General features: G+C 45.7%; 3 protein-coding genes across 8 annotated transcripts; 1 reads left to right on the plus strand and 2 right to left on the minus strand.

Moving 5' to 3' along the window:
* Window positions 1-39,544: 39,544 nt before the first annotated feature.
* SNX5 (sorting nexin 5) lies at window positions 39,545-77,007 on the minus strand. 3 transcript variants are annotated; one of them, XM_038396286.2, is made up of 13 exons: window positions 76,727-77,007; window positions 56,404-56,508; window positions 53,668-53,778; window positions 52,895-53,016; window positions 52,236-52,359; window positions 50,541-50,636; window positions 48,004-48,109; window positions 47,840-47,915; window positions 45,665-45,704; window positions 45,496-45,582; window positions 43,236-43,395; window positions 40,971-41,056; window positions 39,545-39,885 (listed from the first exon to the last, which is right to left on the minus strand). In XM_038396286.2, exons 1-13 carry the CDS (start codon window positions 76,763-76,765, stop codon window positions 39,835-39,837), a joined length of 1,203 nt encoding a protein of 400 aa, XP_038252214.1. In that variant the 5' UTR covers window positions 76,766-77,007; the 3' UTR covers window positions 39,545-39,834. The 3 variants fall into 3 exon arrangements, with proteins under 3 accessions (XP_038252214.1, XP_043368081.1, XP_038252213.2); XM_043512146.1 differs by having other exon boundaries at window positions 39,545-40,678; window positions 76,727-76,869; XM_038396285.2 differs by lacking the exon at window positions 76,727-77,007 and adding an exon at window positions 71,660-71,714.
* A 195-nt stretch (window positions 77,008-77,202) lies between these two features.
* On the plus strand, window positions 77,203-86,694 carry MGME1 (mitochondrial genome maintenance exonuclease 1). Of its 4 annotated transcripts, XM_043512147.1 has the most exons (6): window positions 77,265-77,300; window positions 80,423-80,604; window positions 80,940-81,549; window positions 82,987-83,209; window positions 83,815-83,947; window positions 85,283-86,694. In XM_043512147.1, the coding sequence occupies exons 3-6, from the start codon at window positions 81,024-81,026 to the stop codon at window positions 85,430-85,432; spliced, it is 1,032 nt and encodes a 343-aa protein (XP_043368082.1). In that variant the 5' UTR covers window positions 77,265-77,300; window positions 80,423-80,604; window positions 80,940-81,023; the 3' UTR covers window positions 85,433-86,694. The 4 variants fall into 4 exon arrangements, with proteins under 4 accessions (XP_038253877.1, XP_043368082.1, XP_043368083.1 ...); XM_038397949.2 differs by lacking the exon at window positions 80,423-80,604 and having other exon boundaries at window positions 77,203-77,300; XM_043512148.1 differs by lacking the exons at window positions 77,265-77,300; window positions 80,423-80,604 and adding an exon at window positions 77,442-78,345.
* A 9,428-nt stretch (window positions 86,695-96,122) lies between these two features.
* On the minus strand, window positions 96,123-112,597 carry OVOL2 (ovo like zinc finger 2). The gene is made up of 4 exons (XM_038396429.2): window positions 112,336-112,597; window positions 107,489-107,688; window positions 103,026-103,215; window positions 96,123-98,773 (listed from the first exon to the last, which is right to left on the minus strand). The coding sequence occupies exons 1-4, from the start codon at window positions 112,433-112,435 to the stop codon at window positions 98,463-98,465; spliced, it is 801 nt and encodes a 266-aa protein (XP_038252357.1). The 5' UTR covers window positions 112,436-112,597; the 3' UTR covers window positions 96,123-98,462.
* Between the last annotated feature and the right edge of the window lie 31,001 nt (window positions 112,598-143,598).

Genomic DNA, 143,598 nt, shown 5'->3' on the forward strand with positions numbered 1-143,598 from the left:
TCCTTCAGTGACATCAGCCCTAACCTGCCACTGGCTCTTAAAAAATGTATAATCCTAAAACTCAGAAGTTATGTCTGAGGACCTACAGTGGAAAAAGGAAACTTAGCCAGAAAATATTTCATTTAACATACACCAGACAGAAGGTGCATCGCTATAGGATGCGACATAAAAGATACATTTCCTGCTATTTAGCCAGTTGCTCAGTCTGGTTCTCATTATCCATAAAACCGACACGTGGCTTCATTTCCTGTTTTCAAGTATGTTACATTTATGATATGTTTGTCAAGTTCCCAGCCCAGCTTCCTGTTTTCATTTCTCTTCTCCTCCTGCCTTGACCTCCTTGACACCACCCCTCTCTGCCACTCTCCTAGCCCCCCCTCCACCCTTGGACTTGCTTTGTGTTCTGTCAAGTCCCAGTAATCACCATTATATGGCCATGGCGCTGTTATATAGATGGGAGTGGAAATCTGGGTGACCAAGGGATGATGTGATGGTGCAGATATTTTAACAGCAGCTTGTTACATCCTAAGGGAGCCCCGCTTTTTATAAAAGCGGTTTTAGCCCTTTACCACGTCACACCAAATTATTTTTATGCCTAATATTTCCTCTGAAAAGAATACTGTCCTTGGTTACATTGTTTTTGGCTCCTAAAATCCCACTTTTAAGTCTGGAAATAATGGGCTAGACTTGGGATGGGGGCTGGAGAATGTGTGTGTATAGGGTGACCAGACGGAAACTGAAAAAGTGGGACGGGGTGGGGGGTAATAGGTGCCTATATAAGAAAAAGTCTCCAAAAAAGGGACTGTCCATTTAAAAACGGGACATCTGGTCACCCTATGTGTGTATGTATCAGCATCAGTGAAAGCATAAATTCAGTGAGCATCTGAGCATTTAAAGCAGAAATTATTCCTTTTCATAGCCATGAAAATGTATCAGCTAGTTTGAACCCCATGGTTCTGTCTAGCAGCCTGGCTGAGTAACAGATATCATTGGAAAGCCTCGTGATTAGCAATGTTGGGGTTTGGATTTACCACAAGCCCAGACCTTCACCGTCAATCACAAGGACTCTGTTATTCCCAGTGACAAATCAGCTAGACGTTATACTCTGATGAGATTTATCCTGGAACTTTATGGAGCTATGGCTTCCTTCCAGTCCCAGGACCTAGGGTTAAGGCACTCCCATTCCCGTCCAGAAACAATCAATCTGTGAGACATTGACTAAGCACTTCAGTGGGGCTGATTCTCCACTTTGTTACACCAGTTCAATGCCAGGGTGACTGTGCAGACGTCAACAGGCTGGATCCTTAGCTAGTGCTAACTGGATCAACTCCACAGCAGCTCAGTGGCACAAGCCCCATTTACATCAGCTGAGGATCTGGTCCATATGAGCTGGAGCAGCAGAGTGGAGAATCAGGCTCTGTAGATCTCGCTTTCATATAATTTACTTGCTGTGACTATCTCGGGGTGTTTTACCACAGGAAAACACTACAAACACACACTATAGAATCACCCTCCTCAAGCCTCTTTGAGGTTCCTGTTGCAATTCTCCCTCCTGTGTCAGCCTTGCAGTTCCACCAAACTGCCCCCTGCTCCACCTGTTTTCATCTTTCTAAAGAGCTCCTTTGGCATCAAGGCTAGCAAGCAAGCCCCGTTTGAGACACCGTGAGTTTCGTTCAGCAGGCAATCAATAGGGTAGCGTTCCCACCTTTCAGACTGTCATGCTGTCAGATCAGCAGATTTTCAAGAGAGCTCAGCACAATGGATCATAAATGTCACAACAGGACCTGTTGGGTGCTCAGCACTTTTGCAACTCCAGCCCTGATTTACTTACCTGAAGCCCTGGCCCTGATTGTGGGTGCCAAGCTTTGGGAAATCTGGCCTGTGGGGACACTGCATTGTGCCACAAATGCCATTGCCTCGTGCCAGCTCTTTGGCAGGCCGGAGACCCATTTTCAAAAGCGACTTAGGCATCCAAGTCTTATTGAAAGACAATGAGCCTTGAGCACTTTAGAAAGCCGGAACTGGTGACTTCAATGGAGCTATGTCAGCTTGTTCCAGGTAAGGATCCAGTCATGTTTCTTTACTGCAGCCAGCAGAATTCTCTCTCTCTCTTGGGTAGTTATATATCACCACCACCACCACCACCACCATCATATCTGAGCTCCTCACAGACTTCAATGTATTTATCTTCACAACATCGCTGCGAAGGAGGGAAATGCAGTTATCCCCATTGTACAGATGCGGAACTGAGGCTCACAGAGGCTAAGTGACTTGCTCACGGTCACACAAGTAGCCCGTGACAGAGGAGAGGAAAGAACCTAGATCTCCCAAGTCTCAGACTAGCCCCCTTGGCCCCTCCTCCCCATTCTTCCTCCCCTACTGAAATTTTGAAATAGGGTTTGGGTTTCCTTGTCAGCTGTTGCAGAGGGGCTGAGATCAGGTCCCTCATATAGCTGGTTCTTTACGCAGGATCTATTCCTTTCCAGTGTAGGATTCCCAGCTGCTCAACTATTGTGAAGAAATTCTACATGGAAACCATCAGTGGAGAGAGGGCCAATTGTTAAGTACAGACAGGTTTGGTTTGGGTATAAGCCATTCTACAGTGGCTTTCAAGGACCAAAAGGGAGAAGGAGCTTGCTAACATTCCTTGTGGGCGGCGGTGCTGGGGAGCTGTTAACTTGCAGTGATAATTTGTACCAGATTTTGCTTTCAGTGCCAAGTCATAACTCACACACACAGGTACTATTATTGGAAGTAATTATTTTACTGGCAGCAGCTCTGCATTCACGGCTCCAAAAGTGAAATCTAATGAGCCAGATATTCACCTGGTGTAAATTGGGGTAGCTCCATTAACTTTAGCTGAGATCTGACCCAGCCAAGGATGTGGCCCAATGAGGTATCTTTTAAAATCATATGCCATGATCATTCAGGCGGCAAAAGATGGCTCTTCATCTCCACTCATTCCCCTCACACATACCTCATTTCAAGGAATGTCACTCAATTTAGTCTACATTCCATACAAATTTGGTGTCTTTTATTGTTTAAAATGGTTTACATCAGACATAAAGAATCATGAATTTGAGGACAGAGGAAGAGCTGTTGACACCAAAGGAAGGAAATCACAGCTGTTGATGTTTCCTGAATGAATAATTGTTTGGGTGGTCCCTTGTGTTGGGTCTTGGGCACGTTTCATCCCCTTTGGCTCTTGGGGTGGAGTCGTGATGTCTCTATTATAGCACCAATTGACCAGTTTCTTTTTGAATTCTGCCAGACAGAATGTTCCAGAAAGTTCCTTGTGAACTAGTGTTGATCAACAGTTTCAATGATAATGGTTTTTTTCTGACCGAAAATGGCTTTTTGACTACATTGAAATGTTTGAGGGAAAAAATTCCATTGTTGTAAAAAAAAAAAAAAAAAATGCTTGTATTTCAGTTTTTCAATGAAAATCTGGAAAAAAATTGAAGAAAAAAATTTTTTTCTCAAAATGTTCATGGTGAAAAATATAATGTAATTTCCTATTAAATTAAATATAATATAATTATAATAAATATAATACAATTTCCTATTAAGACCAGTGGAACTGTGGTGTTCAGTTTTATTATCATTATTTATTTGTATTGCGGTAGCACATAGGATCCTACACATGGACCAGGACCTCCATTGTGCCAGGTGCTGTACAAACCCAGAACAAAAAGACAGCCTAGTCGATCTTAGCTACATACCCATTCAGGCAGAGTCTTATTCACCACTGTAGTGCTCCAGTTTTATACCTGTGGACCACCAGCATTGAAGATACACACCTGAACTATAACTGGGGTAACATGGTGAATAGAGCAGGTCACAACAAAACTGAAAATTCAAAACCGTTGTTGAAAATTTGCCACCAAAAATTTTCGAACATTTTCAACATTCAGAGAGAGGACAGATCTGGGGAGCAGGAGCAGTCCACGGCATTGTACTGTTCTCACTGTCTCCTTCCGGCTTATTATAAACCTAAAGTCACTGCTGAGCCTTCTTTGCACTTTAGAAATATCGGAATGCATCTGAAAAGCATGTTGCATCCCCTCCTTTTTCACTTAGTTTGATCCCACAATTTTACAGGCCATTGTTCCATGTTTTGGTCTTTTCCAGAAGTGAAGAGATCTGCTTGCTGCTCTCTTTGATTTTGCCTTGAAGATTAATTGATTGTAAGCGGGTTGCTGGCCTTCAAGCAAAAAACACAGATGCTGAAGCTGTGCAGTGAGAAAGGATGTTTTTAACTTGGATGTTGCAATAAACATTGTCTAGGGGAGGTTAGAATCTAGCCCCTGAGGAGAAAAAGAAGTCACTCAATTACAAACTGGGTGTAATAACACCCTAGTAGCTGGAAACCATCCAAGCAACATTACGTCATATGGACCACATAGCAGGTCTTTAAGGCAGCAAGGTAGTGTGAACTAGCCGATTCTTGCAGAGCCTTAGGAAGGAGGTGGTGGGAGGGTGTGTGTGTGTGTGTGTGTGTGTGTGTGTGTGTGTGTGTGTGTGTGTGTGTGTGTGTGTGTGTGTGTGAGAGAGAGATTTGTGTTTAACATAAGTTTCACTGACATTTACATTAAAATGTACAGGCCTTTCTGAAATTTTCATTTTGGCATCACTTTCCAGCCAGCAAACTCCTCTTCCCCCTCCCACATTCACCATGTTGCTCTTATTGCCAAGAAGTTTGGAAGCTCGCTAATAAAAACAGCCTCTTGTCATCCATGTGGCAGGGTACTGACCCCAGAGCCAAGAGACCTGCGTCTGATTCCCGTCTGGCCCGGTGGATGTCCTTGGGAGAGTCACGTTCCTGGTCTGTGCTTCCCTGTCCCCAGCTGTGATGTGGGGATGATGCTATTGATCTCCTTTTGTAAAGTGCTTTGAGGTCTGAGTTGCCCAGGGAAAGGATCGAACCACTGACAGCCACTAGTGCAGAACAAGTAAACAGGCTCAAGCTAAGGAGCCCAGGAACCAGGACAGAGCCAGACCAACTGAGAATGCAGGCATTAGGGTCCAGTGCATATACTACGGAAAGCAACATGAAAGGTGGAAGGAAAAATGCCCAACCGACGGACAGTGGTGCAAGAGGCCTGGGAAACGAAATTACTTTATGTCCCAATGCTGCAGCTGCTCCAAAAAGAATAAAGCAGCAGGACACAGAGCGACCGAGGGTATGGAGACTTTCAGCGAAGAATATCTGCAGTGGGCTTCTAACACTCCAAAGACTCTCAATATGGACACGCTGCAGAAGCCAGACAGCCATTCAACGGCATTATTTGCAGTTTTGCTGTTAGACCAATAACCAATTCGATTCCAGCTGGATTGTGGCGCCAGCTGCAATGTACATGCCAGCTACATTGATAAGCACCAATAATAGACTGGCAAAGTGGGACCAAGTGCTGGGGATGCACAATAAAACTTCTGAGATCACTGGGCAAATACAGGCTGTTGATAAGAAACCCATGAAGCACGAGAAGTTGGAGTGCATAGCAGTGGCGCCCAAGAGAACCAGCCACTGCTGGGGAGCAGGGAAGTACAAGCCATGGATTTGATCACAGTACAACCCCCAGAATATCCTCAGTCTGACTGAGGAAGGAGATGAATCACGATGGTCCCAGACCAGCATTCTAACAGTACATAGGGACATATTTCAAGAAGATGGACACCTAGTGGGCACGCAGAAGTTAGAAATAAACCCCCATTTGTAGCCCAGTGAGACGACAAACTATTTCCATTACCCTGGTGGAGCTGCTGAAGAAGGACCTGACAAGGCTGCGAAGAGGTGGCATCATTATACCCATTGAATCTGGCACAGAGTGGATCAGCAGCTCAGTGGAGGTGAGAAAACTTTCGGGTAAACTGAGAGACTGCGTTGATCCAAAACCACTGAACGGAGCATTGAACAGAAGTCCCTCCCCCTTGTCAACAATAGAGGATATGCTACTTGATCTATCCAGGACAAAAGTGTTCACTGTTTGTGGTATCAAACCCTCCAGCCCCCGACAGCCTCGGCTGCACCTTTTGGCAGGTACTGCTGGGTACAAATGCCTATGAGTGTCAGCCCGGACCTGGAGGTGTTCCCGTGGAAAGTGATGCAGGCACCAGAGGGATTTCCAGGCATCACGATTGTAGCTGATGACATTCTGATTGTAGGAGAAGGAGATGTCAAGGAACCGGCAACCCAGGACTACAATTCCAAACTGTGGCAAGTCCTAAACAGGTGCCGGGAGCAGACTGTCAGGCTGAATGCTGACAAGCTGAAGCTGAGGAGAACTGGGGTCCCCTACGTTGGACAACTGTCAATTTCTTAGGAATTCCAGTGAGACCATGTGAAACTGAGATCCATTAAGGAAATGCACCTACCAAAGGATGTATAGGGAGGGCCAGCTACCTTCCCACTGGAAGGCTGTGAGCCCTTGAGACAGTTAACACACAATGGGGCAGCGTGGGAATGGTCAGAGACCCAAGACCAGGAGAGCAAATCACAAAGAAGGCACCAGTCCTAAAGCAGTACAGCCCTGCAGGGCGTTCACTCTGGTTTTGTGCTGTTCTGTGCATAGGGCCTGATGCAAGCCCACTGAAGGCGATGAAACTACATCCACTTAAGCCTGGCTGGAAAACCCATCCCAGTTTTGTTCCTCGGCAGGATGCAGGCGAGACCTGCTGAAATTTTTTATGAAAAACCAGAGCGAGCGAGAGCCCCTGGAATAACTTACAGCCCAGTAGTTATGATACTCAGCAGAGGACGTGGGAGACCTGGGTTTCTGGGCCTGCTCCGCCTGTGGGGAAAAGAGAGACTCACACCTAAAATTGTCCACGTCCCACCTGAGCACCTGAACCTCTGGGCTAGTGGCAAGTCTAGGGCCAGCTGCGCTCAGTCTCTCATATTGAAGCTGTTCCACTTCGTTATAACTCATCAGCGCCACAAAAGATACGTCTGTGCAGCCTGAGCAGCAAGCCTCTGAGCCCAGCTCGACAGACTCAGGCTCATGCAGTGGCCCTAAAAATAGTTGTGTAGACCAGGGGTGGGCAAACTATGGCCCGGGGGCCACATCCGGCCCTCCAGATGTTTTAATCTGGCCCTTGAGCTCCTGCTGGGGAGCAGGGTCTGGGGCTTGCCCCTCTCTGTGCAGCTCCTAGAAGCAGCTGCATGTCCCCCTCTGGCTCTTACGCATGGGGCAGACAGGGGGCTCTGCACACTGCCCCCGCTCCAAGTGCCGCCCTGCAGTTCCCATTGGCTGGGAACCACAGCCAATGGGAGCTGCAGGGACAGCGCCTGCAGACAGGGCAGCGCGCAGAGCCACCTGGCCGCACCTCTGCGTAGGAGCCAGAGAGGAGACATGCCCTTGCTTCTGGGAGCTGCTTGAGGTGAGCACTGCCCAGAGCCTGCACCCCAACCCCATTCTGTGCCCCAACCTCCTGCCCCAGCCCTGATCCCCCTCCTGCCCTCCAAACCCCTTGGTCCCAGCCTGGAGCCCCCTCCCGCACCCTGAATGCCTCATTTCTTGCCCCCCCAAGCCTGCACCCCCAGCCAGAGCCCTCACCCCCTCCCACACCCCAACCCCCAATTTTGTGAGCATTCATGGCCCACCATACAATTTCCATACCCAGATATGGCCCTCTTTCTTTCGGGCTACATGGCACTCCCTTGCACTTTTAAGTCATGGCTCGGCCTCTCTAGCCCACCTCCTCCTTAGGCTTCAGGGCCTGAGCTCCAGTCCAAGCCGTAATGTCCGCACAGCTATTGTTAATGCCATTGCGCGAGCCCTACAAGCCCAAGTCTGTCAAGCAGGCTCCGTGGCTCACTGCCACGGGCTGTGTAGACACAGGGAAAGAGACGGACTCTATACCCTGGCGGTTAGGCCAGGCAGCTGCCTTGTGGGAGGCCTTAACTCTGGCTTAATGGCTCTTCTGGGGCGCATGGGTCTCCGCTATCGATCAGTTCCACCCTTGACCCCAGAAACCCAAAGTCTGGTCAAAGCTGGTATGTATCTGCAGAAAAACAAATCAGTTTAAACGAATCGGCATTTTCGGACTAAAAAACATTCCCTCAAAGAACTCCCGACCGGCTCTCTTCCCAGCGCTCTGCAGGGGCTCGGGGCCTCAGCTGCTGGTCTGTACGTTCACCTTAGATAACTTGCTCCGTCGCCCTGCGAGGATCTGGAGCACCGCTGCCCTCCGCCAGCCCAGACACCTCCTGTATTTATGCAGCTCCCCCCCCCCCCCCAGCAGCAAAATGGAAACCTTGATGTGCGGCATGTTCGTCAAAGCTCAGCCCTGCCCCCCTTCCAGCAGGGGAGAACGTCACCACAAAGAGGGGCTGTGTGGAAGCCCCCGCTCGCCCTGTTCTGAGCGGAGCCATAAAGCTCCTTTAAGCGGCTGAGCACAAAGAATAGTCTGTTACCTCACAGGCTGGTGGGCTCGCTCTCTCTCTCTCCACCAGGCACTGACGTGAGTCATCTCAGAGACTCACAATGCTGCCAGGTCAGAAATCGCAAGAGGGCCAGGGTTGGCGGGAGGGGGAGAGATTAGGAAACGTGTATCCGTTTGGTAACTAACGAGCATCTGTAAGGAGAAGAAAGCCGCTGTCTGTAGGTATCACCGTATAACTTTACAAAGCGGTCTCTCCGCTAAGAAAATACCATCCGCCTGGCTCTGGTACAGACGCCTTCTGCCGCCTCTTGTAAGTCGAATCAAAATATTTTTCCCATGGAAACTGGCTTCTTTGACAAAATTGGAAGTTTCGCAAGAAATGTTCAGTTTTGTCAACATTGTGGGCAGGAGGGGTTAATCCAGAACTTTTCTTCTTTTCCAGTGTAAAATCTTCCAAGAAAAATGTTAGCAAAACCCAAAAAGGAGTTCCTTTTTGTCCACATTTTTTCACTGAAACAAATACAACCATTTCCCCACCAGCTTCAACCATGAGTCCCGCAATGTTTGGTGTTGGTCATAAAGCCCCAGCTCCAGGAGGCAGGTGATTGTATATAACAATCTTGGCTTTCATTTAAAAAGAGCTTCTAGCCTGTATGGTTGTGAAGAAAATCTTGAAAATGTGACTCCTACAGGTTCAAAAAGCAGAGGGCAAATAAAAAGAACCCAAATTCGATTCATTTTTAAAATCCCATGATTTTTAAGCTAATCTTATAATTTTTAAGGGGGACCCAACTCACGCTATTTTGAACCCTTTAATGTTGGCAACACTCAGACTTTGGCTATGTCTACACTACAGCGGCACAGCTATGGCCTGCAGCTGTGCCCCTGTCGCATGGTAGAGTAGATACTTCTTACATCAATGGAAGGTGTTTTCCCATCTGAATAGCTAATCCACCCCTCCAGGAAGTATCCTTCTGTCGACCAAGCTGTGTCTACAGTGGGGGTTAGGTGGACCTAACTCTGATGCACAGGGTGGGAAATTTTTCACAGCCCTGAGCAGTATAGCTAGGTGGATCTAATCTTTAGGTGGAGAGCAAGCCCGTGACAAGTCAAGATTTTCAAAGGATCATAAGGGCATAGGCGCCGACCCCGGGGCTGCTCTGGGGCTGGAGCATCCACGGAAAAAAATAGCTGTTTGGTGGCTGGGAGAGGCACTTGGGGGAGGGCAGAGATGAGCAAGTGGCGAGAGGACAGGGCCTTGGGGTGGAGCAGGGGTGGAGCACCCCCAGGGAAAAATAAAATAAGGATATGAGCCACCTAACTCCCATTGAATTTCAACTCAACTCTTTTTAACACTTCTTTCAAAATCCCACCCTAAACCTATCTGCTTCCATTTCCCCATCTGGTAAATGAGGCACAGGGCTTAGGTGCAATCCTACAATAACAAATCAACGTGCCTGAGCGGTGGAGAGGCTAGAGACACACATTGCTATGTCAAACTTGCAAGAGCTTTTTAAAAAGCAGCGGGGAGGGGAGTGGGGTGAAATGATTAAACCTGATGAAATCAGTTTGTACCAGGGGCTGATATCCAAAGTCCACTGGACTCAACAGAAAAACTTCCAGTGACTTCAGCCATCCTTTTAAACTGGAAAAGCACATAGCAGCCAGGATGGTATTGAAGGAGGAAGATAAAATGCAGACAAGAAAAAGGGATCAGAGAAAGCAGCCAAAGGGGAAAAATAAATAGATGTAAAAAGAAAGTCTCCCCAAGCTAATGAAGGACAGGAGCTGTTAAACAGGGGACCCTGACAGTATTCATAAAGCCTGTATAAAGCAGCAGCTGCACCAACCAGCTTCACCACACTCAGATCCATGCACGGAGAGAGAGCCTTGCTGTGAAACCTGTGTAATACACAGAAGCAGAAACAGACACTAGCCAGTCGCAGCCTCTGTGCAATTCTTGCCTGCAGGCAGCAGAGAAAACACTAGGCAAGATGCAGCCAGATCATACACGCTGTGCTCTGCACTAGAGATGACGACCCACTATATCATGGCCCAGCCATGGGCCATCAGGCCTAGTGAGAATGGAGCCAGGAGCCCGAGCCAGGGGTCAGGACCAAAGCAAAGGAGCAAGGTCTGTCATAACAGCCAGCTGAGGTCTCCGCTTGTTGCACAAACAACTTCCTGCTGTCTCCTCCAGGATTAAGTAGTGCACCTGGACCAACCAGGGACCCCAGGAGCACTGCCAATCAGGCACCCTGTGCGTGGCACATCCTGCGGTGCTTGGCCCCACGAGGCCCACAGCCCATTGAGGGCTGCTTTGCCAGAGCAGTCGGATGGTGCTCTGGGTGCAGTAGCCATCCAGGGATGAGCAGCTCCAGGTTCTAGACCCGTGGATCCTCCCGCACCATTGGCACAGCCTGGGGGAACAAGCTACTCAGGAAACACGGTGGGGAGAGCACTGCCAGCAGGAGCAAGCAGCCCAGGCAGCAAGCAGCCCAGGAGAGATCTGAGACCAAGGAAAATGCACGCAGGGGCAAGGATAAATGCAAAGTACTCCATTTAGGAAGGAACAATCAGTTGCACACAATCAGTTGCACAAAATGGGAAATGACTGCCTAGGAAGGAGTACTGCGGAAAGGGATCATAGTGGATCACAAGCTAAATATGAGTCAACAATATAACGCTGTTGCAAAAAAAGCAAACATCATTCTGGGATATATTAGCAAGAGTGTTGTAAGCAAGACACAAGAAGTAATTCTTTTGCTCTACTCCGCGCTGATTAGGCCTCAATTGGAGTATTGTGTTCAGTTCTGGGTGCCACATTTCAGGAAAGATGTGGACAAACTGGAGAGAGTCCAGAGAAGAGCAACAAAAATGATTAAAGGTCTAGAAAACATGACCTATGAGGGAAGACTAAAGACATTGGGTTTGTTCAGTCTGGAGATGTCAGGGATGGTCTAGATAATACTTAGTCCTGCCATGAGTGCAGGGACTAAATGACCTCTCATGACCTTTCCAGCCCTATCATGCTGATTCTATGAAAGCTTTAGCAGCAGGTGACTAGGGTCCTCCCCTGCAGCATGTGGACAATTGGCCAGATTCCAAACACCAATAAAATAAGTAGTTCCGAGCCAGGGCTAAGATTTACCCCAGGTAGAGTTAAGTTAGCAATACACAGACTGGTGGGCGAGGGGCTTCTCTCCTCCAAAGCTTAGCTAGATACTGACCTGGTGGCTCAAAGCTCACTTGAAGGTGTGGCACAAGGAAGCCATCATGGATGGCTCCTCGAGAATTGCCTGAGAAGTTGGCCAGAATCCCTCTGTGATTGCTAGCAGGCAGGCCGGCGCTGGCAGGGAATAGGAACTGCGTTCTCCTACCCTGCACTGCACCAGCTGGGGAGGAAGCAGCTAGACTTTGACCCATAGATATTAGCACTCACTTGTGTCTTTAGTGTCTGATCCAGCTCCCAGAGAAGTCACTGGAATGGGTCCCCATTGGCTTCAGAGGGAGTTGGGACCATAAGAACTACTGGCAAGGTTTTGGATCACTGCTCAGGCACCATTTACAGCACTGGTGTTACGCCGCATGTTGCCAGTCCCTGCTGCTCAAAAATCATGAGTCTAATCCCCCTCAATAAGTGGCTTCACGTAAATATCATGAGATTTATAAACATAACAATTTTGGCTACATTTTCTCTGCCTTCAGATGTCTGAGCTGTTGAGGGCATTCGGTTGCTGTTTTCCAGCTTTTCTCTACAACCGTGAGAGCTAGAAACCCTCTTTTTTGAACACATGAAGGCTGAGAGTCTGTTGTGATCATGTTTCAGAGTAGCAGCCGTGTTAGTCTGTATTCGCAAAAAGAAAAGGAGTACTTGTGGCACCTTAGAGTAACAAATTTATTAGAGCATAAGCTTTCGTGAGCTACAGCTCACTTCATCGGATGCATTTGGTGGAAAAAAAAAAAAACTTTTTTTTTTTCCACCAAATGCATCCGATGAAGTGAGCTGTAGCTCACGAAAGCTTATGCTCTAATAAATTTGTTAGTCTCTAAAGGTGCCACAAGTACTCCTTTTCTTGTTGTGATCATGTGACTCCAGGCGCAGGGGCTCTCAGACACACACCAAATATCACAAGCCTCAGGACAAGATTGCAAGACTTGTCAGTGCACTATATCCCTTCCCCCTTTCTATACAATCAGCCAGTGAAGCCCAAAACACTTCACATGCATGACCTGAGGTCCTGTTTCACAATACAGGATGCCTGTAGTACCCAGGCTTTGTCTAGACTTGGGATCCGCCCTGATGCAGCTAGTGGTGGTGCTAGACAGGTGCAAACCCCAAGTGCAGATAAAGAAAACTGCACCGGTGCAGCTCACCCCAGTTTCGAGCAAGGGTAGGCCGTGTTCGTGCAAATGGCATCTTAGTCTGCCTACACCAGTGGTTGGAATCATGGCAAAACCCGTGTAGTCAAAGCCTACATGGTCATGAAAGTCATCACACTCTTCTTAAGGCAGGCACACTCCCAATTCAGAGACTAGCTTGGAGACTTAGAGTTACATTTTCAAAAGCACCCAAGACCCATTTTCAAAAGTGACTTCGATACTTTGGAGCCTAAGCACCACTGAATTTCAATGAGACTAAGGGTGTGTCTACATTTCTCTAGTGCAGTCAGAGGTACTGAAGGCATGCCCCCAAGTCTGAATTGTTATTTTTAGCTGTGGTAGCGCAGGTAAAGTTATCGCGGGTATGTCTACCCATACTGCACTCACACTTCTGACTTTAGCGTAGACATGACCTTAGGTTCCTAAGTCACTTTTGAAAATGGGACTTAGGCTCCTACTTCACTTAGTCACTTTGAAAATTCCATTTCTGCTCCTTTCAGTTTCTGGTCTTTTGTAACAAACCCCCTGTGGGTCATTGTAGCAGAAAGGTTCACGATACACTGACTGGGGCTTTTGTTAAACAAAGCTGGGCCAGGTTTTCACATGAGGTGTTAAAAGCCTGTGAAAGCAGATGGATTCGCAACTGTTTAGTCAACAAATAATAGGATGCAAAATTGCACAGGTTCATAGAGGCTAAGAGTAGGAGAGACCATTGTGCTCCGCTAGTCTGCCCTCCTGGATAACACAGGCCAGAGAACTTCCCTGAATTCACTCCTGCTCAAAGTAGAACATAGCTATACATGAAATATAGTGGTGAAAATGTCCATGTGAAATGCTGCGGGGAAACCATTGTGAATTCTGCACAGCTCTAGCCAGAAGGGACTGCAGAGACAGTATGTGCGGTGGGCTAAGTTCTGCTTGCGGTCAATCGGGGATCCCACCAGCCCCCCTGCCATAGTCCCACCCAACCTCCAGCAGCAGTTAGCCTGCTCTCTGGAGAGGTCAGCATACCATGCATTGCTCAACAAGAAACCTGACTGGCTGCTTAAATTGTGGCGTAAGAACTCCAAAGGGAGTCCCATCCTCTATTCACCCAGTATGATGGTGGCACTGATGTGAGGCCATGAAAGTAAAGAGTTAAAGGGATGGAATAGAAGATCTCCAGGAATCTAGCTGGTGGTGATTAGACAGACAGACAGCGGCTTCTGCCTTTGGATATGCTCATCCAGTGGGACTAGGCACATGGTTAAGGTAAAGTACACTCTCACATGCTTTCCTAGGTCAGGGCCTCCATTGCCCCTGGAACCAATAGCAGCTATACACACACACCCAAGGCCAAACTTCGGCCAGCTGTAGATAAACGATTGTTGTTAAACTGAAGTTCAAGTTCTAGAAAGAACATTACACTCGGTGTTCTAAGCCCTCTTTTGACAGGCAGACTACGTGGAAATCACGTACCTCCTGTGAAGTTTACCCCTGTTGCTTCCCCAGTGTGTGGGATCTCAGGAATGGAGGGATATTTTGTCCCACATATTTCATATTCTTATCAATCTCTTTCAAAGCATATGTAATAGTTTGGGGAAATATGCTTTTGCTTCCCCCATGCTACCCCCCCCCACCCATATTCAGTTTGTTTATGGCCAGTTAACACTGTCCAGTCAGAAAGGCAGTCACTTATTCCAATCAGAAATGGATGGAAATGGGGGACTTCAAGGCAAAAAAGCCACTGAGCACCTCCTGGGCACTTAGAAACCCTTGATCAACAACTGATTTTCCCCGAGTTCCCAGGCATGTTAGCATTCGCTGTAGTAAAGGCTGAGTCATGCTTCTACTACTCCCTGGCGGCAGTTTTCAGCTGACTTACTTGGTCATTATTATTTTTTTTAGGCTGGGGGGGGGGGGGAACAACCTTACAAGTTGTCAAGGCAAGGGAGTGCCATGTAGCCCAAAAGAAAGAGCCAGAGAAGGGAAGGCATCCTGACCTCTTCTGAGACACAGTGAGATAATTTTTAATATCCACCGGATTCTCTACATGCTGCCTTATTCATGTGTCATTGCTCGTTTTATTCCTTACAGAACATTCACAATTATTCTTGTGACGCTAGGGATTGGTGACCCATGGTAGGATCAAAAACAGAATCATCCCAAAGCACCATTTAAGCTAAATGGAAGAGCTTTGGTTCGAAGCCTGACAGACATTCCAGCCTGGAGCACCATTTATGCGATAATGAGGAATTTACAGAGCGCCCTACCCATCTCTCTTAATTAATTATAGTCTGAACTCTTTACCCGGCTGGTAAATTCCCACAACTGTTGACCCTCTCACACCCCCTAGTGGATTGCTACAGAGTGACTCCTGAAAGGGAGACTCTGGATTCGAAGTGGGTGACATTTTTTAACCAAAACTTTTTTTTTTTTTAAATGAAAAATGTAAAATTGGGTCACCGACACAGTTCACAAATTTTGGGTTGGTTTTAATGGAGTGTCTCAATCAAACCAGAGTTTCAGAACTATTGAAATGGTTCGTTTCAGAAAGACATTTTGTTTTGGAATTTGAGTAGATCCAAAATGATTTTTTTGGTCAATTTTTCTGACCTGAACCGAATATTTGGTTACTCACACAGCCCTATTAATGACAATAAAGTCTTCAGTGCAGGGGCTGCCTCTTATTCTCTGGGTCTGAACTATGCCCAGCACAATGCAGCCCCAAACCGCTCAAGTTTCCAGGGACTACAGGAATACCAATACTAGTTAGAAATGGGCAAAAATAGAGGGTAAGATATTCAAAGTTTCCTGAACTTTTCTGGAGACTCACTGCCCCTTAATGTTAATGGAAATTGGGTATCTAAATCCCTCTGGCTGCTTGAAAACATCAGCTGGAATCTTTGATCTGAAATCCCACCACCACCACCACCAAGTTGACTTGTTCCCAGATCTGACAAACTTTTATGGTTTTTATTTTGTTTTGCAAGAGCCCAGTCTAGCTGAGCTGGTGTTTGCAAAGCAGAGACCACTCGAGTTCCCCCAGGATAGAGAAGCTCCTAGACTCAAACCTTCTATCTGCACCACTTGACCTGAGGTTGTTCAGATAAGTTGGGACCTAGATCCAAGCAATCCAGAGTCTGTTTCCCATGTGACTCACACAGCGTCTGGTTCCTGATGTTCTCAGACAAGACATGAGTTCATTTTTCCTTTGCGGTTTGCAGTGCTGGACAAACCATCAGGAGTCAAGGCAGAGCCCAGCTTCAGCTCACCTGGCTGTGATATTGCATGTTTTTCATGAAGTCTGAGAGTTTAAGGCCAGAAGGGACCCTCGAGTCTGACTTCCTGTAGATCACAGGCCAGAATTTCATCCAGTTACTCCAATAACTTCACATTTGTCTAAAGTGTATCCTCCAGAAAGGCATCCAGATCCAGCCATGATCAAAGCAGTATAATCCCTTTGTCTCTATCTTGCAGTTGTCTGTCTCCACTCCTCAGGTTTCTCATTCCAGTCCCAACCTCCTTGCCCAGCCAATCCTACTCTGCCCCTCAAGACTCTGCAAGTCCCAGTCTCCCCCTTCCCAGTCTCCCCTCCACACCCAGTCCCAGGTCCCAGTATCTCTGATTAAGAGAATATTTGAGCCACGTTTCCTAAACAACTCTGCACCCCTGAAATGAAGCGTCAGATTTTCAAAATTGCACAGCACCCACCAGCAAACACGGAGAATAATAAAGAACCCTCTTTTCTCTTCTCCAGCAAGAGCAATGGGAGCTGCTGGCCCTGTGCAAAGAGAAGGGGCATGCCTGCATCAGGATTCAGTTTGTAAGAGTCATGGCCCATATCCTGGCCCAGTGCACCACTTTCTCTCAGCCACATCCTGAGCCTTGTGTGGGTTAAGCAGGAGATCCTGATTCGTCACTGCCTGAGCAGTGCCAGAAGCTTGGTTTGACCACAGGGAAAACGGTTCATCTGACTGGCCCAAAGGCAGTGCTGGGTGCTTGTCTAGCCTGAGAAGTTCCCAACATCACCTCTTCACCTTTTGTTATTTTATTTTAAACACAAATCAACTGGTTTTGCAGCAAACTAGTGTGAACGGTAGTAAAGAAATGAGCTATTTTATGCCAAACCCTGTTTCGGTTTCAGATGGACAGCAGGGTCAGAGACTCCACCACCCCTGTGCAGCACTCTGCCCTGCCACACAACATCATGTACTGCTGAAAACGTGGCATTGACCATCCCCTGCAACCGTAAGGCAGTGCGCTATAATGGAGAGAGCCTTCAAGGAGCCCAAGGAGAGCTGGGTTCTGTCCTTGGCTCGCACAGTGGCCTGCAGCCAAGTCTCCGTGGCTGTTTCCTCTTCCCGTTTGCCTTCTTAGACACTAAGCTCTTTAGGACATGAACTGGCTCTTGGGGACATCCAGCACCTAGTGCTGTGTTGGCCCCTTATGATACTACTGTCGTACTAATAATACTGAGCAAAGGGGGCTCTTCAGAATGGAGCCCTTTCTACAGCCCGTTCTAAACCCATCAACTGGGCTCATAAATATGGAGTGAAATTCATCTTTGGGAAGAGGGCCAGTGTCACCCACACACCTCCTGGGAGTGGTGTTCTGTCCCATCTAGTGCCCCTGAGACCACTAAGAGAGAGAGAGAGAGAGAAAATGAGTCTGCTCTACAGCCTTAGCTAACAGCCAGTTGGTGTTTAATTCATGCAGTAGAGGCTCATGCACTAAGCTCCAGAGGTCCCAGATTTGATCCCGCCCACCGACGACCGGGATCTGTTGGTGCTACATCAGCACAAGATCTTTATAGTCTTCACACTAGCGCATGCACACAGGGGTATTTTGCCCCAGTGAACTAAAATCAATGTGCTACATATATATATATTTTTTGGTATGGTTCCTTAGAGACTAACAAATTTATTAGAGCATAAGCTTTCGTGAGCTACAATGAGCTTCATCGGATGAAGTGAGCTGTAGCTCACGAAACCTTATGCTCTAATAAATTTGTTAGTCTCTAAGGTGCCACAAGTACTCCTTTTCTTTTTGCGAATACAGACTAACACGGCTGCTACTCTGAAACCTTTGGTATGGTTGGGATCCAGAGCTACAGTCAAGAATTAGGGCATAGCATATTCAAGAGAAACCCAACATGATCCCAATTGTCCTTATACTGAGGCCATGAGAAATATATCCTCTGCCCCACTTATGGAGACAAATCAAGCACAGTTTGTGATACACATTTATTTTGTACCCACTCACTACATGAGAGTGCACTATTTGGACATATTATTAGGGCTGCATTTAATAGATTATAATATAACCACAAACACAATTAGTTATATTACATTACAGGCTGGGACTTTTAGGACCACGTATTATTAAGGTTGCCTCACACCTTCCATTTTAAGGCCTGCTTTCCATTGCTTATAAGTTTGCCAAACTTTAACCATTTGAGCTGAAATTCACCTCTGGTGTAATTCCCCTGACTTCATTGGTAGCCCACTGTGTTCTGCTTCACAATTCACACCTGCAATGCATCTGTAGAGTCCCTCCATTGTTTTCCCTCAGCGTGAGCACGCTCTGTATGTGTGATCCTAGGAATCATCCTGCACCCAATTTTACACATACAGCCAGACCTGGGCCCCATAATCGTACCACGGCCAACACAGCACCAGCCTCCCTGCTGCATCTGGAGCGCCGCCTAGCCAAAGACCTGTGGGCAAGATTTGGTTCAATAAGCATGGCCCACCTTATGCTGCAGTAGACAAGATGTGCCACCCAAAACTATCTAAATGCACATTTATATATATAGGGCCAGATCTTCATTTGGTGCAAACTGGCACCCAATCAGTGCAGCTCCGCCAGACACCAGACAAGGAGCGGGCCCAGGGTCTTTTCAACCCTTACCAATTACATTTGAGATTCAAGATTACATTAAAAAATGCTCCACCTTGGCTTTTCCCAGCAGTGAAAGTGAGGCCAATCCCTGTTGACCACAGTGGGTTTTTAGATAAAACCAAGAGCCATCAGGATTTCGCACCAGATTCCCCACTGCAATAAATCAGCAAAGTCACTGAGAAAACGCCAGTTTATGCCAGCTGAGAATCTAGCCCATCACATCATTTCAAGACTAAAGATACAGGCAACCTTGCGAGTTCTTTTCAAACAACCCAAGATAGTTTTCTTGTGAATTGTTTTTATTTTTGAAGCCCTGAAATCTTGCTTTTCCCAGGCACTTTTGGGGCACTTGCAACTCTTAACACCTCTTCTTTCACAAGAAACATGAAGTTTGGTGTGGAAGCAGCAGTGGGGCCACCTTTGAAATGCTGTTGCTGAGAACCGCGCTGGTGCCCTGCCCCTAAAGTAAACTAGGCTCCCATGGACCTTTAAACCCTTACAAGTGATGTGGCCTGTAGACTTCACAAGTTACAGGGATGGCAGAGCCATCAAGCATCAGTAACAGCTCCCGACAGCATCACACAAAGCCACCGTAAATATGTCAAGATCGATTAGGAGTTAGGTAGGCACCAAAAAAAGTTTAGCATGTTACGTGGATTTAGTCAGCCTCCTGGGGCTTCTGTAGCCTTATGTAAACCAAATCAAGGATTACAACACTTCCGAAAAACTCAGAGGTGAACTTTCAACTGGGAGCCACCAGTCTGGAGCTCTGGCTCATAACCACAATTCCTCCTTCTCCCAGCATGCTCCACTAAAAACATACCAGAGACAAAAATGCTCCAGTGTTTGAGGCCCCACCCCAGAATACTGGAGACGTGGGCTCAATTCCCTGCTTGGCCCCAGACTTCTGGGTGACCTTGGGCAACACTTAGCCTCCCTGTGCCTCAATTCCCCATCTGGGAAATGGGGACAATAGCACTTCCTTACCTCACAGGGGTGTTGAGAGAATAAATACATCAAAGATTATGAGGTGCCCAGGTACCATGGTGATAGGGGCCATATAAGTCCTACCACTTGACTGATACTGGGGCCCAGAAGGCTCTGGGGATCGGATTTCCAACCAGTCCTTGTGCACTTACTTTACACATACACTGTTGCACGTGTGAATACTATTCTATACAGGTTCTCATAGTGCTCATTACCATAGTATCTCAGAACCTTCCCGTAGAGCACTAATCAATGTAACTACACCTCTGTCACGTGCTGGTTGTTCTCTCATTCTCTCCCCAGAAGAAGTGTGTGCAGCGGAGTTTTAGTTTGGCAGGGTGTTATACACCCCCTTGCCACTGTGTTTATATTAGAGAAGGCAAAGGCAAAGGCAAAGAAGTGCACCTGACACTCGAAGTGGAAGGAAGTGAGGTTTTGATCATCCTTAGTTCCTGGGGGACATCGTTCCACAATCCCCCACCGCCTGTCATGATGGGCCCTGTGTGTCAAGTGGGGCCATCCCTATTGGCTACTGTAGGGTTGGTACACCCCATCACACAATCGTCAGGACTTCTAGTAGGATCAGGCAGTTGCAGTAAGGGGGGCTCAGGACCCCTGGTGGGGCTGAGCAAACAATCAGTCTGTGGCCTGTAGGTGAGGCAGGGCAAAGCAGAGTCTGTGGCCCCTGGCTGGGGCAGACAATGGCAACTGGGGGTTCTGACCCTCTGGGCAAGGCAGGACAAGAGTCAGTTTGTGGCCCCCAGGCAGGGCAGAGTAAATAAGCAGTAGTATGCTTAGTTGCAAGTGGGGGGTGGGGATAGGGAAACTTGGGCCCACCCAAGTCCACCAGGTTCCGAGCCAGGGCCCTATGAAGATAGGAAATTCCACATTAAGGATTTAAGCATCAGTGTCCAATACATTCCCTGGGCCACGTCCTACCGCAAGGCGCATTTCGGCATCTCCTCGGCATCCCAGTCAGTCTCTGCAGTCGGCTGGTCGTCCGGGTCCACAGTTCCCACCACTTGGAGAGTCTCAGGCGTCTCTACAGGAGCCTGCCACACAGGTCCTTCCTCCTCCCCAGCCAGCCCAAACTGAGCTGGACAGCCTCCTTTTATCTGTTTCCACCTGGAGCATGCGCTTCCACCTGGAGCATGCGCAGCAGGGGCGAGGGGCCCACAATGATTGATCAGGTCCTGTTGGTCCAATGCAGGATTGGTACACCCCATCACACTGCCTCCAGAGAAAGTTCTGTCTGCTGCACAGACAAGCTTTATTGTTATTGTGACAGTTTCATGGTGCCAGAATTGCACAGCTGTGGAGCACAGTCTTCATCCTGGAGCTTTGGTCCATCTGGTAGGTAACCTGGGCCCAGGTCACAAAGCATTTTGAAGTTAAGTGCCAAGACCTTGAATGTGATTCGATATTCTATGGGAAGCCAGTGTAGCAAGCAGAGGACAGGTGTAATGTGCCCACCATAGTCTGAGTTGCTAAGGAGACGCAATAGTATCTGTACAAGTTGGAGTTTCCTGGTGAGGAATGCCCATGTACAATGCGCTGCAGTAATCCAGCGGAGAGGTGATGAGGGCATGAATAAGTGAGCTCAGGTCTTCATCCACCAGCATTAGATGGAGTGTCGTAGCCAAGCAGAGATGGTAGAAAGGGCAACATGTGGATGCTGCTATGTGAAAGCTCAGCATCAGCAAAGAACCCAAGAGGACTCCTAGATTACAGACTGAACTGACCAATTGTGGGTGTGCGTCTTCAGTCCAAGGAGACTGTACCACAGCTGCAAACTCTTCAAGGTGTTTTCTCCTGACCTCCAGCATCCCCTCTGTGTCGGTCAGGTTCAAGTACAGACAGCTGTTCTTCATCAATGGGCTGATCTCATCCCAGCACTGGGCCATCTTGTTAGTAGCGCTGTGGCGCTATGTGGTACTGGATAGCTAGAGCTGTGTATCATTTGCTTAAAAGAATATAAAGTGCCCTAAAAGACCATGGAAACTCATCGTTTTAGGGCACAAGTGGACAGAGACACATTTCACAAGTACCGTTCTTTGCTGTGGCAAAACTCTGCTCCCCAAAGGCACAACGTTCCCCTAGACCACCACTGATCCTTTTTCTCCTGTCACGCTCCTTTACCAATGTACCAATAACAATTGGCGCTGGTTTGTGGGAGCTTTTTGTGGAGAGGGGAGCGGAGATGGAAGAGAGGCCGAGAATAATTGCAAACACCCACACACACACACGTTTGTTGTGTGTGTGGTTCAGGACAGGAGGGGGCTGTGAATGAAGCTGGGGGAAAGGAGGAGTGAGGAGTGCCGATGACAACGGTGCTGGAGATATTGAGCACAGTCCAAGCTTTGGGGATACTTTACGTTGGATGAGAAAAAGAGCTTGTGATGTTAGGTGATACACAAAGAGGTGGGGAAGAGATACAGGACCACACACACAGATGCACCAACCAATAGATGGATGCTGCTCTGCATCTGGATGCCTTCCCTTGCTGCACCAAGACCCAGATATTCAGCTGAATGAGGATCAGACCTTACATTAGCCAAGTTCCCCAATGGGCTAAGGATAGGTCTTCTTGAGAAACAAGATTATAGGAATGTCTTAAACAAGTAATCTAGGGGCCTGATCTAAAGCCCATTGAAGTCAATGGAAAGACTCCCGTTGCCTTGAACGGGTTTGGGCTCAGGCTCTGTCTCATTTACCTGTGTGCTTCCTAAATAGCTGTGAGCCCCTGTAAACCAGGCTAAGTGCCTGCAATTATTACCATGCCAAAAAGACAAACCGGCCTCTGGAGTTTAATAGCTGCGAAGACTTATGGGCTGACGGTATCTGGTTCTCTCTCTAGCATGGCCTTGTCTTTCTCTCTTGCTAATGACACAGGTGTCTCCAGTTACTGAAATCACAGCTGGCTTTCCTACAGAAGGCAAATTCCTCTAAATGTCACATTTGATTTCTCATGAGCTGCCCTTTTAAAGCCGGGCTTTTAATTGAATTACTCCAGGGCATATGAGTAATGCCTCATATGTTATTGCAGGGGGCCTACTGTGTCCTTATTTGGACAGAGGGAAATAGCTGAGCACATTTTTCCTTCTTTAAATCACAAAAGGAATACCAGATCACGTTCCTTATAGCCAGATTCCTTAACCCTTTGAAGACCAAAACATCCTTGTCATTTTCTCCTTTAGGCTTCTCAAATCACTGCATACTGTGTGGTTTCATTCATTGCTTTCTACATGTTGGAATGGAGCGAACAGGTATTTAGTGCCCAGGAAAGGCAAGGTGATAGGCTTCCCCCCCGCCCATCTTTCTGTGTTCTTCATTTCAAGGCTATAGTAAAGGCAGCTACTGATTCCCTGCTCCTGCAGGGAACAGGCAGACAGCTCTCTGCCCCCACACAGAGCCCTGGTTTTCCCTGAGCTCACGACAGGCTCAGGGCCTTAAACAGAAAATAAAAGGACTATGTAAGTTTGGCAGACCACTAAAATACCCAACGATCCCTCTGCAATTCATAGCTTTGTGAGAGAAGAGTGACTTCAGGTTTCCAGCTATTTACTTACCACCACACTAAGGAGACAGGTTTCAGAGTAGCAGCAGTGTTAGTCTGTATTCGCAAAAAGACCAGGAGGACTTGTGGCACCTTAGAGACTAACAAATTTATTTGAGCATAAGCTTTCGTGAGCTATAGCTCACTTCATCAGATGCAGTAAGGAGACAGTGACTCAGATCCCCGCCAGAGCCTCTCTCTCCCCCTGTGGAATGGGTACTGCTGGGCAACACTTTTTCAACACTTTTTTGGGAGGGGGTCCAAAAATGGCTTTTTATAAATGAAAAATTTTCACAGAAAAGTTGACTTTTGCTAGATCGACCTCTCTTTTCTTTCATCAAAAAGGTGTATTGCAATGCTTTTTCTTTTACTACAAAAAAAAAATTTTCAGTCAAAGAACCATTTCAGTTAAGCTGGGGGAGGGGGGGAAGGGATGACAAAAAATTGAAAAATAAGTGTTCCAAAGCCTGCCAAACTGAAACAACTTCATGTTTTAAATTTTTTGCTCATTTAAAAATTAGGGCTGGTGGAAAATATTCCACCGAAAATTGGGGTTTCAACAACATAGTATCTGCTTTCCATGGCAAAAAAACCCAACAGTTTCCCTTCCCCTCCGCACCATTTTTGTCAAAATTTTGCACAGGAAATGAGCTCCTTCAGGATCCTTTGAAATTCCCAGCATCACGGCTGCAATGTTCTTTAATGGATACTAAGGGTGAGCACTGAGGGGAGTAGGCCTTTACATGAGAAACTTTCCTAGCACATTAGCCAACCCCACTCGCCCACTGGGAGCTCACTTTCAGGCTTGTGGAGCGTGACCTAATGCTCAGATCCCAGCATTTCTTCAGCAGCAACAACCATGAGCACGTCTGAGCACTCAGCATCTGCCTCTCACTGCTCCAGTAGAGATGAATATAACAAGCTAAGAGTGAAGCTAAGCTAAGAGTGAAGACAGAGAGACAGGAAACCTATGGGGCCAGATCCTCATCTGATCTGAATGGAATTTACCCAACATGAGGGTCTGGCCCAAGTTGAAGGTTTCCCCGAGGTGTGCTGGAAGTCAGATAAGCAAGGCACAAGGAAGAGAAGACAAATAGGTGAAGCGATATTGTACAAGAAAGGGAAAAAGGAAGAATGTGCAGCCACTGCAAAAGAAAGCACTAGGGAAGTAAATTTATACCAGACTGCCATAAACAAAAAGAGCGATGTATTCTGGTGGGTCAGACGTAGCCCCATGCGTTAGGTGAAATGTATTTCCTGACCCGACAGAACCCCAGCTTCCTGACAGTGGTGGTAGAAGCTCTGCGGGGGGGGGGGGGAGGGGAAGAGTTTGCTCTTTGACAGCAGCTTTCAGATGGCATCCAAGGGCTAAACTCTGTGAAAGTATTCCTGGAAAACACCAGTAAAATTCAAATAAAAACACTAGGGTGTAGCCTAGGAGTTAGAGCACCGGGCTTGACCTCAGGAGACCAGAGCTCTAGTCCTACTGCTGCTAGATGGCCTTGGGCAAGTCACTGCCCCACTCTGTGCCTCAGTTTCCCCATCTGTAAAATGAGAATAATTATCCTGCTCTCCTTTGTAAAGGGCTTTGAGATGTATTGGTTCAGAGTGCTATGTAATGTTAGTATTGTGCATCAGAGTGAAATATTGGTGGAATATGAACAGTAGTAGAATATTAGCCCTAACTTTTCCATATTCCTTCATTGTCTTGGAACCAAAACCTCAGCTGCTGTAAATGGAACTCTGGTGGTTGGCATGGCAGGGAAGGGCAAAGACATGCCTCCATCTACTTCCCAGCCCTTGCCCCCCCCTTTGGGCAATAAATTTAAAATCAACTTAGGGAAATTGTTTTTTTAAAAAACCGATGCACGTTCAGGCTGTGGAATTCATTGACACATGATACTGAGGCAAAGGGGAAAAAAAAAAAAAAAGATATTAAACATGTATGCACAGCAAATAAAAATTGCCGTCCTCGTCTCCTGAGCACAGTGACTCCTGAGCATTTATTACACATTACACATGGAGCAGAGGATGTCTTTTATGTAGTGGGTGCTAACCAATATATAAGCATTGTGCTCTATCAGTCATCATCAAAATGATGTTAGGAAGGTGCCCTCCTGCAGCGCGATCCACAAGGCAAAAATGCCACAGTTGTTCACTCTGCTATCCCTTCCTGCGGCCCAGTGGAGGCCAGTAAATGCATTTTGAAACCTTGTGTACCCAGCAGACATGAGTGGGCAGCTTAGAAAATTAATTGCTGTGACATCTGTTACCTTCCCTGTGTGTAAATAACAGCCTGCCAATAGTGTAGGGAGGATACAAATATTTACAGACAAGGCGAGGATCAGCGGCATTGCCAACACTGTTAGTCACAAGCATTCTCACTAGCTGCACAAACAAACCCGCCCGCACTGCCCATTACTTTACTTTCACCCGGATCCCAACCATTCCTGCAGTTAAAGGCAAAGCCAGGTCAGAACGGCATGGTCATAAAACAGCTGCAGTCTTTTCACCATCCCTTTACCAGCGCAGCAGACCCACCACCCCAGGAGGTCACTGGAGCACACCAAATCTGTGGTAACATGCCAGTTGTGTCATGAACTCAGAGGGAAGTGTTGGGGGCCATTTCAGCTGCAGCACCAGGTAGCTCCCTTTTAACACCCACCCACCCACGCCCCCAAGGAATAGGATTATTCACCAGAGCTGCCCGCAAGAAAAGGGAGCAAGTGTAAACCATTGGGGAGCATAGGCTACGGGTTCCTCTCTCGGCCAGTCTTCAGAGCAGAAGAGGCTGTTACAGCCTCTAGCTAGAGCTCCTGCCCATAGCTCTAGTAGTCCTCAATTCAATACCGGCAGGTTGGCCAAAAGGGCAGCCATCACACAAATCCACCAGGTCCAATTGGTTGAATGGAGCAGCTCATAATGTGGCCTGTAGGGAGCAGCCTAATAGAGGTGCATTGATAGCCTCGTGGCCAGTAACTCAGGTGCCCTTTCTAGTCCATCCTTTTCTTGGAAAGCAACTAAGCCTGTAGGTGCCACTGGCCAGGGTTGATTCCTGCCTCTGGTGGTCTTGGTGGGCCCTACACACTGGTTTGCCACCCCACCGTAATGGTTGCCTCACCTCCCGTCTCTGCAGGCCGCTCCCCCTGAGGGTGACATGCGACAAGCCCCACTAAAGTTCCCCTTTGCACATGCCGTACCCTTTTACCAGCACAGCGACCTCTCCCCTTTGGGCCTAAATACACATTCCAATCATTGCACTGACCTGCCTCGCAACTGAATCCTCAGTGTTACTAGATGCCCAAATAACCGTGGTGGCAAAAACACCCACTTCTGTCTGTGATTGGCTAGAAGATTGTACCCCAGCCTCTCATACACAGAACTGACCGGGGGGGAATCCTTGCACTTGTGACCTCCGGGCTTCATTATTGCTCCTCACCATCTCTAGGAATTAAACCACCCGCCCTGAAAATGCTCCAGCTGGTACCAAGTGTCATAGCCAGCAGCTGAGCAACACAGGTTGCCCTGAACACATTGCTCTAGTCTCCACACTTGCTTCCCAGCAATACAGAGTGCAGCTGATAGCGTCTGCCCAGATATTCAAACCCTCTACAGGTTTGGTCCCAGCCCTTTAGAGATTGTTTGTCTGCCTGTGACCATGACAGCCACGTTCCCCTGGAACGATCATAGTGTTGACCAACGGGGGACGGTCAGGGGAGCAGAAGGCAGAACCTTCCCAGGTGCTGGATCCAGACTATAGAACAGCTGCAAGAGACATGCATGACCACGAACCTCACCCTGTTCAGCGCTTTCAGAGGGGGCCTGGAATGGGTTACCTGGAGAGGCTGTTGAATCCCCATGAATGGAGGAACAAACTCCTTGTCAGGGATGGTCTTAGTACAGTTGGTCCTGCCTTAGTGCAGGGGAATGGAGTAGCTGATTTCTTGAAGTCCCTTCCAGGCCTGCATTTCTGAGATTCTATGATTTACCCTACCTGAGGAGCTGGGCCTAACTTTCAAACCCATCAGACCACTTGTAAATCTCAGATCAGACCCTCCTGGCCCCAGGCTGCTCCCTGCTAGCAGCCACCTCTCTGCAGCATAGTGCTTTACTTTTTCTTTAGTCTCTACCTCCCCCTGCCCCAGGCTTTATCGTATGCATTATGTAGCTCTTGTATTTGAATTAGAATACCATAGGATAGTAAATATAAAACAACGATTCTTGTTCTTGGATCGCCTGCTACTCCTCGAGAAGGAAATCATCTGTTTAGGCCAAGAAACTCTGGACCAGCTGGTGTAAACCATCACAGCTGCATTGAAGTCAATGGACGTATGTCAATTTGCACTAACTGGAGTCTAGCCCTTGGTTTCTGCTCGCAAGATTTCTTCTCGTACCTTCTTTCAGAAGAGGCAGTTTTGTCCCTGTACCCTTTCTGCGGGGGTGTGGATCCATGTCCCAAAACCACTATTGTCCCAAGAGCCATGGAGATAACTGAAATGCTTCTGCCTTGCTTTTCAGAAGTGGTCGACCCTCGCAGCTCCAGCTGAGCTCAGTGAATAGAAGACACTGTCTAGAGATAAATATTTATCTTTTTAAATTTGGTAGAGGTGGATGGACTTGGGCATGGGCGATCCTCCCAGTCAAGGAGGACAGCAGAAGGAGTGCCGTGCAGATTAAAGACCAAGTAGAACACTGCCTTCTTCCTCACACGGAGCGATTGTGGATGCAGAGAGCAGTAAATGACCTGGACAGGACTAGCTACTGTCACAGATGCATGCTATTAATATATGTCACTTGCTAATACACTAATGCCCATATGGAGTTCCCTGCTACAAATAATACTAACACAGCTCTTGCAGTGAGTTCTAGCCAGCTATTTGATTTCCTTTGTCCCCTGCTCTTCAAACATACAATAAGGGAATTCAGAGACAGAGCAAATATGTGCAAAAAGTGGCGGGGAAAAAATTAGACTTTAGGAAAACATGCCAGGCAAACGCCTTTTGGTTGTGATTTACAGTAGGATAGTTTCCAGTGTTTTCCCCACAGTGCAGACGAAGGATTTCCTGTCCTCCATAGCAACAATCTTGCATTTACTGAATAACCTGCCTGTGCCAATAATCCTTGCAGCAATATGAAAAGTTTTAAAGTTGCACTGCTTTGTAGCTCACACACTTTAGTCGCTTCTAGCTCTTTTATCCCAAAACGTCCTTCCAGCTTTTAATACACACACCCTTTGCATATGAAGGAAAACAATCAGAGGGCTGGGGAACCAAGATCATCACTCAATGTCCCTGCAGAGTTACACTCACTACCAAGGAGCTAGTCAGATGTATAGCAGCTGAGGATCTGGCCCTTTAAAAGAAGTAGCCTATCAACAAGAGGAGAGGCCTCTGTGGCAGTAGCATTTTCTTTGCTCATCATATTTTATTTTCAGTGTAACTAGAAGCAAGTTTGGCTTTTAGTTTATGCAGATTTGGGCCTTGATTGTTTTCCAGCCGACACAGCAAGTCAAACACTTTCTATATTATTAAAATACATCTCCCAGGGGGTACATCAACATATGGACACTAACGTCCATAGGGCTACACATTTACACCAGTGAAAATCAGGCCCTACCTTGTGAATTCATAAGACTACAAATAAAACTCAGATCACACTCCTTGGTCACAGCTAAGCAAGCACCTGGTGCTTTACACTTAAAGGGTCTGCCTGCAATGTGTTCTCAGAAGGAGGAATCAAGCATGCCCAGCAGAAGCAAAAAGGGTGGAAGTAACCCGCTCACTGAACGAGTTCCTCCAATATCTCCCCGAATTCAAACATGCATTGCTTTCCCCGAGCCCAGAATCTGGGCCCTGATTCAGGAAGATACTGAGGTATGTGCTTCAGCTCTGGTAAAGGACTTTCCTGAGTGGGGATGGATTAAAGCATGTACCCAAGTGCTTTCCACAACCAGAACAGTGGATGGAGAATGTTCAGTTTAGGAGAATAACTTTCAGCAGCTCCCTGGCATAAACCGTGCCACCCGCAAGGTACGATCTGTGAGCTGAGTCCTGAGTGTATATACATGGTTCCCAGATTCCCGGGGGGGGGGGGGGGAAGAGAGGGAGGGCAGATGGCATGAGAGAGAGTCTTGAGCCTGGTTTATACAGACATTCACAAATCCAAAGGAAAGTTGGAGTTGCATTAACCCTAGAGCAGTAGGATCCCTGCAAAAAATTCAGACCCACAGGGCAGGCTAGTTTTAAATGTGTGTGAAATGCTTTTTCTACCACTTCTTTCGCAAACACTGACCCCCACTCACAAAAAGCATTTACTCAACAGAACGGGCTGGGAAGGTTTGTAAACAGCAGTGAAATAAACTTTACAGACTGTCTGAGGAAACAAAACCCAATGCTGAGACTATGTGACTTAAAGAGCCAAGCAAGAGCCCAGCTTCTGTACTGTGAGTTAGCAGTTCCCTAGAGAAAGGGGGGCAAGGCCTCCATTTCAGTGGCTAAGCCAAGAAATGAGAGGAGGCTGGTTAAAGCACTGCACTGGGACACAGGAGTTCTGGGTTCTATTCTCAGCTCTGCCACAGATGCCATGTGGGACCTTGGACAAGTCACTTAACCTCTCTGTGCCTCAGCTCCCCATCTGTAAAGCTGTCGTAGACGGGATCATTACTTAAGCATGTAACTTCCTTTGAGGATCTGGGCCTAACTCCCAATTGGCTTCACCTTAATACTTCTGAGGATCTGGGCCTTACTGCGTATGCCCTAAACCCAGCACAATGGCGCCTGGATCTCAGTTGGGGGTGCTTGGTGCCAATTTAATACAAATGATAATACCAGAAACAAGTAAACACTTTCATGGAAGTTAGCTAATTCAGGGTCTTGCACTGTGAGAGGGGTGTAGCCTATAGGATGGTTTATGCTCAAGTTAGAATGAGGGCCTAAATCAATGAGTGTAGAGGATTATGGGGAACTGAATTTCCTAGCATGAGAAAGTTAGAGATAAATTGGAGATACAGTGTAATGGGCAAGTAGGAGGTAGCAAGGACATGAGCTGAGCTTGGGTAACCTTTATTATTTGCTAAGAACTGGTTTGAGCAAGGGTTTTAAATGAGTGTTTTGGAGAATTGTGAATGTCTTATTAAAATGTTATCTATATTGATCAAAGAAGAAGAACATTAGGGCAACTGTTCACTGAAATAACGTGCATTTTAAGTAGCCAATAAGGAGGTGGTAGAAATATAATTGTGATAGGGTTAATTAGTGTTAAAATGGATTATAAAAGATGTAGCCTTGCACAATTGGGGGAAGAGTTCCACTTAACATCTAAAAGGTTACTGTTAACTTCCAGGATTATAAAGCTGTCCTCCACTCTGTCAGTGGGCTGGTCCCCCACTGATACACTCCAGGATAAAATGGTGTAAGTATAATTAATTGTAGTCTTATGTAAGTGGCATTTGCATGCCTGTTTGCTTAGCTGATCATTTTCCTTTTTTAAAAAGTTTAGTTTTAGCATTAAAAAGTGTCACCTAGTGGTCCTCTACTAAAGGAAATTTTCTGTAACTAATCTAGAGGCTTGAACCTGAAACCTAAGTTGGATTTTATGGCACCATTGTCTTGAACTCAATATTAATTGGGGACATTTCAACATAAAGGATAGGATCGGGATGCAAACTAGCTCCCCCTTCAGGAAAGGCAGTGAACTGCACAATATCTAAAGCGCTACACAAGCAATTACCCTCAAGATCCTGGCTACAGTGCGGTCAGCTTTATTTTCTACCAGTTTCTTGGTGTCTGGGATCAGCGCTCCTTAGCCAGGGTCGCATCTCAACCATTTCTTCAGAGAAGCACAAGTTGAAAAAGGACTTTCTTCAGGAGCTCTATCCCACATGGAGCAGCTAGCCTCCGCCGCTACAGCTGGCTGTCGGCACAGAATGTTGGGTCATGCCCTGATTCCTCTGACCACAAAAGGGGGCTCAGCAGCATTGATCGCTCATGTGATGTCTGCAGAAGCTGTTCCTCTTGCTCTTGTTATGATCAATTTTGCTAAGATGACTGCACATGCCAGATCCTCTATTAAAGCCCACCAGAATGTTCTTGGCTTGCTCCTGGTTCTTTCTGGGAAATTCTAGTTTGCAGTTATTGGAAAATTTATATTGCAGCAAGATTCCCTGACTGAGATCAGTGCCCCATTGCTCCAGTGAGAGAGTGTCCCAGCCTCAAATAGTTTACAATCGACAATTACATTTATGGGTGGGAGAAAAATATATAGTTACTCACATTTTACAGATGGGGACCTCAGGCACAGAGAGACTGATGAAACCAATGGGAGCTGGGCATCTAAATATCTTAGAGGATCTGGGCCTAAGTGCAGGGGTGCTGAGACCCATTGAATCAAGCTGTAAACCCTTTACATGACGGAAACCACTTCAAACCAGGGAATGCAGCAGCACCTCTAGTTCCAGCACCTCTGCTGAGCTGACCTCCTCAAGGTCAGTCTGGGACAGAACCGGGATGCACCATTGCCTGGAGTCTAGCACCCACAGGGACAGCACCTGAAGAACCATCAAGGGTTGAACCTAGAGCTCTTCAAGTTCTAGCCCAGTCTCTAACCACAAGACTACCCTTCCTCCCGCCAGTGGAGAGTGCACCCAACACTTCCCTGAAGTTCTTTAGCGGCTTTTCCCACTAACATCCCCAGCTTCTGTGAACTAGTCCCACCTGCCCCTTGTATTTCCTGTTCTCCTTGCCCCTGGGATGGGGGGGAGGGAGGCAAGAGAGGGGCATGTGCCCATTGTCACCCCTCCCACCCCATGGCTGTACAGTGAATTACCAGCATTGACACACTCTGCAGGGCTCACACCCACATGGAAGGCTTTCTCCACAACCAAAAAAGTGAGAAACAAGGGTGTTTTTTTTTTTAAACTCAGGTCTTGTCTTCACTACAGAGCTTTGCCAGTAACACGTGCCTTGTGTCAGCACAGCCTCGCACATGTCCATGCTCCACTGACAAACTCTTACAATAGAGCTGCAACCCACCAGTCAGTAACCGCTCAGACTCTGAAGAGTTCATACAAGTTCATAAGCTGGCCATGGACTGTGTAGTCACAAAACACAAAGCAGCACACTAGACACAGCATGCTTCAGGCTTCCTCCTGTATCTGCACAGTGCCCAGTGGGCTCTGGTAAATCCCCTTGTGCCAGGCTGCTTGCAAGCATAGACAGTCTGTCCACTTCCCCCCTCCACCATGCTGGTTACATTTCCCCCTTGGCATCACAAATATTCTGTAACACACAACATGCAGCAACAGCAGTGGGAAGAGCTGGCGCTCTCAGATGCAGCCTGACCATTAGCCATCTCCATTGCCCCTTTAATCAGCCCAAAGCACGCTCCATGGTCAGCCAGCACGGGCTCAGCCAATAGCAAAACCTTCCCTTGCTGCTGTTGTCCATGTGCCCTGCGTTTGGTTTCTGGAGCCAGAGAATCAAAGGGCAGGCTGGGTCCCTGAGATTCACAATTGGTATTGCAACCTCTCTTATGTGAACGTGGCAGCCCAGGAAAAATCTCTTTTGGAAGAGTCCAGTATTCCTGAAGAGGCAAGCACTATACACCCTCCCTGACCAGCCAACACTAACACCCCGGGTGCTCCACCAGCACCTGTGTAACTACGGAGAAGTCCCCCATTTCTGTTTCTGTATTCAGAGGTAAGGCACGGATGGGAGCATCACATCCATCTATTATTTCCTGCATATTGCCCAGAGTCCCAGCCCTGCACAGCAGAACCCACTGAATGGCCCTGGAGCACAAATCATCCCACCAGAGATTTCCCAGCTCCAAACTGGCTCTCCACAGCCCAAGCTTCCACAGCATGATGGCCACCCATTTCTTCACTGCCAAAGCAGCTCTCATTCTCTAGCATCTCTACACTGAGGAGCTGGAGCAAGCTCGACCCACAGATCCAGGAATGTGACCTTACATATCGAAAAATTCTGCAGCTGATCCTTCCACAATTTGACTCCCTCCCCTCCCCCCCATGCTCATTTCATACGCCCAAAACTGCCACATTGGGGCATGCAGCTGGTGAGTGAATGCCTATAGCATTATCCCCTCCTTAGTGGGATCATTTTCACTGCTGCACACCCGTCAGCCCTAGTGATAGCTGTAGTTCCCCAAACACAAAAGAATCATCCACCTCGTCTCAAAAACCAGACCAGAGAGCTCGGCTGATCTGGTCAGAGTCTCTACCAGCAAGATAGTGGAGAGGCTGAAAAACAGCGCAAGGAAGAGCAACTTACAGGGCAGCACTGTTGGAATTTTTTTAAAAGGATTCAAAACAACAATTCTGGGCTGGAACAGAGGCAATTATGGGAACTTGACCCCAAACTCCTACAATTTCCTGAGAAGCACTGACTCCCACCCCCCAGTGCACTGCAAAAAAATTTGCAGGAGGCAGTGCACTGGACAGCGTCATGGGAGAAACTGGGACGTTTCCCCACAGTGCCAGACATCTTGTCCATTCAACTAATCACTGAGGCTGCGCAACACTGGCAAAGGCAGCCAAATACAGACTGCTCTAGTGACAGCAGGGTGAGCAGCTGTAGGCCAGCAGAAATTACACCAGTGCAACTTCCTGGCATAGATGTGGCCCTAGATTCTGCAGATAAGCCCCACTGAATGAGTCAGGATAGCAAACACACCCCTAGTTAGTTTTCCTCCTCCAGGAGGACTGCCCATATTCCTACACAGAGCTCAAAAAGGAGAGAAGTGACTGTGGAGCTACAAGTCATGCATGGCAGCAAAACTCTACTGCATGTGATCTCAGGCCCCGATCTGCTAACACCAACGCAAAGGCTTAGCTCTATGCACATGTGTAAAGGCAAGCTGGTGGATAAGCACAACCAGAACAGATGAACTCCTGAGCAGGATCATACCTGAAAGCTGGTTCTGCTGTTGCTTTTCCATGTGACCCCATGAATCATGGAGATGATTTTTAAAGCCCTCCTTATTTTGAGATAAATCACCTCCTCCTGTCCTACCTTATCACCTCTATTTGTCCATTTGTTCTGCCAAAGGCTTAGGCAAGGTTCAGCTCCAAGGGGGGGGGGGGGGGGGGAAAAAAAATCAAAGCAAACATTAGCCAATTACAAAAGAAAGTGAGGCAATGTTTTCTGTCATTTTATCATGACTGCCCACAAGATTTATGGATGGCTGGGTTGTGTGGGCAGCAGCTTGTTGTTTGGTGCCAATACATTTCTCTAACCTACTGCATGAATACAGAACTGGCAGCCTAACTGATGTGCCATTTAAACAGCTGGATTGTCCAGCAACCCGCTGATACTTATAGTCATGCTGTAAATCCATGTCACATGTTGTTAGTTACCAGCTGTAGAAGGCTGTCCAAGCCTGCCACCCACAGGATTGAAAGGAGGCTAGAGGGGGAAGAGAACTAGGATGACCAGATAGCAAATGTAAAAATTGGGACAGGAGGTGGGGGGCCTACGAAAGAAAGAGCCCAAAAAATCAGGACTGTCCCTATAAAAGGGGGACATCTGGTCATCCTAGGGGGAACCCACAACCAGTTGTATTCCCACAGCTCATTAGGAAATCCATTATACTTAGGGTCCTTTCAGATATCAAGGCCAGATTGTGATCAAGTTAAAGCAGGACCACCTCCCCAGTGATACTTGTGTTTTATACGGATGTAGCTATTACTGTGCAGGCAGGGGAGTAACTATACCAGCATAATGTACTTTTTATATTGACAGAACCACACCCACCAGAGGGTTACCACCAGTATTATTTCCATTAAACCCCCCCCCCACACACACACACACACACCAACCTCTCTAACTGAAACAGCTAGATCAGCACAACACAAGTGCAGATCAGCCATTTAAATTACAGCATTGCAATGACTGATTAATGACATTTTAAGTGGGAATCCGACATTAAAGTTGCATGTGTATAGCTGGGTTTGAAGCATGTGTAACCTTTCCAAAGCTAGCTTTAAAGAGAAAAATTCAAACCCCAGGAAATGCAGAGTTATGGTCACATTTCTCACACAAGGCACTTACACACTGTTAACTTTAACACTGCCCCAGTATGGAACAACAATGCAGCATTCTCTGAAAAAAGATCAAGCAAATACACCAGAGAGGATGTCCCCGAGGGTGCTTCCAAAAGAAAACTCAAAGTTGTGTTATGCTGTATTACCAACTGCCAGCGTTCAAAAATGACAAGACTGGCTTAAAACCTCCCCAGGAGATTTCTAAAAAATGGTACATTTTAGGTTCTGTTTATTCGCTTTGTGTTTTTAGCCTTTTCAATGCACTTGGAGGAAAGTTTGAAGATGTGGCCCAACCAGGAGAGAGCTAGAAACTTCCATTTAAAAAAAAAAAATAGGAGAATAAGTTCTCCCCCCACTCACCTGATTCCAGAAGCTGGGGCTTTAAGAAACACCAAATATTGCAAGAGACAACAACGCTGCTTAGGCAAGGTCCTTTCCCAAAGTGTTAAAAAAGGCACTAGATCTCTGCTAGGGGAAATCAATTGCATGTTGGAAAGTGAGAAGGAAAAGAACAAAATTAAGGAACTGCATTCATCCACCATATATTTCAAGTGGCCCAGATAATAAAGCCCTAATATGAATCACAGTAGTTGTCAGGGTGACTGTCTCCCAGGGTTACAGAACCAACCCACTAAGATTCAGGGTAATATGATTATTTTAATTTTAGGAGTAGACTGAGTGTCCACTGTAAACCTGACTTCTGTTACAATCTTAACTATGGTGGAGCAGCTGCCCCTCCGTAGCGTCACTATGGCCATCAGGTCAGTAGCCACCAGGCTCAGCCAGGAGCATCCAGTGGCTATTTGCTGGAGAACTAGTGCCCTTCACTGGCTTGAAAGCTGGTCAGCTCCCTCCCTATAGGTACATACAGTATATGGAGTGAGGTTCTGGGAGCACAGATCAACTGCCTGCTACCGCACACGCACCTCTCAAGATGCAGCTGCTCTCAGGAAAAAAAATAAAAATAAAGATAATAGCATCCTCTGCTGGCTGCTATTACTCTCTGCAGAGTCACTGAATATACTGTACTCACTTCTTCCAGCCACAAACTGCTGGCCACCAGACCTCTGAAGGTGGACAGATGCAGTTCAGGGTAGGCCCACAGCCTGATCTGCAATGGACCACTCCCCTTGAGGGCTGTGGGGCACTAGGGGAGTCATCTGGCAACCCAGCACCCATTCACACCAGGGCGGGCCCCACTCCTTCAGCTCTGCCACCCCACTAGAGTCCAGGAACTATTACTTGCAGGTTGCTTTTGAGAAGGGAGGAATATTATTTCAGAGAATAAGGTGGTTACAGAAAGACAACATGGCCAGCCAATAGCCACTTTTCCTGGTAATTCTGTTTTTCCACTGGCCCCACAATTCAGCTGGTGACAGAAGTGTTTCAAGGCACCTTTGTCAGGCTCATGCGTCACCAGCTCTAGGCCGTCAGCTGGTGGGACACTGGGTTTTCAAACACATCACTGCTAGCACGAGGGAGAAAGCAGCATAGACTGCTACAAATTCTGCAACCCAAAGCCCCATTGTCAATTCTGACAGAGTCACACCCCCTGTTGCAAGAGGTGGCCCAGATGAACTACTTGTGGGCTGGGAGCTTGGAAAGCTGTTGCAAACCCTATAAATCTTCAAAGCAAGGGGTCCCTGCTTTAGACGATGTGCAGCCAAGACAGGCCATGACCTTTAGGCTTTGTCTAAGGCCATGTGTACACTTACAAGCTTACAGCTGCACCACTTTAAGATTGCTCATATAGCCCCATTACGCTGACAGGAGAGCTCTCCCGTACACACAATAAAACCAGCTCAACGAACAGCAGCCATCACATCAGTGGGAGAGTCTCTCCCGCCAATGTAGCACTGTGCACATGAGCACTTATGCCGGCAAAACTTATATTGCCCGGGGGGGAGGGGAGGGGTGGGGTGTTTCTTTCACACCTCTGAGCGACAAGGGTTTTGCCTACATAAGTGCTATTGTAGACATAGGCAAGAGTCACAATGGAGCCTGAAATATACCCAAACTTGAGACAAGAAACCCCATCCCAAATCACACTGATGGGAAAGAGCATTGGACATCTGTAGCTTTTACCATAGGAACGAGATGAAGACAGAGACCCAATATGGTTTAGGCTGATCAAAATGATCAGGGCAGAAGAAACAGACAGGATCCTGTAACCAAACTGTACTCACGCCAGAGCCCGAGAGAAATGATCACCATGGTGATGAGCAATGCTACTGCACCGAGTCTACTATTTTGACATGAACCAACTGGATAAAACCCAACCAGATCTAGACAATTACTGACGCCACTGATTCACTTAGACCTAGAATTTTAAATACTAGTTCTTGCTAAAGATTATCCCACCTCTTTCCTGGGTAAGCAAAGAGGCCAGTGTAGTTTTTTTTTTTTAAAATCCACAGCAAGAACCCACGCAGGAGAGGGCTGGAGAAAGGTTTAGACCAAACTGCTACTGAAAAGCAGAGATACGCTAGGGGTAGCACTATTGTCCCTCTTCCCAGGAAACCTCTTGGACAAGGTCAGAAGCAAACAACTTCAGCTCTTGCCAAAGCCAGACGCTAGCCAATTAAACAGGTGGCAAAACATCTGCAGCTAGATGAACTGTGGCTACAGGAGGTGTAGTGGATACGCCTTAGTGTTTTACTGACGGGCATGTAACGAAACCCTGAGTTTAAGAGTCAAGCAGGCTTTGAGAGACTACTCAGCCACTCCATTCATAAGCCAGCACCAACCAGGCAAGTCTATTTTCCTTCTTTAAAAAGGTGCACACAGATGTATACTTTGCCCATTTTAGGACTTGGCTTATCCTTTCCTATACCCCCCTCCCAGCAGGGCTGCACCTACTTAGTCCATCCTGTCAGGCTGCAAACTCTTCAGGACAGCAACCCTGTCTTAAGGCAGCACCTGGAACAAGGCCGCAGTGCTGCTCTAGGGCCTATAGGACAAGCAACAGAGCATTTGTTGACTGACTGTGTTAGATTCCACCCATCTTGGAAAGGGGAAAGGACTAATGCTGGACAAAGGCAGGGACACAGGAACAGGATGTAGCAACTGGACAGGGGGAGGAGTGTGGCTAGTTATACGACTACCAAACTGCATTTTAGACAGGGCCACACTTTTACTGCCCAGTTAAACTAACTTAAACTGCTTAGGTCACATGGTGACTGATTAATTTAAAGCTACTGGATTGGAACTCGAGACCTGGGCTCTCTTCCCACCTCTACCACTTGCCTGTTGGAGAACAGTGGGCAAGGCATATAGCTCCATGCCTTAGTTTCCCCATCTGTAAAAATGGGGACAGTGATATTGCTTTTTGTAAAGAGCACTTTGAGATCTTATGAAAAGCACTATACAAGCACAAAGTATACGGTGGAATAATGAAATTCAGCCGTTTAAAGAAGAAGATTGTCCCATGAGAGATCAGTTTGCCCACGCTTGCACTGACAACCAGTTCACCTGCCACTCAGAGCATACCAAGATGTTAAGGAGTACTTGTGGCACCTTATAGACTAACAAATTCGAGCATAAACTTAGCTCACAAAAGCTTATGCTCAAATTTGTTAGTCTAAGATGCCACAAGTCCTCCTTTTCTTTTTGCAGATACAGACTAACAGCTGCTACTCTGAAACCTACCAAGATGATGCATTTCTTTAAGACAACCAACCTGAGCTCAGCTACCTGTTGTAGGAAAGGAAAGTGCCAGGATGCAAAGTACAGCAAGAAAGTAGATCTTCAATGCAGGAGGTCAAGTCTGCTAGCCATTTTAGTTCAAGAGTCTCAAAAAAACCCTTCAGGTTTCCTATTGGATTGTGTTGTGCAACAATTTTTAAAATCTTAGTTTGTAAGAAGATAATCAGACCATAAGCAGCTGCACCAACTTCAGTCTTGTTGTTGCCTTCAAATTGCAACAATCTCAGGTTAGAATGATATTCAGTGTATAACAGCTTTTCATGATATGAAAACAATTTTCCCCAAACTACCTGACGATTTAAATCCCATATACAAATGGTCTATTATACCATGCCATTTAGTTTATAGAAACACACTTCACAGTATTAGACATCTTTATTTTTGTGTGTACAAATACTGAATGTAGTTATAGAAATCCAAAATACACGTAGTAGAAATCTATGAAGTGGAATGTATTTTACCTTATAAAATTGCTTAAGAATGTACATAAGACCCTCTCATATATGAACTTCTTTAACATGGTTTAGGCTAGAGACAGATTGCAATACCACCTTGATTTCATTCACACATCACCCTTGGAAAGAATCATCATTAGAAAACTGGTCAACATTCTGGAATCTAGTACTTGTACTTTTTGCTTACCTTAGATATTAACTCTCAACAGGAAATTAGCTACATCCAAGTAATTCATATGCAATTCAGATTTCATGTATACCATGGAAGCCAATACATTGGCATCAACATGGTTAAGTATTAGTCAAACAAAATGTTTGAAACAGTGTATTTATATATTTTAACCTAATGAAATCAAGCTAAGTATAAATTTTCCCATGGCTGTTGAGTGCAACTGATGCTGTTTTTTCACATTAAAGGCGCTTTAGTTGTTCTTGAACAAGTCAATGCAGCTTTGCAGGAGAGAGACATTGTTCTAGAAGGGAAGACAATTCTGAGTGAGAAGCACAGGATCAAAAACAGGCACCAAAATCAATTCTCACTCCAGAAACAAGTGAGGTTAGCAGTTTTCAGCTTTCTCATTTCTGAGAACATCAATTTTCTGTACTCTGTCTGAAAGCTACATTTAGCATCATCCCTACAAAGACCACTAGAAGGATGCTAAAGTTGCACGGACAAGCAATCAAGTTAGGAAATGCCAAAATTAAGGTTGCTTGTGCAATGTTGAAGTGTGCATATATAGTCCTTAATTATGAGGTTACATGCTATCCTCCTCCACCCACAGGGCCCATTTCATTCAGTGCTCACTATAAAACAAGTATTTCCCAGATCTTCTGTGCAACTTGTGAGATGAGAGGTACCATCCCCATTTTACATCTGGGAAACGGAGGGACAGGGAGATTCAAGGCCAGGATTTGCAAGTGTCCACTAACTGTGGGTGCCTGAATGATTAATGTCCAACATGAGATACCCACAGTCAGATTATTCGGAGATACTGAGCATTTGCAGCTCCCATGGACTATCTGGAGGTCTGAGAGCCGAGGTGTCTCAAGTTGGGCTCTCAGAAGAGGAGGAACACAGTGGCCACCTCTGAATTTAAGTGAATGTGCAACAGCACAGAGTCTGTGGAAGAGACCCAGGAGAACTGGGTCCTATCTTCTTCCTGTAGCATTCTCTACACCTTTCAATTACTCCAGCAAATGAGGCAGGGGTCCTTCAAGCAGCCTCATTATCCGCACTGGATATTCAATACCCAAGCATCCTCCACCCTGCACACAGAATAAGGCAGAGGCCTGTTGCATACTAACTTTTTCCAATCACGTAATTAAAGACTATCATACACACGGGGGCCAAACCAATCTGACTTTACCTCATTTTAGTACTTGACTCAACTTAATTTTTAAAAGGTTTAAAAATGTAATTTTAGCTTTACAAAGGAAAGAACAATCCTCTAATGTGCAACCAGAGTAAAAAGCAATTTCACCAATTTGGCAGTTTATGTGGTCCCAGATGTGGTGTTACAGCTGTGCACTTTTTACATTAGGGAAAGAGCACGCTTACCTTCGCATGCTTGATTTCCAGCTCAGCCATTTCAATTAGATTTTTACGAAAGGCTGCTATTCTCTTCCTCTTGAAGCTGATCAGTTCTACAAACAGGAGGGTGGGAATATATGAACATTAAATTCTGGGGAAGCAGGGGACATAAGGACCTGCCCTGTACTCCCCACCCTCACAGCACATGGTTTCAGTCTGCCAAACTCAGGGGTTTTACTGCAAAGTTTACATTCTTATGGTTGCAAGTCAAGCCATCCTAATGTGATTCAGACTACAAGCAGCATTCAGCACCCAGAGCAAGTTTGATACCCCTGCCTAGCTCCTCCTCTGAAGGATAGCGTCCTCAAGGAGTTGAAATTCTGGAGAGTAGACCTAAGGACTCCAAGGAGTAGCACTACAGCCTCCTGTTTCCTCCTAGAAGTATAGTATAAGAGCAATAGAGTGGCACCTGTACAACAGCCCAGGGAGACCGACTATAGGATGGTACCACAGGAGAAAGGGAGCTACCTCCACGTAAACCCTGCTTAACATTGGGCTGACTCCACATGTAAGGAATCAGCAGAGGAAAAGGTGTAGCTTACCTGATCTAGGAAGGTACTTGGAATGGCTGGCAGACAATGGATCGCACCTCCTCTCTGCATGGAGGCAGGTTAGGCAAGAGGACTACCCATTGCTGAACTGCCAGACATTCTAAACGCACAAGAGAACCCACCATGAAGCATGGGGCGCCCCCAAACACAGCACCCACTAGACAGCGCTTTGTTCACCGCATCTGCTTATGAATTTGCATCCCTTCCCTCACCCCTTGCGTGCTTAGCCCTAGATTAAGCTGTCTGGAGTAGGAACCTAACATCTTTGCAGAATCCCTAGCATACACAAAAGATTGGGGAAATAAAAGAAAGAGGATTAAGTCAGAGACAGACATTGACTAGATACTCTAGATCCAGCAGAAATGGGAGTCAACTGGTTTTTGCTTTTAGAAAAACACGCTACTCTAGACTCTACTCTGTATATACTCCTAAATAGCAGTGGTTGAATGCAATGTGCAGTAGGTTATTAGAGTAGCCAGAGTTTTAGTCATTCATGCTGCAATACTACATGAACTTTTATGCAAAGTTAGTACTTTGCAGAGCGCTTAGAGATCCTTAACTGGGTGGAAGGTAAATGCTGGATTTAAGTAATGATTTAATATGTAATAAAACAACTGCACCAAGAGATTAAGTGACAGCAAGTCAGAGGCAGATCTCCAAGTAGAACTGAGTTCAGTTCTCTGCTCTAGCTGCTAGATCACATCAGTGCTCTGGAGTTGCACTCTTATGCATCTTAACGTGTGCTCAGTTTGTGATGCCTGTACTAAAAGCCTTGAGTTTCATAAAAATCAAGTTTTTCCGTCAGACTCTTCAGAAGAGACACATCTGGAGTGACATTTCAGTCCTGTACTCCAGAGGTGGAGTGTGCAGTTCTCTGATTGTATTATTTGGCCACAAGAGAAGCTGCAGTCATGTACATTTACGTTCTGGCCAACAGCATGTGCATTCCCAGATCACTCCTGCCCTTGTGCAAAGGGTGTACAGATCAGGTGAGGGTATGGCTGACTTGTAAGCTCTGCCCTAGAATGCCCCCTCTTAGCTAGTAGAACAACCTTGGGAGCAGGGATTGTTGGGAAACAAGAATTAGGGAAGACCACTTTCCTCTAGCATGTTCTACTAGCAAGCTTGGACTCCGATCAGAAAAAAGTTTCGCCTTGTTTTCCATTAGATCTCTCACACCAGACGGGTGTGACTCAATACTGCTCTAAATGGACCACTGTTCTACACCCATTCGGGCATCTTGGACTTCGCATAGCTGAAGGGATTTAGTTCCAAAGTTACCCTTGGGGGAGGGAGATGGCAAGAACAAAAAGCTTCAACCCAAAAGGAAAACGCAGGACCATAAAAGCAGCATAAGAATAGGCCCGTTCCTTCTTCAGTATTACAACGATCTGCTTAGTTTGAAGAACACCAGATGACTGAACATTTAATTAAGGTCACCAGTTAGAAAGAAATATTTAGGGATGCTGAGACTTGTCCATGTGATGTAAAACTGTTGTTCACTTGACTATCTTACTCTGAAAGCCCTGCTAGTCTAGAGAGAAGAGTTAGGAGAAATGGGACTTGAGTGAGCTGTGGACCACAGTGCTCTGTGGAGTTACTATGGAGAAATTCCCTCTAAGAGGCCTTGCAAGGATGCAGAAGATCAATGGAATTTAGTGTGTGGTAATGATATTGGCACCTTCCTTTGCAGACTCTGAAAGCTTCTCAAACTTCTGACAGCAGTCTTGCTGATGTGCTTCTGCCAGTCTGACATCTTTACTTTTCAATCTAGCTTTGTCCAGGGCTTTGTTTGAATTTTCATAGTCTGCAAGACTGCGGGTACGTCTGTATAGGAGATCCTTTTAAAAAAAAAAAAGTGGTCAGATGTTACTCTTATTTGTATCAACAGCATCTAGATAAATTGGTTCTGGATTCTGTGCTTTGGTTACAGAGTAAGGCAAGCAATAAGCCTCACACAAACTGCATTTATAAGCCAAAGCACAGCACTTGATCCCACCTCTTTGAAGAAAAAAAGGCACATAGAGACTGAAAGTAGCTTTGCAGGTCAAGAGCAGCTATTTGTAGATGCCTACAATAGATGCTCCAGGAGAGTCACTTTACACTTTTTTTAAGATGTAAAGCCACTGTCCCTCACTCCTTCATCCTAACCAGTTTTATCCACATCTTCAGAACCTTGGGGTTGCCCTTCCTTCCTTACAAGCATCCATATCTTGGATAGAATTCTTCTGCTCAAGGAGGATTAGGCAGGACTTTCTGCAGCCATTAATGTCACTCCTTATGCACTTGGAGATACACTAACACTATATTTAAACTAATCTAGAAATACTTCACAGAACAGAACACTATTTTGTATAATAATTGTTATAAGGCATCAACAGTGCCCTTTAAAACTACAAAGGATACTGAGGCCACTGTCTGAGTGGCTAGAGTGTTTGAATTGCATTTCTCTGAATGAGCCAATGCAGTAACATTCATTATACTCCACACACACCATGATACAAGCCTGATGCAAACCACCAGCTATACTAGGATTTCTGTCTTCACTATTTTCAACATCTTCTCCAGCCCAGCGTGGCACCCTCCTTTGTAACATCACCTGTATGATCAGAATGGAACACTGACCAGCAATAAAGTTTGCTCTCGAAGGTACCACCTTGATCTAATGGAATCTGAACTCTACACCAAATCCATCACAAAGCAATGAGAAGTGGTAGGAGGCAGTTGCCATTTTTAATCTTAAACATGAAGGGTGTGGTTTTTGAAAGAACTCAGTGCCAAGTTACTCTCCCCATTGAGCTCTGTGGGTTTACCATTACTTGAATGGGAGCAGGATTAGGACTACACTTAAGCACTTCTGAAAGTCCCACCCTAGAGCTTTATGGAAATGGTGACAGCTCATGGTAGGTCTACACAGCAAAGAGAAACCCATGGCTGGCACAGGCCAGGCAATTCAGGCTCACAGGGCTTTATTGCTGTGTAGACTTCCAGACTTGGGCTGGAAATCAAGTTCTAGGACCCTCCCATCACAGAGGGTCCTAAAGCTCAGGCTCCAGCCCAAGCCTGGAAATCTACACAGCAATGAAAGAGCCCTGCAGCCTGAGTCCTGCATGCCTGAGTCGGCTAGCACAGACTAGCCAGAGGTTTCTCTTTGCTGTGCAGACATACCCTCAGGGGACTTAGAGCTTAAAAACCAGCCATACTGAGTCAGACCAATGGTCCATCGAGCCCAGTATCTTGTCTTCTGACAGTGGCCAATGCCAAATGCTTCCAAGGGAATGAAGGGCAATCAAATGATCCATCCTATCATCCAGTCCCACCATGTGTCTGTCAGTCAAAGGCTTAGGGGAAGATTGTAACAGCCTTTCATCATGAAAGCACACTGAATATCCAACCTGAGATTGTTGCAATTAAAGGCAAAAAACAACTCAAGATTTTAAAAAAAAATGTTGCACAACACAATCCAATAGGAAACCTGAAGAGTTTTTTTTTTTTTTTTTAAGACAAACTAAAACAGCTGGTAGACTTGACCTCCTACCTTGAAGATCTGTTCTCTTACATTAAGTGGTAAAAAAAGGGGGGGGGGGTTGACTTCTTGAGAGTCTCCCCAGCTGACTGCAATTGCTGAACTATGTAAGCTGTCAGCTAGCAGACGCTTGGTTTTGGTGGGAGAAGTGGCTTGTCAAGGGTCCCCTCACTTTGCTCTGAATTTCCCTACTCCATTCCTCTGGATTAAAGCCCAGGAAACATGCACAGCATATCTATTTTTCCAGACACAAGGGGAGCAGGAAAGGAAAATGGGAGAGACTCAGGCTGTATTCCTTGTTGTGGGGTTTTTTTAGAACATGTATGCACAAGCTCATGTGCTAAATAGCAAGTTAATTATTAAGTTACTAAGCTCAGTGAATAATACAGGATGAGCTTTAGCAGAAGTGGCTCACCTTTGCTGCTTCTATGTTGAGCATGTAGTATCTTAACAGTTCAGACAGCTTTAAGTCTTCATCTGATGACACACGACTCTCTACCTTCTACAGAAGAAAGGAGTAGATAGGAATGATGCAACAAGAGACAACAAAACCTAGATTTACAGCTCTTCAAAGAAGCTCTTACCCTCAGTTTTTCAAAGAGCTCAGCAACTTTCAACAAGTACCTAAACAGAAAAGAAAAAGCACAAGGACAAAATCATTTTATTTATTCTTCATGGAAATCTGTAATGTAGCACTTAAAGAACACAAGATTAGTTACCATTAGAGCAGAAACCTACACAAGTTTGTATACTGGTATAGGTGCAGGTTTAGACAAGTCCTTATTTGAATGAGGAAATTCAAGTACAGGTAAGAAAATGCATCAGGACTGAAACTGAAGACAGTGTGATAATATGGCAAGGAGCTTTTAGTTTTAACCTACTTATGAGAATCTACCCAACTTGTAAGCTCTTTGTTCCAATGGGCTTGTCTATGCTCTAGAGCTACAAAGAAGAGTTTACAAAAAGAAAAGGAGTACCCGTGGCACCTTAGAGACTAACAAATTTATTAGAGCATAAGCTTTCGTGAGCTACAGCTCACTTCACGAAAGCTTATGCTCTAATAAATTTGTTAGTCTCTAAGGTGCCACGGGTACTCCTTTGCTTTTTGCGAATACAGACTAACACGGCTGCTACTATGAAAGAAGAGTTTAATAATGCTTACAGGACACCACTTTGAAGTGGATATTTTGCATTGCTCCACACTTACTTATACAAGTCATTCAGGCCTCGTAAACATAACTGTTCTCCCCCAGTAAAAGCTGGGCTGATAAATTAACAAATCACTGACTTGCATTGAGAAAAGAGCCTCTGTGTAGACAATTATAAGTCAGTGTTTGTCCAAAAACACCCAATGAATGGTATCTGTGCATTCTGGGAAGATACTGATAGCTATGCCAGGCATCTTAACAGCATATAGGAAGTCTCATGTTGTGGCTGCTCCTCTATATGTCCTAAGGGCAATGTACTCTAGTACGATGTACTCAGGAACTAGGAAGAAGGAAGACTGGCCAACCCGTTTACAGGTAGTCAGGGATCCCTTCTACACTAAAAATTCTGACATCACCAGAAAACAGTCATGTTTCAGACTACAGGCTCCAGGCAAAGGAAACACATGGTTAGTTGCCACCATGGAGTATTGGCCATGTGTGGACACATGCCACATTTACAGGCAAGATTGTATCCTGTGCATGACAAACTTGGTTAGACAGGGCTTCTATAACATTTTGTATAATACATACAAAAAGGGAAAAATGACTGTGTAGGAAGGAGTACTGCAGAAAGGGATCGGGGGGGTATAGTGGATCACAAGATATGAGTCAACACGGTTGGGGGGGAAAAAAAAAAAAAAGAAAAAACCACCACACAAACATTATTCTGGGATGTATTAGAAGGAGTATTGTAAGCAAGAGACAAGTAATTCTTCCGCTCTACTCTGCGCTGATTAGGCCGCAACTGGAGTATTGTGTCCAGTTCTGGGTGCCACATTTCAGGAAAGGTGTAGACAAATTGGAGAAAGTCCAGAGAAGAGCAACAAAAATGATTAAAGGTCTAGAAAACACGACTGATAAGGGAAGATTTAAAAAAAACTGGATTTGTTTAGTCTGGAGAAGGGGGCATAAGTTTAAGTACATAAAAAGTTGTTACAAGGAGGAGGGAGAAAAATTGTTCTTAAACTTCAAGAATAGGAAAAGCAGCAATGGGCTTAAATTGCAGCAAGAGTGGTGTAGGTTGGACATTAAGAAGTTTTTTTCCCCCCTTAGAGTGATTAAGCACTGGAATAAATTGCCTAGGGAGGTGGTGGAATCTCCATCATTGGGAGATTTAAGAGCAGATTGGACAAACCTGTCAGGGATGGTCTAGATAATACTTAGTCCTGCCTTGAGTGCAGGAGACTGGCCTAGATGACCTCTCAAAGTCCCTTCCAGTTCTATGATTCTGGGCGGCTAAAACTTGGTCAGACATCCTATGCACCAAGAGTCCAAATCTGCTGGATTCAACTAGGATTCTATTTAAAAACATTAAGTGGAACTGGATATGCAGCTTAAAAAAAAAGTTAAGTGTGTCATATTGATAGCACCATTAAAAAAATGGAAATAAAAACACCATGGTCTGAACACCAACACTAGAGATACCAATTACCAAGAAGGGGACCTCAGACAAAGCCAGGATTCAGTTTATTGTGTAACAATTAAAATTAGAGTGCTGCACACAGAAGTCCAAGATCAGGTATTCACTGAACAATTAGTGGGTTTGCTTACTTTTTAGTGACTGTGGGCTCTTCTAAAGCCAGGCTGTTCAAGCAAGCTGAAGTGTGGATATAGTCATCTGCAACATCTGCAGGAACAAGGACAATGCTTTCAGTTTTGTCTCTAGTGACATACACTGAGATTACCTATAAAAGGTTTGTATAAAAAAAGTTCACTTTTATGGGATCTTGTCATCTTATCTGCTTTTGTGCATGCATCCTTGATTCTGTTGTAGTAGTTTACAAGAAAAGTCTTCTCTTGCTCAAAGAAGTCATCCACCTCCTGAAAAGAGAATATGATCTGTTAAACCAATGGCATGGCTAGAGCAGGAGCATCTCTTTCATTTACCAATGAGTTCGGTAAGAGACTTTAAACCTTAGCCCCTATGTAGTGAATCTTGTTATTAAGTGTGGCTACACATTTCTAGCCTCCCCTTCATAGTGTACACAATAAAACAGCCAAAGCTGCTTAAAATAGTTTCTCTAGTACAAGTTTCCTTTTTATGTAGAAGTGATGAGGGACCCCCTTCTCCATTCTTTGCTCTCCCCCACCCTCACTCACTGGGCTGGGGTTCATGGGGGGTGCAGGCTCTGGGCTGGGGCTGAGGAGTTCGCAGTGTGGGAGGGGGCTCTAGGCTAGGGCTGAGTGTATTGGTGCAGAAGGGCTCTGGAAGAGGGCTCAGGGCTGGGGTGCTGACTCCCTGAGTGGCACTTTGGGTTGCTCCCTGCCTACCACATGCTGCTCCTGGAAGGGGCCAAAGGGCCCCTGGCCCTGCCACTTTCTGCAGACACCTCCCCCAACGCTCCCATTGGCTGAGAATGGGAAACTAGCCAATGGGAGCTGTGGGTGTGGTGCTTGCAGGCAGGAGCAGCATGTGGAGACCCCTGCTTCCCTACCTCACCCCCCAGGGCCTGTGCTGGCTGCTTCTAGGAGCAGCATGGGGCCACGGCAGGTAGGGAGTCTGGCTTAGCAACAGCCCCACTGCACTGCCATGGCCAGAGCTCATGATCAATTGGGAGAGTCCCCAGGATCGACCAGTCGATCGCAAATCAATGGGTTGGTGACCACTGTTCTAGTGGAATGCAGCTATCATGAGAGGTTGTGTTGTGGCAGGGCAAGGCTGTCCTTCAGGTACCAGCCATCAACCCCATGTAGATTTTTGCAAATGAAGACTGGAAACCAATTTACCCAAGGAAGACCAGGTCAACTTTGTTTAGTCAGAAGCAGTGAGAGCAGGAGAACAGATTTCACACCATCTTAATCAGAGAGAGCAGAGCAGATCCATTCAGTGGAGCTTTTACAGTGAGCAAGAGGGGAGCACTTCCAAAGAACTTGCCAAACAGCACCACCATGTCCTTTCCAGGACACATCTTCAGCTGGCAGTTCTTCATACTGGTTCAGATCTCAGCCAGATCCCTGGATAGCTGGGAGATGCTTGTGATGTAAAGAGGATCCAATCTGTGCCCTCCATCTTGCTGCCATTGTAGGCCACTATTTATTGTCTTAGAGCTGTGTGTGTGTGTGTGTGTGTGTGTGTGTGTGTGTGTGTGTGTGTGAGAGACATTATTATATATATATAAAAATGAGAGAGAGAGATGCAACTGCTCAGAATCAGCACTTGGAGAGGCGCAGGTGACCATCACAAGTCTGGCTGCACACTCGGGAGAATCACTGAAGCTATCCCAATAATCCCACTAACACTTGCTGTGTTTGAGGTGGGATATGATGATTCCATTGCAGGCTATATTTAATGCTGTGGAGAAGTCCAGCAATTTGAGTGCAGCTGACTGGCCTTTGGACAAGGACAAAAGGAGGAGGAGGAGGAGATCAGTGCCACCATCACCACCTGTCTGGTCTCAGACCAGGAACAAATGATGAGATTATCTGGCATACTGGTAGTTTATGGCAAACTGAAGGCAGCCCTTGGTAAATTCTCTACTAGCTCTCTCTGGAGTTTAGATACTGGCCTATACCTAGAGACAGAGTTGGGTTACAGTGCAATACTTGCTGGTGTTCCTAAATCTGGGGAAAGAGGAGATTACTCTTCTCAAAATACTAGCACTTCCTACAGCACAAATGGGTTGAATCAGAGAGGAAAGGAGTTCATACCAGTGCACAGTCCCTGGTACCATAATAGGCTGTCTTGTATGCAGGAAAGTTTAGCCAAAACTATTCCCAACAGCCCTTCAGTGGGGGTGTACTGGTTTCTGGAGTTGAGTGGAGGCATTCCAGTACTATTAGATATGCAGAAGTTTTAGCAAACCACCATATTTCTGCCCAAGAGTTAACTACACTCATAGTAGTTTCTTTAGCATGGTATTACAGGCGACTCTTCACTGTGTACTGAAACTTTAGATGTTTTGAGGGGGGGGGGGGGAGGGGAAACAACCCTGACTCCTTGGATGCCCAATTGCAGTATTTATATCCTTGGAGCCCAGGGATGTGTCACTTTCATCCCCAGCTTGCCAGTCATGTACTTCCTCTATGCAGGCAGGTTTTACCTATTCAGACACAATCAAGTGCTCTCAACTCTGCAAATGGATGGGCTTAACTGATCCTTCAGACTTGATAGCAAATACAAGGTAGGTAAGCTTTTGAGTATACTCTTGACAAAGTAGGTTTCTCCTAGCACCAGGAATAAAACAATGCTACACAGCAAAAGCAAGAGTGAAAAAAGGTATCTGATGGTTGTTGGAAGGGAAGCAAATCTTACCTTCACGCCAGAGAAGAGGACTTCATCAGCACTCTTCACCATACTTTTTAAAAAGCCACCAAACATTTCTTTTGTATTTTTTCTCCGAACGCTTAACTAAAACATAAGAGATCGTTTTAGGGGTGTAACAAGTAGTTCAATACAATATTGAACTTGAAGTTTGTCATTGGTGTTGTCATTGCACCACACAAAGAGATGTTTGTACTGCACTAAGTTTGAGGTATATTTTAAAGTGATTGAATTGCAAGTTTCCTCTAGAATTCCTGTTTTTCAAGTTGTAGCACCAGAGAGGTCTTCTTGTAATGAAGAGACTATTGCTAGAAACATGGGAGTTAAATTGGTCTTTGTGCTGAATTCATTTATGAACAAGGTGTTAGAACACTCTTTTCCACAGCTGTAGGTGCATTCAAAATGCACCTTACATCAATAGCTTGTATTTAGTCTCTCCAAATAAAGAGGAGACTATACAAAGCAGAGATGCTGTGCAATAGGCATGTTACACAGGAGCCCCTACAGCTAGAGAAAGGCATAGGGTTTTAGGTGTACAGGCTTTTCTGAAGCTGAATTTTATCAGGGTAGATAAAAATTTTTAAGTTTAAAGTACATTTTTCTTTAAAAATAATTCTATTTAAAATTAGTTCTGAATTATGATAACCTATGTTAAGACCTATAATTATTGTAATGCTTAAAAACCAAGAATATTTGAGAAGTATGTTTGCTACTGAAGTCTCAAAGGAAGTCACTGGCTAAGCACCTGGAATCAAAGTTTGTTAAAGGGCTAAACCAGCTTAACAATAGCCTCTCCTACAGGTGAGATTTTCTTCATTTTTGTGTATTCAACTAGTTTGATTCAATTACTAGTTTATTCAAAGTGGAGAAACCAAGTGGGGATTGAAAGCTTGTTCCCCCCCCCATCCCAATCTATAAAAAAACCTGTGTATGGGAATAATATCTACAAGTTCTAAAATCTTTAAGGACATGACAACCAGAAAGTCAAGTCAATTCCCTAACTACAGTGAATGCTTGAATAAGTTTATCAAAATATTCTTAAATTTAAGACTTGCTTATTTCTTACATATTCAGAACATTTAAGGCTTTTATTTAAAGCATTTTAAATTCTGTATATGCATTTTCAATCAAATTCCAAAATTTCCACCTAAATGTAGTTTGACACAAATCATGATCTAGTGCATCCTCCCAGATAGCAAATAGTACCACCAATTATACCACCCATAAGAAATCAGCCTCTTTGAAAGATAAGAAATATAAGCTGTGACATACAACCAGGCGTGATTGACTTAAACACTGACTTTAAATCAGGACTTAAATCAGCAAATGATTTAAATCAAAACAAGATTTAAATCATTTGCTGATTTAAGTCCTGATTTAAAGTCAGTGTTTAAGTCAATCACGCCTGGTTTGTATGTCACAGCTTATATTTTGAGGCAATGAGATTTCTGTCATGAATACTGACAAAAAAAGCTTTGAGTGAAATGGATTTTGGCCCTATGCTATTCTTGAGAAGTTGATTATACTGTTATCCATATAGGATTGCTCAAACACTACATAGGATTGTGTGTTTAAATGATCACTTGTGTTACAACTGCAGCAAATTCTAAATGAGTTCATGGAAACTGACTGCATTCTTAACATCCTGTCCCAGAAGTGCAGAGGAAATAGAGGAAGATTCCTTACATCCTGGTCATACTCTAGGAAAACTTGAAAGTTGCGATCTTTGTTGAGCACAGGATGAGAAGAAAGTCGCTGAAGGAAAACTTCATGTGATGACACGGTCTTCTTAAAGACAGCAAGGTATTCACTGGAAGACCAAGGGGGGAAATCAAATCTCAAAGTTAAGCACTGAAGACGTGTAGTCTTTACTGTATACTTCACTGCATAAAGTGTTGCTCTGAAAAAATAATTTTATTTAATGCTTCATGTTTTAGCCTAGTGCTTCTGAACAAGCATTCCTGTCTCCACCTAGCTTTTTCCAGTATATTTTAGAATTCACACAGTGATGGCCAAAAGACATCTTATGAAGGTTAGACACACAAGCTGGGTGGTATAATCTTTTTATTGGACCATTTTTTGTTGGTGAGACGAGCTACACAGAGCTCTTCTTCAGGGCTGGGAAAGGTACTAAGGTTGTTAGGCATTTATATGGTTTATCTAACCAAGTCCAAGACTTTCTAGAAATAGAGACATGGCTTAAAGGTGTTATGGTGAAATTGCACCAACCCTGTTTAAAATAAGGTTCTGACTTGAGGTGTTACTATGCAAGTAGATCCTCCATCAACAGAACTGACTGTTGTTTACACACACACACACACACACCCACCCCTACACATACTTACGCTTCTAGTTCTTGCTTCATTTTTGCAAATTCCTCTTTTGTCATAGAGACTTCTCCTTCCCCAAGTTTCTGCATCTTCTCTCTGGGACCATCAAAGTCAGGCTTAGAAGGTGCTGGGGGTATCTAGTCAATATAAAATTGACTATTAGTTACAAGTGCCTATCACTCTGTAGTGAAAGTTCCTGGAGTCTCCATAGCTACCTTGTAAACTATGGAACTGCTGCTCTTTTTACTCAGGTTTTGTGTAGTGCAGTCTGTGGATGCAATGGGGCTCATCCAGAGTGCCCATAAATCCTGTGTTACAGGATGGGGAGACATGGGCCTGTATTTCTGTATTGTCTCCTGGCCCGTTTACCCCATCATCCACATGACTCCTGGAGAAGCTGTACTAATGGAGTCAAAACAGCTGGTGGAGAACCTCAACACTGAGGTGTCATTCTCAAAAGTCCTTGAAGCAGGGCAATCAATGGTTCTCTCTCTCTAGAAGGACTTCTACCCACATGGGACAAATCCACTCTGTAGTACCTGCAGCATTCCCATACCATGAGCTTACAAGAGTGGAGGGCAGGGCATGGCATGGCCCATGTTTTCAGACAGTTCGGGTAAGATAAATGCAAAGCTATGTTACAACCACATTGAATCTGCATAGTTAAGATCCAAGACAGAAAATGCTAGCGGTATTTACTTTAGCAGGGTTAGCAGCCTTACTAATTTCCTTTTAGGTGCACCACATTTTCCCATTATAAAATTCAATCCTAAACAAAAAACACTTACAATAAATCCTGCATACTCTTCAATTTCAGTAAGCGTATCATGTAGCCACACAAAGTCTTCGTGCTGCCTCGTAACTGAAAATTCTGGGCTTTGAAAAGTTGGCAGTGTAGTCTGGAAGAGAAGAGATTCAGAAGTCCTATTGTTTCAAAAGCTAGCGCTTTTAGAAGCAGTTTTGTTCATTAGTTTCCATAGCAAGCCCTTTTGACTAGTAAAGGCCACACCTAATCCTTTTGTAGTGTTGGCTAGTGCTCAGTTAAGGTGAGCCTTCTTTGCATCTCCCCCTTAGCAGTGAAAGGATCATTTTGTAGGAACAAGATATTCAAGTGTGCCATACCACTTTAGTGGACCAGAATTAACGATACCTAGTTCTTACAGAGTGCTTTCAGCAGATTGCAAACTTTACAAAAACGAGGCAGGTATTATCCCTGTTTTACAGACAAGGAAACAGAGGCCTGGGGAGGTTAATTTCCATCCACTACTGCTTAGCAAAGCTAAAAGTGGCAGTATTGATCTGTCTGAAGACAGAAAACAACCACCCTGCATCAGTTACTTGGTTTCCATTTTGACAGTTCTCTTCCCCTTCCTAAGGTGTAAAAAAGTATAAATAGGCAGGACAAAAGAGAATTTGAAGAGCAATTAGCAAAAGAGGCACACTAAAAAAAACCCAGCAAAAATTTTAAGTACATCAGAAGCAGGAAGCCTACCAAACAATCAGTGGGCCCACTGGACAATCGAGGCGCTAAAGCAAAATAAGGCCATTGTAAAGAAGTTAAGTGAATTTTGACTTGTCTCTGCAGAAGATGTGAGGAAGATTCCCACACCTGAGCCATTCTTTTTATGTGACAAATGTGAGGAACCATCTAAGATTGAGGTGTCACTTGAGATGGTTTTGGATAAATTAAACAGTTACAAGTCACTAGGACCAGATGGAATTCACCCAAAAGTTCTGAAGAAATGCAAATACGAAAAATATAGAACTAACAACTGTGGTATATATAACCTATTGATTAAATAAGCTCCTGTACCAAATGACTGGAGGATAGTCACTTTTTTTTATTATTAAATAAAGGCTCCAGAGGCGATCCTGGCAGTTACAGCCAGTAAGCCTAATTTCATTACCAGGCAAACTGGTTGAATAGTAAAGAAGAAGAAGAAGAAGAAGAGTTAGACACAGATGAACACAACTTGTTGATAGAGTCAACGTGGCTTTTGCCAAGGGAAATGCCCCACCAATCTACTAGAATTCGGGGGGGGGGGGGGGAGAAGGAGGGAGAAAGTAACAAACATGTGGACAAGGGGGAATCCAGTAGATGCAATGTACTTGGACTTTCAGAAAGCCTTTGACAAGGTTCCAAACCAAAGACTCTTAAGCAAAGTAAGCAATTATGGAATAAGAGGGGAAGGTCTTCTCATGGATCAGTAACAGGTTGAAAGATAGGAAACAATGCGTAGGAATAAATGGTCAGATTTCAGTACAGAGATGGGTAAATAGCTGGATCCTCCATGGATCTGTACTGGGATCAACGCTGTTTACAGTATCCATAAATGATCTGAAAACAGTAGGAAACAATAGAATGGCAAAAGTTTACAGACGACAACTACTCAAGATAGCTAAGTCCACAGCAGACTGCAAAGAGTTAAAGGAATCTCACAAACCTGTAACTAGGCAACAAAATGGCAGATGAAATTCAGTGTTAATAAATGCAAAGTAATGCACATTGGAGAACTTAATCCCAACTATACATATACACAATGATGGGGTCTAAATTAGCTGTTTCCACTCAGAAAAGACTTTGGAGTCATTGTAGATAGTTCTCTGCAAACATCCACTCCGCATGTGGCAGCAGTCAAAAGAACTAACAGAATGATAGGAACCATAAGGAAAGGGACAGAATGATCAGAAAAATCATAATGCCACTATATAAATCCATGGCACGCCCAAATACTGCATGCAGTTCTGGTCACCCGATCTCCGAAGAGATGTGTTAGAATTGGAAGAGGTACAGAGAAGGGCAACAAAAATTAAGTATATAGAAAAGCCTCCATACAAGGAAAGAGTAATAAAACTGGGACTTTTCAGCTCAGAAAAGAGATGACTAAGGGGAGACAGGATAGAGGTCTCCAAAATCATGACTGGTGTGGAAAAGGTAAATAAGTGTTATTTACCGCTTCACATAAGGGGTCACCTAATGAAATAGGCAGCACATTTAAACAAACAAAAGGAAGTACTCCTTCACATAATGCACAGTCAACCTGTGGAACTAGTTTCCAGGGGATGTTGTGAAGGCCAAAAGTATAACTGGGTCCAAAAAAGACTTAGATAAATTCATAGAGGATAAGTCCATCAATGGCTATTTGCCAAGATGGTCAGGGATGCAGCCCCATGCTCTGGGTGTCCCCAAGTCTGATTGCCAGAAGCTGGGAGTGGACAACAGGGCATGGATCAGGCAATTGCCTTGTTCGGGTTCGTTCCCTCTGAAGCACCTGGCGCTGGCCACTATTAGAAAATAGGATAGTGTGCTGGATGGACCATTTGGTCTGATCCAGTATGGCTGTTAAGTTTAAGCCTGCAGGTTTTTTTTTTTTGTGTTTTTTTTAAATGAAAGCCTAAAATCTAGGAGTTAATGGTGTAGACCCATTTGACAACAGGATAAGGGTCCTACTTGCCTCATTCAAGTGGACTTTAAGACTGCATGTGTGCATATTAACCACCTTCTCCTTTCACCATGAACCTACCTTAGTATGTACAGTGAACTTTACTTTGTCTTTTTCACTCAGGGCATCTGGGATGTCAATTTGGAGGGAAGGATCAATATTGAGATCCACAGACACAGCCCTCACCTGAAACACAAGTTAAAGTATTTAAGCCTAAAGTCAGAAGTCAAGATTAGTCTATCTTGTCTGGCCAGTAATCTAAAAATTGATAAAGACAGTGCACAACCAGAAATTCTTGATACCTTGAAAGTGTCTCAAGATTTGAATCTTATGTGTCATGGTCATATCTAACTGTACGCTTTAGCTGAAGGGATGCAAAAGAACCACAAGTCTTCCCCCGCTCTAAACACATAGCAAGAAGCTTTTGAATTTGGAGTTAAGTTTAAATAGACATAATCAGTAGCCTTTTGAAGAGTCCTTTAAGGTACCTGTAAAGGGTTTTCAGAAGCCTGGTTTCTGCCTTGTATCTATAAAATAAAAAGCTCCATTTTCAAGTTTTCCCTGCTTGTTTATCAGGAACAAAGTCTGTTCTTCCTAGATTTTTTTTTTTTTGTGGGTCTTGGGGCAGAGACAGAGGCACATACCAGCACCACAAATGTTTGTTAAGGTCTTGCACTTTTAAAGTCAGGGGAGTTGAAGCTTAGAGACATTGTTTCTTTCAATATTCAACCACCAGTAAGTTTTTGTAACTACATCTTTGAAAGAGCAAGTAATTAGAAGCACCTTGCACCATTGCTTGGTTTCTAGTCTTAGGATGTCAATTTACTAAGTTTTCAGTCACTGCAGAGTCTGCAAACACAGACAAGAGACTTTTTTAAAAATCGAAAACAAGCTGAAGAAACTGAACCTCAAGGGGTCTTTGCAAGTTGTCAGAGTGTAAACTAAGGCACAACCCCAGTTGTACTTTTAGAGCTCACTTTTTAAAAATGGGGTAGTTTAATATTAAATTGGACTTTGGAAGACTGGGAGATCCAAAGTTAAGGTTCCATTTAAAATGCAGATGTTTGGGGGTATAGAAGTCAGATAACTAACTCTGCCCCATACTAGCACACTTCCCCATCTTGAGCCATCTTTCCAACCTGCAGTCCTTTTAGTCACGACTTTTCCTTAAAATTACAGTTTAGAGTCTTGAGCTCATTTGTGAGCATCCTTCATTTGGATAAACACACACTACCTGTACCATTTACCATAAGCTACAATAAGTATGGAGTACAGAAGTCAGTTTCTTCTTCCTGCCACTCTTCTCATACCACAAAAGCACCCCCTTCAGCTGCTCAGCCTCACACTTCCTACCCACCGAGCCATTCCCCCCACTGCTTATTCAAACAAGTCCTTCTCCAACCCCAGCTCCAAATAAATATTTAAGAGATTCAAGTCTGGTAACTAACCTAATATGTGCTTCCCACCATTCTGCTTGTATCTTTTCACCTGCCCTTTTCAGAGGGGTTTTTTTTTTGGGCCTCTGAGGCTATGTCTACACTGGTAATTGAACAACAAGCTTGTCTCTCAGATGTTTCTTCCCCCCCACCCCGAAAGACAAAAAGTTTTGCCACAACAAGCGCCAGTGTGAACAATGTGTCGTCGGCAGGAGCACTCTCCTGCCAACAACGCAAATGCCGCTCGTTGCGGGACAGTGGAAGTTTGTCAGCACAAGAGTCAAACAGCAGCTATGCAGCATGGCTTCATGGCACAGCTGTAGCAACACAGCCATGTCACTAAAAGGCTATGTCTACACTACACAGCTAAATTGTAAAGCAGGGAATATGCCTGCAGTGTGGTCACAGCATTGAGCACACTCCCCATCCCACCACTCTCAGATCCTAATTAGCACTTAACTGCACCACTGCAAAATATGGTTCCAGTCTGTACATGAAGAGTAGAATTCATATGTAATTCTACAGCCACCACCTTTCAAGTCAGAGGCAGTGGGCTCTGCTCTAGGATGCAGATTGAAGTTTATAGGCCAAGCTGTATGAAAATATGGAGAGCCAATTATACAAGTCTTTCCAAAAAGACTGACCCCCACTTCTCAGATATCTGAAAAGTATACCATGAATCTTCCATAAATATTGTACACAAGGATTAGGATGCAACTGATTTATGGTAGTTTTGTTTTGGCAACAACTTCCCTTAGTTCTGCAGAGATTAGCATCTCCATGAAGTTGAGAGTTTAAAGTCTTGTAACAAGATTCATACACAAATTTAAAGATGCATCAGTTTGATCATTAGAGTCAGGAACAGGTGGCCAGCCAAGAGATGCAGGAAGTATTATAGCACCTCAATTTAAGCTTGCTTTCAGGACACCCTGCACTGAGCTCTCAGATGCTGCTAGTTCCATTATGTTTTAGATAGCAGGCTGATGAAATGAGCTTTGGTTGCTAAAGGTAACAGAGAGGAATGGGCTGTTTTGTGAAGAACCAAAGAGGGGCCCACTTAAGAAAACCTTCCAAACCTTCATATTATTTGAATTGCCCTCCCCTCACGGTTACAAATTCAGACCTTGGAACCTACCCTGGAAGACAATTGCTAACTGGAAGTCTGGCAGGTTTCTATCACCACAAGTACCATTAGAAGTGGAAGCAAGGGGTGAGGATGTGATTTTATAGTCCTAGATCTGTTTACATCTATTTAACTGACCACTTGGAGGAATGATCTATTAGATCCAACCACCCCCAAATCCTTTAATTATGGGTTAAGAGTGCTCCAAGAATATTTTGAGTCAGATCATCAACAGAACAGGAGAGGACAAACTTCGTCTTCCAGATGTTTTACAGTTTGTGGCTTTTTTGTAGTTAAGTCAAAACTCAGGTGTGTACCATACACCCTACAAAGCAAAGGAAGCAATAAAGCTAGTTTTTCCTCCTCCTTTCCAGGACACTTTACCATTTCCATGGGACATTTTAGCACCAAGCACCATTTTAGTTGTAGCATATGCCAATTTGTAAGCAGCTGAATTGCCAACTCAGCTGGTAGAGCAGTAGGCTGTACATGCTAGATTCCTACGGTCCTAATCTCAGACATTCTTTGAAAGGACAAAGCCCAAGCTTTCCCACTCAAAAAACAGATTAATCTTCAGAACTTCTCCTCACACTGCACACCAAGTGACAGAAAGTGGCCAGATTAGTTCGCAGGGACTGGAACAATTCCGTATTCTTCCCTCTCTGTCCAGAGAGGGCCCCCCCCCCACCCCAACACACACACACTTTAAGTCAGGCATGAGGTTCTGTGTGTGTGGTTTTTTTTTATTAAAGAAAGACACATACAAAAGCAAGTTTCCTTCTGCTTAGCCTAGGTTATTGGGTTGTGTGTGTGTGTGTGTGTGTGTGTGTGTGTGTGTGTGTGTGTGTGTGTAAACTTAGGCTCAGCAAGCAGATCACGGAAATACTCTACGCCAGGACAAACAGGAATAGCACATTACTGCAGTAGCTTTTTGCTGGGTTCAGAGGTTACAGATGCCTATATATTGTGAGGTGAAAGTTCCTGCAGGCAAGTCAGACAAATGTTATTAGCCAGCTGTAGTAATCATTTGTAGTTCAGTAACATCTCAGGGCCTCAGCCTAACCAAATTTGGGCCCCTGCTGTGGTACAGACTACCACTGAGAGTCCCTGTCCTCAGAGTTTACAATCTAATTAGATATAAACAGAAGTATTCCCACTTGTAGTCCTTGGAAAACTGCCAGAGAGGTTAAGTGACTTACCCAAGGTCATACCACAGGAAGTTTGTGGCAGAGCTGGAACTTTAAACCAGCTACTTAGCCACAAGGCAATTCTTTAAAAAGTAGGATTCTGAATAGATCCCCAGGAAAGAACACAACACTAACACTGTAGCAGATGCTCTTCCAGATGTTCTTGACTTTTACCCACTATGCACAAGAGTGCTGAAGAGGGGACCCGACAGTGTCCTGTCAGATCTACTGACTGAACACCCAAAATCCAGATGCTGTGAGCGGGGGAGGCCACAGGTCATCACCTACTCCACCCCTGCTCAGCCAGAGTCATCTCCTACCTTCATTGGGCAGCTGCAGCTTCCAGCCCCATCTCTGCAGGCAAGTCCCTCCTGACTTGGGTGGGGAGGAGGGGAGAGAAAGCAGCAAACCACGGGGAGGGGTGTAAGAGGAGTAAATGCGGGTGGGCCCTCAGGGAGAGAAGCAGGGCAGGGGAGGTTCTAGTACTCCTACTGGAATGTCTGGACTTTTAAAATATTACCAAGTTGGTAAACCCTAGCACTTTCCCTGCCTCTCGATTTTGTAGAATAGCAAGGAAGGAGTATTAGAGTCACCTTGCTTTACCATGCCCTTTTAGGAATGGAAGGATAAAAAGGTTATCAGCCATTATGCAGCAAAATACCCAAGGGCTCAGTGCCCCATAAAGCCAAACTATATGGAAGTCGGACCATTTCACTTCTGTAATAGTCAGACGACAAAAAGAAAAGAAGTCCTTTTTTTTTTTTGCGAATACAGACTAACACGGCTGCTACTCTGAAACCAGTCAGAAGACAGTTTATTTTAAAGCCAGACATGCATTTGTTTTTTCCTGAACGCGTTTGCTGCCTGCAGGACATGAATGAGTTGTAGGATGTGTGTTAAGGTCCCCATTCTTATTTTTTCAGGCTAATCTGTTAAGAGTGCCTGGCTCCAAGCCATTTATAGGTACAGTCTACATAAGATGTAGTACTCTAAGAATCGTTTGGTTCCCCCTAGTAGCACCCCACTATTGTCAAGTGCTCCAACACATGGTCTTTTGTACTGGGTGACGCCATTCACATAGCATGCCTCTGGATAGCACGCAACCCCCCCACCCTTATAAATTAAACACACTTTATATATTTACCACCACTATAAATGCTGGAGGCAAAGTGGAGTTTAGGGTGGAGGCTGACAGCTCGCGGCCCCCCATGTTATAACCTCGGGACCCCCTGAGGGGTCCCAACCTCCAGTTTGAGAACCCTGGTCTAGATACTATTTGGCTTAAATTTGCCTTCAACAACTGAGTACCAGGAGTCTGAACTGTTGTATTGTCAATGTAGGACAAGTAGTCGTCCTGCTGTCCCAGAGCACACTAGGGTCTTTTCAAATCTTCCAAAATTGACAGTTTCTAAGAGCTGCTTTGAACCAGAGGAAACTGCTACTGAAATAGTTTGAGAGCACCACTGTTGACATGGGGGAAGCTGATGGTTCAGAACACAAATCTGCATAGCAAGCGTGGACACAAAAAACTGTTCATGCTTAATCTGGTTCAAACAGGACCAGCCGAAACCTCTAACAATAAGAGGTTTTGATCAAGATCTGCATAAGTAGTTCCTGTCAGGCGTGGTCAGTTTAACTAAGTCTGACCACCGCACAACCGTCAATCTTGTTAACTGAACAAGGGCTCAGTGCAGTTCTGCTGCATATGGAGAGAAGGACAAGCTATTCCGCATTAGCTAAACAATGAGAGTTAACCAGGATTAACAGTTTCATTTCAGTTACTGGCAAGGTATTTTAGGGGTGGACCTCAAGGTGCATACTGTGATTAAGAGCTTCTTCTCTTTTTGAAAAAAGAGAAGGAGTACTTGTGGCACCTTAGAGACCAACAAATTTATTTGAGCATAAGCTTTCGTGAGCTACAGCTCACTTCATCGGATGCATTATGCTCAAATAAATTGTCTGTCTAAGGTGCCACAAGTACTCCTTTTCTTTTTGCGACTACAGACTAACATGGCTGCTACTCTGAAACCTACTCTTTTTGACATTCCTTATCTCTGCTGTCCAAACAGGATTGACAGGCAAAACAATACAAACTGCTGAGTCTGAAGAGCATGATAAGCTAAAGGAAGCAACTTCCTTTTAGCTAGTTTTCAAGGAAAGCATTGCACAACCCAGCCAGTCCTACAGTTGTGAGCTGTCATTTTAGATTATTTTGTAGGGAAAAAAGTTGCAGTGCCAAGAGGAGGAGGTCACAAATAGCCTTTGCATTAGTTGGTGACTAGAGAACGTCTAAACTGTTGCACTACAGCAACCAAAAAGAGAAGTGCAGGAGTCCAAAAGAGGCTGAGGAAAAAGGGTAATGAATTCAAGTGGTCAGTCACTATAGCATCTTGATTAAAGCCTATGTTTCAAACTTTTGCTGATGGTTCATTCCAAATAAAAAGCTAGTTTAGTGTCACCAAGATAAGCTATTTTAACTTAACAAGTTTCTCTATAGTATTCAGACTGTGAAGTAAGCTTTACAGAAAGAAAAGTCTAGCAGATGTTATCTACAGCTAGCTCATTCCACTGGGCAGGGACACATTCCAGGTGCATGCAATCCTGTGCTAATGAGCCACATGCAGCGATGAGCTGCCAAAATCTTAACAGCCAGTTCACTCATTACCCCACAAGGGGGTTGTTGCCCACCCCCGCCCCCTGGGACTCCTGCCCCATCCAACCCCCTGCATTCCTTGACGCCCCCCCAGGACCCCTGCCCTATTCACCCCCTTCCCCTGTCTGCCCCCAGAACCAGGCAGGAGGGTCTCATGGGCCACCGTAGTCAATTGGGATTGGCGAGTCCCGGCGGTGCTTACCTGGGGCAGCTCCCTCTGGCTCCTAGGGGCAGGGAAGCATAGCTTGGAGGGGGAGGAGCAGCCACTCCCCCCTACTGATCACATGGCCTTAGGTGCCAACTCCATGGGTGCTCTGGAGCACCCACGGGGAAAGTTTGGTGGGTGCAGAGCACCCACAGGCAGCTCCCCACCTGGCCCCAGCTCACCTCCACTCTGCCCCTGAACACACCTCCCCACTCTGCTTCTCCACGCCCACACCCTGGCTTCCCACGAGATTCAGATGTTCGGCAGGAAGCCAGGGAGGGCTGAGAAGCAGGTGGTGGCTTCCAGCTCAGGCGGAGGTGAGCTGGGGTGGGGAGTGGTTCCCCTGCGCCCCCCCCAGGGTTACCTGCTGCAGCGTAGGCAGCCCTCCTTGCGCCCCCCCGCAGCTCACCTTCACCTCCCCCGCCCTGAGTGGGAAGACACAGCCTGCTTCTCAGCCCACCCTGGATTCCCATGCAAACAGCTGATTTGCAGGAAACGGGTGGGGGGGGGGGCGACAGAGAAGCAGAGCAGGGCAGTGCATTCAGGGGAGGAGTTGGAGACGGAGCAGAAGGGAGCTGGAGCCAGGCATGGGGCGGTAGGTGCTTTGCACCCACCAAATTTTCCCCTTGGATGCTCCAGGGCTGGAGAATCCATGGAGTCGGTGCCTAAGGTGCCACTTTTGGCCGGTTAAATGTAGAAATCCTTTTAGAACCAGTTGTCCCTCGCAGAACAACCGGTTCTAAAAGGGCTTCTAAATTTAACAACTGGTTCTAGCGAACGGGTGTGAACCAGCTCGGGCTCACCACTGGCCATATGCCTTGATCTCTGAACCAGACATGCTTGCAGTGCTACTGGCAATTTAAAGATAAGTCTCCATTAGACTTTTGTAGGTTCCCCTCCCACCCCTGAGTTGGCGCAGTTAGCTGCAGCAGCACTAATGTAGACTGGAACTTACTAAGATGTCTGCAGTACAATTGCTACTACTGGTCACACCCTTGTAGCTGCACGGACACAGAAAGGCTTACATGCCTTTTCCTAGCATAGACCAGGCTATGGAGGGGAGGTGACTGGACAAAGATCTGCATGTGAAAATACATGCAGACCTACATTTTTCAGTACTCAATTTTATTTCAGTGAGCAACAGGAGGCTGAGATTCAGCCTGGGGGCCGGGGGCAGGGAATAGTATGAAGGTTGTTTTACTCTTGGGTTATAGAGCCAGCTAGTTATTTTCTCCTTCAAAAAAAAAAAAAAAAAAAAGAAAAGGATGTGAAGAACCCATGCACTTTTTAAAGTCAGCCTGGGGTTGCATGCTCGATCTCTGTACCATAATCAAATCCCGCAGCGTTCCTTCCTGTAGGAGCAACCAGTTGCACAACTAGCATGTCATAGCCCTTCATGCAGCTTATGCCTGAAGAAAAGCTACCACCCCACCCATGTTGGTGGAACAGATTTTTTTCCTTCCAAAGTAAAAAGAATTCAAACACGTGGTTTGAGCTGGAGTCTAATTAAGCTGGCCCTCTTTGCCCTTAAAGCCCCAGCTAACAATGCAGAATGGGGAGCCTTTAAATTGATATTAGTCTTAACGGAGGAGGCAGTTGCTAGTCAATTGCTGAGACCAAGTCTGAACTTGCATTCAAAGCCTTCTTCTCTTCCTTCCTGCCCCAACTTGTGACTGGAGTAATCAATGCATTTGTAAAAAATGGGTATTGTGATCCCCCCATAAATCTGATCATCAAACGTTTGGGTTTTTTGTTAAAAAGCAACTAGTATCTTTCCCACCCCCACAAAAGCAGATCTCTCAAGCAGCCAAGGCCCACATGTGGATCATGATGTGTGAAACACTCATAATAGGGACAAAAATAAATACAGCAAATTTTAAATCTTGGGTTTGTTCAGGGCCTAGTACAGCTGGGCCTTGGTCTATCACTGCGTACTCTTCCTGGCCTCTACTGCAATACTAATAAAATGCTGTGGGATTCCTTTTTAGTACAATGGCTCTTATAGAATTATGGAATTGAGGTTATTTCTGACAGTCAGCTTAAGAGTAGGAGATAGCACATTTGTCATGTAGGTAGGTAACTTTGGAACTAAACCGAGGAACACTCATCTTGGACATCCCACTGTCTTTCAGCCCACAAGCTCCCAGCTGTGGGAGGCTTTGAGGACACTCAATGTCTGTCAGCACAGCCAATTTCCTAGAAACCAGAAACTTCATCCTTATGGACTGGAGCACAGAGAAGAGGAAGGGATCACGCTAGATCAGTGGCTCTCAACCTTTCCAAACTACTGTACCCCTTTCAGGAGTCTCATTTGTCTTGTTTACCCCCAAATTTCACTTCACTTTACTTGTTTACAAAATAAGACAAAAATACAAGTGTCAGCCACTATTACTGAAAAATTGCTTTCTTTCTCATTTATACCATATTATAAAATAAATCAATTGGGATATAAATATTGTACTTACATTTCAGTGTTTAGTACACAGAGCAGTATAAACAAGTCACAGTGTGAAATTTTAGTTTGTAAAGACTTTGCTAGTGTTGTTTCTATAGCCTCTTGTAAAACTGGGCAGATATCTAGGAGGAGCTGATATACCCCCTCAAAAACCCCTGCATACCCCCAGGAGTATGGTGAAGAACCACTGGATAAACCAGTTTCATTATCCTGGGAAGGGTCCACTGGAAATCAGAGAAGAGGGAAGCAAGGGTTGAGACTATGCAGTCTATTTTATATGCCTCCCCCCATTACAATATTGGGCACATCACAATCTTTAGAGCATTGTGTCTTACAACACTGCCGAGTTCAGCAGCGCTATTCTCCCCATTGCACATGTGGGAAACTGAGGCACAGGTACACGAAGGGCTAGATTGACAAAGATGGAGGCTTGGTGATGCTCAGCATTGCCACACTTCACTTTTAGGTGCTTGTGAATCTCAATGATTTTTCTAAAGCCTGAGTTTGGTGCCTAGGACCCCTTCACAAGGGATGGGGAGAGACAGGCACTTCAGAATGGGGTTCACAAAAACCAGCATGCTAGGTGACTTGCTGTCTAAACTAGCCAATAGGACTCACCCCTTTCCCTGGGATATCTGAAGCCCCCCAGCCATCCTCTCCTCTCACAGGGTTCAGCACCTAAATCCAGGCTGCAGAGAGAGACCTCCCGCTGCTTGGACTTCTCAGCTGCCAATCCTCTCCTTGTGTTAAACAGCTATACCATTTTTGCAAGAAGTTTTTTTTTGTGGGGGGTGGAGGAAGAAGTAAGAGCAGGGAAGACCTCTCTCATCAACTTCTAGCCCAGTGATTGGGATACTCCCCTGGAGCAGAGACACCACCAGTTCCAGTCTCCCCCTCTTGTGGGGGGTGGGGGGAGATGGGATTTTAAAAAGGGCTTTGTCACCTCTCAGGCGAGTGCTCTAAGCAGTAGGCTAGGAGATAGTCTGATGTGGGGATCCCTCAGTCTCTCCTGTTGAAGCTATTCTTGTGGATAAATAATGAATCACTGGGCCAGAGAGAAAAGACACCCAAGCATAAGAATAACTCTGTACCAAGTGGTTAGAGCCCATTCCTGAAAGGTGGGAGCTCTAGGATCCAGTCCCTCTGCTCCAATGGCTACTTTTAATCACTTTCTCTGCTTGAAGCTGTTCTAGTGTGGAGCTTCCCAAGTCACCCACAGCAAAACATCCCAAACCAAGTAACTCAGGCACTTATCCGAGTAGTGGCAGACCCCTGTTCAAATTTCTTCTTGCCCTCAGGTGGAAGGGTGACTTGAATCAGTGGTCTCCACACACCAGATAAAGATCCTGACCACTGGGCTAAAGGTTCTCAGACCCTAATCCTCCTCCTGCACCTGTTTTGAGTAAGCTCACCTATAGGGGCCCAATTCAGTAAGCCACCTCTAAGCCAATGGCCCAGATCAGGCCCTGCAGTTAAGTTAGGTGGAGAACACCTATGTTTCCCCAGTTTGTGCATTATGGTGGGGCTTAGGCATCAGCCTGCATCTACAAAGACAGAAACAGGCAGACTGGGAACCTTTATGCAAAAATTTAAGCACAGAGGGAGTTCAGGCACCTACGTGGCTCAGCGACAGCTCAGTGGGAGTTTTGTGAATCCCAGTGGGGCTGGATTATAGGATTTAGATGCCTGAAGTGGCAGTTTGGTGCCTAAGTCCTTTTGTGACTAACCCTAAGTGAGTTGCTGACAGTCAAAAAGAGTCTATGGCAAAGCAAGGAAATGAACCCAGGCCGCCTGTGTCCCAGACTAGCACACTAACCACTGGACCATGCTCTCTTAGATGAGAGGCATTCAAGGGAAACACTCTCTTGCCTTCCTAAAGCACCTAGACCCACGTGATTAGTGAATCTTATGTTTGGGGCTGTTCCATGTGTGAGGCCTCTCACAGATGGGACCTCATCATTTTTGCCCTCCAGCAATGAACCATGGGAGCAGGGGTGGAGAAGAGAAAGGAACCTCTCTTGCACCCACTACCCAGAAACAGATAGCGGGAGGGCTCCTCCACCCAGTGAGGCTCTCTCTAGGGAGGGTGGTCAAGAGAGCTGGGAGATATTACTTCTTCACCCATGCAGTGGCACTTTAGGCAGCTGAGTGGGTGGTGGAAGGTGCTGGGGACAGCTCAGCAGGAAAAGTTGCCCAAGGTAGCTGGCTAGTTGCAGGGGAAGCATCTTTGCATGGCCCTGCACGGGAAAGCAGGCTGGAGGATGGAAGTGATTAGTGCTAGTGGGGGCCCATGCTCACCTCCCCTTGCTACTGTGCTCTTGTTTCCTCCTCATCTTCAGCATGCTGCAATCTAGTAGAGGGAACGGCAGGTGGGGAGGCAGACGCCACCTGTCACCCTGCAGAGTGCCCTCTAGCAAGAGGGGCAGAGTTAAGGTTGCTTAGATGCCTTGATTATGAATTTCTATGCTTTCAAGAGTTTGGATATTTTGAACAACTGAATTTCTTGGATTTAATGATTGTTTCGATACAGAGGGTTCATAAATTTATCCAGAAGTAGTGATATGTTCCCTCAGCTCTGACTCCAGCTTATACTCATTTGTCTGGAAACCAAGTTTAAAAAAAAAAACAAAAAAAACGACAACTGGTACCATCAAGAGCAAGTGAGGCTCCCGAAGTCAAATGCATTTGCCTACCATAGCTGCAAATTCAGTCTTTAAGCACCACATGACAAAGTCAAGTGCTTTCAGCAATCCACTGCGTATAGCTATTGTGCAAGTCCCTGAATTATGTTACTGATTTTATACAGTACTACTTATTTGTAACACTATTTTCCTAATATTAAGGATGCCAAACAATTAGATGTTATCATTTAAGATACTGCAATAGATGATCCCATTGTTTAAATAATGGCTTGGTATGCCAAAGTTTCAAATAACCACATCAGTAAACTTGCTTTGCAGAATTTAGCTACAGCATGTGGACAGTAGCAGTAAGAATATACTTCAGATACTTGTCTCAATATTAAGCATGTGCAAGATTAGGAAATTTAGTTATTAGCTAGGACACTGGAACAAGAGGCAATCACTACTAAAAGTGTAAACAAGAGGTGTCATTTTATGAAGTGGCTTTGCTTTTAACCAGTTATCTTTAAAGCCACCCTTCTTTTCATGCAAAGCAAGATCACTTAATTTCAACAAACTATAGGCTGGCAGCTAGATCTTAGAGATTGTAGCCAAGAAACAAATATGGAACAAGTGTTATGAGCAACGTTTCACAGTTTTATTTCTATTGGACACACTATAGCGCTAGGTTTCAGAGTAGCAGCCGTGTTAGTCTGTAGTCGCAAAAAGAAAAGTAGTACTTATGGCACCTTAGAGACTAACAAATTTATTAGAGCATAAGCTTTCATGAGCTACATCCGTTGCATCCGATGAAGTGAGCTGTAGCTCACGAAAGCTTATGCTCAAATAAATTTGTTAGTCTAAGGTGCCACAAGTCCTCCTTTTCTTTGAGTCTATAGCGCTATGTTCTAGAGTTCTTAACTAGAGAAAAAAAATCTCAGTTCCATTTAATGTCTTTAGATGGAGGTTTTCCTGCATCTAGTCAGGAAAACTTACTCTGAAATATTTTAGAAGGACATCACTAGCAGTAGTCTTAAAACATTAAGTGACCTGCAGATACTAATATAAATAATTAAAAAGCAGGACTACGCTGCATGCTTCAAACACCATGCACCTAGTTTGATTTCCTTTTTGTTTTACTAAAACATGTACTCAAACCTTCATTTACTAGAATATATATACATACAGTACAAAGAAATAGAAGGTTATGCAATATTGTAAATAGTTGTGCAACTGGAATAAAATCAGGACACGCAAAAGTTAATTCCAAAAGCAGCATTAGCTTTGCCACATCAGTCCTGAAATTTTAATGTGTTTTACAAGCAGTCTATTTAGTGAGGCATTTAACCAGAAAAACAGGACCATGCACTACATATGTGCAATGCACAGTAATGCGGATATTAAGGTATTAATAGCAACATTTCCCCATCACAGATTTTAACTGGGGAAGCTTAGAGTTGCAATTACATTAAATTTGTACTTTAAGCAAAGAAACTGAGGGCACGTCTACACAGGGATAAAAGACCCACAGCACAGCCATGGCTGGCCCACATCAGCTGACTCTGGCTCCTGGGGCCAAAAATTGTTGTGTAGACAGTCGGGCTTGGTCTGGTAACCCAAAACTCTAGGACCTTCCACCCTCACAAGGTCCCAGAGCTCAGGCTCCAGCCTGAGCCCAATGTTCACCCAGCAATTTTTCAGCCCTGGAGCCTGAGTCAGCTGACCTAGTCCAGCCACGGGTTTTTTATCCCTGCACAGACATACCCGGAGAGCAAGATGATGTTGCCCCTGTTTAGTGTTACTATTTTAGCCTTATTTGTTAAGCACCTGAGTGAGGTGACTGGACTGAAGGACAAACAGTATACTGATGCATATTTTTCTCCAAGAGAAGTCAGAAGGGCTGTGCCCACATAGTTCTGAAGATATCCCACTATTGTAATTCCACTGATGCTAGCACTAGTGGAAGTAGCATTATTGATGGGCTACCAGTATTTCAGGTTGAACATGATGGCAGAATGCTCCCAGCCAGTGAGATTAAGCTGGTGGATAAAAAGCAATTAAAAAAAAAGGAGGGAGGCCTATTTAAATTGGGGTTTTTGATAAAATATTTGAGGGAAAAACCTATCTAAAGATAAGATACATTATAGATCAAAGTTAATTAAAACTCATCATGGAGTAGCAATTATAAATTCTATAGTCTGAGACAAGAGTCATGTATTTAAGAAAAAAGTTTTGTAAATAAGTTCCAATAGTTCATGGATTAGGGACCCAATTTTATGGGGTTCCACAGACTTCTGTATAGATTTAGGTTAATCTTTCTATCTACCCAATGGGACTCAGTGCTCAATCTAAAAAGATACCACCAGAGACGCAACAGTTTTGCAGTTCTCAAACTGTGGATGTGTGTCTCCCCAGAGGTAACATGCTTGTTAACAGCAAAAATGTTTTAAAATAAATATGTAAAGATGAGACACAGACCTCAACTCTATTATCCTTCTGCAAATTTGTGTACAGAGTCAATCCCTTACCTCCCTCTAAAAGTGCAAAGTTTCAAAAAGTCCAATGAATAGAAGATTGTTGGGGGCAGAATAGATCTGGACAAGGAGAAGTAGTCTGGAGATAAATGTGAAGCAAGGGACATATGCTTGTTTTGTTATAATATTATATGTTTGCTGTTGAAGAAAAAAAAAACAATTTAAATGTCTCATGATGTTCTCCTAATACAGCATGGCAAGAAAAGCCTCCAAATATTGATGATTAACCTGTTGAATTGGAGATAGTTCACCTCCCCAATGACTTCATAAATATCTGCTTCAATTATCTTGGTAAAATGAAATAACTAAACAATCATTCATTTTCTGATATAGCTGTAAAACTAATCTGAAAAATTCTCAAAATAAATCATGGTTTAAAAATGTATAGTGTGTACATTCTAAAAATGAAACCTACATCTGAGTTGTGAAGAATATGTATTAAGGTTACACCAAACCAACAAGAATGCACTTTTATATAGAAAACCATGATTAAATTGAGTCTTCCTGACTAGTGATTTAAATCAAACCCACCCTGAGATTAAGTAAAAAACTCAGAGCCCTTCCATGTACAGAACTGATTTAATAGCAACAGAACAGGACCGAGTCTCATTTCGCAGCAGCTCAGGTGGAGGTTTGAGACTCTCCATCCTGTCATCAGCACTGAGAATTGAGGGTATCGCAGCACTGAATCCCTGGCTTACAACACACGGGCAGATCTGCAGGCAGGACAGAACCATTAAGCAATAAGGGTATTGACTACAGTAAACGTCCAACCAGACATGCCATAGAGGCTATGGATCTGCTCCAGCTATGCTAGGAGTTGTGCAATAGGTGCAACAATCCTAAACCCTACAGATGTTTGCGGAAATGCTGTGTGGATGGTGCATGGTCATCATTTGTGTTTCAGTTCTCCAACCTCAGAGAATGGGTCAGGAACTGCCCGCAATCAACGATGACAGCCAGCCTCTTTAGGCAGAACCAATTCAAGCACTACTACAGTCAAACTCAGGTCCTAGGGTTCCGGCCTTATAACTGGTTCATACAATGAAGCTCCCTTCCACTGCACATGAAAATGTGATGCAGCTAGCATCACGCAGGGAGAAAGCTGCTGAGTATGGCTTACCTGTCCTCCCTTCCTCTCAGCAACACAGGTCCCAGTAGCCTCATCTACCAGCAGTGCTCTCTACAGGTGGAACAGAATTTAAAAAAAAAAAACAACACACTCATTTCCCCCAGAAAAGTCCTAGAAGCAGCAGCAACCAGGAGAAGGAAGCAATTCTTTAGTCTCCAGGAGCAGCACTGTTCTTGGACTGTTAGTTCTCCTAGCAGGAGCCATCATTGTACTATCTGAGCCCCAAGTCACTTTCCCTCTGACACCTGCCACTTACATCCTCCACCAGTATCAACCCAGGGCATCAGGGGACTGGAATCAATCCACTTGTCCTAGAAAGGTCACCTAAGAGCACCTAGGGCATTAAAGTGTACCCAAAAGGACTAAGCCTGCTAATACCCATGACCATCACACTTGCACCACCACACTACTGTTCAAGTACTATCCCCATAATTTAAGCCATCAGTTCTCAGCCAGGGGTCTGGGACTCCCAGTGGGGCTGCAAGCAGGGCTGACTCACTCACTGGGGCCCAGGGCAAAAAGCTGAAGCTCCAGGCCCCGAGCCCCACCAGATGTGATAGAAGCTAAAGCCTGAGCAGCTTAGCTTTGCTAAGCCACCTGTGGCATGGGGCCCCAGGCAATTGCTACCTTCCAACACCAGCCCTGGCTTTTATATGCAGAAAAACAGTTGTGTCACAGGTGGTGCATGGAGTTTTTATAGCATGTTGGGGGGGACCTCAGAAAGAAAATGGTTGAGAAGCCCTGATCTAAACAATACAGTAACTGGTTGTGTAGCATGCTTTGCCTTCTATTTAGGGCTTATTTTGAAGTGCAATGTACTAGCAGGACTAATTGAACAGCAGAATATAGTCAGTTTCACTGGTACTTGCTAAATATATTCATGTTCTAATATTTGACCAGCTATAGAGCTGTTTGAGTTCTGTAGGACAGTATTTATCAGATAAATCTGTAAGTACTGGTGAAGTTTGTCAAGCGAGTGACTTGAGTCAAGTCACTCCTAAAGTATTGTATCCATTCCTTTCCTGGCTTCACACCACTTTTCCTTCCTCTAATAGATCATGCTGTCCTTTGCATTCAGTTTCCTGTTCTCTTGATTCTACTCCTCCCCACCCCACACATACCCCTCCTTCTTTCCACATGTTCTGTTTTCTACTTTTGCTGCTCCTTTCCTCTGCTTTGAAAAGTGTGCTGAGAGAGTGGGCAAATGTATGCCTATCCCACACAGATCCATCCTCACAGGGGTCTTGGAAATAGTTAGCCACTTGATATCGCACGGACTAGCCACAGGACCAATGCAAAGTTGGGCGGGAGCGGGCACTGTCTGGAAAAAGCCAGCTTTTTATCAGCTACTGGAAAAAAGTAGAGTTAGAATTCCTACCAGTGTGTTGCACCTGGACCCTGCCTAGGGATTGGTATATCAGCCTCTTGCCACTAGGTGTCACATGTTTGAAGCCAACCCAACTCCCGGGGAAAGGAACACACTTTTCTCCCATTCCCCAATCGCCACCCCCTTCCAGATCTTCCTGACTGCTATGAAGGTTGGCAGTGCTGTCCACTACTCTAACACTCCCTCAGCTTTCTAGCTTTTGCAGGGAGCATCTCCAGTACCTTACCCCTCACCCGCATCTGTTTTGGGATCTTCTTCCCCAGTAAATAATTCCACTACCTGCTGAGACTGTTTAGGTTAGCTTAACTATGTCACCAGGGATGTGGATTTTTCACACCCATTAGCAACTTAACTGAGTCAACTTAAATTTTATTTAGGCCTGGCCTTAAGTCACTCTGGGGAAGTCACCACTCCATCCTCAGCCTCCTTGAAACCAGGAGTCTAAAGAAAGAGGAGGTTTGATTTCCCCGCTGGATGACAGACTTGTAAGTTCCTGGGGAGGCCACCTGCTCCAACTCTACCATTTTGCCATTTCTAGACACCTTCTGGATTTTTAATAACTTTAAGCAGCTTGCCACTTAAGTTTGTTTTTAAATCTCTACCTTTTCACTTTGCTTTCCCCAAGCTAGACCAGCACACCACCCCTCCCAGTCCTTTCCCACCTCCAACCTATCCTACTCACACCCTGACCCCCTTCCATCACAGTGTAAAAACACATGGTCTCAACTCCCACCAAGAAGCTTAGCTTATGAAGCAGAGGTCAGACACCCATCCTGCTTGATAGTTAGGGCCCAAAGACATTAAACAAAAGCTTAGATTCTGCTTGTTCTTGAAAGTACTTACCTAATCCCTGAGCCACAATTGGAAGGTTATACAAGTGTAATCAGCACAGTTGCTTCCCTGACCCTGCAATAGCTTGAAACAGTGACTGAAATGCTGCTTCCCACTAAGTGCACTGGGATGTTAATGCTACTTTAATGTCAGCATAACCATTTAATTACAGGTTTCAACAGACTGGGAGAAGAGACCAGAAGTGAAATCCACAAAGAAAGAAACAGAGGGAAGACAGAGGGAGTAGGAACATCTGTGGTCCTAAAAGACAGCCAATCTTCTGACTACATAGTGCTCCTTCTAGATGAAATATTGATATAAAAGCAGCAAAAGAAGTTACTACACTGAGACCATGCTCTGTCTACCCTTGATGTTCACGCAAGTCTCTCAAAGACCCCCAGGGAAACTCCATCACAGATTGAAGGCTGGGAGGTATTGTAATTTTAAGTTTATTCCTGACCCAGAGCCCATAAGAACTCTGTCCTCCCCACAACCCAGCTGAAAGGGACTTTGTCTACAGTGATGTAGAGAAGGCTTTCTAGTCCTTTTAAGACAATTTCATTGAGCTAACAGCTGAAGAAAGCACCACTTTTGTCCATGCCAATAATCTCAGTGTACTGCAAGAGAGCTTCTGAGAAGTTATTTAACTTCTGCTTTCCTCTACATGTTCTAAACAGAAGGTGTCATTTTAGAACAGAAGTACACAAGGGAAGTCAAGGGAGACTTCATGGTTGCTGCGAAGTGTATTACAAAAATATGTGCAGGTTCTAGTTTTCCTCATTTTTACGAGAGCATTTAAATTTAAGGTGCCCCTTAAAAGCCACTCTTTTCTAGAGGAAAGTTTCTAAGACTCCAACAGGAGAGACTATCTCAGACATTAATAACTGTCTCCCCTGCCAAACTAGTGATGGTAGTCTGATCTAAGGGCAAGACCACTACATTGTTCAGTGTGCAGAAGTATAGCAAGCATGACAATTTTAAAAGGCAATGCTCCAGTTAAAAGCCACCACAGACACAAAAGTTTACGTTTTGTAACGCCAGCCAAGGGGCTTATTCAATGCTGGGACAGTTTACTGCTATAAACGGACATTCACACAGCCATTTTTCCAAGATATTAGACAAGCTAACACTAACTAGTGCTAGCTAAAGAAAGTGTAAAGTGGACTCTGAGTCATGATGGGCTGTGCCAGATAAATATAACTCAATATGTTTCTATTTTAAATTAATTTGAATTGGCACAACACCATTAGAAGTCTGCATGTCGCGGCAGATACCACACTAAGCTAATATCAGTCATTTCTATGATGATGGTGAGCATTCTGTCCTCCCACAAGAGCTCTAACATGCCAAGTCCCTTAGGGCTCACTGCTCCAAGATAGCAAGATACAACCATTAAAAGAAAACTATCAACATGGACTGTGATTAAGGACATGCAGCCTGTGTTTCATCTAGAAATCATGGCGGTCTCACAGGTAATAGCATGACTCTGCGAGACTGGATCATGAAAGAAGATCAGCTGTCTGAAACTGACTCCAGAAAAGACTGAAGCAATGCTAACTGGAACAGGTAATCTTGTTTGAGCACCAGCAGTTTATATGCATTACCTGAACTTTCAATTATTTGTTCAGTACTTCCATGAAACATTCAATATAGTTTATTTTGACATTTTGATCCCTTTTAAGGCTACTGCTATTTCTGCCCTTTGTTTCTCTTCCTTCCCCATCCTCCTTTTTGTTTCACCACCCTTTTTCCTAAATTTGTGCATCACCTCCTTCCTCCCCTCTATTTTATTCCCTGCAACTCACATTTTCCCCAATCCTCTTGCAAGCTTCACTAAGACCCCATCCCTCAATCAGTCTGTTAAAATGATCAGCAGTTAAGTAGTGCTGACATAAGCTTTAGAGTTCAAATTCAAAGAGCTTAATGGGAGCTGGGAGAAATTTACTCCCCACCATCATTATTTTAGCTGCCTGCAGACTCAGGAAGACAACAGTACATCATTAGACTTTGATCACATCCAGAAAGTTCTCTTTGCAACCATTAAGGCTAGACAGACCAAGTCAGCCATATAAGTAGACAGAGGCCAGCAGATCCTGCCCACAGGTCAGGTATTTGGCTTAAGGCATACTGTTTTCGTGCCCTGACGCACTCCCTTGGTACTTCGCTGGAGCTGTGGGTATTAAGCTGATGTTGCCTTTTCCTCCCTACTGTATAAACACAAAATCCTAGAGTACAGGGAGCATTTTGTTTAAGGCACTTGGGGTGTCAGCTTTCAAAGAAACTGAAGTCACTCAGCAGTTCCAGGAGAGCTGTCCTGCATTGCCTCCGCAGCTGGCTAGGGTCTGTAGTCACGGTGCCCCGGGGAGGGGCCATGGGGGTGTTAGTTACAGCACCAGCCCTGCTTCAGGGGTGCAGACACCGGCACAGCCAAGACACACGCACCCCCCAGGGGAATTTAAAGCAGGGGGCAGGCAGCAGCGGAGCAGGGAGTGGAGACGGGGACAGGGCAGAGAGCACAGCACAAGGGGGAGGCAAGCACCAGATCTACCCCCGGGCAGAGCCCAGCCAGGGGCTGCAGGACGGGCAGCCAGCCCCACCGGTGGTGGGGGGGGGGGGGTCATCCGCCCCCCCCCCCAGCAGGGGGGGGCTCAGCCAGCTGCCCCTTGGCAAGGAATAGGGATGTTGGGGGTCACAGCCCCACGGGGGGGGAGGAGGATCCAGCCTGGATGGGGGGGATGAAGCGGCCCCACGGGAGAGTGAGCCGAGGGGGGGAGGTCTCAGCCCCCAGGGAGGGGGAAGCAGCCTCGAGGGGGGGCCCCACAGCAACACCCCCCTCGTACCTGCCTCCTCTCCGCCGCCTCCTCGGGCAGCGCAGCCATAGCGCCCGCCGCTCCTCGTCCACAGCCGCCCTCTTCCCTCAGCGCCCGCGGCGGCTCATATGGGCTCAGGCCACCTGACCCACGCGAGCGGGGCCGGGCGCCGCCTCCTCAGCGCCTCCCCCACCTTCCCAGCAGCACGCGCGCGGCCCACCATAGAGACCTCAACGCGTTTCCCAGAAGGGGGAGCACGCGCCGGGCGTGGGGAGGCCATTTTGGCTCCGGGCGGGAAAGCCCAGTTAGGCATGTACGCTCGGCGACCCTGCCCTTAGTTCAGAGGGCGGCTTGGGAAGTCTCCGTCACGTGTTCACACCCCCCCCTCCTATCACAACTGTAACCTCCCGCTGACGTAATTCTCAACCGCCGAGCTCCGCGCCGAGGAGGGAGGCGAAATGCATTGTGGGCGTTGTAGTTCTCCGGATCAACGAGCTGTACAGCCGATAGGCTGAGGGAAGGGGGCAGAGAACTACAAATCCCGAGAGGCGGCGCGCCGTCCCGGCGGGAAGGTAGTGGCGGGCCGGGGGCTGAGTGAGCGGAGGTAACGGTCTTAACGGCTGGAGGGAGGGCGTTCGGATAGGGAGCGGGGCAAGGGCCCCGAGTCCGGTAAGAGAGACGGGTTCGGCTGGGCTGAGCCGTGTCCCCCTCTGGCCGGGCCCCCGGTGGGAGAGCTGCCCCAAGCCGCGTGGAGACAGAGCTCTCCTCAGGGAAGGAGGCACTGTCCTAATAGCATCCAGTGCTCTTCACCCCGGCCCTCCCAGCGCTTTGCAAAGGAGGACAGCGCCATCATTCCCCACTTCATAGATGGGGAAACTGAGGCACGGAGCCGGGAAGGTGACTTGGCCATGGCCACCCGGCAGCCCACTGGCAGAGCTGGGGACAGAACCGAGATCTCCCGTGTCCCAGTTTGCTGTTGTAGGCACCAGGCTAGGCTGCCTCACTGTAACACGCATCGCCGGAGAGACGTTTTAACTTTCTCTGTTAAAGTCAACATCCAGGAAGGGGGACTCTCACCCCAATGTAGTGAAAACTGGCAGCACGTGTTGCCTAGTGGTTAGAGCACTCGACTGCTCAGGGATCTTGGGCAAGTAACTTTGCTTTTGTGCCTCAGTTTCCCCATTTGTGACATGGGGGTAATGTTACTGACATTCTTTATAAAGGGCTTTGAGCACTATGGATGAAAAGTACACTATCAGAACTAGATACTACAGTTATAAATAAGTTAAGTAATGCTTATTGCAGTTACCAGGTGAAAGCAGTGACTTGTATTTGCCATCCAGTAGGTAGCAGTCTTCTTGGCATATGTGCAACTCTAAGGCATGTGACTAGGATTTATCACTGAATTTGAAGGAGTAAGACTAGATTTTTTTTTTTAAATTGTCTCTGTACAGCGAGTGTAGGCAAAGTTTAATTTTCCTTTGTAAGTGATCATGGGTTCTTTACATACAAACATCATGTGATTCAGGGCATAGAGCTTAGTATTCTCCTCCATAAAAACTCAAGAATGTCCTTTAGTTTGTATTCGTCATAAGACTTTCTTCTGTATGTCAGCCATGAGAGGTCAAGGGGCACGTGCATGCTAGCAGATAGGTTATAAATTTCCCCCAATCCCTAAAATTGGTCGTGTGAACAAGGGAGAACAGATTATCTCCCTACCCAGATTTTTGTAATGAAACAATGCTTCCCTGAAATAACTTGCTTCTGGAAACGAAGGCTGACCTTTAGATATCAATTTGCTATGCTCACCCCTTCAAATCATTTCATACACAAGGTAGTATATTTTGACAGACTTTAGAATTGATACCTCTTTCATAATTTACAAACATCACTCCTTATTCTTTGTCTAGCAAGTAGCAAATTATGACAGGTAACTGACCTAAATCAGAGACTAGAATAATTCTATTAAAAATGAAGAGTGGTCAACAGGATTAAAGAAGAGTACCTATTGGCAAGAACAGATTGTTTTAACCAATTCTCTATTGGTTAAGCTTCTGTTCAGTGATAGCAAACATGAAATGTAAGGCTCACAAGAAGCCCAAGGTGGACTGACTTTATAATTGTGTCTGAGAAGAACTGAAACTGATGTGTACTTAATGCAAACTACAGTACTTCTTTACACTACCAAAAGAATAAATATTACTAAAAAGAAGGGATCAAGCCCCTACTGTAGGAAGAGCAAAACTGGAGAAAAACATCCTGCCAACAAGTAAAAATGAGGAGAAGTAATAAAAAAATTGATATTCAGGTTTTACTCAAAGCTTGTGCAATTAATTTCAATGAGATTGAACTGGGCAGAATTGAGCCCATTACATAAAATCAATCTACATGGTTACTACTCATGATCTAATTTTGGCAATAGTTGCACACTTTGTCTTAGTAAGAAAATGATTGGCATGGATTGGTTTGCCCTTTCCTACTACACCTGCCTGCTCTATTCTTGTGTGCAGGCAGGAAACTAAACTTCACAAGAGTCTGTCAGGATGCTCAGAGCAAGATTAATGTCAATTTCCCATTGTTGCACACTGGAAAAGAGCTAGCAGATAGAAGAGGACATGGCAAACATAAAAATTAGGATTGTGTTGTGTCCTTTTTTTTTTTTTTAAGTAGTTCAAGATTTTGGCTTATCCCTTTATGCTTTGATACTGTCATCTCTGCTATACAAATGTAATAGGGAAATTGTATATTTTGGTATTCAAAATATCTTAGTATTAGGAAAGGTTTCCTTTTTAAAAGTACTTTGTTTTTATGCTAAACCAGTTATGATTTATTTTTCATTTCCACTACATACCTTATGGTTTCCCAAAGGGGTTAACTTGCATTATACAAACAAGTGCAAACAATTCTGGGATGCAACAGCTTGTATTGTGGTGTTTTGTTTTTCCTCTCTCTTTTATAGTCCACGACGTAATCCTAAAATTACTAGCAATTCCCTTGATGAATTGCTAGTAAGGGAAGCACCTTAACTGGGATTGCAATAAGGTCCTTTGTCACTAGGATTGCTCCATCTACTAAGCTATAAGCGCTTTTGGGCACAGATCTTGCCAGTTCTGTGAGCCCCATTGACTTCATCGGGACTCTGTATGAGCACAGGGATGGCCCTGTCTAGAATCATTTATAAGATCAAGACCTTTTTTTTTTTTTTCCCCTAGTACTCCTACTGTTTGAACAGCATGTGGAGTGTTTGAGAAATGCAGTGAATTAAATGAAAAATACTGAAGTGTTTCAAGAACAAAGCAGTCATGTTAGCTTGTAATACATATTGCCTGCATGTTTTATTTGCAAAACATGGAATGAAGTAACTTTGATTGCTGAGTGGATAGTTCTCAGTAGAAGGAAACTAAGGCCCTAATAGTGCAAAGACTTGTGCCTATGTTTAATTTTAAGCATACTAGGAAATGGTTCTTTCAATGCAGCTGCTCAGGATCAGAACCAAAAATTGCAACTACAACATACTTTTCAGAGCCAGGCTATAAACTAGACTATCTTGGTCTGCAGCTTCTATTAAAGAAATATCCTAAAGTGTCTTAGCTTAAAAATAGGACTTGTTTTATTCTCAGTTAGGAAAAAGATCTAAATTTTTAATTTAAAATATATATTTTCCAAAACAGCTTAAACTGGTATTTGAAGATTTCAAATATTTTTAGTTTATTTCCCTTCTCTTAGGCTTCTCCAAGTCTCTCCAGATTCTAGGCTGTACATAAAACTACTGGCTGCTTTCTCACACGTACAGAGAACAAACACATCCCCACCATTCCTGAAGAGCTCATCTTCCCTCTCTAGTCAGTTAATTCTACTCCAGGGACTTGCTTCTGTCTAGCCCATGTAGCTTGTCTTTCTCCCTGCATGTAGTATCATCTTCTCTGTACCTTCCTACAGTTTTGCTACTGTAAGAGGCAGAGCCTTCTGCACTGCAGCTTATCCCACTTGCAACAGCCTTCTTTTATCTCTCCACCTCATTTCAAATCAGAAAGTTTTCCTCTTGTCTATACCTCTTATTTTATCTTTCCATCTGCTATTATTTCTCACTATTACAGTTTTGTTTAACTCAAAGTGGTTGAAGTTCAGTTAATATGAAAGGCACTAATGAATACTGTGCAGCTTTAATTTGTAAAGGGAGATGATAGCTTGATGATACTAAAGTGCAGTAACTCTTCAAATCATGGAAATTCTTTTTCTACAGTAGGAAATTATGGAAGGTTATGAATGCTCCTAACAGAAGAAAGAAAACTGTTTGTTTAACCATCTGTAAATACTGCTTCAGGGAATGAAATCCCTCAAGCTATTTACCAGAAAATCTGGGAGACTAAAAATGCTGTTGACAGAACATTTTTGCAAAAATCAAGTCCCACGTATGTGCCTGTGTATCTCCTCCTACCTTTGTAGCAAGAAGAAAAAAGAGAATGGTTATGAACAAGTTGACCAAGAAAGATACATGAACTTGGTCCGTTCTGTCACATCTTCCAAAGCCAGCCCCCCGACACCAGAAACATTGTTTGAAGAAGATAATCTGATATACGGACCAGTGAGTAAGTTTAAGCCTCCAGTTAAGGATGTTGAAGCAAAAATTCCAAAAAACTGGGTCCCTCTGATAAACTCCAATAAGAGAGCTTTGCCTCCAAACAGTGATGGAAAGCACCTGCTGAAAATCAGTTTACAAAAGCACAAGGTGCCCAGTGTGACGAGTGTTCTTCAGCAGACCATGCCTTTGGACCAGGCATTCTATCTGAAGAGGTGGAAGCAGCGGATGATTCTGGAACTTGGAAAAGATGGTTTTGCAGAATATACTAAAAGTAAGTCTAACCAAAGTGCTTCTAAAAATAATGGGCCGTGCTCAATAGCATAGCTGCTGGATCTGGCCCTAGAAGACACACACTTTGCATATCCATATAGCAGCGTCCATTTCAGAATCCCAAAGCACTTTACAAGAATGCCTGGTATTAATGGACCACATTTTGAGGCCTTCCCTGATTGCTTATTCAGGGACACTCCCGTTGAGTACAAGAACCACAGGGGTGGACCAATAACCTAATAGTACTTAATGGTAAAATGGGATTAGAATTGAGGAGTTCCTTCCTCCAACCCCCATTATTTTGGTAGCACTTGCTAGAATCTGCAACAGGTTGATACTTCCCACCTGATTTATGGAGTTTGACTAGCACTTCTACAGATAGTAGTTTTTTTTTTGTTTTAAATGTTTGGGAATAAAGTGGCTCACTGCACTACATAACTGATTGTCTGAGGGTCATGGGACACCCAGAATTTTTGAATAACTGTAGATGACAGTTCTGGAGACTTTGATATTTGCATTCGGGAACCCAGACATGGAGTGCAAACTTCAAAACCTGCTGGCCAGCTATCTGATTATAGACCACTGGCTGTCTCAACAGGTCTGAGGCTCCGAATCTTTGGTCCTGCTGTGTGCTCCAAACCAACCAGCATTTGGGCAGCCACATGGCTTGCTTGATATACTGAAGTCCTTAACTTTATATGTGAATTCCAAGTTTTTCCTGTGAAGTCTGAGTGCATATCAGGTCTTTAATTCATAAAGACTGTCAACTGATTTTTCCCCATGCTCAGTGCGGCTAAGGCATCCTAGTCCTGCTGAAATGCCCAATCTTGGGGGTGCTGGCTAGCTGTTGTTATACTTAGAGCTTGGTTAATAGTTTGAAACGTCTTACATAAATTTTTGCTCAACTGAAAAGCTGAATTTGCTGTATTCACACTCAGTTTGTGTTCTTGAATATTTTCATGAACAAACAAACATACTAGCAAGAACGTTCTACAGAAACAGCACATTTTAAGCAGCTATCATTCCTAACTCAAACCTTATCCTAAGAGTTATGTTCCGTCAGGTAGCAGATGCATCCAATTAAAACCAACCATCACAGCTTTGATATCAAATACAATGAACTGCTCAAAAACATTCTACAGGCCAACACTGATTTATGGAAATTGTATGGCAAATATGTTTGACTAAAGAATAAATCTGACTACATTGTAAATTGCTCTGGGACAATTCATGAACACAGGCTAATTTAGATTAATACCTTAAATAATTCCATTATTTGTTCCCTTCCCCTTCCTATACCCTTGAAGCTGTTTCAGCACCAAAATGGGGCTGATTTTAGAGTCTCAACTATATAGTAGTTTAAAATATTTATCCCATATATGAGCATTGCTTATTAAGAAAGGGGTTTTAAAGATCTTTTTTCTGTCATCTTTCATAGAAATCTTCTTTCAAGGAAAATTATTCCATGCAGCTTTGGAATCTGTCTTTTTGTCTGAAGAGGTCCCGTTGAAGGAGCAGGAAAAAGATACCACTGTCTCTGGTTACTTAGCCAGTGTACAGCATGTTCTGAGAGACATCAGTGGAGTAAAAGCTCTTGAAAGTGCAGTTCATCATGAAACTCTTCACTATTCAGGCCTTGTAGATTGTGTGGCTGAGTATCGGTGAGATGCTGGTTCTTTGTTATATCCCACTGTGTTTTATATGACTTTGGTGAGCAACAGCTGGCTTATGGGCCAGATCTGATCTATTTGATGTTATGTGGTTCAGATGGTAGGACACGTCGCGTAGCAGCTGGGAGGTTGAGTGGACTGGGGGAGGAAGCCAGAGAGACTGCAAAGCTGAAGAGGCATCAAAGCAACAGCACCAGGGATGGAACAGGGGAGGTCAGGCAGGTTCAGGATGAGAACTAGGAGAGAAAGAGGGGAGATCACAGATTGCCCTGCTAACAGCAGTGCTGCTATTCTTTTAGCGAGCAATCTCTGCATACCATTGGAGTGCCACATTAGCACGAAAGAGCTAAGTGAACCAAAGTGATGTCATTTAGAACTGCCACTGGTATTTATACTTATTAGTCCCTGGATCTAATCCAGCTTGTGCAGAAGGAGTTCATAACTCAGGCTGGCACCAGCAACATGATGATGATAATTGACACATCATCAGCAGGAAACAGGAGAAATAAAGTGTTTGACTTGCATATCTGATGTCACTTTTTTTCCATTAGCACGAAGTTTAACTAAAATACTCCTCTTTTTGCTTGGTTTTACAGAGGCCAGTTGTGTGTGATTGACTGGAAGACTTCAGAGAAATCAAAGCCATATCTCCGGAACACATTTGACAACCCACTACAGGTTGCAGCATATACCGGAGCCATAAACCATGATGCTAATTATGACTTCCAGGTCAGTAGGCCTACTACCTGCTGAGACAAACAACAGTGCTCACAACAACTTCATTTTCCCCACTCGCGTCCTCTAGTCACCCTCTATCCAATATAAACTGCAGCTAGCATTTACACACTTGCACCTGTCCCAATCTAAGTTAATTCCACCATAATTGCTGCTCCTGCTGCCTCCCTTGGTCAGCAGTATGTTGTCAGTGTACTCAAGGAACTTTCCACTCATCAGGCCCTTAGCAAATGGCACAGCTGTTGAGAAGTGCTGAGCTCCCAAATCTCCCAACTGAACTTATTGGGAGCTACAGGTGCACAGCCCTACAGAAAGTCAGACCCTAATGTAGCAAGACAGTTTACAGTGAAAACATAGCACGTGGCAACGCACAGTGGGGGAGAAGAACCATCCAGCTCCATGCCACTTTGCGTGAGCATGGCATGTGAAAGGGGAGGAGAGGAATCAAACTCGAGAGCAGGCAGACAAGGAAATGAGCTAGCAACAAGCACCCCTCATTGCCTCCTAGAAGAGTGCCTTACTCCACTGGCAATTGAATGGATGTGGTTAAATGCCCTCCTTAAACTATCCGGGAACATTACTCCATTCCTTGGCAGTGAAGGGAAGTGGTGCCCATTACTCAACAGCTGAGGAAGGGATGTGTGTTTATAGACTCCAAAGAGGGTCAGCTTGGCCTGAAGGATGGCAGTTCCTGATTTGGAGAGGAAAGATTAAAGCAGGAGAAAATGACAGGATACCCAAGGCCCTGTCGAGGACTTTCTAGGAAAGGAAAGAAATAGATCAGTTAAACTGAGGACTTGTATAATGCTATGGCAGGATCATTTCATTGAGAAATATAGGAAATAGCTACATGGTTCTGTTCCTTTTTTTTTTAATGGCTCTGATAAGCCAATGATATCACTTTATTCTTCACTGTTAACTTTTTATGTTTTATTTGACAAGTCTGATAGTTAGTGGAACATGCAGAAGGAACCATTTCCTTACAGCCTGATTTGCTGAATGGCATGGGCCTGAATCTGTACTGGCACAAGCAAAAATCTACTCAAAGTCCATGGAAATTTTGTCAATGTCCAGAACACAGGATTAGACCCTTAAGGCCTGATATGTAGGATTGCTGAGCTCCTACAACTCCAAGTCATTGGGCACTTCCACACCTTGGAAAACTGGGCTCCTAGTGCTTTATTGTGAATAACATTGCTTATTAAAGTTAGTGGTTTTTATTTTAGCTTTACATTGATCTACATAGTGGAAATGCAGTTTAATCTTGGGAATAGTCTACTAAACCTGCATATTGATATTGAACAACTAATGTTATGCTTTTCATTCCAGGTTAATTGTGGACTTATTGTGGTTTCTTATAAAGATGGTTCCCCTGCACATCCACATTTCATGGACTCAGATCTGTGCTCTCAGTATTGGAACAAATGGCTCCTGCGCCTTGAAGAATACACAGAGAAGGAAAAAAAACAATTGAATTGAGACAAGTTAGAGGGGTATTATCTGAGCACAGAAGTGAAGCAGGAAGTCCTGAGTTTTAATCTAGTCTCCAATACTGACCCTTTTTGACCTTGGGCAAATCACTTCATATCTCTGCCTCAGTGTCCCATTTGAAAATTGGGTCTAATACTTGCCTACTTCATAGGGGTACAAAGAGGATTTAATGAGCCAACTTAAATTGAGCTGATATTTACATTTTGCAGCAAGCTTTTATAAAACCTGAAATCAATAGAAATGTTCCCACAATTAAAGGAAAAAAATCCAGTTAAGTTTGTGTAAGCAAACTATCACACTCTTGCAGTGTTTGAAACCTAACCCTTGCTGAACTGAGAACATGAAAGTGAAATTGACTCTGAACCAAAGCAAAACTTGCATTGTCAGAGCTGAGTGAAATGCAAACAATAAAAAGCATAGGTAGTGACAAGTAGACTGAATTGTAAACATTTCAGCTCTTGCTAATCTCTCATCTGTTTACAACATATGATTTTTATGTTGACTGTATCCCTTTGAAGGCAGAAAAACTACAAGTGCTAAGAATTCTAATTAAACCTTCATTAAGCAATCACTCAGGATGTTAAGACAAGTTGGTTGCTTTAGCAGACGTGGCCCACAAAAGAGGAGCAGTCTTGCATAGCTGAAGACTACCCCTAAGAACCCCCTAAAACAAGAGGTTGCTCTAACAAGAGGGAGCTCTCCTATAAGTTTCTCTGCCTTCATACAAAGCTGTGTCTCTTACGTAGAGCAAAGTGAGAATGAAACTAAGGCTTTGTATCTTAGCCCCCAATTGGGCAATGAGTCCCATGCAAAGACTCTTGTGCCAACACAGCCCCACTGATTTCACTGGGGTGTTTCATAGACGAAGGGGGCTCACCCATGCAGAACTAATTGCAGGATCAGAACCTTGGGAGGGGGGGCGGGAGAGAGATATATAGTGATGCCCGAATATTTTTCAGAAACCTTAGTCTGTGATTTTGAAATTTAAGAACTGACTATTTTAAGAACTGAAAGCTGCTGCTAGTTCTAAAATAAATAAGTAAAAACAGCAACCATGTCCCTCATGGACTAGAAAGGTATCTTGCTTTCTGTTAATATGTTAAGTTGACCAAATACGTTTATTAATTAATAATTAGTCCTAAAATACAGGAGTCACTTTTGAGACTCATTTCATAAAAACGAGTTTGTAAGAAGGGATAGTAACAAGATAGTGTTGTAAATGTTGAATAAACATTGAGGGGTGGTTCTTAGATGGTGTTGCTTTGTGTATGTGTCAACTTTTCCAATTTGTTTCATTCCTTTGAATCATACACTTGAGCTTTTCTTGTCATCATTCAGGATTACATATTTAAGTACAGCTAATCAATTTTAAAGACTACCAACCAGACAGTACCCGAAAAGGACTGAACAGGTTTGCTTTTGAACAGAAAAAGGGCCATGCTGGGTTAGACTCGTAGTCCATATAGTCCAACAGTTCTCAAACAGTGGGTTGGGACCCCAAAATGGGTCATGACCCTTTTTTTAATGGGGTTGCCAGGGTTGGCATTAGCCTTGCTGGGGCTTGGCGCTGAAGCCCAAACCCGACACCCAGGGCCAAAGCCCGAGACCTTCAGGTTATAGGCCCCCTGCCCGAGACTGAAGCCCTTGGGATTTGGGCCCCCCGCCCAGGGTGGCAGGGCTTGGGCAAGTTTAGGCTTCAGTCCTTCCTCTTGGGGTTGTGTAGTAATTTGTTGTCAGAGGGGGTTTGCGGTACGATGAAGTTTGAGAACCCCTGATGTAGTCCAATATCCTGTCTTTCAACACTGACCAATGCCAGACACTTCAGAGCAAATTAACAGGACAATCAAGTGATCCATCCCCTTATTTTGTATCGAGTTACTGATCCATGAGAGGACCTTCCTTCTTATCCCATGACTGCTTACTTTGCTTAAGAGATTTTGATGTGGGATCTTGTCAAAGGTGTTATGAAAATCCTGGTACCCAATGTCAACCAGATCACTCTTGTTGACACCCTTAAAGAATTCTAATAGATTAGTGAAGCATGATTTTCCTTTACAAAAGCCATGTTCATCTAGCTGTCTGATAATTCTGTTCTTTACTATAGTTTCAACCACTGTGCCTAGTACAGGCTGTTAAGACTAACTTCAGTAGGTGCCAAGATTACATCTAGCACCTTTTTTATAATCAGTGTTGTGTTACCTGTTCTCCAGGCATCTGGTATAGAGACCTATTTAAACAAACAATAGGTTACATACCATAGCTGGTTGTTTTTCAGTTTCGTATTTGAGTTCCTTCAGAACTTTTGGGTGAATCCCATCTGGTCCTGGTGACTTACTACTGTTTAAATTTGTTCCAAAGCCACCTTAATCTGGGACAGTTGATAGGAGCTAGAACTGCGAGTGCTGCTGCACCCCCTCACTTGAAGTGGTTTCCATCATATACAGGGTTTACAGTTTGATTCAATAGCTCTCAGCACCCCCACTATAAAACCTGTTCCAGCACCCCTGGGACCGTTTCTCAGATTTGTCACCTAAAAAGAATGGCTCAAGTGTGGGAATCTCCCTCACATCCTCTGCGGTGAAGACAGATACAAAGAATTAATTTAGGTGCTGTTCAACAGCATTGTCTTCTTTGAATTCTCCTTTAGCACTTTGATTGTCCAGTAGCCCCACTGGACTGTTTGGCAGTCTTCCTGCTTCTGATGTACTTTCAAAAATGTTTTGCTGTATTTATGTCTTGCTCGTTGCTCTTCAAATTCTTTTTTGTCCTGACTTATCAGAGTTTGTTTCTAGTTTCCTCAATAGGACTTCACTTCCAGTTTGTAAAGGATGCCTTTTTGCCTCTAACCACCTCTTTTACTCTGCTGTATAGCCATTCTGACATATTTTTGGACTCTTACTGTTTGTTTGTTTTTGGGGGGGGAGGGGAGGGAGGACATTTAATTTGGGCCTCTATTATGCTGTTTCCATGCAGGTGTTTCACACTTGGCACTGTTCCTTTTAATTTATGCTTAATTAGCTTCTTCATTTTTGTGCAATTCCCCTTTTTGAAGTTAAATGCTACTGTGGTTGGTTTCTTTGGTATTCCCTCCCCCCCTTACAAGGATGTTAAATTGAATTGCATTATGGGCATGGTGCGATCAGCAAGTAGTTCAGCTATATTCACCTCTTGGCCCAAATCCTTAGAGCCCTGAGCAGATACAAAATTTCTGTCTGCATGTGATCCGTAAACATGGTCCATGGATATAAATCAGATAGCCGCAGATTTGCAGGGCTCTAGATCTAAAATTTGGATCCACATCCATCCGCAATCATGGTCTACGGCTATCCACATCCACAGCTATAAAGCGGATATCCACGTATTTGCGGGGCGCTACAGATCCTGTGCTCCAGAAATCAGGAATTGCCTCTCCCCTAGTGGGTTCCATAACTAGCTGCTCCAAGAAGCAGTCATTTAAATGCTGCATAGAAATTCTCTCTCTGCTTCCTCTCCTGCGGTGACATGTATCAGTCAATAAGGGGATAGTTGAAATCCCTCTTTATCACTGGGTTTTCTGTTTGTGTAGCTTCTCTAATCACCTTGAGCATTTAACTATCACCATCCTGCTGAAGTGGGTCAGTAGTATATTCATAGTGCCATATTATTGAAGCGTGGACTTTCTATTCACAGAGATTCTTTATTCAAGCAAGTTAGATAAGCTTCTAGCTGTAAATAGAAAGCTAGACTTGAATTTGTAGCTTGTGCAGAGCACACAGCAACGTGGAAAACAATACAGTGAAACTCCATATCAAATATTATGGCACTTACACAATTCACAGGCAAGATGTGAACAAGGGTTTACATAAGAGCTAATTAGATTCATAACTAAAAGGACAACTGTGACACAGATGCGCATTTGTTCACTACTTTGTGTCAGCAGCTCTTCTCAGGCCTGATATACTCACTGCACCTAACACTTGTCCTGAGTTATATCTAAATGAAAAAAAGAAAAGGAGTACTTTTGTCACCTTAGCCTAAGGTGCTACAAGTATTCCTTTTCTTTTTGCAGATACAGACTAACACGGCTGCTACTCTGAAATATATCTAAAAGGTGTCTCAAGATATTAGTAAACTAATAACTCACTGATAGTTAACATTCTTGCATGATACATATACAGGCTGTGTACAAAGAATTATGAATATGTGCTAGAATTATTTCTTAAAATGTGTTTGGCGAGCAGTGCATAAACCCAGTCTGTCCTAGACAAAGGAATGTGTATTTGCTTGTCAGGCAGAGACAACAGATCTAATTACATAAAAGGTAACAAAGCTGTCAGGCAGGGGCAAAGATAGCTTGACATCTGCATCCCAGCAAGAGAGAGAAACCTTATCTGGATTATAAAGACAGGGGATCTAAACTTCAAATGAGAAGTAATTCAAACAACTGATTGTATACAATATTACTGTATTATAAAAGTGTATCCACGCAGCACTATGTGACCACAAACAGTAGAGGCCCTTTTTACATACAGATCAGCAGGGGGAAGGGAAGAACTCCATGAGGTCAGCCTGAGTCAGGGGACAAAACAATAAGTTTGGGAAGATGTATGGAGAACCCATCTTGGCACCCATCACTGGGCAGACAAGAGAACAGAGCTCTGGCAAGTAAAGAAAGAGGAGTTCCTTTGACCAAGGAGCTCAAAGAGGAGAAAGAACCTTAAAGACTGTAGCTTGTTAAGTTAAGTCTTAGCCATTAAAATGTGTATTTTTACTTCCGTTTGCAATCCTTTCTAACTTTCTTGCTTCTACTTGGTGTCACAACCCATGTCACTGTGTTATTTTGTTTTATTTTCACAACACACCAACTCTGAGCTGTGCTTGAAGGGAAGGGAGCATTTGCATCAGCTGAGTCAATAAGCTGTAATGTGCTTTTGTCTCTTTAAAAGAGACAACAAATGTTATTGGTGCTCTGCGTGTTCTACGGAAGGGCTGCGACTCTTCAGGGCTGACAACACGGGAAATTCAGGACTGGCAGCGTGTTGGGGTCATCTTGCCAGGCGCAACCAGAGTGGGGCCGGGGTAACAATCAGTCTTCTGGAATCAGAAACCCTGAATTAGAGCCAACCCACAGACACTCAGACCAGGCTTGTATGCGGCCTGGGAGCATCTAGACAAGAGCGAGCCTTTGGAGGCACTAGGGTTACAGGACAGGCAATGATACGACCCCTCTGGACTGCACTCCGGAATGTGACCTTAATATTCTGGCCAGGCCTAAAAGCTATATTTAGATAGCTGAGCAGATGACTAGTCAGGGCTGCCACAGTTATGCTACCTGTTAAGCAGGGATGTCCCACAAGTCAGAATTGCAGTGTTTAGGTGTGTGGTTTCAAGTGCATTACTCGATGGGCAATATTTTCTGAAAGGGTGAACCTGTATATAGCAAAGGGATGGCACAACCAAAGAACATCTAAACTAGGAAGTGAGAGGAAAGCCCCAGGCGCAAAGCTGCAGTCAGGTTGGATCATTTATGTTGCAGATGCCTCAAAAGTCAGGAGAATGGCTACTAGGAAAGAGAACGCTGAGAGGTCTAAAGACAGCTGCACAAGGTTAGAATGCTGAAATTGTTTAATATAGGATATGACACAGCCACTAGATGTCTGCGTGCAGTATGGAGTTCCACTCTGGAGGTGGCCTAAAGGACACAAAGCTGGAACAAGGGCTGTGGGAAGCCTGTTCACATCTGGCTGCAGTTGATTTATTTACTGAAACACCTTCTGTTTAAAGAGGAGAGGCGGAATCACCTCTCAATTGATAAACAGTAATAAGTCACCAGGACCAGATGGTATTCACCCAAGAGTTCTGAAGGAACTCAAATATGAAATTTCAGGACTACTAACTGTAGTCTGTAACCTATTATTTAAATCAACTTCTGTACCAAATGACTGGAGGATAGCTAATGTGGGGCCAATTTTTAAAAAGGGCTCCAGAGATTGATTCTGGCACTTACAGGCCAGTAAGCCTGACTTCTGTACCGGGCAAATTGGCTGAAACTATAGTAAAGGACAAAATTGACAGACATCTAGATGAACATAATTTGTTGGGGGAAGAGTCTACATGGTTTTTGTAAAGGGCAATCATGCCTCACCAATCTACTAGAATTCTTTGAGGGGATCAACAAGCATGTGGACAAGGAGGAACCAGTGGATATAGAGTACTTAGATTTTCAGAAAGCCTTTGACAAGCTCCATCATCAAAGGCTCTTAAGCAAAGCAAGCTTTCGTGGGAAAAAGAGAAGGTCCTCTCATGGATTGGTAACTGGTTAAAAGATAGGGAACAAAGGGTAGGAATAAATGAATCAGTTTTCAGAATGGAGAGAGGTAAATAGCGATGTCCCCCAGGGGTCTGCATTGGGACCAGTCCTGTTCAATATATTCATAAATGATCTGGAAAAAGGGGTAAACAGGTGGCAAAATTTGCTGCTGATACAAAACTACTCAAGATAATTTAGTCCCAGGCAGACTGTGAAGAGCTACAAAAGGGTCTCTCAAAACTGGGTGATGGCAACAAAATGGCAGTTGAAATTCAATGTTGATAAATGCAAAGTAATGCACATTGGAAAACATCAACCCAACTATACAAATAAAATGATGGGGTCTAAATTAGCTGTTACCACTCAAGAAAGATCTTGGAGTCATTGTGGATAGTTCTCTGAAAACATCCATTCAATGTGCAGTAGCAGTCAAAAAAGCAAACAGAATGTTGGGAATCAATTAAAGTGATAGATAATAAGACAGAAAATATCATATTGCCTCTATATAAATCCATGGTACGCCCACATCTTGAATACTGCATTGAGATGTGTCATTTCATCTAAAAAAAAAAATATTGGAATTGGAAAAGGTTCAGAAAAAGACAACAAAAATGATTAGGAGTATGGAACGGCTGCCATATGAGGCGAGATTAATAAGACTGGGACTTTTTAGCTTGGAGAAGATGACTAAGGGGGGATATGATAGAAGTCTATAAAATCATGACTGATATGAAGAAAGTAAATAACATTTCCTTATTTACTCCTCATAACACAAGAGCTAGGGGAATGAAATTAATAGGCAGCAGATTTAAAAACAAAGGGAAGTATTTTTTTCCACACAACGCACAGTCAACCTGTGGAACTCCTTGCCAGAGGATGTGAAGGCCAAGACTATAACATAGTTCAAAAAACAATTAGATAAGTTCATGGAGGATAGGTCCATCAATGGCTATTAGCCAGAATGGACAGGGATGGTGTCCCTAGCCTCTGTTTGCCAGAAGCTGGGAATGAGGGATGGGATGGATCATTTGATGATTACTTGTTCTGTTCATTCCCTCTGGGACCCCTGCCATTGGCCACTGTCAGAAGACAGGATACTGGGCTAGATGGACCTTTGGTCTGACCCAGTATGGCCGTTCTTAAGACGGTTTCTAATGCCATATTTAGCATCTGATGCTGCACCACTGAAGTCAAAAGGCGCATGAAGAGCACTACACCAAAGTGGTCAGTAGGGTGGCAGGAAAGGTTATGCAGGACTTTTCAAGGTCTAGTCACTTAAGCCTAGTCTACACAGGCTTTTTTTTTATTTTATTTTGTAAACACCACAACTATACTGGTCACTTTTTTCATTAGTAAAATGCTTATACCAATACAACCCTAGCGTGGATGTGGTTATACTAGTTGTGACAAAGTACCTGCTCTACCTTGGTGGGTCTTGCGCTTATTGGCGGATTTGCTCGCCTTGGGGCTTCACGGCAGCCCTCAGCTTGGCCATTTTTCTGAACCCACAGTCCAGGTCAATTCCTCCTGTGTCTGACCAGGAGTTGGGATGATTTGGGGGGAACCCAGGCCTGCCCTCTACTCCGGGTTCCAGCCCAGGGCCCTATGGAATGCAGCTGTCTAGAGAGCCTCCTGGAGCAGCTGTGCGACAGCTACAACTCCCTGGGCTACTTCCCCATGGCCTCCTCCCAACGCCTTCTTTATCCTCACCACAGGACCTTCCTCCCGGTGTCTGATGATGCTTGTACTCCTCAGTCCTCCAACAGTCTGCGTTTTCACTCTCAGCTCCTAGCACCTCTTGCTCCTAGCTCCTCACATGCACACCACAAACCTGAAGTGAGCTCCTTTTTAAACCCAGGTGCCCTGATTAGCCTGCCTTAATTGATTCTAGCAGCTTCTTGATTGTCTGCAGGTGTTCTAATCAGCCTGTTTTAATTGTCTCCAGAAGGTTCCTGATTGTTCTGGAACCTTCCCTGTTACCTTACCCAGGGAAAAGGGACCCACTTAGCTTGGGGCTAATATATCTGCCTTCTATTACTCTCCTATAGCCATCTGGCCTGACCCTGTCTCATAGTATAAAGACACCATGTATTGATAAAGCTTATTCCTTTTCCCATGCAAGAATAGCTACAGCAAAGCTTTATACCAACATCATCATCAATCCAGAGGGCTGTACTGCCTTAGCTAAACCAGAATAGTTTGACGACTTGCATTTTCAAAGGAGTCTAGCAAGACAGTGAGGTTATAGTGCAAATTTAAGCAGTTACTCTAAGCCTAGAGAAAGTTACCTTACAATTGACTTGTGACATGCACTAATGTAGTTGCTCATCTTCATCCATTTTGAAGAGCTGTATGCTCACCTTGAGGGGTTTTTTGCTTTGTTTTTTTAAGTTATATTATAACTTTCTGATGTGCTTTCCATTTCCAGAGGAAATACAATAAGCTCACTGCCAGGCACATACAAACCTGTCAAATGTAAAAAAACACCCCTAGAACTGGAGCAGCTGCAGGGGGGAGGGGTGCAATATATTGTAATTAATTTCCTGAAATGGGAGGAGACCGCACAAAGTAGCTCTGCTGCATGGTAAATAGATCCCCATTCTGCCAGTTGACTTGATTCTAGAGACTCTCTGCATGGACCTTAAGCATTTCAACAGGAAAGGTGAGACTTGAGTTTGTGGCACCTTCTCAAAGGAAGAGAAGAATACATCACATGGCATAGACAGTCCCCAAGCCTGGGTGGAGGAGGAATACAGCACTCCCTGCTGGAGACTGAGAGGGAAACACTCCCTGAATGGGGAGGATGAAGTCTGACACTTACCGCTCCTGAAAGCTTCCTCCTCCCATTGTAAAATGCTGTGAGGAGGGATCACTTCCAGGGGAAGAGGGAAAAATCACCCCCCTGTTGCGAAAAGCAGGGAGAGACTAAAACAAGGGCTCCCAGGAATCCCTTCTCCACAGTGGCATATACCTAGATTGTCAGCTTTTTGTTCAGCACAGTGGGGTTCTGGTCCATGACTAGGGCTCCTAGGTGATGCTGCAGTACACTTAAGTGCCCTGCCAAAGGACTCTGAACACAGCTGGGACATGGCAGCATTCTGATTTCAACCCCTGTGTCATGGGGTCCTACTCACTGCAAGGGCACCTCCTCCTGGTTGCTCTGGGGATCAGCTTTTTGTAGGTCCAATTCCCCCTTCTGCCACTTGTTGCGTGCCTCTCTCCCAGAGACTCCAGGTGCTCTCCCTTCCTGGTTTGGCCCTCCTGCCAGGTCACTATGGTTTCCCCCTTCTGGGGTATCAAAGTCTTTCCAAAGAAGCTGTCTCCAGCAATCTTCTTATTCAATGCCCAGTTGATGGCACTTCCCCAGTGGCTGGTTTGAGAACCTAGGCCCACCCTCTAGCCCTGGTTCCAGACCAGGGACCATCTAATCAGCAGCCAAGGCCTACACTATCTTAACCCTTGCTGCTGTTTCCCTGGGCCTTTTCCTACATCCTTTCCCTGGGTTTCTCACCCTAACAGACAGCGGGTGGCTGCAGGTTCCTTCACTGCAGCCCCTTTCCACTGCTAGCTTCCTGGCTTTATCCTAGCCCCGCCTGTTCCTTCGCAGCTGGGCTCGGTCATCTTTCAGGGGATTACTTGGGCCACCTAATTCCCCTCAGCTGTGGCCTAGTTGGTTGATCTGCCCCTTCTAGGCTAGTGTGGGATGAATACCGCATCATACCCTGCCAACACCATTGCCTCCTCCTGAGCCTCAGGTAAAACAAGCTCAAACATTTCAAAACGTGTCTCAAACACTACCCAGTCATAGATTCATAGATACTAAGGTCAGAAGGGACCATTCTGATCATCTAGTCTGACCTCCTGCACAGCGCAGGCCACAGAATCTCCTCTGGGTCCCCTGCAGTACAGCTGATGCCTTATCCCCAGTTCATGCTTTCTGGGCTACCCGTGTTGTAAAGCTGCTGCACTCTGGCTCTGACCTGTAGCTGTTGGGGGGGATTGACTGCAGTGTGGTGAGAGAAAACCATGCATTGGAAGGACTTTTACAGGTAACCCCTCTTTAGAATTCCCTGGCTTTTTAAAGTTTGTCATTTCAAGCGACACTGTTCTCTTTGGGCCTTTTTTCTTTTACATTCCTGCTACTTAGGACAAAGTTAAGGCTGAAGAAGTAAGTTTGTCAGGAAATGTCCTTAGTTATTTTGTTTTTTCGGTTTAATAAAGTTGTCAGGGAAGAATGGTGCTAGCCCTTGCCATAGAGAACTGTTTATTTGCCACCAAATAAATTACATTATTTCCTGGACTACAGGTATGTCAAGGATATTTTGACCTAAAATTTCTACAATTAAAAAAAAAACAATTAAATACAATTATCCACCTTTATTTTGCTAACCCACCTGATCAAACGTAAACTTTACAATCTTACGCTATCCGATTTCGCGTATCAGTGTGCTTGCAGAGAGGCAAACCTTATTAGAAAATAATAGTCTTTATTTTAGATGCTGTTTCGTGCAGGTCCTAGCCTTAGCTAAGAACTCAAGCCGGCTTTCATCTCTGAAGCATAAAACAGTCATGACCAGGGAACAACTAAGAGTCAAAATATAATATGTAGCCAAAATGTCACTAAGTGAATATTCTGTCATTCATCTCGACACTTTATACATGGAATTGTGTTTATGAAAATATCCTCGCAAGCTTTCCTGTTACATAGGACAGTAAGTTTCTTATTCTTTACATCAAAGCTTCACTTTATTAAGATGCTTTCAAGGCCCCAAGCACCCTCGATCTTGTTGCATAAAATAGTTGCTTCATTAGAAATGCTTAAGAACACCCAAAAGCTTTTTTTCCCCCTCCAAAGCCCTTGCAGATGTCTGTACAAGGACTGAGGCAATCAAAGAAAATTTAATTTTTACAGACACAATCAGAATCTGACATTATTTTCATATATTAACCATGGAGGTGCTGATGAGTTCAGTTCCATAGTTCAGACTGAGTTCCATTTTGCATAACAGCAGGGATGCAACCTCCGTTCTGTATACAAAACAAGTGAGTCCCCTCCCTAAATGTCCAGCACTCACTCTTCGAGTACAGAATGAGTTTTCGGCTAATTTACAAGTAAATTCATTCATTGGTTTATATACTCAAACTGGGTCCTTTAAGAAATTAGTGTTGGCATGAGTCTTTTCTCTGTCCTGAGTGATCTTAGCAGAGTAGAGCACCAAGCGTCAGCCTTCCTGGCCAGCTAACTTGCAAGCCGTGGTCCTATTGACTGTAATGTCCCAGTGGTACCAAGGCAGACTGGACACATGCCAGGAGTTCTCACTGATGGATAGCTTGGCCCAGCTGGCACTGCTCTTCAAAGGTTCCTTTCGGCGGCTGCACACTCGTTTGGGCATCAGTGTTTGTAAGGCTCCTCAATGGCACCGCTGCTTGGCTTCATTGAGCACTGAGCCAGCATCGCCAAAAGAAACCAGAGCGGGAGTGAAGGGGAAGCAGAGACATTGGGACTCTGGGCCTGCGGTTTTTCTCTCCCTGCTCCCACCACACAGCAAAGTGGTGGTCTCACTAACACAGCCTTCTAAACCAATAAGTCAATGGTAAACCAAGGGCCAGATTCACCAGTAAGCATTGGTTGATTTGTGCTACTCTGGTGAACTGGCTAGTGTCCTCTGGCTGCTTTGCATTCCTTTGGTATCCCAGAGAATCCACGCTTGGAAGTTTAATTTTTTTTTTTTAAATGATTGAAGGTTGGTGCCGTGTTTCTTCAAATCCTTAGAAATATCTAGTAGCATTCTCTTTGGGTTTCTTATTTAGTGTTCATCTATGAAAATTGTTTAGAACTAGGGAAATTCCCAGATAAAAAATATATAATAAGATGGAGTTAAGGTTGAAAAGGTGTCTCAGTAATTAAAGGATTAAACAACTGCTATTAAACAACTGCTACAGGGATGTGATAGTGATCTCAAAACAAAGCATTACAAAACCAGGCAATTCAGAGTTAAGGTTACACTCAAAAGAAATCCAAACATGTTAGGGTAAGAAATGCACAGTCAAGGCATCCAAAAACCTTAACTCTGCCCTAGAGTCATGCCAAGTTGGGAGTGTGTGGGGGGTGGGGGTGGGATTGATATGAAATAAAATCTAATGTGTTTAAAATTCATTTTTTTCTAACCTGGGATTACAAATCCTACAGGGCAGAGTTAAGGTTGTTTGGGTATATTGACTGTGCATTTCTTACCTTATGATACATATTCTCATCCTTAACTTCATTTTACTGTAGATTCTCATGGGGATAATATTAATGATACCTAGCTCTTATCTAGCACTTTTTACTTACAGATCTCAAAGCACCTTACAAAACTGATCAGTGTCATTATCCCTATTATACAGTTGGGAAAACTGAGTCATGGAAAGGTTAAGTGACTTGCCCAAGGTTACACAGCAGGCCAGTGCCATAGCTGGGAACTGACGTGGAGTCTCCCGAGTACCAGTGCAGGGCTCTATCCACAGGCAATGCTGGCTCCAAAATTTTCCCTTTTATTCTCATGTTTTAAAAAGCCTTATATTTGCATTAAGCTGAGAACATTTCTTTCACGTCGAGGCTGTATCATCCACAGCCTGTCATCACCAAAAGTACAAGATGCCTGCTATTACACGGATCCCTTTCAAAGCTGTTTGAAAAAATACCCGACATGTAAACTTCATTGCATGTGACCACTGTAATCCACTGTGTTACTCATCTTCCTCATCATCTTCAGGGTTCCTCTGCAGGACAGAGGTCAGTTTATTCTGTAAGACTGCTGCCAGCTTTTTAGAAGTTTTCTTGAGGAAAGCACTCCCGGGGTGAGCGTTATTGACATGCAGATACAAGTCCTCTTGTGTTGGGCCCGTGTAGCCACAATCTTCGCAGACGTAAAGTTTATCGCGCCGCTGTTTGTACGCATATTGCTGCTGCACCCCATGGATCTTTTTAAGGTGGGATTCCAGAGAACATCGCTGGGTAAATGCCTTGTTGCAGATCTCACATTTGTAAGGACGAATTCCTACAAGACCAGACGACATTGTTTATTATTAATTATTATGAATCACATTTATTGCAGTAACACTTTGGAACAAACCAAGAAAAAACACCCTATTGCGCTAGGCTGCAAACACTGATTAGTAGATAGTCCCTGCCCCAAACCGTTTACATTCTAAATAAATATTTACACTTTCTTAGGCTAAGATTTTCTGAAGTGGGTGCCTTAGGCGAGGTACCTTAAATTCATATTAGGCACCTAATACCCTGTTTCAGGAAAGCACAAAAGCGTTTCAATGAGATTTAGGAACATGTTTAAGCTGAACAGGGAGGCTTTCTTGAATCATTGTCTTAAATAATACGGTGTTGCCAACTCTCATGATATTGTCTTTGATGGGGCCAGGGTTTCACCCTATGTTTCCAGGTATTGTGGATGCTGAGAAAAAGCTGTAAAAGTTTTCCCCTAAAGACTCAAAACCCAGAGGGCAAATAAAAAACACTAACTTAAAAAAAACTCTCAATTTTTAAGCCAATCTCATGATTTTCGGGACCCTGGCTCACAAGTTTTGAGCTATTTTGCTCAATTTCCAACCTTAGATAAACTGGTGCAATTTTGTGTTTAGACATTGTGATCCTTCTAATATTTATACTATGGCTGTCGACTAATCGCAGTTATCTCACGTGATTAACTTAAATAAATTAATGGGGACTAAAAAAATTAATTGCGATGAATTGCAGTTTTAATTGCACTGTTAAATAATAGAATACCAATTGAAATTTATTAAATATTTTGGATGTTTTTCTGCATTTTCATATATATTGTATTCTATGTTGTAATCAAAGTGTATATTATTTTTGCTTACAAATATTTGCACTGTAAAAATGATAAACAAAAGAAATAGTATTTTTCAATTCACCTCATACAAGTACTGTAGTGCAATCTCTTTATCATGAAAGTGCAATTTACAAATGCAGATTTTTTTTTTTGCTACATGACTTCACTCAAAAACAGAACAATGTAAAACTTCAGAGCCAACAAGTCCACTCAGTCCTACTTCTTGTTCAGCCAATCGCTAAGACAAACAAGTTTGTTTACATTTACAGGAGATAATGCTGCCCGCTTCTTATTTACAATGTCACCAGCAAGTAAGGACAGGTGTTTGCATGGCACTTTTGTAGCCAGCATTGCAAGGTATTTACGTGCCAGATATGCTAAACGTTCATATGCCCCTTCATGCTTTGGCCACCATTCCAGAGGACATGCTTCCATGCTGATGACACTCATTAAAAAAATAAGTGTTAATTTGTGACTGAACTCCTTGGGGGAGAATTGTATGTCCCCTGCTCTGTTTTACCCGCATTCTGCCATATATTTCATGTTATAGCAGTCTTGGATGATGACTGAGCACATGTTGTTCATTTTAAGAACACTTTCATTGCAGATTTGACAAAATGCAAAGAAGGTACCAATGTGAGATTTCTAAATATGGCTACAGCACTGGACCCAAGATTTAAGAATCTGAAGTGCCTTCCAAAATCTGAGAGGGACGAGGTGTGGAGCTTGCTTTCAGAAGTCTTAAAAAAGCAACACTCCGAAGCAGAAACTACAGAACCTGAACCACCAAAAAAGAAAATCAACCTTCTGCTGGTGGCATCTAACTCAGATAATGAAAATGAACATGCATTGGTCCACACTGCTCTGGACTGTTATCGAGCAGAACCTAGCAGAACCTATCACCTGCATGGACACGTATCTTCTGGAATGGTGGTTGAAGCATGAAGGGACATGTGAATCTTTAGCGCATCTGGCACATAAATATCTTGCGATGCCAGCTACAACAATGCCATGAGAACGCCTGTTATCACTTTCAGGTGACATTGTAAACAAGAAGTGGGCAGCATTATCTCCTGCAAATGTAAACAAACTTGTTTGTCTGTGCAATTGGCTGAACAAGAAGTAGGACTGAGTGGACTTGCAGGCTCTAAAATTTTACATTTTAAAGTTTTTTTTGTACATAATTCTACATTTGTAAGTTCAACTTTCATGATAAAGAAACTGCACTACAGTACTCGTATTAGTGAATTGAAAAATACTATTTCGTTTTTTACAGTGCAAATACTTGTAATCAAAAATAAATATTAAGTGAGCACTGTACACTTTGTATTCAGTGTTGTAATTGAAATCAGTATATTTGAAAATGTAGAAAGCATCCAAAAATATTTAAATAAATGGTATTCTATTGTTTAACAGTGCAATTAATCACAATTAATTTTTTTAATCGCTTGACAGCCCTAATTTATACACATGTGCAAAACAGTTTGTAAGCTCAGGGCATTACTGCTGCAGGCAGACAGAAACAAAAGAAAAAGAAGAGTAAAATTCCCCCATTCATATAAATGGATGGTAACTAATGGACACCCACATTGTTGACGACTCAACTACTCGATCATTTTAGCAGAAACATCCAGCTAATCTGAGGCTGGAGGAGGGAGATTCTCAATCACATATTTTCCTAATAGTGTTGAAATGTTTGTCCCAGTCACACTAGTAGTTAGGTCACGTCTACACTACATGTGCTCCACCAGTACACCTATGGTGCCAAAGCTATGCCACTGTAGCATCATAGTGTAGATTCTTCCTACAGTGACACAAGGGTTTTTTCCACTGCAGTAGATAATCCATCTCCCCAAGCGATGGTAGCTAGCTCAACAGATTCTTTTGTTAACCTAGCCGCCTTTACACTGGAGGTTAGACCAACATAGCTACAGCGCTCCGGGGTGGGAATTCTTCACAATTCCCATCAAATCTAGTTGGAATTCAGGAAAAACAGTCAAGTTTCAAATCATATCTAGAACAAACAAAATTTACCTCTGATTAAACTGAAATAATTTATGCTGGTTATTTTTCACACTGAATTCATCTCAGGCAATGGAAAGTGACTTATCAGTTTCACTTTCAGATTCTCATGCACTATCAGAGAGCTGCAAAGTTTTGGTTGCAAACACTGCAGGGAATGGAAACGTCACACTATACTATATATGGAAATGTGTCTGCTGGTCTTAGCTTTTTTTTTTGTCCTTAATAAAATCTTACAAAATCTAAACTCTGGGCCAAATTGAACCCAACAGTGTGTCTCAAAATATTGTTCCCTGCTGTTCGTCTCCAACAGGTTTCCATGCACAAACTGAAGATCCCACAATGGTTTTCAAATAGAAAGACACGTATCTTGGCCAATGTTTTCTCAGTAAATTAGATGTCAGTGGCTGTGTGGGAGCGACTGCTAAGCCATAAATGCCGTGTTTGCCTACACAGTTATTGCACCTGGATGTGCAGTGGGGTACCTGGCTAATGACTCTGTGCTTGGGGATACCATAAACAAAAAGGATAATCAAAGTTGCACTATAGCATCCCTAAGGTCCTGGTTAGTACTGAAACAGAGAGAAATCAGGGAGCTTGCCCAGTAGTCACTGGGTGTCCAAATCCTGCAGCACAAGCTAAACACCTGCTGGTTTAGTGATCCTTATTTTACAGGATAGCCAGCTTGCCCAAGAATGTCTTCAGTGGTGAGGTTGAAGTCTAGGGGTCCCTCAGAAATTGCACTGGCGTAACTAGATTGATATAGTTAAACCAGGGCAACCTTCTAGTGGACACTCTTAAAAATCAATCAGTCCATACTTATTTGGCTTAATTCAGTTATCTGCCACTCTTACAAGAGTGTCCACATAAGGCTCCAATTTAGGCTCCCTCTGCGTAACCACTCGCGCCAGTTTACTTAAATTGGTGCAAACCCTTGTGTGAACACTCTTATTCCAGTTTGAAAGCGGCTTATTTTGGTTTAGCTTAATCCTGTTCCTAATTGAGTGAAGCTAAACTGGAACAACAATGTCCACACAGCCTTTTGTACTTTAAATGTCTCCACACAGAGCAGCACAAGTCCTTCCTTTAATGGGTGCAATTTCTGTGAAGCCCAAAGCAGCGTGATTCTGCCACAGCTGGCTCTGTGGGACACCTGTGCTCAGGGCTAGGAGAAGTCAGATTTGCTGTCTGGCTTCCCTCAAACCAGCCAGTCTGGAGGGGAGGCAGAGAAGGATGTAACCAAACCAAACCGTAGTTATCTGAGGTTGTACTGAACATAAAATCCTATTCTGTGGAATTGCACCCTGTGACTATTCACCAAACCACTTCTTTCTGTTGCCAGTAGGGGGCAGAGGACTTTAGTTTTAAAAAAGGAACACTAGGCAGTCCCGCTGCAGAACCTTCTCCCAGCTGCTCTCACCTGTATGGGTCCTCACGTGTCTCTTCAGATCAAAGGTGTCATTGAACCCTTTGCCACAGAAGGTGCACAGATGTCTCTTTACTTGGCTGTGACACTTCACATGACGGTTGAGCATCCTCTGCAAACGAAAGCCTTTGCCACATAGCTCACAATTGTGCAGCGCTGCATCGTCGCAGGTGCCAGTCGTGAACTAACGGATGGAAATAAAACATGGTTCGATCTGATTCTGGGTCAACAGGCAACAGCAAAGAACAGGGGGATTCTCCCCCTGCACAGTGAAAAAATCCTCACGGTAACAACACAGGAGAAACTGAATAGTATCGCAAACGGGAAATCGGCTTTTATTGTCTGAGGCCTTAGCTTCCCGCTTGCAGTGAGCTTTGTAAGGCTGACCCCTTGCACCCTCATTCCTCACACTGACCTCCCTGCATTACCAGGGCTTTCGTCTCCAAAACCATTAGGGCCAGAGATCCATCGCATCCAGTACAAACACGACGTAATGTCCTTGCGTTACATGTCCCCTCCCCATGCCCCCATAATGAGTGAAACAACCTGGCTCTGACAACAGGGTGCCATTTCACAATACACTGAATTATCTGCCCAGCTGTATCCAGGGCCTGATTTTCAAAGGCACAAAGGACGGCCAGGTGTCCAGCTTCCATTGATGGTGCACCTAATTCTGCCCTTTAGACCATACTTACTAACATATATTGTGCCCGAGGGTTTGTTTTGAAAGCATCATTTTTAAAAAGGACTCTAAAAACACTACAGTCCCACTAAAGGAGTTGTTGTGATTTGAGTCTGTGGACTATTACAGTTAGTGGAATTGCATTTTAATGACATAGATTTGGGTGCAGATTATTCCATTTGGACTTGGGCAAGATCTTCAGGTGCTGTCAATTGGCTTCTCTCCATTTAAATCAGTGGAGCGACATCAATTTACACCAGCTCAGGATATGACATATATAAGAATTTAATTGCTCAGAGTGGAGAGATCTACAGAAACAGCCTCAAACATTTTGTGAGCCTCTGGATATATTTAATAAAATGACCTGAAAAGGTAAGCTCATGTGTGTGGGGGTCAGAGTTAAGGGTGCTACGTGAATTTCGAACTCTTGTTCAAACTTATATGAGAGATGACTGAATGAATGATAGTGTACGGAAGAGAACAGGATTTCTAAAGCATGTGAAACAACCTTAATTGGCAAAAAAGAAAAGGAGTACTTGTGGCACCTTAGAGACTAACAAATTTATTTGAGCATAAGCTTTCATGAGCTACAGCTCACTTCATCGGATGCATACAGTTATATGGTAAAAATGAGAAAGAATGCATCCAATAAAGTGAGCTGTAGCTCACGAAAGCTTATGCTCAAATAAATTTGTTAGTCTGTAAGGTGCCACAAGTACTCCTTTTCTTTTTTGCAAATACAGACTAACACAGCTGCTACTCTGAAACCTTAATTGGGATTTCTTGAATTTGTAGTATGTCAGTTAATGAGGCATGGATACCAGGTTCCTGATTGCCATGTTAATGTGGGGTTTTTGTGTTGGAAGAGATACAGCTAGCACGATATTGGGTTGGACATTGAGAAATGAGGAAGACTCCCTCCACCGTCACAAGGAATTGTCCAGGCGTTATACAACCGGAGGCACTGACCACAGACTTCAGCGGTTCTCCCGAGGTCCACACAGATCTCAGGAGTTCCGTAGCTTATGGGGCAAAGTCCGTAGCCCAATTCAACAGACAAGGAGCAATTTCAGAATCCCTGCCGGTTTTTCCATGGGACAAAAGGGAACCTGTTCCACGAGTCATAAACCAGGACAATAGAAACATGCGGTCATGAGAAAAAATGAAAGCGTTCCAAAGATTTATGCCCTAATCCAGCCAAGCACTTCAGCACATGCTTTACTGTAACCCTATGAGTAACCCATTGGCTTCAATAGGACTCCTCATACTTAACTATTTTGCTGGATCAGGACCTTGGTCCTTGTCTCCATGATAGAGTTATGCCGTTTAACTGAGGCCTTGTAGTCACAGAAAAATTTTAACAGTTAGAGAGGTAGAACCCCCTCAATCAGTGGTTCTCAACCAGGAGTACACATACCCTGGGTGTACACAGAGGTCTTCTGGGGGTACACAAACTCATTGAGATAGTTGCCTAGTTTTACAACAGGCTGCATGAAAAGCACTAGCAAAGTCAGTACAAACTAAACTTTCACACAATGACTTGTTTATACTGCTCTGTATACTATACACTGAAATGTAAGTACAATATTTATATTCCAATTGATTTATTTTACAGTTATATGGTAAAAATGAGAAAGGAAGCAATTTTGCAGTAATAGTGTGCTGGGACACTTTTGAATTTTTATGTCTGATTTTGTAAGCAAGTGAAGTGAAACCTGGGGGTATGCAAGAAAAATCAGATTGCTGAAAGGGGTACAGTAGTCTGGAAAGGTTGAGAACCACTGCCCTAGATAGACACACGTAGCCACTCTGCTACGGGTTATTTTCAGTTTAGCTTAAATCCCTTCCAAGCAACATACTAAAACAAAAACAAAAAAGCCACCCTTATACCCGAATAAGAGCATCTACAACAGAGGATTATGAGGGTATAATAAAATCTATTTGAATTAACACCTTAATTTACACCGAAAAAACTTCCCCATATAGACAAGGCTTAAATCGGTTTAGAGTCACACCTTTAGTGAAATCAATGCAGCTTTCTCGTGTAAACAAGATTTCAGTGTATCTCTAAGGACTTCCTTTTGCGGTGTTTGATGGAACAGAAGATTTGTTTACCAAAAAAGTTTCTAGAGGTTTTGATTATGAAGATAATCCTTACAAAGTAAACCAGCATGCCATTGTGTTGACTCTACAGAGACTGAAACAATAGTCTTCCCCAGTTTATCTCACTTGCCTGTTAATTAACTTGAAAGTGTTATTATGAGTTAATTTTTTCATTCTTGATTCTAACACAAGAAAGGTCGAGCTAATGTGATTATCTTAAGTGGCTGGACCCGATGCTGGTGATTCAGCTATTTGGAAGAACATCCTTTATGGGGGAGGCTCAATGTTTTGATTATGCTAATAGTTAAACATTAATTTGATAGCCACAGTGCTTGCTGCTGGCTATTACGGATATATCTACATTGCAATAAAAGACCAGCAGCTGGCCTGGGTCAGCTGACTCAGGCTCATGGGTCTTGGGAGGCAGAGTTATAAAATTGAAGTGTAGACATTCAGGATGGGGCTGGAACCTAAGACCCCATGTGGGAGGAGCATCTCAGAGCCCAGGCTCCAGCCCCAGCCGGAATGTCTATATTGGAATTGCCATGCCCCATAAGCCCAAATCAGCTGACCCATCCTAGCCATTGTGTGCCCCAGATCTCTTATCCTAAACATACCCTAAAACACAGGGTGAAAGGTGAGTTTAGCAGACTCCTGAGAATCTGCAGTGCATTTAGTGGTGTTTCTAGAAAGCTTGGGGATGTTCTGCAGAAAAGTTAATAAGATGATACATATTTCTCCGTGATCTTCTCTGTGGCTTTAACAATATTGGGGATTAAAATATAAGGGTCATCAGTAAACTCGTGAGCAAAATAAATCCTCGTAGAAATTCCACAGCTTGAGCAAAAAATAACCCCAAATTCCCTGCGGATTCTATTCTTCCTGGCCATATGTGGCCTAGATCCTGCAATCAGCTCTGTACAAACACAAGGCTTTACCTACAGAGAGATCATGGCAGAATCAGGGCCTAAGGCAACACAAAGCTATTTTGTATTTAACCGTAATACAAATAATATATAATAATGAAGAGGCAGAGAATTAGGTTTTTCTGAAGTCCTGGCTATTTTGCCTGATCCTTATCATCATCAGTAGCAAAGCAATGCTAGCAGAAACTGGCTCATGGAAAAGATAATAAGCCAGTTGCAAAATTTTGAATGAAGGCTCCATAGTGAGGCTGAACACATTTGCTCAAGTAGTTAGTTAATAGACAATTCGTGAATTTCAACACACGATGAGTGTCTAAATCCCCTAGTCTGCCTTGCAAATCTCATCCATGGTTTTTGAGGGCGGGTATTTCCATAGCTTTGTATTTATTTAACTGAAAGGACATTTTTACAGTAGGCCCTTGGGCATAGTTTTGGGAGGGGGCAGAGGGGCTTTGTTCCCCTCCAAAGTGCATTGCTCCCCCACACGCAGCCCCATTGGCCTGACTGGAGTTACCCCCCCAAATACAGAAGTCAACTATGCCTATGAGTAGGCCCCAGTGTGGCAGCTGATCACTGTGGCAGGTTGTGTGGCCCAGATCCTCCAAGGTATTTAGGTACCTAACTCCAATGGGAGCCAGGTGCCTAAATACCTTGTTGATCTGGGCCTGTGTTCCCCAGTTGAGAGGGGTATTTCATCAGGCTGGTTGTGCCCCCAAGGGGCATATTATGGGAGGCTGGTGCTGTACCTTGATTTTCGATCTGACCACTGGGCGCTTCATGGCCAAGTCCAGAAGGGTCCCCTCTGCGTTCCCGGTCTTGGCTGCTGGCTGAGGAGTCGGGGGATCACTCCGCTCAGCCTCCCTCGTGCTGGTGGCGCTGCTGCCATTGCTCTCCAAGCTGCAGCTGTCTTCAATGCGGTAGTTCAGCAGCACGCAGCTTATCCCTCCTGGGGCAAGGCAGAGAAGCGGGGGTTACTGGGAAAGGGAGGGACGCTTGCTGCAGGGCAAAGGGGGGGCCCAGGTTCAAAACTCCTGCAAGAGGAGTAATAGCAGACAGGGGAGGGGCAGCAGCAGCAGATGGCAGGCTGGGGTCTAGCCCTTCCCAGAAGAGGGTCGGGGGCGCAGAGTAGGGGGGTGCTGCACAGGGACAGCTGGAAGGGAGCAGGCTTGCAGGGCGCTGCCAGAGGGCGCAGGCTGGCAGGGAGCAGACAGGCAGGGGGCTGCCGGAGGGCGCAGGGGGTGGTGGGGTGCCACGTGGCAAGGGGCAGGAAGGCACTGGCTGTCCAGGGGCAGGCAGGGGGCAGGCAGGCAGGGCGCTGCCAGAGGGCGCAGGTGGTGGTGGTGGGGTGCCAGGTGGCAAGGGTCAGGAAGGCACTGTGCTGTCCGGGGCAGGCAGGGGGCAGGCGGGCAGGGCACTGCCGGAGGGCGCAGGTGGTGGTGGGGTGCCAGGCTAACAAGGGGCAGGAAGGCACTGTGCTGTCCAAGGGCAGGTAGGGGGCAGGGCGGTGCCGGAGGGCGCAGGTGGTGGTGGTGGGGTGCCAGGTGGCAAGGGGCAGGAAGGCACTGTACTGTCCAGGGGCAAGCAGAGTGCAGGTGGCAGGGAGTGCCAGGCTGGCAGGCAGGATGCTGCCCAGGGGCGAGCAGGCAGGCAGAGGGAGGCATGCCAGGCTGGCAGGCAGGGCACAGGTGGAGGGAGAGGTGCCAGGCTGCTGGGCAGGCAGGGTACTATCCAGGGGCAAGCTGGCAGGGCACAGGTGGTGAGGGAAAGAGTGCCAGGCTGGCAGGCAGAGCACTGTCCAGGGGCGGGTGGACAGGCATGGTGCATATGGTGGGGGATGGTAGTGCCAGGCTGGCAAGCAGGGCACAGTCCAGGAACAGGCAGGTAGCCTACAGGTGGTGTGTGCCATGCCAGTGGGCCGGCAGGGCAGAGGTGGTGGGGGGTGTCAGGCAGGTAGAGGACAGACAGGGCACACGTGGTGGTGGGGTGCCGGGCTGGCGAGCAGGCAGGGTGCTGTCCAGGGATGGGCAGGCAGGGCACATGTAGCAAGGGGGGCCAGGCTGGCAGGGCACAGGTGGTGGGGGTGGTGCCAGGTAGGCAGGTGCTGTCCAGGGATGGGCAGGCAGGGCACAGGCAGTGGGGTGCCAGACAGGCAGAGCAAGGGTGGTGGAGTGCCAGGTAGGCAGGGTGCTATGCAGGGACAGGTGGCGGGGGTGGTGCCAGGCAGGCAGGAGATGGGGGGTGCCAGGCAGGCAGGGGGCAGGTGATGGGGGTGGTGCCAGGCAGGCAGGGGCAGGTGGCGGTATGGTGCCAGGCAGGCAGATGATGGGGGGTGCCAGGCAGGCAGGGGCAGGTGGTGGGGTTGTGCCAGGCAGGCAGGGGGCAGGTGGTGGGTGGTGCCAGGCAGACAGGGGCAGGTGGCGGGGGTGATGCCAGGCAGGCAGGGGGCATGTGATGGGTGGTGCCAGACAGGGGACAGGGGGTGGTGCCAGGCAGGCAGGTGATGGGCAGTGCCAGGCAGGCAGGGGGCAGGTGGGGGCAGACGGTGGGGGTGTGCCAGGCAGGCAGGGGGCAGGTGATGGACAGTGCCAGGCAGGGGGCAGGGTGGTGCCAGGCAGGCAGGGGGCATGTGATGGGCGGTGCCAGACAGGGGGCAGCAGGTGGTGCCAGGCAGGCAGGTGCGGGGGGTGCCAGGCAGGCGGGGGCATGTGCTGGGGGTGGTGCCAGGCAGGCAGGGGGCATGTGATGGGCAGTGCCAGGCAGGGGGCAGTGCCAGGCAGGCAGGTGCTGGGGGTTGCCAGGCAGGCAGGGGGCAGGTGCTGGGCAGTGCCAGGCAGGGGGCAGGGGGTAGTGCCAGGCAGGCAGGAGCTGGGGGGTGCCAGGCAGGCAAAGGCAGGTGATGGGGGGTGCCAGGCAGGCAGGAGCTGGTGATGGGGGGTGCCTGGCAGGCAGGGGCAGGTGATGGGGGGTGCCTGGCAGGGGGCAGGGGGTGGTGCTAGGCAGATAGGGGCCTGGGGGTGCCAGGCAGGCAGTGGGCAGGTGCTGGGGGGTGCCAGGCAGGCAGGTGATGGGGGTGCCAGGCAGGTGGGGGTGGGTCCTGGGGGGTGCCAGGCAGGCAGGGGGCACGTGATGGGCAGTGCCAGGCAGGGGGCAGTGGGTGCTGCCCGGCAGGCAGGGGCTGGGGGGTGCCAGGCAGGCAGGGGGCAGGTGATGGGGGGTGCCAGGCAGGCAGGGGCAGGTGATGGGGGGTGCCAGGCAGGCAGGTGCTGGGGGGTGCCAGGCAGGCAGGGGGCAGGTGCTGGGAAGTACCAGGCAGGCAGGGGCATGTGCTGTGGGTGGTGCCAGGCAGGTAGGGGGCATGTGATGGGCAGTGCCAGGCAGGGGGCAGTGCCAGGCAGGCAGGTGCTGGGGGGTGACAGGCAGGCAGGGGGCATGTGATGGGTAGTGCCAGGCAGGAGGAAGGGGGTGCTGCCAGGCAGGCAGGGGGCAGGTGATGGGGGGTGCCAGGCAGGCAGGGGGCAGGTGATGGGGGGTGCCAGGCAGGCAGGTGCTGGGGGGTGCCAGGCAGGCAGGGGGCAGGTGCTGGGAGGTACCAGGCAGGCAGGGGCATGTGCTGGGGGTGGTGCCAGGCAGGTAGGGGGCACGTGATGGGCAGTGCCAGGCAGGGGGCAGTGCCAGGCAGGCAGGTGCTGGGGGGTGACAGGCAGGCAGGGGGCACGTGATGAGCAGTGCCAGGCAGGAGGAAGGGGGTGCTGCCAGGCAGGCAGGGGCTCGGGGGTGCCAGGCAGGCGGGGGGCAGGTGATGGGGGGTGCCAGGCAGGTGGGGGCAGGTCCTGGGGGGTGCCAGGCAGGCGGGGGCAGTGGCTGGGGGTGCCAGGCAGGCGGGGGGCAGTGGCTGGGGGGTGCCAGGCAGGCAGGGGGCAGTGGCTGGGGGTGCCAGGCAGGCAGGGGGCAGTGGCTGGGGGTGCCAGGCAGGCGGGGGGCAGGTGCTGGGGGTGCCAGGCAGGCGGGGGCAGTGGCTGGGGGTGCCAGGCAGGCAGGGGGCAGGTGCTGGGGGGTGCCAGGCAGGCGGGGGCAGTGGCTGGGGGTGCCAGGCAGGCGGGGGGCCGGTGCTGGGGGGTGCCAGGCAGGCGGGGGGCCGGTGCTGGGGGGTGCCAGGCAGGCGGGGGGGCAGGTGGCGGGACGGGCCGCGCGGTTTGAGCGGCGGGCGGGGCCATCGGAAACTCAAACTCTTAATGGTCCCAAAGTTCAAACAGCGCAGCCGGGATGGGCCGGGGCTTCCTCCTGCCCGTTATCCCCGCGCGGCGGGAGGCGGCGGGAGGCGGCGGGAGCCCGGGCCCCCACCCCGGGCGCTCAGCAGCCGGGGCTCCGCCGGGCAGCAGCCTCCGGCGGTTCGCGGGGCGCTGCCCCGGGCACGTCAGTGGAAAGCCCCCGCCTTGGCTTTGCGGGGCTTTTGGATCAGGCCCCGAGGCCAGCGGGACTGGGAGTCACTCCGGGGGCGGTCTGGGTCAAGCACGGTTGGGGGAACGTCCCCGGGCATCAGCTAGGATCAAGGGGGTACACATCCCCCCACTCCCACAGCCCCCCCACACCCCACATACCACCCAGCCTCACAGCCCCCTTACCCCCACCCCATCCTCCCCTACACACCCAGCCCCACAGCCCCCCACACTCCCAGCTTCACATCCCCCACTCCCACCCCCACACCCCACATACACCCAGCCTCACAGCCCCCTTACCCCCACCCCATCCTCCCCTACACACCCAGCCCCACAGCCCCCCACACTCCCAGCTTCACATCCCCCACTCCCACCCCCACACCCCACATACACCCAGCCTCACAGCCCCCTTACCCCCACCCCATCCTCCCCTATACACCCAGCCCCACACCCCACACCCCACATACACCCAGCCTCACAGCCCCCTTACTCCCACCCCATCCTCCCCTACACACCCAGCCCCACAGCCCCCCACACTCCCAGCTTCACATCCCCCACTCCCACCCCCACACCCCACATACACCCAGCCTCACAGCCCCCTTACCCCCACCCCATCTTCCCCTACACACCCAGCCCCACAGCCCCCCACACTCCCATACACCCAGCTTCACATCCCCCACTCCCACCCCCACACCCCACATACACCCAGCCTCACAGCCCCCTTACCCCCACCCCATCCTCCCCCACACACCCAGTCCCCCCCACTCCCATTCACCCACCTTCACAGCCCCCCACTCCCACGCCTCACAGTCCACCCCACCCCACCCCCACCCAGGTGTTCATTTCTGGGTCCCAGCTGCGACGACGACCCACCCCCAGCCCCACTGAACATCTTCACCCCTCCTTCCCAAACTCTCACCAAAACTTCGGGGTCCCCCCCCCCCGGCCCCGGGGAGCTCCCCCTTCGGTGTCAGTCTGTCTCCCCTCCCCCTGCTGGGCAGCGAGCGGGTCTGTAGCAGGCAGGTAACCCCCCCGCCCCCCCGCCGCCGGGTGCCAGCCGCCCCCAAAGCGCCCCGCCCGGCGAGCCGCGCTTGGCGGGCCCCAGGGGAGCGCAGGGCCAGGCCGGCGGGGGGCCCCGCGGCTCGGCGGCCCCGTACCTGGGATGTAGGTGTCGGCTCGCTCCTCGTCCGGCAGCTCGTCCCAGCTGCGGCTGGCCGGCTGCGGGCTTCGCCTCTTCACCAGGAAGGCTCTGGGCATGGTGCGGGCGGGTGCCGGGCTCCCCGATGGCGGGTCCTCCTGCCGCCCCTTGGGAGCGCCGAGCCGGGGCGCTGCAGCGCCGGGGTGGGGCCCCCCCCGGCGCCGGCGGGGGGTCCCGGAGCGGGGAGCGGGGCCCGCACGCACCCACAAGAAGGGGGGGGGAAGTTTCCTAAGGTGGAATAGAAAATGCACCAGGAAACTCGGCGGGGAGCATGCGTGCTGCAAACATAACGGTGTCAACAAGCCTCCTTACCTGTCCGACCGGTTGGAGCGGCTCCGCTTTGTTCCAGCCCTTCCTCCTTAGGCATGAATGTTTGCAAAAGAATTTAACGTCTGGGGAGGGGGGGAATCCACCATGTTCTCCTTGCCCCCCCCCACTCCCCCCATCCCCCACAGCCAGGTAGAGCCCCCCCCCTTCTCCCCCCAGCAGGCCACACTGGCTTTCCCGGGGGCTTTGCTTGTTTGATCAGTTTCTCAAGCCCCAACACAATGGGCTTGGCTTTGCGGGGCGCTGCGCTCCCCGCCGCTGCCTGGGCAGCCGCCCCCCCCATGGTGAGTGTGCGGGGCGCGCGCCAGAGCCCCGGGAGCCTGGTGCACAGGTCTGGCCTCACACGCACGCCCGTGGGTCTCTTTGCACAGGCACACGCCCGTGCGGGAACAGCGCACCGGCCCTTCCCGGAGCTGCGGCGTCTGACCTGTGCGCGCAACCCAGCAGCTCCAGGCATTTTTGCGCTGCGTGTGTGTGCGTGTGTGTGTGTGTGTGTCTGCTTTGCATGCGTGCACCGATCTTCAGGTGTCTGGCTCCCCGAGCGCGCTGATGGAGATGCCCTCCAGCAACGGAGAGGGGTGGGACCCTGCTCGCAAAGCCGACGCCTCCTCCTTCTACCTGGTGGAAACCGGAGCGCCGGGCAGCGCCCCGGCCGCTCGAACAGGCGGGGAAATGCAACGGTTTTCCAAACCGGTGGAGGAAGCCTCTTAACGGACGTGGGGAAAGTTCTCCCCACTTTGCTTCCCTGGCCAGGCCTTTGGGGCAGTGCCGGGGCTGGGGGCTGAAACCAAAGACGGGGTCAAGTCTTCCGGGCACGATGCAGCGAAGACTCAAACGACTCCCAAGCAAGATCAAACAGCAGAGCGCTTTAGGGCAAGCGTTCCCCATGAGCACGCGTGCAGCCCCCCGTCAGCAAGGGGTTCCCCGCGGTAGGGCGGGGTGAGTCTTGCACGTTGCAGGGCTCCCTTAAAGCAAAGCAATTCCCTGAAGGCCTGCTCCAAAATGGGGGCCTTCCTCTTGACTTGGGTGGGCTTGGGTTGGACCAAGCCCTGAATACCAACAGGGAAGCCCTGGGGGCTACCAGGAACCAGCTCTGCGGGCCCGGTTCTCCTCCGGGCACGGGCTTTCCTGGAGCTCCTGCCTGATGCGCACTGGAGGAAGGGAGGTTGCGGAGGATAATCAAGCCCAGGGGAATGATTAACAATTCTGCATCCGTTCCAGTTTCCCATCAGCAGGGTGAATAGACCCAAGCCACGTGCGCGGCAGCAACGCTGGGCTTGTCCCATTAACAGGGAGCAAGGCGGGAATTCAGCCCAAAGCGACTCATCTCCAGGCTGAGGGGGGAACTGCAGTCCTCTGAGGGTCTCATCCTGCCCCATGGACGTGGGCGGGAGCTTTCCCATTGAGATCAGGGGGTCCAGGTTCAAACCTCCAAACGAGCAACGCAAAACAAGGCAAGCTGCGCCCCTTTGCCCTCCTGAGCAGGGGAAGAACCGAGCTATTCTCACCACGACCCAGCTGTGAAGTGACCTTATTGTTAAAGGCTTTTAAACCCCCACTTGGCCGCTCCCTGGTCCCGCTGTGCTGCGGGAGAGTCACCAGCGTGAGACCTGCCTGGGGTCCTGGCCCCCCAGTGGGAGTTTTGCAATGGACTCAAATGGGGCCAGAGTCTCACCTTGTAGTGTCTAACCTGGTGTGTCAACAGGCTTATCTTTTACACCTTCAGCCTTTGTTTGATGATTGGGGGTTGTTAATCGCTGACAGTCTGCTGGGGACAGGACAAAAATAATGCCCCCAAGAGCTTTCCTGCGAAAACCTAGAGTCCTCAGAACTTTTTTCAAGGAACAATAAAAAAGGAATCAAAACTGGCCTTTTTGCCCAAATCGGAAATGTTCGTGATTTTCTTCAGACGTTGGCGTTTTATTTACACCATTGGAAAACGAAAAATGCAGTTGTTTTGGGAGTTATTATTTGGTTTTGGTTTGCTGTTTTTTCGCTTCCATTCTTCTCTTTTTTTACCTTCTTCCATCCTCCCTTTTTCAGTGGCAAAATGGAAAAAGAAATGAGAGGGGAGGGAGAAATTAAAACAAAAATGAAACATCAAGATTTCAATACAAATGTTCACAAAAACAAAATAAATAAAAACAATTCCTTTTCAAAACCCACAAAAGGAATTCGCAAAAAGAAAAGGAGGACTTGTGGCACCTTAGAGACTAACAAATTTATTTGAACATAAGCTTTCGTGAGCTACAGCTCACTTCATCGGATGCAGCTCATGAAAGCTTATGCTCAAATAAATTTGTTAGTCTCTAAGGTGCCACAAGTACTCCTTTTCTTTTTGCCAATAAAGACTAACACGGCTGCTACTCTGAAACCTGACAAAAGGAATTGACTTTGATTTTTTTTTAATTTGCAATTCTCCCCTTCTTTGGCATTTTTCAACCAACTTGACTAAAAACTATTTTGTTAAACCCTTATTAAACAACACATACTGGAAATCTATCCCCATCCTTCCTCACTAAACTCCTACAAATAGTATTACAAATTACACCTTCTTTGCTCAGGGTGAAATGGTGGCCTTACTGAAGCACATGGGATTTTTGTCATTAATTTCATTGGGGTCAGAATTTCACCCCAAGAGCCAGATCAAAGCCCAGAGGTAACTAGACAACTTGCACCAATGTAACTAAATAGATTTATTTTGTTTATTGCAAATCCCTGCTATGGTTTGTAAACTTTTTGAGGCAGGGGTTGTCATTGACCTGTTAGCACAGTGCCTAACACAGTGAGCCTGGAGCCTCTAGATACTACTACCATTGAAATGATAAATAATATAGACATGCACCAGTGTAACTAGATTGGTTTTAAATTGATTTTGTTACACTGGGGCAAGTTTTTTAATATAGACCAAGCCAAAGTCAATGGAAAGACTGCTACCAAGGCCAGTGGACTACGAATCAAGTTCTAAGATCTGGTCCATGCACAGTGTTTAACTATTTCAGTTAGAAGTGTGATTTCTTGCCAAAATCTTTATATCAGTACACCCACTAGTGTGGACAACGGACTGGTATAAAGGAACATTATACTTTCCTCTTCCACTACAGGAATATTTATACAAGTATTTGTGGCACCTTAGAGACTAACAAATTTATTAGAGCATAAGCTTTCGTGAGCTACAGCTCACTTCATCGGATGCTGTAGCTCACGAAAGCTTATGCTCTAATAAATTTGTTAGTCTCTAAGGTGCCACAAGTACTCCTTTTCTTTTTGCGAATACAGACTAACACGGCTGCTACTCTGAAACCTTATACAAGTATAAATCACCTTATACTGGTATAAAGTATAATGGTGCTTTATACTGATATAACTGTGTCCACACCAGGGACGTTGTATTACATTAATTAAACAGGGATAGTTAAAATAATACAACTTCTTTCTGTGGACAAGTCCTTAGAAAGGCTAATTGTAATTAAAAGCTTAAAAAACTCCATTTCACCTTTTATCAGCAGTGATTAATACGTGTTACTCTATTTATAATTCTGGGTAGAATATGAGTGCTGTATTTCTTTGACTATTTAAAAAAAAAAAAAAGCCCAACACATTTTGACAACGACAAGTCAGCAAAGTGGCTCTGAACCTTTCCAGGCTACTGTACCCTTTTCAAGAGTCCGATTTGTCTTGCGTACCCGCAAGTTTAACCTCACTTAAAAGCTACTTGCTTACAAAATCAGACATAAAAATACAAAAGTGACATTATTACTGAAAAATTGCTTCCTTTCTCATTTTTATAATATAATTATAAAATAAATCAATTGGAATATAAATATTGTACTTACATTTCAGTGTATCATATATAGAGCAGTATAAACAAATCATTGTCTGTAAGAAATTTTAATTTGTACTGACTTCACTACAGCTACTGTAAAACTAGCAAATATCTAGATGAGTTGATGTACCCCCTTGGAAGACCTCTGCTTACCCCCCAGAGGTACACATATCCCTGGTTGAGAAACACTGCATGACTGATACCAAGCTAGTTGCTGAATGAAATCCCACATGAGATGAGGTCAGTAGCGTACTCATTTATAGTGTAATCATGCCTGGGATGAATCTGGCCCCATCGTGTCCATTTATGGAAAACTAGCATATATTTATTTATTAAATCATTTAGCTTTTGTTTAAAAGAAACCCCACACCCAAAGGACACTTCTTCCCAATCTCGGGGGTCCCTTGCCATTACATTCAAAAAATCTCAGATAGAACTGTTTGGACATTTTTAGCCACAAGGCTGGTTTTTACAAAATTGAGATGTTTAGAAAAACTGTATTGGGGGGAAAAAAGTCCTGTTTCGACATTTTCAGAGCAGAACAGCTCAATTTTTCATTTTGAAACAACTTTTTGAAGGGGAATTCATATTTTTAATCTATTTTTTGAACAGTATTTAAAAGTCCAAAATCAGAATAAAATGATCAAACTGGAAAAAATTTGATCAACGCAAAACAATTCTTTTTTGAAATTTCAGCATTTTTCATTAAGTTTCAGAACACAGAATATTTTGAAATCATGGACTGTCCCATGAAACAGACAACCCAGTTCTCACTCAGTTCTAATCCCAAGAACCTAGGCGATACAGAGGGAAAACCAAGCAAAGCACTTCTTCTTTCCACCCTACCATTCAAAGTATGTCCGCTGTAACGCTACAGTGTAGACGCTAAAGGGTATATCTATGCTTAAAATGCTCCAGCAGCATCTGCGTCGGTAATCCACCCCCCGAGAAACAGTAGAATTCTTCAGTCAACCTAGCTCTGTCTACACCAGAGGTTAGGTCAATAGAGCTATATCTCTCAGGGATGTGTATTTTTCACACACCCTCCCACCTCCACTTTCGAGAGACGTAGCTATATCAATGTAAGTTTCTGGTGTAGACCAGGCCTTAATACACCAACGGGGGAAGGCTTCTCCCATTGATGAAGTTAATCCATCGCCCCGAAAGGTGGTAGCTGGCTCGACGGAAGAATTCCTCTGTTGACCTAGCGCTGTCTATGCCAGGGGTTAGGTCGGCATAGCTACATCTCTAAGGGATGCGGATTTTTCACCCAACCCCCTCCCCGCCCAAGAGACATATCTGTGCCGATGTAAATTTTCAGTATGGACCAACTCTCAGTCACCAGCCATGCAACCTATCCACTTTAAACCCCGCCATCTTTTCCCACCAAACAGAAATCCCGCCCTCAGCCCGCCCCCTTTGCCAATGTCCACTCAGACAGATGGGCCTGGAACAAAATCTGGCTATTTGGGTATTTGTTTCGGGGTGGGGTGAGACTCTCTCCTCTAAAAGAAAAGGAGTACTTGTGGCATCTTAGAGACTAACAAATTTATTAGAGCATAAGCTTTCGTGAGCTACAGCTCACTTCATCGGATGAAAGCTTATGCTCTAATAAATTTGTTAGTCTTTAAGGTGCCACAAGTACTCCTTTTCTTTTTGCGAATACAGACTAACACGGCTGCTACTCTGAAAACTCTCTTCTCTAGCATCCCTTCTCCCTTTTACACCAAGGAGGAATCAAGCACAAGGGCCTCTGTTGATTGCAGCAGCAGAGGTGTGAGAATTCAGAAAGACACAGGTAATTAGACACGATTATTGTGATCCAAGAAAACATTCAGCCAGATACTTGTTAAAACACATTTGCTTTCAGAAGCCTCAAGCCCTACAAATCTATGAATTCTATGTGCGTATTGTTACTTGTATGAGTAATCCCAGAGACTCCTCCAATGAGTAAAATTACGCACAAGTGTTCTTCAGGACTGGGGCCTTTGGAGACAGATTGTAAAGTCCTTTCATTGGTGAACAATGAAGCCTGGTCTACACTTAAATATTAGATTGACCTGGCTATGTCGCTCAGGGTCTGAAAAATTTTGTGCCCTGTGCGACATAGTTAGGGTCAACCTAACCTCCTGTGTGGACCAATCTAGGTCAACAGAAGACTTCTTCCATTGAACTAGCTAATACCTCTTGGAAAAGCGGATTAACAACAGAGACAGGAAACCCCCTTCCAGGTATGCAGAAAGCATCTACACTACGGCACTACAGTGCCATAGCTGTGTCTTTGCCATAACCTGACTCACACAAGCAATCCCATCAATGGGAGTAACTTGCTCACCAGGGTGAATAAGGATCTCACAGTCTGGCCCTTAACAAACTGAAATACAAACTACAGGATACAAGAACTGCTTTGTCCACCTGGAGATGCAGCATTCTCTGAGGTGAACCACATCAGCTGTTTATCAGCACACAACACATGACCCAGCAATAGTCACTGAAGATATTTAACTTGCAATGATTCCAGAAACCAAAGGCTGGGCTTTCCAGCATCGGCCCAACTCCGCTGCCATTGATGTCGAGGGTAAATTGACTTCAGTGGCAATAGAATTAAGCTGATGCTGAGCTTTTTTGAAAATCCCACCCAAATAAAATGAAAGCATAAGAGGTTCTTTCTTGTATTGTACAAGCTTCTTGTGAGTGACAGTGACTCATATAGAGCCTTACTTACTCTTAGAGCTTAACTCCCACTAACAGCGCTGGGGATTACGATATGTGCCTGCGCTGGGGGAGAGGAGACCACAGATTGCCTTCAGGGATTCTTAACAATAATAAACTCATAACTTTAAAAAAATGAGCTGTAATTTCTCTGTTATGTCTGAGATTTCGCTTCAGGTCGAGAGGCATTTAACTGATTTTTGCAATGCTTTCAAGTCGAGATTTCTTTTCTTTTAACCACTCCTTGTTGTTTAAGCTCAAAGGGTTAGCAAATTACGTTAATCATAAGCCTTACGAACCTCTAACGTACTACTGATTATCACATATGGGTCTTTTAGAAGTTCTTGGTTTTTTAAAATGTCTGATTGGAAGCTCCCATTTAGCAGCGTACGTAAGCCCTGGCTTAACTTTAAAAATTAGACATGTGCTTAAATACCTACCTAAATCAGGGACTATATGATCTAAAACCTCTTCTTCTATGTGTTTGTACATACTGCAAAAGGTGTTTGGTAATGTCACTTCCTCATACTGTAAGGCAGGGGTGGGCAATAATTTTCGCTGTGGGCCACTCCACGAATGTTGGTAAGTCGTCATGGGCTGCACATCTCTACTATATTAATGGAAGTGCTCTGGGAGGGAGTTTGGTGCAGGAGGGGACTCGGGATTGGCGCAGGGGGTTGGAGTGCTGGAGGGGGTGCAGGGTCTGTGAGGGAATTTGGGTGCAGGAGGGGGTACTGACCTGTCGCTGGGGGTTCGGCTGCAGGAAAGGATGCGAGGTACAGGCTCTGGCCAGGAGGCGCTTACCACAGGCGGCTCCCGGCTGGCAGCGCAGCAGGGCTCAGGCAGGCTGCCTACATGCTGTGGTCCCACACCGCTCCCGGAAGTGGCTGCTGCTGGCTGCTGCTGGCACGTCTCTGTGCGCTCCTTGGGGCACAGGGAGCAGTGGGTCTTTGTGCCCTGACAACGCCCACAAGCACCACCTCCGCAGCTCCCATTGGCCATTTTTTGGCCAATGGGAGCTGTGAGGACAGTGCTAGGGGTGTTGGCAGTGCGCAGAGCCTCCTCCCCTCTCCCCCCACCAGGGGCACGCAGAGACGTGCCAGCAGCAGCCGGCCGCTTCCTGGAGCGGCATGTGGCCACGGCCGGCAGGCAGCCTGCCTGAGAGCCCTGCTGCACACCGGGACTTTTAGTGGCCCAGACTCGGAGATCACGAGGGGGCAGAGGAGGCTGGACAGAAATGTTAGTCATGGCAGGATGGACAGAAATGTTAGGCCGGATCCAGCCCGAGGGCTGTGTTTTGCCCACCCCTGCTGTAAGGCGTTGATCCTGCAAACACTATCGTATCTTCACTAGGAAAAACATGTGTTCTTAACATGAGCTAGCTGACATGGGGTACAATCCTAGTGAAGACAAGACAGTTTTATTGTTTTCACACAAGTTAGCTGGTTGAATTAAAGACTATGCGGGGAGTATTGTCCGCCTTAGGATTTAACCTTGAGTAAAGATCACATCTTTTTTCATAGGGTATGTCAACACAGCAATCAAGAGGCACAATTGCAGCATGTGTAGTGTAGACATACCTGAACGAGCTGTGATCCAGCTAGCTCACTAAAAATAGCAGCGTAGCCACGGCAGTACAGGCAGAGGCATGGGCTAGTGCGGGGGTGGGTAAACTACTGCCCGGGGGGCCGCATCCGGCCCTCCAGACATTTTAATATGGCCCTTGAGCTACCAGTGGGGAGCAGGGTCCAGGGCTTGCCCCACTGTGGTGCTCCAGCTGGGTAATGGGGTCAGGGGCTTGCCCCACTCTGCATGGCTCCTGGAAGCAGTGACATGTCCCCCCTCCGGCTCCTATGCATAGGTGCAGCCAGGGGGTTCTGCACACTGCTCCTGCCCCAAGCGCTTCCCCCACAGCTCCCATTGGCTGGAACTGTGGCCAATGGGAGCTGCGGGGCAGCACCTGCGGACAGGGGAGCATGCAGAGCAGCCTGGCCGTGCCTCCGCATAGGAGCTAGGGAAGGGACATGCCGCTGCTTCTGGGAGCTGCTTGAGGTAAGTGCTGCCCGGAGCCTGCACCCCTGAGCCCCTACTCCAGCCCTGATCCCTCTCCTGCCCTCCAAACCACTCAGTCCCAGCCTGGAGCACCCTCCTGCACCCCCAACCCCTCGTCCCCAGCCCCACCTAGAGCCAGCACCCCCAGCCGGAGCCCTCATCCCCTTCCACACCCCAACCCCCAATTTTGTGGACATTCATGGCCCGCCATACAATTTCCATATCCAGATTTGGCCCTTGGGCCAAAAAGTTTGCCCACCCCTGGACTATTGTCAAAGTACAATTCAGCCTTGGACGCTAAGTCAGGTATGCCTCCATGTGCTGTCCCGATTGCAATGTAGATACACCCAGAGTGAAGACCAAGCCCGTGGGCCTGTGCTTAAGGTGATGCAAGAGTAATCCCAGTAAAGTCAAGTGCATGGGTGTAAATGTACGGATATGATTACACTGGGAAAAAACCCTAATGTAGATCAATGAGAAGCACAGTTGGGGACGTAACTGAAATACTTCCCTGATGGATTGTTTTGAATGGACAACCTACCTAAATTCTCAATGACTGAGGGACAATCTGCACTCGTTGATATATGAGCTTTCCACAACCAACTCTCTGTATAACCTTTCAGAAGTGATATACCCAAATATTTGGATGCTAATATCTAAACTGTATTGTTAAATGTATTCACCTATATTTGGGTTATTACTGATAATGTACTATATGTATCTTATAATTTTTAAAACAAACTTTGTATTTGTGGATAATCTAAGCACTATGCCCAGATGTACAGACACTCTTTTCTTAACCTGTGTACTATATATTTTTTTAACATTAGCTTTAATAAAAATTTTAAATATGCTATGCTGTTGCAAAGTGGAGCTGATGGCAATGCAACTTGATTTGGTAGTCATCACCTCCACAAATTTTCTGAAGGCAGACCAGTCATTACCTGGGTTCTCCCTTGCTGAAAGCACCCTAATGAATGTCACCAGGTAAGGAGAAAAAATGTACTCCTTACACACACAAAAAAAAGTCTTTTGAAGCCTCTGGCAAAGTGGATTATTTAAAATGAGTCAATTTTTTGTAAAAAAAAAGCAAGTTGACAGTATCGTTTTTGACCCATCTGTTGAATGTAAGTGGTTCATGGGGTGTATACACTGCTAGACCTGTAAAGACTTAATAAATAACAATGCTAATGGGATAATAGCATGCAAAGCTGTTTATAGGATCTATTTTGAATTTCAGCCTTAGTTGGGTGGGGTAAAGTATCCACTGTGTTAAAGTAACGTTCTGGGTGTAACAAGTCAAATAAATGTACCATATGCCCGCCAGTATCTGAGCACAATGGGACACACCCATAAGTACTTTACTACTATAATGTGTTTCATTATGTTCAGGCAGTGTAGGAGACAGAGAGAGAGAGAAACTGGATCAAATAGTGCTGAGGAGAGAAAGACACATCACAGTACAACGTGCTGATATTGCTTTGCAATGATATGACAATCCACAGTAATATGAGTAACCATGCAATACCAGGGATGGATTCTCTGCAGCAAAATGTCAGCATGCCCCCAGCAGTTATTTTGTGGCTTTTGCAAATTCCATTCAATCAGACCTTGATTCTCCAGCTCTTATAGTCAGGTTGAGTTTAGACAAACTGAAACAGACAACGGGCAGGGACTGGATGGTGCAGGGAACTGAGTAACAGTTGAGCATACCTTAGGTTGCCAGCAGTATTTGAACTGGGAGGAGTTATGCAAATTAGGGCATGCACCCACCTGTGTTGCAGGATCTAAGATTTCATTTTTAAAAATGCACATCTTCTGGTTGTGAAGAAAACCTTCAGAATGCAAACCAAGAGTAACAGAGGTGTCTGCCTGAGTCTGCAGGGAGCCTGAAACCACAAGTCTGAGGGGTTTGAGCTACCCCATATCATCTAAGTGAAGTACCAGCATCTTGTTACGGACTGGGATGTGGGTGGCCTGGCCTAGTAGTCAGAGCAGGTATCATGTCTAGTGGTCAGAGCAGGCACCCAGGTGGGGAATGAAGCCAAGGGTCAGCACCAGAGTCAACTGCCAGTTACCAAAGCCAGGGGTCAAGCCAGAGTCAGAACCAGGAATTGAGGCTGAGGGTCAGAACTGAGGTCAGATACCAAATGCCAGAGCCAAGGGTCAAGTCAGAAGTTGGAGGCCCGGGTCAGAGCCAGGACTGGTAACTGCTGATGGGAGATGAGGTGTAAGGGCAGGAACTGGCAGGGAGGCAAAGATCAAGCTTCAAGCCTGGAGCAGGAGCATGGTGGAAACAGTAGCGAAGGGGTGAGACAGGAGCCGGGGCAGAGCCGGAAACAGGAACAGGCAGGCACAACAGGAAAGCACCTTGTTGCTCTGACAAACTTCCAGTGCCTCCTCCTGGCTTAAATAGAGTGGTTGGACCAGTGGGTGGAGCCAGGCAATCCTCCAATCAGGGCTCCTGTGGGTGGTGCTTTGGCTGAGGCTGTAGTCCTACTGGCTCCTGGACCATCACCTCAGCCTACCAGCCTTAGCAGACAATGGGTGGAGGCCAGGATGCAGCAGCTATCTGGCAAACTCCAGGCCTGGGTTCAAGGCCTAGGACATCACGCACCTGAGCTAACCCCTTGTTGAAATGTCAACAGTGCTAACCACAGCCCTTCGGAAGGGAGAGGAGCGGTTGTGTTATGCACCATCTGCCATGAGTGATGTCTCACTTTGGCACAAGTGGTTGGCGCTTGGGGAAACCCAGCGGGGGGCGGGTGTGAAAACACTGAGGAGTAGCCAAACCGGAGCAGCCCAGCTCTGAACCTGGGGGTGCATCTGAAACACACCATGCACATTCCTCTACACCATCCCCAGCTGGCTGCTGAAGCCTGGTTTGCCAGAGCAGTGCAAAGCAGCAAGAAGTGAGGGCAGGACCTGGCCCAGTCCCTTAACGCTGGTGAAGGAAATGTGGAAAAACAGACCTGGGTGACTGAGGCTTAAGGAAATACCATACTATGCATGGTGCCGTGTGTGGAAGGTAGCTCATCTGTACTTACCCACGCTGCCCAAACCAACATGCCACCTACAGTGCATTCCTGGGAGCAGTCTTATTTGATTCATGCCCCCAACTTTGTATCCACATCATTTGCCCACTGGAATGCAATATGCATTTGGAGCGGTTCTTTCCCTTTGCACCCCTACTGTTTAGATTTTAAATCCCCCTCACCCTCCATCACGTACCTGCAAAGTTAGAGGATTCACAACGGTGTCTATATTTGGTGTATGCCCAATAGACACAGTTGTATTGCAGCCTTCTTTATGGAGAGCTATAATGCAATTCCAAGCCCAGCCTGAATTTATGCCATATGCCCAGCCACCTAGCTTCAGGGATACTCTTTTATTGGGCAAGTTGTTTGAAAGAACGTTCCATGATTATCATATTTAGCTCTCTGTTTGGCTGTCTCTCTTTCCTGGGGTGAGATTCAAAGTACAGGGAAGGGGAAAGCTGATATTCTCCAGTATAATGATACTTTAAAGACCTGACAATGTTCGTACGAGCCTGAAATGCATTGAGGGCCTGCTCCAAAACCCACTAAAGTCTGTGGGCGTCTTTCCACTGACATTAGTGGGCTTTGGATCAGACTCAGAACGCATGAGAGTATAATGTGCATGAGCCCTGTGCAATGGAAAATACAGACCTTAGGCCAGATTCTGATCTCACTAGCCTGGGATAAATCTGAAGTAACCTCAAGGAAGCCAATGGAGTGACTCTTGATTTTTACCACTGTAATTGAGATCAGAATCTCGGATCCACAGGACCCAGTGATCTGCTTTCTTTGTATGTGGAACAAGATGGGAACACAGGCGCTGGAACTAGGGATGCTGGGGGTGCTGTCGCATCCCTTGGCTTGAAGTTGAAATAACAACCCAAATACATGGTGTCCGCCTTTAGCACCTGCACTATGAAAATTGTTCCAGCACCATTGGATGGGAGATAAAAACAGCTCCATATACAGGGAAATGGCTCCGTGATTATGGCAGAAACACTAAACTAAGCACGTCTCCTTTTTCACTTCCAAGGCACCCCAGAACCCTGAAAGTATGGTATTTCTGCTTACATTGCCTCCCCCATCACCCTGCATTCCATCCAAGCCTCTAACGTCACCGTTCCCTTTGTCTCCTACACCTGGCTGCTCCAGACTTTGTGCCTTGTTTCTCAACCCCTCCCCCCAACCCCATTACATATAGAACAGCCTCCTGATCAATGGACCTTCCCATTCTCCTCCTTTAATTTCTGCCAAACCACCCACCCGCTTTCACCAGAACACCTGGGTTTCTAATGGACAGTCTGGTTGTGTCCCACCATGGCCTTCTTGTGGCCCCACATCCAAACTCCCTGGTTTTCAAAGCCCTCCCCCAAATCCCAAAGTACCAGCCTCTGAACTCCACTGATAACAAAGTCCTCCCAGGCACCCTCAGAGACAGACAGAAAATACACAGCGTACGAACCTTGCACAGATGATTAAGTCAAGAAAATGGGCAGACAAGTTGTCAGTGAACATGAATGATATTGCTAGTTTATGGCCCCTGCAGTTTTGTACGGGCGGTGCTTCTGAAGAACTTGGAAGGCTAAAATGACTGAGAAACATCCCAAAGTTTCCCGACTCCTCACTCTGACACTGTACAGTCAGTAGCAGATTGTCTGTACAAAGTACTGGCTGCTTCATAGAATTGTTAGGGGACCTAGATTGCTCAAGGGATCTGTTCTAAGCCACCAATTCAAATCTATCTGTGGCTGAAGTTAGTATAAAAATGACTTTGGGGTGGTCTGTATGAGGGGAGTTGCTTGTTTGCATTATATAGACGACTATGTCATGCTCTGAGTGTGGGGGACTGGACTAGACAACATCTCAAGGTCCCTTTAATAGGCAGCAGGTTTAAAACAAATAAAAGGAAGTATTTCTTCACACAACGCACAGTCAAGCTGTGGAACTCCTTGCCAGAGCATATTGTGAAGGCCAAGACCATAACAGGGTTCAAAAAAGAACTAGATAAATTCATGGAAGATAGGTCCATCAATGGCTATAAGCCAGGATGGGCAGGAATGGTGTCCCTAGCTTCTGTTTGTCAGAAGCTGGGAATGACTGACAGGATGGATCACTTGATGATTACCTGTTCTGCTCATTCCCTCTGGGGCACCTGGCATTGGCCATTGTCAGAAGACACGATACTGGGCTAGATGGACCTTTGGTCTGACCTAGTAGGGCCATTCTAATGTTCTTATGTTCTTCCAGTGCTATGATTCCATGTTGCAACTGATATCTTCCTTGGTTGGCTCAGAAGAGAGGGCAGGCACAGAATCAGCGTGGAAAGTGACTGATCCCCTTACGTCAGGTTTGAAAAATGTTGGCAGGGAGGGTTCTGCTATTGCTGTGCTTCTTCTGTGGCTAAATAAAAACATCTGTCTCCAGTCCTGACACCTTCTATTCTAGTCTGTTCTACATAGGTTTTTAAACCACATGCATCAACTTAGTATCTGAGCGCCTTCCAGTAGTGCATTAAGCCACATGACTACAAATCTGTCATGTGTTGTTTGTTCTCTCATCCTCTTCCATGAAGTGGAAGCCTGGGCAGCAGAATGTCTTGTTTTGGTAGTCTGTGTCTTTCTTTTTAATATTCCCGTTGCTCAGTGTTTGCGTTAGAGAAAGTCTGATCAAAGAAATTCACCTTGTCCTTGAAGCAGAAAGTGGTGAAGTTTGTGATAGTCCTTAAGTTCCTGGGAGAGTTCTTCCCCAGTGTCAGACCCCCGTCCCCAGAAAAAGTTCTGTCTCCCATACAGACGAGTGCCACTCTTCTTGTTGGAAATTCCATTGTCCCAGCAGAACAGAATTGTTGATCAAGGTCTTCATCCTGGAAGTTTAAACAATCTTTTACTGGCCTTATGCTCATGTTGTGCAGCCCGCTGAAGATAAGTACTGAGGCCTTGACCGTGATTCGATATTCTGTGGGAAGCCAGTGTGAAGAGTGGAAGACAAATCTGATATATTCCTGGTAGCCTGTGTTGGTGAGGAGATGCACTGCAGAGTTCTGTATGAGCTGGAATTTACTAAGCGCTGAAGTCTTCATGCCCAGATATACTACATTGCTGTAGTCTAGCCAAGAGGTGACGGAGCCATGAATAACTGAGGACTGGTCTTTGTCCACGAGGATGGGATGGAGTCTCCTAGCCAAGCAGAAATGGCAGAAAGCGCTACTCACAGATGCTGCTATGTATTATTTCAGCATCAGTGAGGAACCCAAGAGTACTCATAGACTACAGACTGAATTGACCAATTGTGGGTGTGCGTCTTCAACCAACGGAGACTTCTTCTTGGTTTAACCTCTTAAAAATCCTTCCCTTTGCCCACCAGCATCACCTCTGTCTTCATTGGGTTCATCCATGAGCTGATCTCATGTCAGCGCTGGGCCATCTTGGGTAAAGCTGTGTATCATCTGCACATTGCTGGCACGTGAGTTCGTGGCATCTGACCAGCTCACCTCAGGGGTGCAAGTAGATGCTGAGAAGGACCAGAGAATTGAACATTGTGGAATTCCACAAGTGGGGCTCTAGTGGTAGAGGTGCTATTTCCCATCACTACTTGTTGAGCATGTCCTTCCAGGAAGGACTCAAAAGGTTTTAGCGCATTACCCTTGACCCCTGCCACCTCTCTCAGGTGAGACAGAAGAATCTCATAGTCAACAGTGTCAAATGCTGTAGAGACGTCCAGCAGAATGAGAATGATGTTTATCTTTAACAATTGACAGGAAGATATCGTCTATCAGTCCACTAAAGTGGTTTCTATTCTGTGTCCTGGGCCTGGCCTGAATCCAGATTGTGCTGGGCCTAGCATGTTGGCTTCAGTTAGCTGAGCTTCTGGTTGGCCTCTGGCTAGCTTCTCTATGACCTTGCTCAGGAATGGGAGGTTTGACACTGGGCAGTAGTTGGCTAGGACTGAAGTGTCCAGGGTGGGTTTCTTTGTGTTGGTCGCACTATTGCGTGTTTGAAGGATGAAGGGAAGATTTGCTCTCTGAATGAGGTGTTGGCTATGTTGGCATGGGTTGTTCATGGCTCTATTTCACAAGCCAGGAAGGGCATGAGATGGATTCACAAGTCTTAGGTCAAGACTCCTTTAGGGTGTCCAGAACTTCTTGAGGAGTGGATGTACTGAACTCTGGGAATGCAGGTAGGGTAATGAGGGTTGGTGCAGGTAAAGCAGATCCAAGGCTCTTTGAGAAGGCTTCCCAAATCCATGTGATCTTTTCAGCAAAGTAGAGTGATAGTTCTTCGTAGCACTTCGTGCTTGGCTTTGATGCAGGTTGTAGGCATTCGGGATTGAAGAAGCAGTTTACCACCGTGTATAGCAACTTGTGGTGGGATGTGGCAGTCTCAAAGGAAGCTGATAGGAAGGTTCTCTTGGCCTGTAATACAGCCTCAGCATAGGCGTTGAGGCATTAATTACATTTCATTCTGTCTGAATCAGCCTTTGTTTTTCATCATTGAAAAGTTTCTGCCCCTCTCTTGTCATTTAGCACAATATGGCAGAAAACAAAGGAGACCTCCGGGGGAGATGGGGAGGACGGAGCTGTTTGGGAGCAAGCGTATCAAGGGTTGAGGCCAGTGTAGAATAGTAATGATTCACCAGGTCCTCAACTCCTTGTCCTAAGGGTGGGATACTGCTGTGATTTAGCAGGCTATGGAATTTGTTGGAGTCCATGAATCTTCATGGTTGAAAAAGGATCATTGGTCTTTCTTGGTGCTGGGATGATAGAAGGTCTCTGACCACTGCTCTAAGGATGTGATGGCCTGTCCAAGAAAGTGGCTGGCTTGTGATGTCCTCTATTTTAATGTCTAGGCCAAAGATCAGGTCCAGGGTGTGACCGGCTAAGTGGGTTAGACCTTGCATAAACAACAAGGCTGGAGACTATGGGAGTTGGGCACCTAAAAATAACACAACAACAGAGCATAAAAACTGGCCTGTTCTGGTTAATTCATCAGCAAAGAGTAGAAAGATGATCATTGGAAACCTTCAGGCTGCAAAGACCCTGTTGCTGTTGAAGACCCTGCTGTGTGTTGTATTCTGTCTCTTAGCCCGCTTTGAAAATCCAGGTTCTATTCACTCCATTTTTAAAAGGAGCCTAACTTTGCCTTTTTATCACTGTAGTTTATGTTACATTTTCACATGAGCCATCCAGTATTAACTGAACAAACCAGCCAACTGAAAAGAAAAGAAATCATGCTGCACCTGTTCTTTTTGTGTCTGTTTCATTTTAAATGTGGCATCAAAGCTCTCAATTGCAATCTAGCTTGTCAAACAGTGTGAAATTGCTCCCGTTGAATGGGTGTGAAGCAAGTTTGCCTTGCTGTATATTATCACATTTGGATAGCTTTCTCCGCCTGATGAATTATTGTGTATTCCAGCAGAGATTACAATTGCACATTGTTCTTCCACAATTCAGCTCCCCAGGCTATTGGAATACGTTACTGGATTCTTTCTCTTTTTATTTAGCAGCAGGGGAAAGGGGAGGGGGAGGGGGGAAGGTTGTCTGCACCAACCAATGGAAAGTTTGGCCTTTTCTGTATTTGAGATTAGCTAGGATTTAGCCATCAGTGGCCAGTAACCAGTGTAGCTGCACCAGGGCAAATGCCAAATGTAGACAAGGAAACCCATGATTTGTATTGGCTAAGTTTACTCCAATATTAGGCGGGGATAGATTCTCTCTCTCTAGAGTGACCATATTTCCCAAAGGGAAAATGGGACACTATGTGGGGCTAGCCTGAGTGCCTACCCACCCCTGTGTGGGGTTGGCCTGATCCGCTGACCTAAGCCCCCCTGCCTGCACAGGGTCACCCGAGCCCTGCCTGTCCCCCCTTCCCCCGTGAGACGCTGGGGCTGGCACTGCTGCTCGCTGGAGCCCTGCCTGCTCCCCTGAGCAGGGCTGGCATTGCTGCTGCCACATTCCCCTACACATTCCCCTGCACCCCACATTTTCAACAAAGGTGGGAATTTGTCTCATTTGCTCTTGCCAACCGATCAAGTTGGCCAGAGCAAATGGGACAAATACCCACTTTTGCCAAAAAAGTTGGGATAACCAGGACAGGGCTTAAAAAGGGGGTGTATGGTCACCTTCTCTCTCTCTCTCTCTCTCTCTCTCTCTCTCTCTATCTCAGGATGCCTTAATCCCCCTCCCCCGCAACCACCAAAATGTAGGGATTGCATGAATAAATACAGGAAATTCTGAGCTTGGAACTCACCCCCAGACTCACCCGTACATGTGTGTTCACACTCACTCACGCCCAGACTGTCTCACACATGTGCTCACACTCATTCATGACCACTCTCTCACACACACCTCTGCTCACTCTTACCCACCCCCAGACTCACTCACACCCACGTGCTCACAGTCATGCACGCAGACTCACATCATCAAGTGCTCTCACACACACACACACACACACACACACACACACACACACACACACACACACACACACAAACCACTGCCCCGTTCTGAAGTTCTGGCTCCACCCCTGGGAGATGGTGGCTGGGGCTCCAGGCCCATCTGGCCCAGAGTGGTGGGTGCTGGGACCCTCATGGCACCAGTGTCCCTCCCTGCTGAGAGCTGGGGTGTGGGTTGGGGAGGGCCCCTGACTGCTGTGCTCCCTCCCGCTGCTGCAGGCACTGCACAGGGAAGACTTGCTGCCTCCTGGGGTTTTGGTTGCTCCCCAAGGAGACCGTTGATGGAATACTTCCTTCCATGTTTCATGGAGCCACAGGGGCTGCTGGAAGGAGGCCAAGTGCCCAGACCAACACCTTTGATGAGCCCAAGGGGGCAGGATCTGCCAGTCCACCCATTATCAGTATGGCTGCTCCTGGCTGTAATCGCAGTAGACAAATTGCTCACAAAAGGCAGCGTATCAACAGAGATACTGGACACTCTTTGAAGGGATGAGTATGCAACACACTTGTCTGCATCATAGCAACATAAACCCAGTGCTCTGCTCTGGCTGACTTTACTCTGCACGGACATGTCTTCCTTAAAGCTGATTATAACCCTTTACTTTTAACCCCATACACTAAGTATTTCTACACTGTTTGCATTTTGTTCTCCTAGTGATGCCTCTTACCGTGGGACATTCGAAGCAATTTAAGGGCCACCAGTTTACAATGGATGAAAGAAAAGACATTTTCACAAGGCACACAGCCTGTGGAACTCACGGCTGCAATAGATAATTGAAACCAATAACTTATCGGAATTCAAAATGAGAGCAGATGTTTATATGGATAATGAGAACATCCAGCGTTATAACAGGAAGCATTTTAAAAAATAACAAGAACATGGCAGGGATATAAATACGCATGCTTCAAGGCATAATTCAGCCTCTAACTAATAAGGGTCAGGAGGAAATTTTCCTTAGTGGCAGATTACTCCATAACTGCCTATTACATCCCTTTCTGCAAATCTGATCCAGTGTAGCAGTTCCTATGTTCCTAAAAATAATTAAAACACTTTCTACAGTTCAAATATCTCTATTAAACTGTACAAAGGGGAGGGAGGGCTGTATTTTAGGACAGCTACATTTTCAGCTCCCCTGCAAACAATCTGTGTTAGCAATCCCCTTTAAGCATAAAGCTTGCGTTATAGAAATTTCCTGTACGAGGAGTACAAATGGCAACTCTTACACTGTGCTGGGACTTCCTCATACATGTCATACAATCAGTTGTAATAAAATCAGTTGTACGCAAACACAAACATTGAATCTCCTTGTAGTTTAAAATGAACATTGTTCTCTTTACATCAGTCTGTCTGCCAGGTTGTGCTTGGTGTATAGTCCCCACCCAGGACCTGCTGGTCATTTTCTCCGATAGCATTCATATTGACAAAAAGAAAAGGAGTACTTGTGGCACCTTAGAGACTAACAAATTTATTTGAGCATAAGCTTTTGTGAGCTACAGCTCACTTCATCGGATGCATTCCTTTCATGAAGTTGATAGATTTCCACTCCATACGGCTAAATTCAGTGCCTTGCATAATGACAGGTTTCAGAGTAGCAGAATGCATCCGATGAAGTGAGCTGTAGCTCACGAAAGCTTATGCTCAGATAAATTTGTTAGTCTCTAAGGTGCCACAAGTCCTCCTTTTCTTTTTGCGAATACGGACTAACACGGCTCCTACTCTGAAACCATTTGTATTGAGAGGCTCATGGGCATGACCTACACTGAACTTTATTTCCTGAAGTTTCCCATCATTGTTGTCACTGACCCATTTCCCCAGGTGGTACCAGTGGTAGGGTGCTAATGTAGAGAGGACTGTGCTGGCAGCTTCTGATGTTTTAAGCCCCCTGTCTCCTAGATCTGCCCTGAGCATTAGATGACAGAGTGGCCACAACACTGGCAGCTGGTTTACGCTAGCACTCCCATTGGTAGACCTGCACTGGTGGTGGTAGTAGCAAGGGGAAACATTAGAGGGAAAAGCTAAGGTGGATGCCCCAGGCTGCTTGGAAATGGCTCTGACTGATGATTCACCTGCCCTGTGACAGATTGTGATCCTTGGTTTGCTCACTATTTGGAAAAGACCTGGTTATAGGTCTGCTATGCAAATGCCTAAAGCAATGCAAGTGTCAAGTGCGGTACTTGGGACCTCTATTTGAAGCTCTTTGGCAGAAGCATCTGTGAAGCATAAGGCTTTTATTTGCTAATTGCCCATTCCTTCCAGTGGGCCTGATTCTTCTCTGTCTTGCTCCTTGCCTGTCATTTACTCCCATGTAAAGAGAGTGCCTTGTAAAATGCTGCTAAATCAGAATGAGAGCATTTTACACTGCCTTTGCATTCAGTCTGCACAGGAATAAACAGCTATGCAAGGGGCAAGTTTAGGGCCAGATCCATAGATGATGTGAATTGACATCACTCCCTTAAAGTCAATGGATGGAGCAATGCTGGCATAGACAAGCTGAGGATCTGGCCCTATAGGTTTGTACCTTTGTGCCTAGTACAATACCTCCATCATACCCAACCAGTCCTGTGGTCTTTGAGCACTGGCACAACATAATACATCAGTAATTCCCAGAGAGGGTAAAGTGTATTAAGTGTTTTAACTGCTTGATTTTTAACTGCTTCTGTTAGCAGGGAAGCGAGTATTTGGGCATGAATTTGCAATAGCTATTAATTGATATTAGAGCAGAGCATAATTGGAACTGGCCTATAAACTTTTAAACTTTGTAATGTTGTGAACAGTCCAGAATAAAGACATCAGACTTGATCCAGCAGCAGAGCAGAACAGAATAACAACGGATCTTTCGCAGGCCATGTCTTTAGACTAGGATTTTATTGTGTGCTAGATTATGCATGTTGGTAAGCCCCATGCTCTATTGATGTTAATGAGACTACTTGCCAACTAAGGTACTATTGGACATGAGTAAAGCTATCAGATTTCAGCCTAATCTAGGTCCTTATACCACAACAGCCTATCATCACCTGTATCTGGTATACTTGTGGCATCTTAGAGACTAACAAATTTATTTGAGCACAAGCTTTGTGAGCTACAGCTCACTTCATCGAATGCATCCGATGAAGTGAGCTGTAGCTCACGAAAGCTTGTGCTCAAATAAATTTGTTCATCTCTAGGATGCCACAAGTACTCCTTTTCTTTTTGCGAATACAGACTAACACGGCTGCTACTCTGTGACCTGTGTCTGATATGTGCAGCCCTGCCCCAAGGGGAATATAACAGGAAAATAGGGGAAATGAAACAGAAATGGAACCTGGATTTTGTTTGCAGTGATTGGACAAATTTATTTTACCACAAAAACAGGTGGAACAAGAAAGCACATAGTTTATATTAGAGAAAGCATGCTTGTCATCTAACATCCGATGAAATGAGCTGTAGCTCACGAAAGCTTATGCTCAAATAAATTTGTTAGTCTCTAAGGTGCCACAAGTACTCCTTTTCTTTTTGCCAAGAAGAGTGAGGCCATGGCTCTAATCACCCTCCCTGATATGTTCCCTCTGCTGCCAGGAGCACTAGTATCCCTCTGTCCTTGCCTGGCATTTTGTGGGAGGGGATTTCACTGCTCTCCCCCTGCCCCCCAGTGCACCTACACTGAGGGGCCATAAATTGGTGCCCAGAATTCCATCCTGGGGAACTCTCAGCTCAGCATGCAAACCACACAGAGAATTCCCTTTGTCATGCAAGCTGCTGCCTAATTCTTTCTGGATTACTTCACTACCATTTTGGCACAGGGGCCTTTATCACCATTGTGTTTTACAATGTTTGCAGATACAACACGCCTCCAAATGTATTGCCCAGACTAAATTCCCAGCATTACAGCTGCTGTATTTGCCTCTCTCTTTCTACCTATGGAAAAGGTTGTGGGAAATAAAAAGCCTATGTACAGTAATTATAAAGCTCTCTGTCTTTAGATCCACCTCCTGCTATTGGACTATGAGACTTTGGCCCCTAACTGAATTATAACCTCCTAGAATTCATTATAGCCGCAGAGGCTTTGGAAATGTGTTGGGTGATCCTCACAGGGGTCAGAGGTTTGGTTCAATTCAGCAAAGTGCCCCAAAATGTAGATTTTTGTCCATCATGTATATGAACCCCTTGTCTCTACAAAACAGGGCTGGGAAACTTTACAAGAACAGAGTTCCTTGCTGGCTTTCTAGTGTTTCCTGCTTCTGGCCTGGACCAGGAAGGGCAAAGGCAAATTAAAAGTAACTTTTTACAAGGTGAATTGCAAAGGAAAATAAAAGTGTGGCATTGTGCTCTCAACCGAAAAACCTGGGTTCTGTTCTCAGCCCCACTACTGGCCTGCTGGATGACCTTGGGCAAGTGATTTTGCCTGTGTAGGCTTCAGTTTCCCCATCTGTAAAATGGGATTAATGATACTGACCTTTGCAAAATGCCTTGTAATCTACCGATGAAAAGTGCTATATAACAGCCAGGTAATATGATTATTAGCTTCTGTCAGAAAAGAGTATTTCTCTGCTTTGTTTTAGCCTTAGAAATATCAGAAATGTCACGTTTGCTTTTCCCTGGCTTTGCTGGAGAACTCATTGGGAGGCACAGGGATAGCGGAGTGCAACATGCAGCTCTTAAGTAAAAGAACGAGTAATGAATCAGTAGTAAAGAATCTTCTCTTAAAGTGTTTCTTTGGTTAACAAGGTGCTAACAAAAATAACCCAAACAATTAAAGTCTGAATAAACCTGCCCCTGCTCCAGTTAATCAGGTTTTACTTGTATGATGTCTCTGCTGTCATAATCTATCTGTTCTCCAGGTGTGCGACAGTGTCTTCCGGGAAAAAGAAAAAAGATAAGACCTCAGTTTTTTAAGATTCAAAAAAGACATCTGGGGGAGAAAATGCAAGTTTAATAATCAGTTACTCTGTTTCTTGCATAATGACAGGTTTCAGAGTAGCAGCCGTGTTGGTCTATATTCGCAAAAAGAAAAGGAGTACTTGTGGCTTCTTAGTAAATTTGCTAGTCTCTAAGCTGCCACAAGTACTCCTTTTCTTTTTGTGAGTTACTCTGTTTGTAATTATAAAAATAATGAATAATAAACCTTTATGTAAGGCATTGTATTCCAAAGCACCTCACAGGTTGTATACAGTGCACCGCTGGAACATGGCTGGGTGTGAAATGAAGAGTGGCCGACGCCAGCCCATAGCGTACAGCACAACCGTTTGGGGAGGGAAAATGTTGGCTAAAGACTCCAGGGCAAATTCCCACTCCTAGAAAAAGTTCCTAGTGTCTAATTTTCAATGTAGACTGGGCCCCACTAATGTACTGTGATCTCCTGAAGTAGACAGCCTTCATCCTACCACTTGGACGCCTGATTTTCTTCACTGCACAATCCTGTGAAACACCTTTGAGGCAGTCCTGGACCAATAAGATCCATGTTGGCTGTGCAATACCCTGCAAGACCTATTTGCTCATATGTTTCTGCATTCTCACTAAACCATCCTGATTTGGATTTTAGCCTTTTGCACTACTAATATTAGAGCCTCCATTGCCCCAGATGTCAATGGAGCGATGCTGATTGACGCCAGCTGAGGATCTATCCTGGCTCCCTCCCATGTAATGCCAGGTAGTATCATTTCCTGCTACCAGACAGATGATTATTCATACTTCTACAAATTAGTAAACATACCAAAGTGGACAAAATAGTTACGCCAAATTCAGATGTTATCGGCCAAGCCAATATTGCACTCTGGTTTAATCATGTTTGCTCAATATACAGATATGAGAAGATTATAACTGAGAACAATGATTGACTTTATACATTTCATGATGTTTGGTTTCCCATTCAGATCATGGCTGGGTTTCAGACACGCTGCAGCATTCAATTGGTGGCAAAACGCTACAGCTGAAGCCGCAAAACTGTTTGCAGTATAACCCTCCTCTTTCACAGGCTCACAACTTCCAAAACATAATCTTTTTAAAAAAATCTCCTTTTGAACTGATAGTTTCCAAGCTTGTGTTTGGGATCAACTACACCATTCAATCCAAAGAGATGTAAATAAAATCATACAGTATTTTGTTTATGCCAACATCACTTTGTTTTACAGGAAAGAAAGAGACAGAAAGCAACAAAGATACATTAAAAAGTAAGATGCCCATTCCTCCTTCAGAATATTGGTACAAAATTGATTATATTATAGGCAGGGCCAGTAGTGTCACCAATTAAGGTTGCCTAACCTTTCCCACTATAAGATCCTGTTTTCTGTTGCTTATAACTTTCCCAAACTTTAATAATTTGGGCTGATTTTTTCTGCATTAGGTATCTGCTTCAGACTGATTGTTTTTGGAAAATTTCAGCCAAAATGGTTCAGTTGTTTCCAAAAGCAAGGCCCAGGGGAAAAAAGTTGTTTTGCCCATGTTAAATGCCAATGATCTTTTCTTTGAGAATCCACAGCACCTCAGTGTTGTCTTTGGAGTAGGGACTGGAAATTTGGCAGAAGAGTGACCTTTGTGTCAGTTTCAAAGGGTGACTGGCCCTTTTATGGGGAGATGAGCCCACTCACACTTGTGCCATAATTAATTAGCTGCTTCCCAGCCAGAGGAGGTGGAGCTAAGGAGGTCAGGTGATAGCTTAAGGAATGCCTGGGCATTACAAAAAGGGCTTGTGAAGGCAAGAAAGAGATCAGTCTGTGAGGTGTGAAGCTATGAGGAGTGGGCATGCTGCTGTAGCTAACTCTGGGCTAGGGTAGGCAGAGTGCTGGGTACTTCAGGGCAAATAGTCTGGGAGCCCAGTGCTCTGTACTGGGGCAGGGGAGGATGTAAGGGACAGAGCCCAGGAGGGGCTGAGAATGGTGCTCCAGATGAACCAGCCTGGGGTCTGAGTGCTGAACTCCAGAGCCATAGGGACTCTCAAAGATAGCCTAGAAAGGAGTTGTGAAGGCTGGGGGGGTGCTAAAAGGAAGCCCTTGACATCCAGAAGAGCTCTTTGTCTATTGGAATTTCTTAGCTGGACTTTTGGTAGCCTGGATGGGCTTACATATATTTACTGGGCTGGCCATGGCTCTACTAGAGAGTGGTGGGTGGAAAGCAGAGACCTATCTTGGGGATGGGGGGGGGAAATGAAACTGAGACAGAGTGCCACAGTTGGCCAGCAGGAGGTGCTATTGGGCAGTCATGATGGTCAGGTATGTACCTTTTGCTGTCCCTGTGAAACTGCCTGAATCATAAGCTCTTGGAAAAACTGCAGTCTACACATGCTCAGTCTGGATAGAGTTTTGCAGCTACATCCCCTATAACTCCATCTGTGCTGAGCATGCCCCATCCAGGAGCAGGATGTTCCCTGCAATTGCCACTCTGGGTTGGTGTGGGCCAGGAGCTGGTATGGAGAATGGGAAATCTCTTTTCTCAGCACTCAGTGCGTCCCCTGTTGATGCCCAGGCAGTGAGGAGGAAGCTGACTGACCTGAATGCAGAGGGCAGAAGAGATGGACTGGGAAGGCACAGAAGGACTGGGAGGGCTTGTAGATACTCCACCTCCCCAAGAGAAGGTAGCTACTTCAGCAGGAGAATTGTCCCTAGCATGGTCTTCACTGGGGATTAGGTCAGTTTAACTGCACCACAGGGATGTGGACTTTGCACACCACTAAGCAACATAGTTATACCAATCTGATTTCCTAGTGTCGAGCAGCCCTGAGCCCAAGAGCTAGGGGGTATTGTGGATGCTAAGGGCTGGTCTACACCAAAAAGTGACATTGGCACTAGCTACCTCTTTCAGGGGGGTGAAAAATTCATGCCCTGAGACGTGTAGTTAAGCTGACTTAACCTTCAGTACAGACGCTGTAAGAATTTGTCTGTTGACCTAGTTACCGCCTCCCAGGGTGGTGGATTGCCTACAGCAACAGGAGAACCCTTCCTGTCATTGTAGTGAGTATCAATACTCGAGCAGTGCTGCTGTAGTGTTTTAGGTGTACACCTATCCTAAGATTGGACAAGGACTGTGGGAGCCAGTAAGGATGGAGAACTTTGGTGGAAGGTAGACTGGATGTTGGGGGGAAGAGAGAGACAGGTTGAACAAGAAGCTGGGAAGCGGGGGAACTAGGAGTGGCTGGGCAAGTGGACTGGGAAATTAGACAGGGGGAAACCAGGACAGGCTGGGGTTGGGACAGAAGGGGTCAGGCTTGTAGGAAATGGGCAGAAGAGTCTGCCTGCGAGGCAACACTCCTCTCTAGAGCCTAGAATGGAACCCAAGGTTCCTGTGGCTGAAGATTTCTCTGCTGTCAGCAAATATCTATGAAAGTGTCTTCCCCCTCCAGCACTGGTCCACACAGAGGATGACAACCTACTACTGTTATCGGTTACTCCATTAGTCCAAGAGGCAGAGATCTGTGCGGTGGATCTCAAAGTTCCAAACCTGCTGCTGACTCTTGTGGGAGTCTATGCATTGCCGCATGATGGAAAGTCTAATTTTTCAGTTTGCTTTAAAAAAAAAAAAAACAACCTAGGAAATTGCATGCACGTACACAAAAATGCATTAAAAGAGCAGGAAGCTTGCCAAGCCCAGCACTCAAAAGTCAGGACACCCCAGAGTTAAAAATGTCAGTGAGTTTCCTGTTTTTTTTTAAAGGCCAGACTTCTCAACCTGAACAATGTAGTTGTGTGTGTAATGTATTATTTGTAGTGCAGTAGCACCTGGAGACCCCGATGGAGATCAGAACTCTGTTAGTCGTGGAGCTGTGACGGTCCCTCCTTTCAAGAGCTAATGGACAAGGCAGATGGGGAAGTGACTTGCCCAAGGTCACATCACACCACAGGCAGAGCGCAGGTCTCCTCCCTCTTGTGCCCTGTCTACTAACTAGCCCATGTGGCCTTGCCTCCCCCATCTATCATTTTACACCAGGGTCTTGTGTCTCACCTAAAACACAAGCTAGAGTGAACAGGAAGAAATCAGAGAAATATAACTTCATAACCTTCCACTTGAGTGGCTCATACGTTTTTGAGTTTTTTTTCCTTTTCAATTTTTTTCTGTTTTTTCTCTTTCCCTCCTCCATCTCTCCCACTTTCTTTCTTTCTCTCCTCTCCGGCAATTGTTTTCTTCACCGTATTTTATTGCAAAGGAGCAGCAGAAAGGTTGGAGTAAAGGGAGAGACTAAAGTGTACTCTTTTGCCCTACTAGGGTGTGGTTGTCTTTTGAGAGCTGCATTTAATGTTCTCTGTGCAAAAGTTCAGGTTTCAGAGTAACAGCCGTGCTAGTCTGTATTTGCAAAAAGAAAAGGAGTACTTGTGGCACCTTAGAGACTAACAAATTTATTTGAGCATAAGCTTTCGTGAGCTACAGCTCACTTAGCTCACGAAAGCTTATGCTCAAATAAATTTGTTAGTCTCTAAGGTGCTACAAGTACTCCTTTTCTTTTTTGATCCACCATAGTAAGTGCTGCATGCAGAATTAGGTTTCACAAGATTGAACCATTAATGGTTACCACCTGATGTGCTGCCACATAGGAGGATGCCACATTGCCGTTGGAGTACAAAATAACACCCCCAAAACTGGCAAGGACTTGGCAGCTTGGCCAATATAGCTCTCCTGCATTCTCCAGCAGTTTGCATGGTATGGACTCTGGTTGTTCTGGGCAAGAATACAAATACAGACCTGGGAGTTTTCCCATAATGAAGCAGTCTGCCTTGAATTCAGGAAGGTCTTTTTTTGTTTGTTTGACAAGATGGGTGAGGTAATATCTTTTACTGGACCAACTCTGTCACAACTAAATACCAGGTATAACAGATTATTTAGCGTAAGTAGTTAACACATTTCAAGGGACCATTCAAAGTGAAGTGGACTGTTAACACCCCTCCATTCACAGAGGAAAAAGGGGAGAAGGGAAGTGTGTGTGTGTGGGGTTGTTAATGGGTTACAGATTGCTGTAATACAGTGGCTCCAACCTTTCCAGACTCCTGTTCCCCTTTCAGGAGTCTGATTTCTCTTGCATACCCCCAGGTTTCACCTCACTTAAAAACTACTTACTTACAAAATCAGAAATAAAAATACAAAGGTGTCATACCTACTATTACTGAAAAATTGCTGACTTTCTCATTTTTACCATATAATTATAAAATAGATCTATTGGAATATTTAATATTGTACTTACATTTCAGTGTATAGTATATTGAGTAATATAAACAAGTCATTGTATGAAATTTTAGTTTGTACTGACTTCACTAGTATTTTTTATGTAGCCTGTTGTAAAACTAGGCAAATATCTAGATGAGATATCTACTGGAAGACCTCTGAGTATCCCCAGGGATGCATGTACTCCTGGTTGAGAACCACTATTGTAATAAGCCATAAATCCAGTGTCTCTATTCAGACCATGATTCTTAGTATCTAGTAAAGTTATGAATTTTAGCACCCGGGCTTGTCTTTTGAAGGTGTTGTGCAGGGTTCCTTTGAGGATGAGGACTGAGAGATCAGCTATGGAGTGATCTCTTTGTAAAAAGTGTTTGCTCACAAGTGATATGGTGTTTTATCTTTTAGAATTTTTCTGTGTGAGTTCATTTGAGAGTGATTGTCTGGATTTCTCCCATATAGTTGTTGGGGCATTTAGTGCACTGAATGAGGTATACCACGTGTTGTGATAGGCATGTGTAAGACCCATGGATCTTAAAAAGTGTCCTAACCACACAGCACTGGAGTTGTTGGCCAGCTTCTACTGAACTTCCTTCCTTGAACTATGGGTAACAAGGAAATCAAACCTCTTTTGTTGGTGATTTTAACAGTGGCAAATAGAGCTTTACTCAACAAATTGTGTCTGAGTTTCTGCTCTGATACAATCTGCAAAACACCAGAGGGAAACAGTTCAGCCATTAATATGATTTTGGGGGGGGGGAATTATCCATTTAAAATACCCAGCTTGAGTATTTCTTAGCATTTTTAAAGGGATGCCTTCTGGCAATCTAGTCAGTTTCAAAAGGGATCTACAGTAGTTTTATGGCTTCCCCATCCTGAGGGCTTATCTACACTTGAAACGCTACAGTTGCATCACTGTAGTGCAGGGGTCAGCAACCTTTCAGAAGTGGTGTGCCGAGTCTTCATTTATTCACTCTAACTTAAGGTTTTGTGGGCCAGTAATAAATTTTAAAGTTTTTAGAAGGTCTCTTTCTATAAGTCTAAAATATATAACTAAACTATTGTTGTATATAGATTCATAGATTCAGATACTAAGGTCAGAAGGGACCATTCTGATCATCTAGTCCGACCTCCTGCACAATGCAGGCCACAGCATCTCACCCACCCACTCCTAAGTAAATACTAAGTTTTTAAAATGTTGAAGATGCTTCATTTAAAATTAAATTAAAATGCAGAGCCCCCCTGGACCCGTGGCCAGGACCCGGGCAGTGTGAGTGCCACTGAAAATCTGCTTGCGTGCCGCCTTTGGCACACATGCCATAGGTTGCCTACCCCTGCTGCAGTGCTTCAGTGAAGACACTACCTTTGTTGACAGGTTTCAGAGTAGCAGCCGTGTTAGTCTGTATTTGCAAAAAGAAAAGGAGTACTTGTGGCACCTTAGAGACTAACAAATTTATTAGAGCATAAGCTTTCGTGAGCTACAGCTTACTTCATCGGATGCATTTGGTGGAAAAAACAGAGGAGAGATTTATATACACACACACACACACACACACAGAGAACATGAAACAATGGGTTTATCATACACACTGTAAGGAGAGTGATCACTTAAGATAAGCCATCACCAGCAGCAGGGGGGGAAGGAGGAAAACCTTTCATGGTGACAAGCAAGGTAGGCTAATTTCAGCAGTTAACAAGAATATCAGAGGAACAGTGGGGGGTGGGGTGGGAGGGAGAAATACCATGGGGAAATAGTTTTACTTTGTGTAATGACTCATCCACTCCCAGTCTCTATTCAAGCCTAAGTTAATTGTATCCAGTTTGCAAATTAATTCCAATTCAGCAGTCTCTCGTTGGAGTCTGTTTTTGAAGCTTTTTTGTTGAAGTATAGCCACTCTTAGGTCTGTGATCGAGTGACCAGAGAGACTGAAGTGTTCTCCAACTGGTTTTTGAATGTTATAATTCTTGACGTCTGATTTGTGTCCATTCATTCTTTTGCGTAGAGACTGTCCAGTTTGGCCAATGTACATGGCAGAGGGGCATTGCTGGCACATGATGGCATATATCACATTGGTAGATGCGCAGGTGAACGAGCCTCTGATTGTGTGGCTGATGTGATTAGGCCCTATGATGGTATCCCCTGAATAGATATGTGGACAGAGTTGGCAGCGGGCTTTGTTGCAAGGATAGGTTCCTGGGTTAGTGGTTCTGTTGTGTGGTGTGTGGTTGCTGGTGAGTATTTGCTTCAGATTGGGGGGCTGTCTGTAAGCAAGGACTGGTCTGTCTCCCAAGATCTGTGAGAGTGATGGGTCATCCTTCAGGATAGGTTGTAGATCCTTGATGATGCGTTGGAGAGGTTTTAGTTGGGGGCTGAAGGTGATGGCTAGTGGCGTTCTGTTGTTTTCTTTGTTGGGCCTGTCCTGTAGTAGGTGACTTCTGGGTACTCTTCTGGCTCTGTCAATCTGTTTCTTCACTTCAGCAGGTGGGTATTGTAGTTGTAGGAATGCATGATAGAGATCTTGTAGGTGTTCGTCTCTGTCTGAGGGGTTGGAGCAAATGCGGTTTTATCGTAGCGCTTGGCTGTAGACAATGGATCGAGTGGTATGATCTGGATGTAAGCTAGAGGCATGTAGGTAGGAATAGCGGTCAGTAGGTTTCCGATATAGGGTGGTGTTTATGTGACCATCGCTTATTAGC

This window comes from Dermochelys coriacea, chromosome 3 (assembly GCF_009764565.3).
Source record: "Dermochelys coriacea isolate rDerCor1 chromosome 3, rDerCor1.pri.v4, whole genome shotgun sequence".
In the NCBI taxonomy this organism is placed as follows: domain Eukaryota; kingdom Metazoa; phylum Chordata; order Testudines; family Dermochelyidae; genus Dermochelys; species Dermochelys coriacea.

What these genes read in the sequence shown, in the direction of transcription:
- OVOL2 (XM_038396429.2), bottom strand. Translation starts at nt 112,435, where the DNA reads ATGCCCAGAGCCTTCCTGGTGAAGAGGCGAAGCCCGCAGCCGGCCAGC. An exon ending in AGCCGACACCTACATCCCAG is followed by an intron (nt 107,689 to 112,335) that starts GTACGGGGCCGC and finishes GCCTTGCCCCAG; the next exon opens with GAGGGATAAGCTGCGTGCTG. An exon ending in ACACGTGAGGACCCATACAG is followed by an intron (nt 98,774 to 103,025) that starts GTGAGAGCAGCT and finishes CTGGTCTTGTAG; the next exon opens with GAATTCGTCCTTACAAATGT.
- SNX5 (XM_043512146.1), bottom strand. Translation starts at nt 76,765, where the DNA reads ATGGCTGCGCTGCCCGAGGAGGCGGCGGAGAGGAGGCAG. An exon ending in AAGAGTATGCAGGATTTATT is followed by an intron (nt 53,017 to 53,667) that starts GTAAGTGTTTTT and finishes TATATTGACTAG; the next exon opens with ATACCCCCAGCACCTTCTAA. An exon ending in AGCTCTTTGAAAAACTGAGG is followed by an intron (nt 45,583 to 45,664) that starts GTAAGAGCTTCT and finishes TTTCTTCTGTAG; the next exon opens with AAGGTAGAGAGTCGTGTGTC.
- MGME1 (XM_038397949.2), top strand. Translation starts at nt 81,024, where the DNA reads ATGAAATCCCTCAAGCTATTTACCAGAAAATCTGGGAGACTAAAAATG. An exon ending in TTTTGCAGAATATACTAAAA is followed by an intron (nt 81,550 to 82,986) that starts GTAAGTCTAACC and finishes CATCTTTCATAG; the next exon opens with AAATCTTCTTTCAAGGAAAA. An exon ending in ATGCTAATTATGACTTCCAG is followed by an intron (nt 83,948 to 85,282) that starts GTCAGTAGGCCT and finishes TTTTCATTCCAG; the next exon opens with GTTAATTGTGGACTTATTGT.